Here is a 130149-nt window from a genome sequence, read left to right as displayed (position 1 = left end):
AGGCATTTACTTCGGTGGGATGGGCCAAATGGCACGCAGTGGGGGGCGGTGGAGGGAGGGGTTGGGGGTCTCAGGGCTGTCTCCATTGGGTGCCCGCTGGCCAAGCCTCATGACCCCCTGACAAACACCTCTGCCAGGTGATCAAGGTCAACATCAACAGTGACAAGATGGATTGACAGTGTGCACCCAGGATGGGATGTGGTGCGAGGGCACTTCACCTCTGTGGTTTTCCTGCCTCTCCCCATGAGAAAAGCAGGAAAATCCCCGCAGAGGGACACTGGGCACATTACCTGCCAGTATTCCTTAACACTGCCAAGGCCTTCGACGGCAAAGGAAGGGGACAAACCCTCACTGTCAGAGGAGCCTAAGGCGATGTGACAACTAGATGTCCAGTCGGGTCCTGGGGTAGAAAAAGGACATTAGGAGAAAATGTTAGTCAACTATGGCTTATCCATTTAGTTAATGATAATGTATCAGTATTGGTTCATTAACTGGAACAGATGTATCATGCTAATGCAAGATGTTAGTAGGGGAACCTTTGATAACTGTATGGTAACTGTATGGCTTTGCAGATTTCCTGTAAATATAAGACTTCTAAAATTGTTTTTTTAAACAATGTACAGTATTATTAACTATAGTCACCATGCTGTACATTACAGCCCCAGGACTTATTTCAGACCTGGAAGTTTGTACCTTTTGACCTCCTTCATCCATTTTGCCTACACCCCCCTATCTGTTCTTCATCACTACTGAGGTCAGGGTTTTTTTGTTTGTTTGTTTGTTTGTTTGTTTGTTTGTTTTAAGGTTCCACATATAAGTGAGATCATAGGGTATTTGTCTTTCTGTCTGACTTATTTCACTTAGCATAGTGCCCTCAAGGTCCATCCATGTTGCAAATGGCAAGATTTCCTTTTTTTTTATGGTTGAATAATATTTCATTGTATCCATATATACCATAATTTCTTTATCCATTCATCCATCTGCGGACACTTAGGTTGTTTCCATCTCTTGGATACTGTAAATAATGCTGCAATGAATATGGGGGTGCAGATATCTTTTCCCATTAGTGCTTTTGTTTTCTTTGGATAATTATCCAGAAGTGGAATGCTGGGTCATATGTTAATTCTATTTTAGTGTTTGAGGAATCTCCATACCATTGTCCACAGTGACTGCACCAATTTATATTCTCAGCAACAGTGCATGAAGGTTCGCTTTTCTCCACATCCTTGCCAATACTTATTTCCTGACTTTTTGGGGTGATAGCCATTCTGATAGGTGTGAGATGATAACTCATTGTGGTTTTGATTGCATTTCCCTGATGATGAGTGATGCTGAGCATCTTTTCATGTGCCTGTTGGCCATCTGTATGGCTTCTTTGGAAAAATGTCTATTTACATTTTCTGCTTATTTTTAATTGGAGTTCCCCCATGAGTTCTTTATATATTTTGGGCATTAGCTTCTTATCACATATATTATTTGTAAATATCTTCTCTCACTTATTTTGTTTCATATATGTGTTTGTTCATTTCTGGGTTCTCTATTCTGTTCCACTAATCTGTGTCTGTTTTTATGCCAATATCACACTGTTTTAACTACCAAAGCTTTGTAATGTAGTTTAAAATGAGGGAGTATGATGCCTCCAGCTTTGTTCTTCTTTCTTAAGATTGCTGTGGCTATTTGGGGTTTTTTGTGGTTCCATACAAATTTTAGGATGGTTTTTCCTATTTCTGTGAAAAATGTCATTGGAATTTTGACAGAGGTTGCATTGAACCTGAAGATTGTTTTGGATAGTATGGATGTTTATAACAACACTAAAGGCCCGGTGCACAAAAATCATGCACTCGGGGGTGGGGGTCCTTCAGCCCGGCCTGCACCCTCTCGCAGTCCAGACCTCAGGGGATGTCTGACTGCCACGGAGCGGGAAGAGGCTCCTGCCACTGCCTCTGTGCTCACCAGCAGTGAGCCTGGCTCAGGGCTTCTGGCTGAGCTGTGCAACCCCTGTGGGAGGGGCAGCTCATGCATTGAGCATCTGCCCCCTGGTGGTCAGTGCACGTCATAGTGATCGATCATTCTGAAGTTTGGTTGATTTGCATATTAGCCTTTTATTACATAGGATTAACTCTTTCAACCCATAAATATATTTAATATATACTATATTTATATAATACATATTAAATACATACTGTACTTAATGTATTATATAATATATACAAATTATTTAGAATATATAGTCAAGTTAATTCACTATTTTTTAAAAGTGGAGGGAAGAGAATTTTTTTTTTTTTTTGTAGGAGTTTATTTGAGCCAAACTGAGGACATATGCCAGTGAGCAATAGCCCAAATGCTCTGGAGAATAAGTTTTGCAGGTTTCTTTTTTCTTAATCAACTTTTTTGAATTGTTTTTAATTTTTCAATTACAGTTGACATACATTATTATATTAGTTTCAGGTGTACACCCTAGTGATTAGACATGATGTACATAACTAAGTGGTCATTCTGATAAATCTCACATCCACCTGGCACCATGCATAGTTATTACAATATTATTGACTATATTCCCTGTGCTGTACTTTAACATCCCCATGACTATTCTGTAACCACCAATTTGTATTTCTTAATCCCTTCAGCTTTTACACTTACCCCCCCCCAACCCCCCTGCCATCTGGCAACTGTCAAAACGCTCTCGATGAGTCTGTTTCTTCTCTGCTTGTTTATGTGTTTTGCTTTTTAGATTCAATTTTTGATAGATATGTATGTATTGCCATTTTAATATTCATATTTCGTCATCTTCTTCCCTTCCTCTTCTTCTACCCTCTAACATTTTATGATATTGGTTTGGTAGTAATGATCTCCTTTAGTTTTTCCTTGCTGGGAAGGTCTTTATCTGTCCTTTGATTCTAAATGATAGCTTTGCTGGGTAGAGTAATCTAGTTTGTAGTTCCTTGCTTTTCATCATTTTGAATATTTTGTGTCACTCCCTTCTGACCTGCAAGGTTTCTGTTGAGAAATCAGCTGACAGTCTGATGGGAGCTCCCTTGTAGGTAACTAACTGCTTTTCTGTTGCTGCTTTTAAGATGCTCTCTTTGTCTTTAACTTTTTGCATTTAAAGTAGGATGTGTCTTGGTGTGGGCCTCTTTGAGTTCATCTCGTTTGGGACTCTGTGCTTCCTAGACTTGTATATCTATTTCTTTCACCAGTTAGGGAATTTTTCTGTCATTTTTTTTCAAATAGGTTTTCAATTTCTTGCGCTCTCTCTCTTCTTCCAGCACCCCCATGATGCAAATATTGATACACTTGAAGTTGTCCCAGAGGCTCTTTACACAATTCTTGTTTTCTTTTATTTTTATATTTTTTATTCTTTTTTGCTGTTCTGATTGAGTGTTTTTGTTTGTTTGTTTGTTGTTTTTTGCTTCCTTATATTCCAAATTGCTGATTTGGTTCTCAGCTTCATCTACTCGACTGTTGATTCCCTGTAGATTATGCTTCATTTCAGTTAGTGTATCTTTTATTTCTAACTGATCCTTTTTATGCTGTTGAGGTTCTCACTAAGTTCAGTGAGCATCCTTATAACCAGTGTTTGAACTCTGCATCTCGTAGATTGCTTGCTCCATTTTGTTTAGTTAGTTTTCTAGAGTTTTATTCTCTTCTTTCATTTGGGACATATTTCTTTCTTTCCTCCTTTTGACAGCCTCCCTGTGTTTGTTTCTGTGTATTAGGTAGAGCTGGTAGGTCTCCCAGGCTTGGTAGAGTGGCCTAATGTAATAGGTGTTCTGTAGGGTCCAGTGGCACAGCCTTTCTAATCACCCAAGCTGGGCCCTCAATGTGCACACACACACTCCACCCCCATGTGGACTGTGTACACTCTCCTTTTGTAATTGAAACTTGATTGCTGTTGGCATATCAATGAGAGGGACTTACCCGTAGGCTAATCAGCTGCAAGGACTGGCTGTGACCACCAACCACTGTGGAGGATCAGCTGTGTAGGGGCCCACACCACAGAGCAGGACTTACTTCAGTGGGGCTCTGGTGCCCTCTGAGTCCACCCCTTGAGTGTGTCATTTGTAGAGGAGGGTGGGTAGTGACACTTGGACATGGTCTGAAGCTGCCCACTGGGTGCGCTGGCTCTGGGCAAGCCCCAGCCAGACCCCAGCTGCTCTGTGATTCTGGTCCTTGTTCAGTGTCCTGTGTTTCTGCTCCAGGCTTTTCTGGGTGCCAACTATTTGTGGCTTGTTTTGTTTTTAACCCCTTTGGCAGTGGGCGCTCCTGCTACAATCCTGGTGCTGACTGAACCACATGGTGATGGAGAGATGGGTGTCCTCCCAGTACCCTATTGCCTGGCCCCTGGGCTCTGGGTGAAGGGCCTGGTAGTGGAGAGGCCACTGAGGGCCAAGGCTGGATGGAAAAGCTCCATGCTGGATGCTGACCTGGTAGAAGGAGGAGGTGGACTGATGGATGGCTGGTTCAATTCTTGGTCAGGGCACATGCCTGTGTTTTGGGCTTATCCCCAGTGGGGGTGGGGGGGTGCAGGAGGCAGCCAATCAATGTTTAGCTCTCATATCGATGTTTCTCTCTTCTCCCTTCCTCTCTCTCTAAAAATCAATAAACTATTTTTTTAAAAAAGAAGTAGAATTTAAGAACTAATTAATTTAAGAGCTGATTTCTTAAATTAATTTTATTGTGGTAATATATGCATAACATAAAATTTGCCATTTTGACCATTAGAAAGTTTAAAATTCAGTAACAATTGGTACACCACAATGTTGTGCAACCATCACTACTATTTCCAAATGTTTTCATCACCCCAATGGAAACCCCATTCTTATTAAGCAGCCCCCCTCTCCCCCCCCCCCACCCCCCGCCAGCTGCTGGAAACCAATAATCGGCTTTCTCTCTCTATGGATTTGCCTCTTCTGGGCATTTCATATGAATGGAATCATATAATAGGTTACCTTTTATGTCTGACTTATTTCATTTAGCATAATGTTTCAGGGTTCACCCATGTTGTAGCATGTATTAGAATTTCATCTCTTTTTTGGCTGAATATATTCTATTGCATGGCTGGACACATTTTACTTATCCATTCTCCTATAGATGGACATTTGGGTTGTTTCCCCCCTACACACACACACACACACACACACACACACAAACACACACACACACACCCTTTTGGCTGTTGTGATAGTGCTGCTGTGAACATGCATATACATGTTTTTACATGCTTTCAATTCTTTGGGGGTGTACAGTTGGGAGTGGAATTGCTGGGTCATATGGTAGCTCTATGCTAACTTACTGAGTAACTTGCAGGGGAGAACAGAGGCCTAGAGGTAGCCTACCAAGCAGCAGGCATGTCGCTGCACCCAGTGCCTCATGGAGAAACTGAGGCTCAGCGCCACTAAGGCAGTGACCCAGTCCCTGGCTCCAGGTTCCTCTCCCCTCTGTGGGTCACACAGGCCGCGCTCACTCTTCCAGGCAGCTCCAGGTCACCTGCAGGAAGGGGTTGTCAGGGAAACCCCCACGTGGTGGAAAGTCCAGAATTCTACAAGAGTCTCTTTGCTAATCTCCAACCAAGTGGCTGGGTGACGCCCGCATGAGGGAGGCTTGGCTGGAGGGCACAGGTGCACCTGCAAGGGGTTCATGGCTTTAAAAAAGTGAAGTGAGGACATTTTTTAATTCCCCTGGACCATTGTGTTATGGCTAAGGGTCCCTCAGCCAGTTGGGGTGGGGTGACCTTGGAGGAGGAGGATGCTCAAACGAGAGGGGTGCTGAACTACTGGAGGCACTGCTCAAAGGGTCACCCCGAAAGCCTCAGTTCCGGGCACCCCTGCGTGCTGGCCTGGCAGTGCCATTAGATGTGACATGAGTGGCTTTGCTTTCCTGAGAACAGGGGCCCACGTGAGTGAGGGGACTGGGGACTGGGGACTGGGGACTGGGGACTGGGAGCGCTGATCTAGAAGCTTCCTTTGCAAAGAAAAGAAAGGCCAACAGACTGCGGGCAGGTGCAGAGCGGGGCTGGCGGGGCTGGCGGGGCGCTCTTAGTTACAGGGAAGTTTCCAGGCCTGCCCCCCTGGAAGCTCCGGGCCCTGATTGGCTTCGGGGCAGCACGCCTTTGCTCTTTCCTGGGGGAGTCGGTGGGTATAACAGGGGCCCGGCCGCCGAAGCGCTCAGGCCCTCGGAGGGAGGTGCCCGCCCAGGTGTCCGGCGAGGCTGGGAGAGCAGGAGGCAGACACGGCCCAGACGTCCCACAAGCCCGGCGCCACCCTGTGGCCGCGGGACCCCAGACGGGGAGAGGGGGCCCCCAGGTCCGCGCGCCCGGACGACAGGATGGCAGGCGAGGCCCGCGGCGGCGGGGACGCGGCGCTGCGCCGCCTCCTGAGGCTGCACCGCACCGAGATCGCCGTGGCCGTGGACAGCGCCTTCCCGCTGCTGCACGCGCTGGCCGACCACGACGTGGTCCCGGAGGACAAGTTCCAGGTGAGCCCTAACTCCGACCCCACACACCCCTAGACTTCCCAAGCCCCGCCCAGGAGCCGGTAAGCGCGGCGGGGGCGGGGGCGGGGGCGGGGGCGGTGGGGGAGTCGCAGATGGATCCACCCGGCCCCTCCCGCTTCTAAGCGCCACTCTCAAGGCCCCCAACCATCCCCCACGCCCCGCCCACGAGCCAGATGGACAGCCCCCAGGACCAGTTAGAGGTTGGCCCCTGCCCCCCATGCCCTAGCCCTCTCCAAGCCCCAGCCACCAGCCTGGGGGGCGGTCTCCAGGGCAAATTCCAGATGTGCCCCCAACGCAGATCCCCAATCCCCTCCCAACCCTCCCCAAGCCTATGTCCAAGCCAGGGGCACGGTCCCCTAAGATGACGGCCAAGTAGCCCCCCCTCACACCAGCATCCCATGCCATCCTCAAGCCTGCCCCAAGCCAGGGAATGACCTGGTGCCCAGGTCTCCCGCAGATTCCTCTGGGTTGGCATCCGCCCTCTAGTCCCACAGTGGAGGCGGGAGGAGGGGGGACTGGGGAAGCACAGAAGGGCGCCCACCACTTGCTCTCGCTTCAGGAGACACTGCGTCTGAAGGAGAAGGAGGGCTGCCCGCAGGCCTTCCACGCGCTCCTCTCCTGGCTCCTGACCCAAGACGCCACCGTCATCCTGGACTTCTGGAGGGTCCTCTTCAAAGACTACAACCTGGAGAGATACGCCCGGCTGCAGCCCGTCCTGGACAGCTTCCCCAAAGGTGGGGCCTGGCGGGGGGCCGGGGTCCCCGCGGGCCAGCCTCCCTGGCTAGGGGCTGAGGTGCCTGGAGTCGTGTCGCTGAGCCCCAGTGGGACTGTAAGTGGCAAGAAGCGGGGGTGAGGGGGGGGGAGGTGTTAGGGAGACTCCGGACATCACCCAGGACAACCCTGAGCTCTAGGAGGCAAAGGCCCAGGCCTCGCCCACCGTGCCCAGAGGTCAGTTCTGGGCTTGAGGCCTGGCCCTGCCTCTGCCCATGCCCTGCAGATGTGGACCTCAGCCAGCCCCGGAAGGGGAGGAAGCCCCCGGCCGGCCCCAAGGCCCCAGCGCCGCTGCCCAGACCCCCCACCAAGAGGAAGGCCCTGGAGGAGCCTCGGACTGCCCCGCCAGCAGCCCTGTCCCCCAGGCACACCTCCAGCCCAGGTACGCAGTTCGAAGAGCAGTTCTGGCCATAGATCTCCTGAGAGGCCGGCACCCCAGTCCCCCCACACCCCCCCCCCAGCTGCTCTGGGAGCATCTGTCCCACCTGACCAGCAGAAGCCAGCCTGGGGGGCAGCGGGGGTCCCTCTAGGTGCGGTGGACAGTGGAGGTGGCCCAGTGCCCATGAAGTAGGCAGGCGGGTGGCACGTCCTTTTCACTGATGTGAACACCAGAGCCCTGTAAAGCCAGGGGACCCGCGGGAGCCGGAAGACCACCCCCTCTCACCGGAGCTCTCCACGCTGCCCGCCCACCGGCCCCTGAGTGGAGAGCAGGGCCGGCTGCCGCAGCTCCCCCCACAGGCTCCCAGGTGAAGGCCAAGCACCTGAAGAAGCAGGAGAGCACCGCAGAGCCACAGTGCCTCCCGCTGGGCAATGGTGAGCAGGCCCAAGGCCCCCTGCTCCCGGGCCAGGGTGTGGGGGTCCAGCAGGTGGACTGGGGAGGGGGCTGTCCTGCTCCTGGGCCAGGGTGTGGGGGTCCAGCAGGTGGACTGGGGAGGGAGCTGTCCTCTAGGACCCGTCCTGGGACCTGGAATCATGGCATCTCACCCCAAAGCCACATCCAGAAAAGAGGGCACGCCTTGGGCTACCCCTCCTGTGCCCATCCTGCAGGGCAGCTCTCCTCTGCTTCTTCCAGAGAACCCTCCTTGGTCCTTTGGCTGGATTCAGCCTGGCCTTTTTCTGTCCCCATCTGCCCCAAGACACAGGGCCCCAGAGACCCTCTGTGGTCACCTGATGCCTTCCTCCCAGCACAACCCAGGGCCATGTTCCGGGGGGAACCTGATCATTCCTGCTTGCCTGCCATGTCCAGTTGGCGCGCGCGCACACACACACACACACACACACACACACACACAGTCTCTGCTCTGACACATGGCTGTGTGTGTGTGGAGGGGCTGGGCCCCCTCCAAGGCCTGCCCTGAGCGGAAGGAGAGAAGGATTCTGCCGCCCGGGTGCCTCTTGCTCCCCACTGCCCGCATGGAGGAGGTGCTCAGGGGCCATCTTCCCAATGGGTGACCCCACCTGGTGCTCCCTTCCCCAGGAATTCAGACTATGTCCGCTTCGGTCCAGAGAGCCGTGGCTGTGTCATCTGGGGATGTCCCAGGAGCCTGCGGGGCTGTGGAGGGCATCCTCATCCAGCAGGTGTTTGAGTCAGGTAGATGGTGCTGGCCCCTGAGATCCACGTCCCCCCTTAACTCTCCAGTGGCCCCAAAGCAGACAGGACCGTGGACAAGGCAGCTAGCGTCCCCCGAGTGGTTCTGGCTTTGGAAGGGTGGGAGGCACGAGGGCTCCCCGAGATGGGGGAAGGGGGGGAACCCCTGAACAAGCAGGCCGGGGAACTTCTGCGAGGCCAGCGGTCCAGGGCCACACCTTAGATCACCTCCCTCCACTCGGATGGGCCTCTTCAGGATCACGGGCTCACGTCCTTGAACGTCCTCAGCTTACAAGTCTGAGGTCTGTGGGAGGCCTGTGCGGCTCAGACCTCCGGGGAGGGGCTGCTCTCTTGCAGGACAGCCTGCAGCACCCCTTCTCTGCACCTCCTTACTCCATCCGCTGTGCTGGGCAGCAGCTGAGGACACAGAGGACAGCCAGGCCCAGCTGGCCCCTCGGAGCTGCTGGAGGCCCCGGTCTCTCACCGGGGAGGACCCAAGGACCCTGCAGTAGTTTCTCAGGGCTGTTATGCCACATTACCACTAACTGGGTGGCGTAAAGCAACAGAAATTCCAAACTCTCGGTGTCTGCAAAGCCGGCTGCCGCAGCTCCAGAAAGCCGTCCTGCCTCTCCCAGATCCTCGTTCCCTGGTTCCCTGGTTCCCTGGCTTGGCGTCTAGTCATTCCAGCCTCCGCCTCCGTTGTCATGAGGCCTCCTCCCCGTCTCTCTGTGTCCTCTCCTCTTCTCACAAGGACACCAGTCACTGGACACAGGATCCAGTGCAAGCCCATTTTAACTAATTACATCTGCGAAGACCCTACTTCCAAATAAGGTCCCATACCCACATTCCAGGTGGACATGGGTTTGGGGGACACACAATACAGTTCCCAACAGAGACCCCCCCTGAGTGGGGCGGGTGGGGGAGAAGGAGCATCCAGCTGCAGGGCTCCCGGCCTCTCTGCCACCACCTGCTGGCCACTGGCCTGGGCCTGCATGCAGCTGAGCTGGGCCACCTGGGCAGGCAGCCGGGCCAGTCAGCATCTCCTCCCAGGTGGCACCCAGAAGTGCATCCAGGTTGGCGGTGTTTACACGCCCAGCAAGTTTGAAGACGCTGGCTGGGGGAAGAGCAAAGCCCGCAGCGGCAGCGGCCTGAAAACCCTCGTCCGAGCAAAGGGCCCCCAGGTTGCTGCCCCTGTAAGCGCTGCCCGACAGCCACTTGGTCCCCACCTCCAGTAAACACAGTGGCTGTGGGGGCTCCCTGCCCTGACTGTCTCCCCTGTTGGTGACCCTGTCTCTCCCTGGCAGGCTGGAGAGGATTCGAGAGCAGGCCAGCAGGACAGGGTCCCAGCCCCGCTTCCCCTCCCCAGTGAGCCCCAGCTCCACCAGGTAACTCCCAGACGTGGGGGGTGTGCCCTCATCCCCATGATGCCAGGGCTTGCCACTTGTCCAGGGCACTCACTCAGTGACTGCAGGACAGACTTACGCCCCTGTTCGCAGGGGGGAGCTCTTTTTTTCAGTAGTATCTTTTTTTCTGATAACACACAATTGTAAACATTCAAATAAGTCAGAGAAAGTGAGTCCTTCCGGGCTTTTAAAAACATTTGGTCCAGATGCCAGCTGTCCCTCGCCTCAAAACTGGCCCATGGATGGTGGTTGCCCCTACTGGGAGCCAGGAACCGGAGGGCCAAGCACATCTTTGGGCTCCCGGCAGCGTTTCTTACTGAGGCAGAACTAGTCCCAGATCCCAGCCCCTCCACACCAGGCCCTGTCTGGGCCCAGGATCCAGCAGGACCCATGCCCGCTCTTGGCTGGCAGGTCTGGGAGGATTGTTACAATGAGTGTGCTCACTGCTGTGCATGGCTGCCAGCCTGGCAGTTCAGGGGGCTTTTGGAGGAGATGGCATCCAGGAGGGCATCATGGGTACATGCAGGCAAGGGCACATGCAGCCTGGAGGCCTCAGGTAGAGGGAACAGCAGGTGCCCGGGGCGAACAGGAACACCACCTTGCCCTGTGAGGAAGGGGCAGCATGGGGGTGGGCGTGCAGCCTAGGACCACCTGGAGCACAGGTGCCTGGGAGAAACCCACTTTCTAAAGGTTCTTCCCAAGAGAGATGGACTTGGCGGGTGTGCAGGGACTAGAGTCTCAGAGATGGAAGGGGTCGTGGGCAGGCCCGGGGAGCAGGCCCGGGGTGCCCCTGGGGAACCTGCAGTGCAGCCGTTCTGGGGGAGGCTGGGCGCACCCCCTGTCCACCAGAGGATGTGGTCTCTTTCTGGTCAGAAGAACGAGGATGAGTGTGCCGTGTGCCGGGACGGTGGGGAGCTCATCTGCTGTGACGGCTGCCCCCGAGCCTTCCACCTGGCCTGCCTGTCCCCACCGCTCCAGGAGATCCCCAGGTGAGCCTGGCATGCTGGTCACCTCCGCAGCACCCGTCCACCCCCCACCTGGCTTCACAGCCACCTCCACCCACTGACCCTGAGTGGGAGGCCTCCCAGACGTCTCTCGGTTCCACGGGTGGGGAGTGAGGCCCACCTTCAGGGTGGCCTTGGCTCAGGTCACTGGGCAGTGGGGCTGGGGCCTGGGCTGCTCCCATGCCACCTCCCTCACACTGTCCCCAGCCTGGCCAGCATCCAGCCTGGCCAGCAGGGCCCTGAGGGTGGTGAAGCAGAATGGATGCCAGGAGCAAAGAGTGGCCAGCCTGTCCCATCTCACTCCACACTCCCGGGCAAACTCCCACAAGCAGCTGACCCCTCCACCCCCAGATGAAGTCGGGCCAAAAAGCTGCACCCCAAGGGCTGCAGGAGAGCCTTGCCCTCTACCACCCGTGATCACAGGTCATGGTGGTCTGCAGGGAGGGCCTAGCTGGAGTTGTAGCCCCGGCTCTGCCCCTGCTCGCTGTGTGACCTTGACTGGGTCACATCTCTCTGAGCTTCAGATGCCTCTGCATTAAAACAAGGGGGCTCGGCCCAGGTCACTGTCCAGCTCCCCCACCCCGGACACTGACTGTCCATCATTCTTCCATTCTCTTCCTTCCTGCCCTTAACCATGTGGTGGGTCCAGGGTATAAACACCAGCCCCGGGAGGCCCCACCTGCAGGCCAAGCCCCTGACAACAGGCACAGGCAGCTGCAGGTGTGGGTGTTGGGCATCTTGGGGCTCATTCGAGAAGTACCATGGGGACACTGATCTTGTTGGTGAAGTCCATCCCACCAGAGGCAAATATTGGGCATCGTTGGCTCTCCTGATGACTGGCTGGGCGGGCCCTTCCACTGTGGCTCTGCCCCCTTCCTGCCTTGGTTTCCCCATCTGTAAAAGGGAAGGGTGACTTGGCGGAGCCCTCAGGCCTCCCTGAGTTTTGGGTTTGGGAAGCTTCCAAGCCTCTGCCTTGCTCTGCATGCCTCTGGCCGGTGACAAAATGAGCAGTGGTACTTGGAGGTGCTCCAGCTGCCTCCAGGGAAGAGCCCAGCCAGACCCGCCTGGGGCCAAGGAGCCATCTGCAGAGACCCCGGTAAGCACAGGCCCTCTGACCTCCTGGAGTCCCTGCCCGCTGCCCACTCCTGGGGTTGGGCCTGCCCAGCCGTTGAACCATGTGCCCCCACCCTGGCCTGGCCACATCCATTCAACTTTCTATAGCAGGGCCTGAGGGGTGCCAGCTACTGGGCTGCTGCCCTTACAGTGGCCCCGTTTCTCAGTGCTTGAACTGGGGTGCCTTGGCTATGTCAGCCCAACACAAGGGATGTGCTTTGACCACTGATAATGTTCACCCCAAAATTTTAGTGTCTGATGCAGCAAAGTCATGAAGGATATGACACAGGCCTGGATGTAGATGGGGTGTTTACCTCGACAGTCCCTGATGCCTTTGGGCACCCCATCTTTAGATGGAGAAAGGGCAAAGGGTAGAGGGCCACAGAGCTGGGACTGCACCCCGGCCTTTCTGAGCCACGTGGCATTCCTTCCACACCAGCCCCAGTTCCCAGCAGTCACTAACTCCCTGGGTGGTGCTGGGCAGGACCCTGCAGACCCTCTGAGCCCTGGGCCCCTGGTTCCAGGTCATTCTGGGACTGGGGTCCTCAGGAGAGGAGGTGAAGGGACCGCTCAGGGAGCCCCCCGCTGGTATGGACACTGCTGTTGCATACAAGCACCTGCTGAACCCACCTTCGGGGGCCCCCCTGCCCATCCTGGACCCCTCCACCCTCCGCCCCCTACTCAGCATGGGCCCTGAGGGGCAGCAGGTGAGCGGGGGGAGGGCCCTGGGGTCTGGTGTTGCCTTGAGGGTGCTCAGGGCTGGCAGGACAGTGATTCACAGGGGAAAGTGGAGGGGAAAGTGGGCAGGAGTCTAAGGGGTTTAGGGGTCAGGGCTGGGGGGCGGGGGGCGGGAACTTCGCTAGGAGCAGCCAGATTGACCATGGGGAGGGCAGGTGGGAAGAAGCTGGAAGGAGGCATAGAGGGTGGGTGCTGTGTGAGAGCACCCAGAACGGGGGTGGGGCTCTGGAGCGGCTAGGGGAGAGGATTCCCGGAGGGATTCCTTCAGGGCCAAGGCATCCTTATTGTTCCTGAAGCACCCAGCCCTAAAAGAGGCTGGGCAACACAAGGGGCTGGGATGGCATTCTGGGGAGTCCCCATGTACCCCAGCTCTTCATGCCTCTCTTGGAGACTGCCATTTCGGAGACCCCTTGACCGGCCCGGAAGGGGGCCCAGGCCCACCAAGGAGGAGCGAGGTGGGGGCGCCTGGTTTTTCCGGGCTGCAGCCCAAAGGTGCAAGGAACCCTCCCTCAGGGGCTGGGACCCCAGACCACGCCTCCCTGCGCGCGCCCCCCACCGTGGTCCAGCCCCGGCGGGGTCCCTGGGATAGGGGGGTGCAGGATCGGTAGCGCGCCCTTCCCGGCCACCGTCACGGCGCCGTCCGCCCCGCAGGGCCCGGCGTCTGGCGCGCGGTGCGGAGTGTGCGGGGACGGCACGGACGCGCTGCGGTGCGCGCACTGCGCCGCCGCCTTCCACTGGCTCTGCCACTTCCCCGCCGGCGCCCGGCCAGGGTGAGTGCGATGGCCCGGGGGTGGGGGCGCACCCAGCGGCTCCGCGAGGGTCCCTCCTACACCCCACAACCCCCGGCGAAGCCCGGGCAGCCCTCAGCCTGTCCTCCGCTCTGCGCAGAGCCGTCCTGCGCTGCAGATCCTGCTCCGGAGACCCCGGCCCGGCCCCCGGGGAGGGGGCGCCCGCCCCGAGCCCTGCCCGCCCGGCTCCCGGGCCTGCCAAGGTTAGTGCCCCCCGTGGGGGGAGGGGGCCCCGCGGGGTTGAGAGGTGAAGGAAGAGCATCCGGAGGAGAAGCTCTGGCGCCAATTTCGCGGGTTTTCATCACACCCCTCAACACGTGTTCCTTATTTCTACGCAGTGGTTTTGCGTCAAGAGACCTTTTTTGGTCATTTAAATCTATTTGAAAAGGAAGCCCGCCTACGCAGTGGTCCCAGGTTGGATCACGTCTGTGCCCAGAGCTCCCCTGGCCCCCGTGCCCTTCCCCCAGCCCGGGAGTGCCCAGTGGGATGGGGTGAGGGGCGGCATGGGGTGAGGGGCGGCATGGGGTGAAGGGCGAGCGGAAAGGAGACCCCACGGTGGGGTGAGCATGCACACGCGATGACGTAGGATGAACCACCCGTGCAACCTCCCCCCTCCACAAAGGAAGTCCAAACTTGTTGAGCATTTTTAAAAAACGTATTTTTATTGATTTCAGAGAGGAAGGGAGAGGGAGAGAGAAACATCAATGATAAGAGAGAACCACTGATTGGCTGCTTCCTGCACACTCCACACTGGGGGTGGAGCCCGAAACCCCCGCATGTGCCCTGACTGGAATCGAACCCTGACCTCCTGGTTTTTAGGTCGATGTTCAACCACTGCGCCACACGGACGTGGCTAGAGCATTTTTTAAAAGCGTTTTTAAATTTTTTAAAGCGCTCCCCACACGGCAGATCGAGTCCACAACCCAGGCATGTGCCCTTGACCAGACTTGAACCTGGACTCTTCAGTCCACAGGCCGAAGCTCTATCCACTGAGCCAAACCAGCTGGGCCCAACTTTCAACTTTTCAACTAGGGCTGTAGAGACTTTATAAAAATTTATCTGGCTCAAAACAGGATAAGCCTGGAAGCAAGATCTCAACAGAATGAGAAAAATGCTCCACAGAATAAAGTTTGCAGTTTCTTCTCTGCACTGGGGTTAAGGAGGGACCACAGGGAAGATTGGGTGGAGGTGGCAGAGAGCAAGGCCCGAATGGGATACAGGATAGTTAAGACTGTGTGCTGTCTAGAGGGGGTCACACTTTAGAAGGAGAAGTCTGACGGCGGGGGGGGGGGGGGGGGGGCATTTCAAAGGCTTGTTAACTAGATGCATAGAAACAATGGATGGGGTTGGTTTAAGGCAAAGAAAAGCCTTTTACTAAAGAAGTTCTATGCCTCTGACTATCCACTATAACCTGCCGGGTTAGGTAGGAGTTTATGATCAGATCGCCCTGTGAGGAACTTTCCATAGAACCCCATTTCCAGGCACACCCCACTCCTCCAGCAGCCCTGGGTTGGGACCCTTCCCAGCCCCATCCTGCAGCCAGGAGTCCGTGGGGAGAAGTAACTCTCTCCATGCTCATTTGTCCAGGAGGAGATGCAGCCAAGGCCCCAGCAGCTGAGCAGCAGTCGTCTGGGGCTCCCTCAGAATCTGGGGTGTCCTGTTGTCCCCCAGTCAGGAGCCCCCAGAGGGTGGCGCCTCTTGCCCTAGGTGCCCTATGCAGAGGCCTCCCTGACCACATCCCTGGCCTGGAGGAATCTTTGGGGGCCCCAGGGGTCCTGCCCGCATCCAGGCCCATACAGCGTCCAGGCCCTGCCCAGGAAGGGACTCTTGGGACCACCTGGCAGGGCTCACAGCTGCCTGGTCCCCACCCATCTGCACAGGGTGTGCCCAAGCCAGCTCACTGCCTCCAGGCAGCCTTGGCGGGGTTGGGGGGGGTGGGTCTCTTTATTGAGACCTGGTTTCTTTCCTCTTAACAGCAAAGGCCGGTTTCTTTTCATTGTGATGCAAAATGTCATGCCATTTTGGAGTCAAAAGTTGCAGCTCCCTTTGCCTCAGACCATTTCCGGAAAGCTCCTGCACACCTTGGGGCTGTGGGCCTGTGTTTATCAGACCCACCCAGATGGAATGCTGACATTTCCTGTTCGGAGCTACAAACCGGGCATTTTCACTTGGTTCCACTTTAGTATGGACTTCTCCCCTCCTGGCCGGAACCTCATGCCCTGCTCTGGCACCTTTGCCAGGGGCATGGTTGGCTGGCCTTAGACCAGACACTTTCCTCTCTGGACTTCAGTTTTCCATCCGTGATGGGGTTCTCTAAGTCACCTCCCATTCCCCAGAGGGCCACACGCAGCGTGTGGAGGCAGGCGCATCTGGGGGCTTGGAGCAGGCAGCCCCAGCTGACTCACGTCCACCCTGCCTGTGCCCACTGCCTCCAGAAGGAGCTAAGTGTTAGAAATCAGTCGTCAGCCCCCACTCCGCCCCCCCACTCAGCACCTGCAGCACCTCCACTGCCCTGGCACCTGCCGCCCACCCCCAGCCTCTGATGCCTCTGCAGGGAGTTCTGTTTCCATGGGGATGTCCCTAACTGGGATGTGGAAATTGGGGTGACCTCCCTTTCCTGGGTTTCAGGCAGGGGACGATTCTACTGGTCACGAGCCCGTTCTGCACAGGGATGACCTAGAGTCCCTCCTGAGCGAGGTAACACATCACCTGGCCTCTACCTTGTCCTTACTGCTCCCCCTAACCCCCACCCACAAGCCAGCCAGCACCCCAGCCACAGGAGGAGCAAGGAGTCCCGGCTCTGGGCCCTCCAAGCACCTCAGGGCAACATGCTCCAGCATGGCCCTGACCCCTCTATGCACATGAGCACACAAACACAACCAGGGGACCCTGAGCTGCTCCCCCTTCTAGCTGGCTTGCAGGTCCTGGTGCCCAGACATGGGGGGTTGCAGAACCCCAGCAACCGGGCCATCAAAGCCTGACTTGGAGGCCATGCCTTTTCCCAGGGTGGGTCGGGGCCCAGGAGCTCCGCTGTTTGTGGCTCTCTCCCTCCTCTTCCTGACTCAGGCCGCTCTGCCTGAAGATGAGCAGCTAGGTTTGCAGGGAAGAAAATGTGGCTTTTAGGGGCCTCATCTTCTTTTGACAGGAAGTCAACACCTCCAGCCATTCCCCTATCCCAGGGGGCCAGATGTGGGCGGGGCGGGCATACCTTTCCTGGGAGGTTCTGGCCGGGTCCCAGTGCCCTGGTTCTGCTCTGTCCTGCAGCACTCCTTCGATGGCATCCTGCAGTGGGCCATCCAGAGCATGTCCCGCCCGCTGGCCGAGGTGCCCACTTTCCCCTCCTGATCCAGGAGGGCCCAAGCCTTGAAGCATGGGAGGGGAAGGGGCCGAGTGAGATCGGACCCTCTCAGCCCTGCATCAGTGGACCTGTGAGTGCCCACTTGCTTGTGCTCACGGTGACTCTGCTCTGAGGACAGAGGGACGAGCTCCCTCGCCCCTGGAGCTGTCCAGGTTCTAGCCAAGAGAAACTGACAAGATCCAAGGATTGTCAATGCCGCTTATAAACACAACCCGTCTTTGTAAACACAAAGCATCATGTGCACTACAATTAAAGTCACGTCTGTGTGGTTTTAACATGTTCTCCAGTGGATGGGGTGTGTTTATTTTGGGGGTCCGAACCCCTGTGTTTCTGGTGCCTGAAGTGTAGGTGGAGCTGGCTGGATGGAAACTCACGGAGAAATGCCGGTGAGCAGGAATCAAACGAAGACGCGAGCGGCTCCACTCTGCCCTCTGCCGGGAGCGCTCCGGTGCTGCCTTTGGCCCGGGAGGAAAGTCCAGGTTCCACGTTTGGCCTGGTCCCGCCCACCTCTGTCTCTGCCCCCACCGTGCTGCTGCTTGCCTGTTTCTGAGGGGCCAAGCTCATCCACCCCAGGGCCTTTGCAGGGCTGCTCCCTCTGCTCAGATTTCCTTCCCTTGATGCTTTGCAACCTGTTTTCTCAGCATTGAGAGCTCAGCTCCAATGCCACCTCATGCATTCAGTTACTCACTCACTCACTCATTCAATCATTCATCCATCATTCAAGAACCCTTCCTTGTAGATTTTCTATGCACCGAGCATTTTTCCATCCGTGGGGCCCCAGAGGGATATTCCAGTGGAGGGATGGACCACATACAAGAGGAAGGTGGCCTCACATGGGGTAACTGCTGTGATACAGAGGCAGGGCTGCTAGTGGAGGGGCCAGTGTGTCCGTGCAACAAATCGGAGGTCGTGTGATTGGGGCACACTTGACAGTCACACCCAGCTATAAACAAGTCATGTGAGAGCCCCACCCCAACCCTTAGGCCGCACAGTCAATGAATATCAGGGAAGGTCAGTGGGGCAGGCAAATACAGCAGGCTCCAGGTTTCTAGGAGGAAGCCCTGAGGAGAGTGGGGTCAGGGCAGGAGTGCGGACTGAGCTCCAGGAGCCTCAGAGCAGGGGCCCTAAAGGACCAGGTGGCTTCGGAGGGCTCCCTGATGGAGCTTCCAGCACCATCTGCCCTTATTTTCCTCATGGTAACTGCCACGGTCTGAAGCCGGCTTCTGGATTGGTCGGCTTCTTCCTAGCTGTGTCTGTCTCCCAGAACTGCAGCTGAGGGCCCTGGGGCCCTGCCTGGTTCTTGGCCATGTCCCCAGGGCCTGGCACAGCTGTTGGGACAGTGTTGGTGGAGGGGGATGGCAGGGCTGTCATAGCTCCCTCACCTGCAGGAACCCATGACAGAAGGCCCAGATGGGGGTCAGAGGCCTGGGAGGAAGGGAAGCGGCCACAGGCCTCCCTGTGAGTGGGCAGCAAAGCTGGGACTTGGGCTGACTTGGGACAAGACTTTTGTTCCCACCCAGGGAGGCCCAGGCAGGGAGTGACAGCAGGAATAGGGGTCCCAGTCAAGACTCGCAGCCCTCAGCCTCTCTGGGGTCTGGCTGGCTCACACAGCCCCTCCTGGCCTGGACACGGGCTCCTTAGGCAGCACCTGCAGGGTGGGGCGAGGGAGGGGCAGGCCCCCCTAGAACAGCTCATGTTTAGGGTCTATTTAGCCCTGGAGGGGTCCTGACTCCCACCGGCGTGGGGTAAGTGCTGCTCCAGTCTGGTCAGGCAGGTAGCGATGGGACAGCAATGCCAGGAGCGGATGAAGGAGCCGTGAATGCACTAGGAGTGTCCCAGCTTGGAGGCTGGATCCTGGACAAGGAGAGACACCGAAAAGGGAAGGACCGTAACCAGACGATCAATGGGTCCGCGCTGCCTGTCACTACTTGAGCCAATTAAGCGGACACAGGGTTGAATCATATATGAGTGTTTATTCCAATACTGCCGGCAGCATGGAGAGCAGCAGGTCACCCACGAAAACCTGCTCTGCAGCCCCCATAAGCCAGCTGGGTATGTGGGGTAGGACAAGGGTTACATGGGGAAGCAGGGATTGTAGGTATGGGAAAGTAAGGACTGCAGGCATGGGTGTGCAGGCAATGTGGGACTCCACTGTTTGGACAATAAGATTATTAATCTTTCCATGATAAAAGGCAGCTCTTGAATGAGAATGGACCACATTCCAAAGTTGACTGGCAGGTTCAAGGTTGTCTCCCACATCAGAGGGTGGGGGTGGGGGTGGGGGGAGGGGGGCGGTGTACAACTCCCAGCCAGGTCAGAATGTCCTTCCTTTAACCAACACAATGCAGTCATGGTTAACAAAGCATGATTAATATTTCCCATAACCATACCTAGTCCCCAATATTCTATTTTTGCCCCTAATGGGCCCAGACAGGAGGATTGGGAGGGAGCAGCCGCAGCAGGCACAGGCTCACTCACCCAGAGCAGGGGAGGAGGGAGTGGAGTGGGGAGCCCTCCCCAACTCACAGGGCCCTGCCCACCCGAGATCCCAGCACTGCTGAGCCCTGCTCTCACCCCCAGAGTGAACCAGGCTGGGTGAAGTTTGCAGAGGCCAGTGGGAATGGCATAGTGGGGATCGTGGCAGTGGGGTGCATGTTGGGGAGCTGACCAGGGCCACCCAGATGCCACGGACTCCCTGCCCATCCGTGTCCCCACTCCCCCAGTGCAGCCTCACCGTGAAATCCTCTGTTGCTGGGTCCGGCCCTCTGCTCAGCCCAGTGTGGCTCTGGCACAATTGGGTCTCCCCTGGTGGGTCTCAGGGCACTGGACACCCCAGCTTCATCAGAACCCCTCTAACACAAGTCCATGGAGGCCGTCCCCAGGGAGCTCCGTGCTTCCATGGATGGCCCAGGGTTACTTCCTCAAATTCAGCTTCTCTTTAGGAGACAGCCTTCAAAGTGTGAGGGCCGGTTGACAGGTTGGAGGCTCAGCTGTCCCTGTTTTTGACCTTATGAACAGTTTATGAATTGCATTTTGTGCTGGGCCCCTGCCCCACAGCACCTGGTCCCGTTTGGAGACTCAGAGGGTCTGGCTGATGTGAGGTCATTGCTAAGAATCAGGTGAAGAACCTGGTACATGTGGACATGCCCAGGGGGCTCAGAAAAAGACAGTATTTCAGACACAGCTGTGCTCAAGGCGGCTGGCAGGCCTGGCTCTCGGCTCTTTGCCTGAACTGGGCTGAATGCACGCCTCACACGCCGCCCTGTAACTGGAGCTCCCGGCACGTGACAGTTGACTTGGTGCTCCGAGGACAGTTTTGAGAGGCTGCACATCGTTAATTCCCCCAGGACTCCGAGAGCCCCCTCTGGGTGGTTGGTGGCAGCCCCTGAGGGGACAGGGCTCTCCCAGGACTCCCAGGCACAGGCTGCTCAGTGTGGAAAAGGCTGCTCAGCTCCACCCCAGCGGCCTACCTGCACCCTGACTCCGAGCTGGTGGATAATCACCTGGTCCCACAATGCACTGTGTGCCCAGCTGCAGCCCCTCAGCCCCACAGAGATGCATCCACACAGGAAGCCCTTCCCTAAGTGACGCGGCAGCTGCTCCCCAGTCCCAGGGAGCCTCCTGCCTTCTGGCCACAGCCTCCTCGCCATCCCTGCAGGGCACAGTCCCTTTGTGACCAACTTTCAACTTTTTAAAAAATATATATTTTTATTGATTTCAGAGAGAAAGGGTGAGGGAGAGAGAGATAGAAACATCAATGATAAGAGAGAATCATTGACCAGCTGCCTTTTGCACGCACCCAACTGGGGATTGAGCCCGCAACCTGAGCATGTGCCCTTGACCGGAATTGAACCTGGGACCCTTCAGTCCGCAGTCTGATGCTCTATCCACTGAGCCAAACCAGCTGGGCCCAACTTTCAACTTTTGTGGAGTTTCATTTATTTTTTAACCTTCACCAGAGGGGAGGAGCCTGCAACTGAGGTATGTGCCCTTGACCAGAATCGAACACAGGACCCTTCAGTCCACAGGCTGACGCTCTATCCACTGAGCCAAACCGGCTAGGGCTGTGGAGTTACTTGTTCACTTTCCACCTCCAATCCACACCTTGTCCCCGGGGCCAGGTATGTTCTGTTGACAGTGCAGAGCCCAGGCTGACCGGAGCAGGGCACAGGGACCACTGGCAAGCACAGACAGGATAAGTGAATAAGACTTTGAAAATGAAATAAACGTCCAGTATTCAAGGAACGTTTTGAGAAATAATGTTATAGCCACAAACTGGGGTATTATCCAGTCAATAAGAATGACAGCACAAGCCTGATGGGTAAACATAGATAAGTATTACATTATATTTATTTAAATATATATGTATGCACATATAGGCTGTGTGTATATACACATACATATATAGAGGTGTATGTAGTCTATCTACCTATGTATAAAGAAAAGGTATGTGTGTACATATATATTTATATTTACATACATACATATAGAAACAGAGGTGTATATACTTAGTCGATCTACTTATTAGGAAAAAGTATGTGTATATTTAGAGAATATATACAGGGTTGGGCAAAAATAGGTTTACACTTATGAGTACTCAAAACAGAGTTTATTCTTGTATTATGTTTTATTAATTATTGTATTATTGTCCATACGAACAACTGTAAACCTACTTTTGCCCCACTGTATATAGAGAGAAGGGAGAACATATGTAAAAAGAGAATATATGTGTGTATGTATGTCTGGCTATGCTAAGGTCAAGCTGTTTCTAACGCCTTGAAAAGCTCTAGGTTGGGTTTGGGTTTAACAGCACCTGGATGATTATGGACTAGACCTTCAATAAACGGATACCTTGGTGAGGTGGAACCGGTTTAGAAACTTAAAACGGTTGACCGCGGTTCTCCAAGGTTGCAGATCCCCACTAGTGGGGTTCTGGCTAGTGTGTTGTTGGGGGGTTCAGGTGCCCAGCGCAAATCAAGGGGACAGCTGTGTACACATTCCGAGCGGGGGCGCTGAACCCCTTCCTCGGCCGCTCCACAGGCGTGGGCAGCGGTGACCTCACACGGGGGCGGGGCCAGGACGGGGCGGAGGCGGGACCGGGGAGAACAAGCGGCGAGGGCGGAGAGCGAGCTATCAGTCTTGGCGCCGCCATGGCCACCGTGGACCTGGAGAAGCTGCGGATGTGCGGGGCCGGGAAGGCCATCGGGGTGCTGACCAGCGGCGGCGACGCGCAAGGTAGGCGGGGAGCGGGACCTGGCGCGGGGCGGAGGGCGGGGGCGTCCACCTGTCCCGGGGCCCCTCCGCGCGCACCTGCCACCCTTCCCGGGACCTGGGGTCAGCGGCTCCCCCTGTCCGCGCGAGGCCTCCGGTCCCCAATCCTCCCCGACGCGCCCGGTCGCCCGCGTACGTGCCGCGCGCCACGGCTTCCGCGCTCCGCCCCCTCCCTTGCGCGCCCGCCGGAGGTGTGTCTGTGCGCCGGCGTGGCCTGGGACACAGCGCGCGGGCCGGCGCCGGACTGGCCGCTATCGCCCCTCCTGCCGACCTGGAGACCCCCGCGCCCCTTCCCGGTGGCACCTTTCAGAAGATCTGTTTTCCTGAAGGCCGTGCTGAGCTGTGCAGGTCCCCGCATACCTTGAGAGCCGGGCTCTTCCTGGTTCCTGCAACACGACCTGGGGACATTTCCATTCCCCCAACCAAGGCCTCCAGGGCGGCTCGAACGCCCACCCTCTCCCCGCCTACTCACTCCCCATCCATCCATCCAGGCTGGCAGGGGTGGGTGGCATGCCTACCCAGAACAGCTCCTCACTCTCCTGTGAGGCCTAGTGAGGAAGAGGGTGCCTTGGGGAGATGCGCTGTCTGGGGCTTAGGGAGTTTCCTTTAGCTCAGACTTGTTCTCACCCCCTGAACAGGGGAAGCCCAAGGTGGTGGCCTGCCAAGGTCCTTCAGTTGGGGCCTGGCAGAGCTGAGCGGGTGCCCTGCCTGGGGGGGTCTATCCCAGCATACCCCCCTCCTGGCAGCCTGGTCTTGTCCTGACTACTGCTTTTCAGCGCCTCTGACCTGGGATGGCCAGTTTGGCACCTGTTGTACTGGACCATGTGGCTACACCTGAACTTTAAAAAAAATATTTTTTATTGATTTTAGAGAGGGAGAGGGAAAGGGATAGAAACATCAATGATGAGAGAGAATCATTGGCTGCCTCCTGCTCACCCCATACTGGGGATGAAGCCTGCAACCCAGGCATGTGCCCTGGCTGGGAATCGTACCTGGGACCTTTTGGTCTATGGGACGATGCTCAATCCACTGAGCCACCACAGCCAGGAATACAGCCTGAGCTTCAGGAGAGGCCTTAAGTAGATCAGGAGCAGGCCTGAAAGGGGTAGAGCCAGCACCCTCAAGCTGCACAGTTGGGCTTGACCTGTCTCCCTCCAGATTAGAGTGCAGACACCCACCTCCATCCCTTCCTCAGCTCCCCGACTCCCCATTCCCCACTCAGAAGAGAGAAGAGGCGTTCACAAGCCAGGGAAGGCAGAAGGAATGGCCTCTGTCTGTGTCCCTGCCTGTAAAGGGCCCTCCTGCAGATTCAGGTTGAACCCTCAGGGCCTGGCCTGGCTGGCAGTCAGCGTGCCCTTCTGCACGTCCACGGCCCCTCATGGCCAGAGCACTTGCTGCCGGTTCCTCCCTAGAGCATGGCGAGTGAGCCGGGCTGGGGTGAGCAGGCTTGGAGGGTGGCCTTGGGGAAGCATCATTCTATGAGATTAGACTACGAGAAAGACACACCCTGAGAGGGCTGGACCCACCTCGCCAGACAGGCACAGAGGCCCGGGAGGCCCCCAACTCCCTTGGCTCTTGCAGGCAGAGCGGTCTCCACCCCAGGCTCCTGTCTACACAGTGGAGACAACAGCACCCAAGGGGGTTGGAAGGATAAATGACATGCGTTTAGATCAGAGTGTAAAGTCTTTGTGGTGGCCCTGGTGCCTCACACAGAATGGGCAGCGCTTCCTGGACACGGCTGAAGTGTGGCCGTCAGTGCACCTGCTGGCTGACCTCATGCCTTTCTCTGCAAGTGTCACCTCTCCCTCAGAGCCCTGCCGCCTCCACTCCTCTCCTGTGTGCTCTCTCCACTGGCAGCGTGGTAGCCATGGTTTCTGGTTGGAGCCGCACGGAGGAGGTGCACAGACGCCCCCAGCTTAGGGCTCTGCAATCCCCGGAGGAGGGTGTCTGCCTTCCTGGGTCCCGTGTATGCCCTGTCTGTCTGTCCTCCTTTGTCCTTTGTGTGGCCTCCCTCATGGGCGCTGGGCTTACAGCAGCTGGGGTGGATGACAGCTTACCTCCCAGGTGCTACAGTCTGCTTTGGGCGGAATGTATGCAAACCAGCCAACCTCACGGAGCGAAGGGCCAGACCTGGGTCCTGGTTGAGCCGACGTTGACCAGCCCTGTGGCCCGACCCAAGCGCTTCCCTTGGCCCTCAGTTTCCCCTTTTGTAAACAGGGAGGAGGAGGCAAGCCAGGCCACCTGGCAGGTTCCTTCCAGTCAGCCTGGAAGTGGTGTCCTCTGCCCGCTCGGGGCCCTCTCCCTCCTTTTGACCACAGGAAGTGTCAGTAAGTGGAGGGACAGCAGTTGTTAAGGGATGTCAGAGGACTTTGTGCAGAAGGAACTAGAGACTTGTAAAATAGCCCGGCTTGTCCACCCTTCCACGCCTCGGTCACCCCCTGTGGGGCACCCCCTCCCCAGCCCCCAAAGAACAGTCAGGACCTGACTCTTTCTGGTGATGAGGAGGAAATTGAGGTCCTATACTTGCAGGTGAGGATTTTGCTCCCAGTGCCCCCTCCCATCTCGTATGTCCCAGCCAGGCTCTGTGTCTATGTGTCACCTGTCACCTGGCCATGTAGTGCCCTGCTGAGCCCGGCGTCGTCTCGTGATCTCGCTCTTATACGCTCGGACCCGACTTGGACAAAGTCACTCCGGTTGCATCGTGGACTTCCTCCAACAGGAAGTCATGGGATGTGCCTCCCTGGCCCTCTCGGAGGGGCGTGGGGTGTGGGGCGAGGGGCGTGGGTCTCATGCCCCTTCAGCTGGTACACCCAGCTACTCCCCTGCCCACTCTTCTCACTGGCCCAGGGTTTATTTTGAGGACAAAAAGCAGATGAAAGGATCATTTAAAATGCCTTTTAAGAAGGCTACGTACAGTGAGGTGTACAGGATAATCCATGCCCTCAGCTGCCGTCTCCACGGCATCCGGTTCTGGGCTAACCCGTCTGAGAGTTTTCACTTAACATTGTCTGGTTTTCCCCTCTGAGGGCTGAAAATGTTACCCTCACGCTGGGCTCCCTCGTGTCTACCAGGCTGGCTAGTGAGGTGGTGTTGGCCCCAGGCTGGCCTGTCCAGCTGCTGACCAAGTCAGGGGTGGGTGACTGGAGAGACATCTGGATTGGACGGTGGGACTGAGTCCCTGGCCACTGACTCCCACCCCCACCCGCTGTCCTCACCTGTTCCAGCTGCTGGCCCCCTCCTGCCTGCCAGAGGTGGGGCTTGGACCTTGAGCCTGCAGTGGGTGCAAAGTGGCCTCACCAGCGAGGCAGCTGGGAAAGGCAGATAGCCTAGAGTGAACCACTTGCTGCCAGGTCAGGGCCCCCTGGGGCGGGGGTTGGGGGCGAGGGCAGGAAGCTTTACTGCTGTCTCATCTTCCTCTGTGCCCCCCACCCCACCGGAGAAGGCAGGGGGCCAGGGGAGCCCGCAGCCCTCGGACCCCCCCGACCTCAGCTGCAACTTCTGATCCAGGTTCCTGGGGCACCCCAGTTGTCTGGGGAGGGGGTGCTCTCTGGGCTCCTGCCCCCAACTTCAGCCTCTGCTATCCTAGTTCCGTGCATTTGGGGCACATGAGACATTCACGATTTCTTTAGAATTGGGGTTCTCTGACTTCACCCCAGTGTGGAAGCTGCGAGTGTGGTCTCTGTGCTCTGCCTGCCCTGGCGTCTGGGTGCCTCACGCTAGGAGTCCTGGGCACTGGATGTGGGGCCGTGGGAGCCTTTGCTGTGGGTGGGCACAGGGTGGCTCACTGTGCCTCAGGAGGGATTGGGTGCCCCCATCTGCTGGGGCTCTGGTAGGTCCCCACCCTCCCTCGGAGACCCCAGCTTCTCATCTGTAGATGGGGATGGGGCACATGCTTGTCTGCTGTTGTAGGAGCCTGGGGTCCTGAGCCTGCAGGGGCCCTGCCTGTCCACTGGGTCCTCCTGAGGTGCTGTGAGGTCCCCTCACATTGTCTCATTCCTGCTCGCTCCCCTGGGCCCTGCCTCCCGGGCTGGAGACCTGGAGACCAGGGAGATGGGTGTGACAGGGTAAAGGTCGGGAGTCCTCATGTTGGAGTCACCATGTGGACTACACATGGTGTCGGGACCCTGGAAGCCATGGTGCCCCTCCAGGATGCCCGAGCAGATGGGCACCACCAGCCTCCATGACTTCAGGGACCGGGAAGGCAGGGGTGCCTGGGGGGCCTGGCCACACGGGCATTTGCATAGGCCTCCAGGGAAAAGCCTTTTGAAAGCTTAGGGTCAGACCACAGGATGAGCCCGTGTGCTCTGGCTCGGTGCCAGGGACAAAGGCGGGGGGGGGGGGTGTCTGGGGAGGGGAGCAGGGAGTTCCTTGGGGAGACCAAGCACTGGTCTCCTGTGATCTGGCGCTGGACGCAGAGTCAGAGGACGGGACCCTGGGTGGTGACCATTCTTTTTTGTTGTTGTTAATCCTCTCCTGAGAATATTTTTCCCATTAATTTTTAGAGAGAGTGGAAGAAAGGGAGGGAGGGGGAGGAGAGAAACATCTATGTGAGAGAGACACATTGATTGGTTGCCTCCAGTGTGGGCCCTGATGGGGCAGGGGATGGAACCTGCCCTTGACCAGGAATTGAACCCGAGACCCTTCGGTCTGTGGGCGGACACTCTATCCACTGAGCCACACCGGCCAGGGTCGTTGCCGTCATTCTTTCTCTCTGAAGACACAGGGTCCCTGCCTGCCTCTTTTTTTTCGGAGCCACAGGTGTCTTTGCGGCGTGGACTCTTGGTAAAGAAGGTTTTGGTCAGTGTGGGGGCTGGGCCCACTCAGGATGCCCACACTGGGGTCAATGACCAGGGTACCTGACCTGGCGTGCTCCAGGCCTGTGGCAGCTACAGTCCTGGCTGTCTGGCCACCTGAGGCCTATCCCCTGGGCAAGGCCCCAAAGTGCCCTCAAAACATGGAAGGGGGACCGTCACGCAGGGCCACTCCTGGTGCTCTGTGCCTCTCGAGGGGCCTCCCAGGAGGGCTTCGTTCCGGCTGCACCTTGTGGAGGGACCACAGGTGGACACCTCTGCCCTCTGTGGGTCTCGGAACCGGCTGTGAGGGAAGGGGGCTGAGGCTCCTCTGGGCTTGGAGCATCCCCACGTGCTGCCTCCTCCAGCACCATGAATGTCCCTCTTTGCAGGGACCTAACCTGCAGGGGAAATGCTAGGCACAAGGGTGAGGCTACGGGGACACGGAAGAGGGGCGGCCGCCCCAGCCTGGCAGCTCTCCTGTGTGTGTGCGGGCAGGAGGGCTGGAGTGGCAGCCTGCTCAGCCACACTGCCTGAGACTGCCGACCCCCCAACACCCCATGCCCTGGGGGTCGCTGCCCTCTTCCTGTTTCACAGAGCCCACCCTCGGGGGCCTGGGGCAGGGGCTGATGCTCAGGGTGCTCCTGAGCTGCCCCAGGGTCATGTCATAGTGGAGGCTGTGAGGGGAGCAGGGCCCGATGAGGCCTGAAGTGATGGATGTTTGCACACACCTAGTGCCCACACTCAGGCTGCGTGAGGCCTGATGGGAAGTTTCCTGGCTTAACTCTGGGCAGCTTATTCCCGAATGCTCCAAAGCTAAAATGACAGGTTCACCCTGTGACCTGGGGCTGGACCTCCCACTCCAGGCTCAGTACCTCCTGAAGAGGGTGGTCCAGGGTCCTGACATCTGTGCACTGACGATGTCCCCCCTGACTCCCTCCCAGGTATGAATGCCGCTGTCAGGGCCGTGACGCGAATGGGCATCTATGTGGGAGCCAAGGTGTTCCTCATCTACGAGGTAAGGCTGGGCGGGGTCCAGGACCCACACTGGTGGGGCTTCGTGCTCAGTGGGGAGTTGGGGGGAGGGTGGGGGACACCTCCCTGTCTCACAGTGGTCACTTGTTCAACTCAAGGCTCAGGCCTAGAGGGAGGGGAGGGTGATAAGGAGGCAGAATGGGAGGGAGCCAGGCCCCTGCTCTGGGGTGGGGTGAGGAGCCTTCCCCCCCAGTCTGGGTGCTTGTGATGTGGGCCATGTCCCTGGGAGATAGGAGGGCATAAAGCTGCTCTCCTCCTCCTGTGAGGCCGGGGAGCTCAGCCCCCACCTGTCGTCCTCCAGCCAGGTCCCCTTCCTACCTCCAGCCCCCCGCACCCCTTACACACAAACACTGTGTGGATCACCCAGGTAACAACAGCAAACAGCCCCCTTGGACAAGTGGCAGAGTATTGTTCTCTTTTGTTCTCACCACATTGGTGCCTCCTTTGCCTCATGCCCCCCGACTCCCAATCCCTGTGTCACGTTTGGGGCTGATGTGATCATAGACACACGGAGGAATTCCTCCATTGTCTTGTGGTTTTCTGGAGGCGCTGTGTTACTTTGTTTTCATTTTTTAGGCAACCAGAAGCGAACCCCAGCCTCTTTACTCCCCCGATGCCTCCCTCTTCCCGCTGTGGGCTGTCCCTGCCCCTTCCCCTGGCCCCAGGTTGGGCCGGGCCACACCCAGCTCCGGCTGCATGAATGAATGAACAGTAATGTGTAGGCCCCTGCCTCCTGCAGGGCTTCGACCCTCAGCCCAGGACTGGGGGCCTGGGACCCTGCAAAGCCCCAGGTTGTCTTTGGGAAGCAGGTCTCCTGAGTCTCAGCTGCTGGGCAGGGGGGACCCATGCCCTGATGATGGTCTAGAGCAGCCGTGGGCAAACTTTTTGACTTGAGGGCCACAATGGGTTCTTAAACTGGACCGGAGGGCCGGAACAAAAGCATGGATGGAGTGTTTATGTGAACTAATATAAATTCAAAGTAAAGGAGCGGAGGGGAGAGCAAGAGAACCCTCCGCTCTTTCGGCTCCGCGGGCCAGATAGAACAGCCGAACGGGCCGTAGTTTGCCCACGGCTGGTCTAGAGTCTTCTGGAGGACAAGGGAGACTCTTGGGAGTGGCCTCAGATTGTGGCCTCCAGACAGGGACAGGTGGGTCCAAGCCCTGCCTGAGGTTGGCCAGATGTGACAGGTGTGTTCCTTCTCCTCTTTGACCCTCAGTTTCTTCTTCTATTAAGTGAGGGTACCAATTCATTCTTTGTGGGGATGCTAGGGCACAAAGCTAATGGAGTGCTGCGAGTTAAAGCATTTTTCACAGCCGACAGCGAGAAGGGCCGTGAATGGGAATGGCTTTTATTCACCCAGGAGCCCAAACTGGACCCGTGGGCTCAAAGTTGACACAGGAGAGCTGCCAGCAGTGCACTTGGCCTGTAGCCAGCTCTGGGCTGCCTGGGCGCCTGCCCTGGGGGTGGGGACGGGAGAGGTGACACTAAGTGGGTGGAGGTGTGCAGAGACATTTTATTTTTTAAATATTTTTATTGACTTGAGAGAGGAAGGGAGAGGGATAGAGAGATAGAAACATCAATGATGAGAGAGAACCATTGATCGGCTGCCTCCTGCACGTCCCACACTGGGGATTGAGCCCACAACCTGGGCATGTGCCCTGACTGGAATCGAATCATGACCTCGTGGTTCATAGGTCGATGCTCAACCACTGAGCCATGCCAGCTGGATGAGAGAGACATTTTAGAAGGTTCCAAGGCTAGAAGAGGAGGGTTGTGTCTGTGAGACATTTTTGTAAATATATTTTTTTAATTTTTCAGTTACAATTGACATACAATATTATATTAGTTTCAGGTGTAGAGCAGGAGTGATTAGACATTTATATAACTTACAAAATGACCACCCTGATAAAGCGACCCATCTGACACCATACATAGTTATCACAATATTATTGTCTGCTGAGTCTGCACTTGTGGAGGCGGTTGGGTGGAGCTTTGATGTGTTCTGAAGCTGTCCACTGGGTGCGCTCGCTCAGGGCCACCTGGGAGGTCAGGCCAAGGTCAGCCACTGCCTGTGTCCTGCTTGGGAACCCCCAGCATGAGTTACAAAATAATCTGCAGATGGCTGCTACTTGTGCTAGACTTGGAGGTGCTTGGGAGAGGCCAGCTGTGCACCAAGGCTGACTGCCGCTAGCGCTTAGCCTGGGGCCACTTAGCAAGAGGTATGCCTAGGCCAAATGCTGCTTGTTTGAGAGATTTTAGGAAAATCTGGAGCATGAGCCAAGACAGGCTGTTTGTATGGAAAAGTCACTGGAAATGACTTCAGAGGGCCCGAAAGTTGGGTGGGGTGGGGTCTTAGGGAATCACCAGGGTGGGGTGAACAATGTAACCAGGTTGATGGAGACTCAGATATGCTGCCCGTCTGCCGGCTCTGTGGTCAGGGGGCTCAGCAAAAGAACAATGTCTTCTGCCAGCACTTCGGTCGGGGAGAAAGCTGCCTTTGTCCAGCCGTGGATGGACAATTCAGTCTCCCCACCCCCATTCCCATATGTACTGGTGCCTTTTGAGCTGCTGCTCTAACCACTGAACAGCTAGCCAGGGCACCCTCCTGATTTTTAGCTTCCACATCTGGGTGTGGGACCAGCGTTCAGCGTCTCCATCCCTCCTACCAGTCTTGATGTGGCTTTTTCTTTCTATCCTTAATTGTAGGACTTCCGTTCAGCTAGGTTTCAGGCAGTTCTGAATGATGGTGGTTCTGTCTTTGGGTTGTAATTTCAATGTGGTTGTGGGAGGAGGCGAGGACCGCATTTGCCTTTGCCGCCATCTGGACCGGAAGCTGTCATCTCTGTCCTCTGCCTTCTCAATTCAGCAGAAGTGGCATTCTGGAACTTACAGGGCTACCCCAAAAGAAGCCTAAACCTTTTCCCAGGTCTCTTAGAATGGATGTTTTGGGGGGAGCCAGCTCTAGAAGTCCAGCTGCTCTGAGACTGCCCTGCTGAGGGTAGCCCAGGCTAACCTTACGGAGACGTCTGCTCAGTTCCTGTTGTTCACGCCATCTTAGCCCAGGCGCATGGTTAGAGGCTAAGAAGCCCACGATCTGCCATCTGCAAGTTGCAGAGCCAGGAAAGCTGGTGGTACAAGTCCCGTTCCCAGGCTGATTCCGAGGCCTGGGAACCACGAGCGCCGCTGTCTCAGCTCCAGCAGAGCTGTGTGTGTGGGACTTGGATTCGAGCTGGTGCGCAGTGGCCAGGGGCCAGGTTGGCGTGTGCTCAGCTCTGTGCCTGACCCTGGGTTTTGCAGACTGAGACCTGCCTGTTCGTCGCTGTTTGCTCCAGGCAGTGCCTGCTGTGGCTTTTCAGGTCATTTTCCTGTTTTTCTGTGCTGGGCTGGAGGTGGCAGGGCTGGCTCATATCCTTGTGGCCAAATTCCTGACCAAAGGGTGGGGGAGGGGAGGAGGGAAGGAAGGGAAGGACACAGCCGGCCTAAGCCAGGGAAGGTAGCTTGGTGGTCCCCAGCCTGGGGGTCTCACTCCTCCTGTGGCCCCGAGAACCTTCTCCTAATTTTGGTTCCTGGAAGGATGGGCACTTGCCCTGCCAACTCGGGCTGGCTGTGGGGCTGGTGAGGGAACGTATTATGTCCTGAGTTGAAGAAACATTCCTCCCTGGGACTTCCCTGCACTCTTTCCTGGGTAGTGCTCCACCTCCACCCCCAGGGGTGGGAGCATGTGCCCCACACCGCCTCCAGGGCCTCGCTGCCCAGGACCCCATAGGCCTAGGTGACAGAACAAGGGTGGGACGGCCTAAAGGGAGGAAGCAGAGGGGAGGTAGGTGCCCAGAGCCAAGCTGGGCTCTAGCCCCAAGCAGGGGCAGTGGCTCATCTACTACTTCACTGGAGGGACTGGAGGACTGCCTGGAGGAGGCAGCCCTGCTCATCTCAGCATGGTGGTACCCTGTCTTTTTACCATTTATAAAGTGCACCTGTCCTCTATCCAGACTGTATAAAGAACTCCTGCTGATAAGGAAGGAGTAGTCATGGGATAGAGAAAAACGGACAGGACACCTAAGTACCTCTCACAGACGTGGTCCAGACGACCAGTGGCTTATGTCATAGAAAAACAGCAAGTGGCCTGGCCGGTGTGGCTCAGTGGTTGAGCACTGGCCCTTGACTCACGCACCAAGAGGTCACTGGTTCAATTCCCAATCAGGGCGCATGCCTGGATTGCAGGCTTGATCCCCAGTAGGGGGCATGCAGGAGGCAGCCAATTGATGTTTCTCTTTCATCAATGTTTCTATTTCTCTCTCCCTCTCCTTCTTTCTCTAAAAATCAATAAAAACATATTTTTTTAAAAAAGAAAAGCAGTAAGTGGTCACTAGGGAAGTTTAACACACAACCACCTGCAGGGACCCACATGCAGACCCCAGGATGAAGACTAGCATGGCCGGCACTGTGGGCTGGAGCAGCCACAAGCCCGGTGCATGGCTGGCGGGTGAGGAGGTCAGCAAAGCACAGCGGGCGCCACGTGAGCCCCTGTGCTCAGACACCCAGCTCTCAGGAGCCCTCTCGCAGGAGATGTGTGCATCCTTAGCAGCCTTATTTCTAATAGCCTTAAGCTGGAGACCTTCCCCATGTCCGTCATTGGTGGACGGACCATGCCTGGGGCACACACAGTGGCCTGGGGTACAGAGCAAGCTGAGACACGGCTGTGCACGGCGATGTGGGGCCTCAGAGAGACCAGGTTGAGTGAAAGCCAGACACACAGAGCAGATACTGCTGTCAGTTCTACATCTAAGCGATGCCCTTAGGAGGCAGGACAGCAGGTTCCTCTGGGAGGGGTGGTCTTGGAAGGGCAGAGCGCTGCTGGGCACTGCCCTGGGTGTGGCTCCAGAACACTCACCAGGTGGGCCACCTGGGACGGGAGCACATTGCCTGCGAGTCACACTCTGTAACAAGTAGCTTCTCAGCCCTGCAGAGGTTCCGGGAGGCCCACCTGGTGCCCTGGCCTCTCCCCTTGCCTGTTGGCCACCCCCGGCTTCATCATCTAAGGCCCTGGGGCCTCGGTGGTCAGGATCCAGGAGCCTGCTTCCTGCCGGATGGGGTGTTGGCCAGGTTCCCAGCCCCCTGCTCGTGGACAAGGGTGCTGTCCGGCTGCTGTGGGTGCCTGTCTCATGCCTGTGCTCCTCGGTTTCAGGGCTACGAGGGCCTCGTGGAAGGAGGCGAGAACATCAAGCCAGCCAACTGGCTCAGCGTCTCTAACATCATCCAGCTGGTAAGGCCTGCCGTGAGCCCTTTCTACCTGTGAGCACGTGTGCACGCACACAGACACAGGCAGACAGACACACAGACGCACACAGAGACTATGCACAGAAGCGTACCTGTCCCACAGGGGCTGGCTCCAGGCTCACCAAGTCGTCTGGCTGCCGTGGGTTGTGGAGTGACAATGGCCCTGGGACGCCTCCCTACAAGCGTTCACTCTCAGCTCCAGCTAAGGGTGCAGGGAGGAGAGGACACTGGACAAGGCCTGGCGCGGCATCTGAGCAGCCTCCCCTTCATCACCGCTCTGACCCGCCCAGTGACCAAGGCCCAGGTTTCCCTCCAGCTGACTGAGGGCAGGGGCAGCCACCTTGCTGGACCAGGACTCCTGGGAGTGGTGGTTTTTGAATCATATCTCTGTGGGGAGACCCTCATCTTCCCACAGAGCTGGGACGGGTGCAGGCACTTGTCACCTGTTTACCCCAGGCCAGCAGGCGACACCCGGCTTATTCAAGTGGCCAGTCATTATCATGAGCCACAAATGGATCGGTGGGTGCAGTGGGCAGAGGGGCCTGCTCCCTTGGTTACCTTTTTTTGAACTTCCCAAGACTGACAAGTGGATATTCTCCTCCTCCTGGTATATTCCAGGAGGAAGGCCCAGGGAGGGGGATCCCTGCCAAGGCTTCTGGAGGAGGCCCGGGACTTCACCCTCTCAGTTCTGCAGGGTCCACCAGTTCCCCCCGTGCCCCCCAGTACCAGGTCCCTTCTGCTGCCTTATTGGCCAAGGCTCCCGTCTCCTTTGCATAGGGTGGCACCATCATCGGCAGTGCCCGCTGCAAGGCCTTTACCACGCGGGAGGGACGCCTGGCAGCAGCTTACAACCTGGTCCATCGCGGCATCACCAACTTGTGCGTCATAGGTGGGGATGGCAGCCTCACAGGCGCCAACATCTTCCGCAGCGAGTGGGGCAGCCTGCTGGAGGAGCTGGTGAGGGAAGGTGGGTCAGCGGCCAGAGCTGGCTGGGAGGGGAGTGTGGGGGGCGGGGCTCGGAGGCCGCAGCACCTGCCTTGCTGCTGGTGGGCGGTTCGATAGGCAGGACGAGGGGGGGCGGGGAAGACACTGCCTGGCTGTTGGCCAGAGGAGTGGGCCTGGCCCAGCCCAAGGTCAGAGGACCCTGGGCAGCTGCAGAAGCTGTCGGCTGGGTTTGGCTGGTAGTGAGGTCAGTGTTTGAGCCGGAGCCCCTAGAACCCAGCATTAGGGACCCCCAGGCTGGGTGGACAGCAGTCCCAGGCTGATCACCCCACGCTGTGTGGACAGGTCTTGTCTGTAATTGATTCCGGACATGGGTTACGGACGTTGTCATAGTTTGCAGAAGTGTAAGCGTTAACACTTGTTAACACCCAAGACACATAGTTGCAAGGTTGCCAGTTGGAAAGACCTCTTGGAGTTCAGTCTGTGCTACTCGTGTGGAGCCTGGAAATGGGGTGCGGTCACTCTAAGACTGCCCTGGAGGTCTCCTGCTCGGGGTGATGAGTCTACACTCAGCCTTAGGGGTTCAGTGGCCCCCTCCCTTCTTGGGAGTCCGACTGCAGGACCTGGGTAAGGGGAGCTGAGCCTGGGCACCTTCCTGGGCCACACTGTCTGGTGGACGGGGGGTGAGAAGTGGGGTTTCTTGCCCCCCTTGTGGCCAGTGGGGCCTCAGCTGGCCTCCGCTGCTTCTCCCCAGGCAAGATCTCAGAGAGCACGGCTCAGACCTACTCCCACCTGAACATCGCTGGGCTGGTGGGCTCCATCGACAATGACTTCTGTGGCACCGACATGACCATCGGCACGGACTCGGCCCTGCACCGCATCATGGAGGTCATTGACGCCATCACCACCACCGCCCAGAGGTGAGCGAGGCCCGCAGCCCCCACTGGCCCCGTCAGGCTGCCAGGCGGGCAAGCGAGGCGGGCAAGCTGGGGATCCTGTCCTCCTGGGAGGGGCGAGGCCGCCCTCTGCAGGGTCAGCAGGGGCCCTGGGGATTGGCACATCCCACAGGGGGGTCATCCGACTGCTGCTGGCCAGTGACGGCCAGGCCCGGGCAAGGGAATTGGCTTCAGCCCTCGGAGCAGAGGTCAGTGAAAACCAGCGCGAAGGCTGGTCAGGAACCCAAGGCCACATTTCGCTCAGACACGTGACCACCATGGGAATAAGAAGAGTGGTCTGTCCTGCTGCTCTGGTGCTCAGTGTCGCCGGGCACTGCCGAGGGGAACGGGGCTGCTGGAGCGTGGCTTGGCCCCTGTGGCTCGAGGGAGCCTGGTTCTGTGCCTGTGAGGCCGGCCGTGCAGCTGAGCCCCCAGAGGCTCGACACTGACCTTTCGCTCTGTTCGGTGCCCACAGCCACCAGAGGACGTTCGTGCTGGAGGTGATGGGGCGGCATTGCGGGTAAGGGGGCCCTGGCCAGCTGGGGGTGCGGGGCGAGGGGGAGCAGGAGCCAGGGGGTGGCCCCTGGCCCAGGCCAGGTGCTCATCTAACATTGGGTGTGCGCTGGGGGGGGGGGGGGAGGGGGGGAGTGTCTCTGGGTCTGGATGCAGGGAGGACAAAGGAGGTGAGGCTCAGGTGACTCAGGTCTGGGGTCCGGGGTGCTGGGTCCAGCCCTGAGAAGGTAGCCCCTCTGCTCCTCTAGGTACCTGGCCCTGGTGTCTGCCCTAGCCTCTGGGGCCGACTGGCTGTTCATCCCCGAGGCGCCCCCCGAGGACGGCTGGGAGAACTGCATGTGCGAGAGGCTCGGCCAAGTGAGTGGGAAGGCGTGCTCACTTGTACCGTTTGCCTCGTCCCCCTTCTTCCCTAGCTGCCCCCCAATTCCCAAGCCTGTGGCAAGGACCCCCCCACCTGCTTCTCCCTGCCTCCAGGAGGGCCACAGGGTCCCTGTCGGCCCCTGCTCCCTGGGGTGTGGTCCCTGCGGTGTGAACCCCCGGGAGGGTGGGTGTCGGGACAGGTGTCTGAGGTTGCTGAGCTCCCGGATGTCTCTGACCCAGACCCGAAGCCGGGGGTCCCGGCTGAACATCATCATCATTGCCGAGGGCGCCATCGACCGCAACGGGAAGCCTATCACCTCCCGCTACGTGAAGGACGTGAGTGCAGGAGGGGCCCCAAAGCGGCCTGGATCGTGTGGGTGGGCTGGGGTGGGGCTCAGCCGGTCGGGCTCCCTTTATCTCCTGTCCCCAAGCATCTGCGGGGCTCCTTCCCCTCCTGGAGGGCTTCCTCAGTGACGACAGATGTGTATGTGTGTGTGTGTGTGTGTGTGTGTGTGTGTGTGTGGCGGGGGGGTGCCTGGGCTCCCTGAGAAGCCTGGCCCAGAGGCCAAGGTTTCCCCACACCTTTTGGGCGCCCCGCCCACTGGCTGCTTTTCACTGACCTCCGCTCCTAAGGCTGAAGGCCAGTTCCCTTGCCTGGGCCTGGCCGTCACCGACCAGCAGCAGGCTTCATTCAGACATATTCCCTGCAGGCCAGGCCTGCCTGGGACTCCATGTCCACGCACTCACATGGGTAACGTAAACACACATACACAGAAATACATCCAGACGCTCACATGGAAACACATACACAGACATACACCCTGTATATGGAAATACATCCACACACTCACATGGAAACGTATACAGGGAAACACACACTCGTGTACCCAGAAACACATCCACACATAGAAACACACATACACATCCTCCCACGTACACAGAAACACATCTGTGGGCATGAACCCTGGGCTGGCTCTATGGGGACCCTGACATGCCGAAATCCCTGAGGCCTGGTGGAGAGGGACAGGGACCAGGGTTTGGGGTCTGTGGGGTGGTGAGATAGTGGAGGTGGGCAGCAAACCCAAGGACCCCCTTATTCTCTCCCAATGAATAGCTGGTGGTCCAGAGGCTGGGCTTCGACACGCGTGTGACCGTGCTGGGCCATGTGCAGAGGGGAGGGACCCCCTCAGCGTTCGACCGCATCCTGGTAGGTGGGGCTTTGCTCTGGTCCCATTGTGTGTGGGGGGCGGAGTTGTATGCGTGGTGTGCGCGAGCATCTCCTCACTGTGCTGGTTGGTGCTCATGGGCGAGACCGAGGTGTGGCCCCTCCGTTTCCCTGTGAGGGGGAAACGCAGACCAGGGTGGGGACCTTGCCTCCTGGCCAGCCCGTCCCTGCCCACTGAGTCAGCAGCTCCCGGCCCTCCTGGGAACGGCTGTGGCATATCCCTGGGAGAGGAGGGCAGGGTGCATAGGGGCCAGGCCTGCGCCGAGTCCTCCTGGGGTCCGAGTCTGGTGGTTCTGAGTCCAGCCCATAGCATAGTAATCAGGGGTGGGCAAACTTTTTGACTCGAGGGCCACAATGGGTTCTTAAACTGGACCGGAGGGCCGGAACAAAAGTATGGATGGAGTGTTTGTGTGAACTAATATAAATTCAAAGTAAAGGAGCGGAGGGGAGAGCAAGAGAACCCTCCGCTCTTTCGGCTCCGCTGGCCGGATAGAACACCGCGAGCTGTAGTTTGCCCACGGCTGCATAGTTCCTATCCCGGGGGCACCAGGGTGCTGGAGTGGGGAGGGGCCTGGATTCTGGCCGGAGGGTGCCATTGTCATTCTGATTACTGCTGAGTCCCTCTTGTCCTCTGCAAAGTGGGAATCTCCTTGTAGACAGTGGAGACAGGGCCTGGCCAGGGGCAGCCCCATGGGTGGTAATGTGCCTGTATGTGCAAGCTGGGCCCTGTGCTGGCATGAGGCTGGATCACCTGCTCTGCCCCTCGGAGGGCTGAGGCTGCTGTCCTGCCCTGAGCAGCCCATGGCCTCCTCAGTCCCCCACAGAGCAGTGGGGACACTGGCCTCGGAAGGGCCTTGCCCACCTGTCCAGGCACCTCTGCACACTATGTGAGGCCTTGGGGATACTCAGGACAGTCTCCTGAGGGGCCTGGGACGTAAGGGCCAGGCACTGACCCTCCACCAAGCCTGGGCAGCAGAGATGGCCGGGGTGGGTCTGGGGCCTCCCCGGCTTGCGGGAGAGCAGGCTGGCTGCCGTGTCACGGGAGCCTGTGGGAGACACGCACGAGATGCCTGGGTCAGAGACGAAGGACAGTTTGTTCTCGCAGCCAGAGCGGCAGCGTTTTTCGCTGGTCGCCGAGCCCAGTTCTGCAGGGTGACACCTGCACGCACACTGTGTGGAGTTGTAGGGGGGACGCCTGAGCTCAGGGAACCCCAGTCTTCCCTAACGAGCTGCCAGCGTGGTGCTCCTGAGGGGGACAGGAACTTTCTTCCGTGGCTGTTACTAAAACAAACCCGAGCAGTTGGAGACTTGCTCCCGAGACGTGCAGAAACCCAGAGACCCGGACACGGTCCGTGGCAGCAGCAGGAGGCAGGGACCGGCCGGCCATATCTCACGGAGCAGAGCTCTGCCCTGCTTTCTTGCACACCTGTCCGTCCCTGTTGGCTGTGCCAGGACCCGCATTTGTGATTTGTCCCCAAGGATGACAGCCCGAGTGGTTTAGCTGGCCAGCCCACCAGCCCATGCTCATCATTTCCACGCACGCAGGAAAGCCCTGACGTAAAGGAACCCCATCAGAAACCTCGTCAGAGTTTTGAAAGAGCCCTGAAAACCTGGCTCCAATCCTCGCCCTTCCCCCCAGGCTGAGCGCCGTGGGCGAGTAGCGTCACTGCAGCCTTGAGGGGCAGGGCCACACCCTCCTAGCAGGGCTCCGTGAGACCCCGAAAAGCGGTGTCTGGATGGGCTGTTGTGAATGGGGTCATACTAAGTCACTGTCGCCAGTTGTTCTAGAATCTTTGGCTAGTGTGTGTGTTGGGGAGCTTTGAAAATTGAGGGTTTGTACATGGTGTGGGGCTCAGTGTGGCCCTCAGAGCGGAGAAGGGCTAAGCGAGTCTGTGTGTACATGTGTGTGCATGTGTGTGCACGTGCCTGTGTCTCTGTGTGTGTGTGTGTGTGTGCGCACTCTGAGTGTGGACTACGCCTGCTTGAGCCCCACTCCTCCCCCTCAGAGCAGCAAGATGGGCATGGAGGCGGTGATGGCGCTGCTGGAGGGCACTCCTGACACCCCGGCCTGCGTGGTCAGCCTGTCAGGGAACCAGTCTGTGCGGCTGCCCCTCATGGAATGCGTGCAGGTGGTGAGTATACGGCCTGGGGTCTCCCTGGCTCTCCCCTCCCCCCAGAGCTGCCTGTCCTTCTAGGCCCCTCAGGGCTCCAGCAGGCTGCCTACACAGCCCCTTCCCAGCCTTGCCTCCTCATGTGTTACATGTCCCGGCCGTCTGGGTGTGCTGCCCCATCCCCCCAAGCGGGCCTCAGGGTGTCTGAAGCCAGCAGTCCTGGGGAGGGGAATGAGCATGGCCCCCGCGTGGGACAAGCCCTGAGAGAGGGAGGAGCCAAGCTGAGGTCACTTAGCTTCCCAGAGCCAGTGGCCATGGACCTACCTTGCAAACTGGGTGGTTGCGGGTAGGCATTTGGGGCAAAGATGGGAGGGAGGATTGGGTGGCCGGAGCCACTGGGTAAATTCTAGCAGACGGTATAGGGACATTCGATGTGGCTGGAGTGGGGGCCACTGGAAGAGAGAGTGGGAGGTGAGAACAGAGGCTGAGAGGCTGGGTGTGGGGATCTTGCCCTGGCTCCACAGGTCTGGGGGGCCCTACAGCCAGGGGAGGGTGGGATGAGAGGGCGCACGAGTGGGTGACTGGGCCTCCCTGATGCTTCTCTTGAAAGAACCTCCTGCCATGATTTCTACCAGCTCTGCTGCTGGGCAGGCTGGGCATTGGCTGTGGGCCTGGGGGCCAGATGGGCCTCAGCCTCCATTCCCAAGGCCCTGGTGGGGCCCCAGGGGCTGAGGAGGATTGAGGGTGGACAGGGAGGACCATTGGCCAGGCCTGGTAGGGCCTGCTTGGCCTCGGCCAGCTTTCCTGATTATTTTATTTTTTTAAATTTAATAAATCTTTATTGTTTAGATTATTACAATTGTTCCTCTTCCCCCCCCCCATAGCTCCCCTCCACCTGGTTCCCACCCCACCCTCTGCCCTTACCCCCCGCCCCCCCCCCCCCCGCCCGGCACTGTCCTCATCCATAGGTGTACGATTTTTGTCCAGTCTCTTCCCGTACCCCAACACCCCTTTCCCCCTGAGAATTGTCAGTCCACTCCCTTTCTATGCCCCTGATTCTATTACATTCACCAGTTTATTCTGTTCATCAGATTTTTTATTCACTTGATTTTTAGATTCACTTCTTGATAGACATGTATTTGTTGCTCATAATTTTTATCTTTACCTTTTTCTTCTTCTTCCTCTTCTTAAAGAATACCTTTTAGCATTTCATATAATACTGGTTTGGCGGTGATGAACTCCTTTAGCTTTTTCTTATCTGTGAAGCTCTTTATCTGACCTTCTATTCTGAATGATAGCTTTGCTGGGTAGAGTAATCTTGGTTGTAGGTTTTTGCTATTCATCACTTTGAATATTTCTTGCCACTCCCGTCTGGCCTGCATAGTTTCTGTTAAGAAATCAGCTGACAATCGTATGGGTGCTCCCTTGTAGGTAATTAACTGTTTTTCTCTTGCTGCTTTTAATATTCTCTCTTTGTCTTTTGCTCTTGGCATTTTAATTGTGATGTGTCTTGGTGTGGTCCCTTTGGATTCCTTTTGTTTGGGGTTCTGTGCGCTTCCTGGACTTGTAAGTCTATTTCTTTCACCAGGTGGGGGAAGTTTTCGGTCATTATTTCTTCAAATAGGTTTTCAGTATCTTGCTCTCTCTTCTTCTGGTACCCCCATAATTCGGATGTTGGTACACTTGAGGTTGTCCCAGCAGCTCCTTACACTATCTTCAAGTTGTTGGATTCTTTTTTCTTTTTGTTTTTCCGGTTGAGTGATTTTTTCTTCTTTGTATTTCAAATCTTTGACTTGATTCTTGCGGTCCTCTAGTCTGCTGTTAGGTCTCTGTATAATATTTTTTATTTCAGTCAGTGTATGTTTAATTTCTAGTTGGTCCTTTTTCATATCCTTGAGGGTCTCGCTAAATTTATTGGCCTTTTCTAGGAAATTCTTGAAAAACCTTATAACCGTGGTTTTGAACTCTATATCCAGTAGTTTGCTTTCCTCCATTTCTTTCATTTGTGATCTGTTTCTTTGTCTCTGCATTTTGGCTGCTTCCCTGAGTTGATAGAGTAGCTTTGTGTGGTAGGTGTCCTATAGGGCCCAGTGGCTCAGCCTCCCCCAGTTACCTGAGGTGGACACTCTTGGTGCACCCCTTTGTGGACTGTGTGCACAGCCTTGTTGTAGTTAAGTCTTGATTATTGTTGGTATCACTGGGAGGAATTGACCTCCAGGCCAATTGGCTGTGAGGATCAGCTTTGTCTATGCTGGGAGAACTTCTGTGCTGGAGACACCCTTTAGAGACAAGACTTGCAAAATTGCAAAAGCCTCTGTGCTCAGCTTGGATGGGGTGGAGTCTCAGGGCAGAGCAGACAGCCTTGGCTTCCCGTCAGCCCTGCCCTATGAGGCCCCTGGGTCTCAGTGTCCCTCGGTAATCACTGCAAGCACCTCTGAGAGAAAGCTGCCCTTGAGTTTCACCCGCTGCCAGACAGTCCAGTTTCTCCCCGAATGAGTCTGGGTTCCCAGAAACTCGCCCGGAACTGGAGTTCAGCGCATTTGGGAGCTTCCATCTCCCTCCCGCTTTAGAAAGGCAGCCGCAGCCACCCGTGCATTCAGCAGTCAGTCCTCTCTGTGCGCACCTCCGGACCTCTGCCTTCCGTGGCTCCCCTGAGTCTCAGTGTGCTTTCTCTTTTCCTGACAGTCCAGATCCCCCCCGAATGAGTCTGGGTTCCCAGAGTCTTGCCCGGGACTGGAGTTCAGCGCAGTCAGGAGCTTCCTTCCGTCTCTCTCCCACTTGGGAAAGCCAGCCACGCACTCAGCTGGTCCGTGCACTCAGCCGCCCATCCTCTCCGCGCGCGTCTTTGTACCTCAGCCATTTGCAGCTCCTCTGAGTCTCAATGTGCTTTCCTCTTTCCTTCTGGTTGTAGAATTTCCACTCAGCCAGCTTTCCTGTGGTTCTGGATGGTGTCAATTTTGTCTTTTAGTTGTAGTTTTGATATTGTTGTGTGAGGCAGCAGTTTAGGTGTCCACCTATGCCGCCATCTTGGTTTCTCCCATACATAGCCTTTTTAAATTAAATCCAGCTTTCCTGATTGCTGGCCTTGGCAGTGACTGCTGCTGGGCAGGCCTGGGACTGGCCCACCGAGTCAGGTGGCTGCTGTGTATGCTCCAGGCTCCTCCTTCAGTCTGTGCTTTTCCTTTTCTTTAAGACAAAGGAGGTGCAGAAGGCCATGGATGAGAAGAGGTTTGACGAGGCCATCCAGCTCCGTGGCAGGTGAGGGCCATGTGGGCTCGCTCCACGCAGACTTCTGGCAGCTTGCACACAGCCAGCCCCTGACATGCAGGCCATCAGAGCTGTAGAGATGGCCTCTGCATCTCCTGAGACCCTTCCTTCCACGTGTGTGTGGCCAAGCAGTCTGCAGTTAGCAATGGGGCCTCAGTGGTCCCTGCAGAGGGAAGCAGGCAGGCTGTGGGGTGGGCCGGAGCTGCCCACTCCGGGCAGGCTGGATGTGAGTCCTGGCTTAGCTGAGAGGGATTGCGTGTTTTATGGGGTCTTCCACCGTCCAGTGATGGCATCTGGCCCAGGTTTGGGGCAACAAGAGAGAGGAGGTGGGGTGCACCATGTCCAGCTCCTTCATGCTTAGTTGTGTGATCATGGGCTGTGGCTGTGGGCTGTGGCTGTGGGCTGGGAGTGGGCTCTGGCTGTGGGCTGTGGCTGTGGGCTCTGGCTGTGGGCTGGGAGTTGGCTGTGGCTGTGGGCTCTGGCTGTGGGCTGGGAGTAGGCTCTGGCTGTGGGCTCTGGCTGTGGGCTGGGAGTGGGCTGTGGCTGTGGGCTCTGGCTGTGGGCTGGGAGGGGGCTGTGGCTGTGGGCTGGGAGTGGGCTGTGGCTGTGGGCTGGGAGTGGGCTGTGGCTGTGGGCTCTGGCTGTGGGCTGGGAGTGGGCTGTGGCTGTGGGCTCTGGCTGTGGGCTGGGAGTGGGCTGTGGCTGTGGGCTGGGAGTGGGCTGTGGCTGTGGGCTGGGAGTGGGCTCTGGCTGTGGGCTGGGAGTAGGCTGTGGCTGTGGGCTGGGAGTGGGCTGTGGGTGTGGGCTTCATAGTGCATGACCGGCTTTCGTTCCAGGAGCTTTGAGAACAATTGGAACATTTACAAGCTGCTTGCACACCAGAAGGTCTCCAAAGAGAAGGTAAGGTGGTGTGGGCGGCAGAGCCTGCGGGGTCAGAGTCTGCCCATGGGGAGCAGAGAGCTCTGAGCTGGCTTAGCTGGGCTGAGCCCCTCCCTCCTGTGTGGGGTCTTAACTGTGAGCTGGGAGGGTCAGGCTTGGCCTCTGCTGGACCAGCAGATGTCAGACAGCCAGTGTCCGGGCCTGGGGATTATGGTGGTCAGTCGCTTACCAGACAAGCAAGAAATTAAGTCAGGCCCATAGACTTAGCTCAGGAGAATAGGATCCGACGTTCATGAGCCCCTTCAAGACAACTACAAACCTGGGGTGAGGATGACAGCAGGACTTGTTTCTGAAGTCCTGGGGGGTAAGGACAGGGTCCCCTTAACACAGTGTGGGAGGGTGGGATCCTGGATCTGCTGAAGGGAGTGGCAGCTTCCTCTCGGCAGAGGCCATGGGGTTGGTAAATGCCTGTGGCCGTTGTCACTAATGTTGTCACCGATTTGAGGGCACCCCTGCAGAGTGTGTCTAGCCTGGGGTGCTCATCACTCTCTCCGCGTCTCCTTTCCTGGTCCATCCCTCCAGGCCCCACACAGCAGAGTGTCCCCTCCTGGAACTGGCTGGGGTGTGCCCACCTCTGGAGCAACAGGGGACGCTAGCAGGGCCCACTGGAGCCACACTGCCTGGCAAAGCCCTGGCCACATGTGGCCACAGAGCACTCGGCATGAGGCCGGGTTCCAAGGACAGTGTGGGAGATGGATGTGAAATAGCCTGTTAGTAATTTCTTTCTTTCTTCTTTTTTTTATAATACATTTGTGTGTTTTTTAAAATATATTTTTATTGATTTCAGAGAGGAAGGAAGAGGGAGAGACAGAAACATCAATGATGAGAGAGAATCATGGATCGGCTGCCTCCTGCAAACCCCCCACTGGGGATCGAGCCCAAAACCTGGGCATGTGCCCTTGATCGGAATCGAACCTGATACCTTTCAGTTCTCAGGCCAATGCTCTATCCACTGAGCCAAACCGGCTAGGGCCTGTTAGTAATTTCAGGGGTCCTCAAACTTTTTAAACAGGGGGCCAGTTCACTGTCCCTCAGACTGTTGGAGGGCCGGACTATAGTTTAAAAAAAAAACTATGAACAAATTCCTATGCGCACTGCGGGCCCGGGACGAGTCGGCTGCTAAGCAGGACAGGCAGCGGCACCGGGGGGCCAGATAAATGTCCTCAGCGGGCCGCATGTGGCCGACAGGCCGTAGTTTGAGGATGCCTGTATGGATTGCAGGTTGAGGTGATACCATTTTGGCTATCTCAGGTTAAATTAGCCCGAGTAGTGTCACCTGCTTCTTTGTACTTAATGTGGCCTCTCTCTCTGCTTCTGTACCACTCACAAAGGACTTTGAGGTGCTGGATGTTGACCCCTGAGTCTGGGGTGATAGCCAAGGCTTCGGGCAGGAGTGCACTCTGGCCTGACCCGCCCTGCTGCCACCGCCGGGGCGCTAGCCCCCTAGTGACCACATCCTGCTAATGCCTGTGGCCGGGCCTGCAGGTTCTGAGCGCGGCCTGCACTGCAGCCTGTTTGCTCTTCATCAGAAGCTCGTGGCGCCCTGAGGACAGATACTTGTCACTCCTGGGAGGGCGGCTGCCTCTCGTTGACTTTTGTGTGGTCAGCCGTCTCTCCCAGCCCAAGCTCATGCTCTTGTCTCTGTCCCCTTCTCCGAAGACCCAGTTCTCCCTGGCCATCCTGAACGTGGGGGCCCCAGCGGCTGGCATGAACGCGGCTGTGCGCTCAGCGGTGCGTTCCGGCATTTGCCAGGGTCACACAGTGTATGTGGTGCACGACGGCTTTGAAGGCCTGGCCAAGGGTCAGGTAGGTGCCAGGTGTTGGGTGTCCTGGTCATTGGCTGATTATTACCCCTCCCCTTCCCCCCAGCTTGCTTACAAACAAACCAGGGGCCCGGGATGCCGAAACGCAGGGAATGGCCAGTTCAGGCCCATGAAGAAGTCAGATCAAAGGATGAGGGCGAGGGGCGAGCTCCCTGGGGAGGGGGAATGGGTCCACGCTAGCTGCCTGGCTCGGGCTCCTGGTTCCCTGCTCTGTTCCCCCTGTGGGCATGCTGTCCCCGAGCACAGGTCTGTCACCTGAGGTGGAATCCGCTAGCACCTCTGGCCTGTCCCCTTGAAGCTGTGCCTCCCTCCTGCAGGTGCAAGAGGTGGGCTGGCACGACGTGGCTGGTTGGCTGGGGCGTGGAGGCTCCATGCTGGGCACCAAGAGGTGAGTGGCTGGCAGCTGGCCGCCATGGGCCGCTGGGAGATCCAGAGTGTAAGCTCAGCGGGGAGAATGGGGGGCTGCCAGGGGAAACCCACCCTGGGCCCTGGGCTAGGTCCCTCTTCTGGCTGGTGACCTGCCAGGGCATGCTATAGAGCCCCCTGCCTGGGCTTCCTGGCTGAGGGCTCACCTGCGCAGGGGAAGGCTGCTGGGTGGTCCCACGTCTGCTAAGAGCTCACTTAGGCCACAGGGGTGAGGGGCTCTTCCATCACCTGATAAGTGCCTGGCAGGGGCACTGGCAGGCCCCATGCCCCATAATGCCTCAGGCACTGAGCCTCTGCTTCTGCCTGTAACCAGGTCAGATGCAGGTCAGACGCAGGTCAGGTGCAGGTCAGGTGCAGGTCAGTGCAGTGTGTGTGCTTTCTTCCGGCCTGGCGGTCTGTGCAGACACCGAGTGTTTGTCTCACTGTCTGCCACTGCAGGACGCTGCCCAAGAGCTACATGGAGAAAATCGTGGAAAACATTCGCAAGTACAACATCCACGCCCTGCTGGTCATCGGAGGCTTCGAGGTGAGGCCACCACAGGGGTGCTGTCTGGCGTGCTGAGGTGGCCCTTCCAGGAACCCCATGTGCAGAGAGGTTCTTGGCAGGGTCCCAGGAAAGTGGTGTTTGTTTGGGGAGGGTTTTTGCCTTCTCTTGAGGCTTCGCAGTTCAGTTGAAAGCTGGCAGCCCAGGCGCTGGGGTGGGGGCAGCAGGAGCAGGGGGAGGAGGGCCGGAGGGAGGAGCAGGGGCAGCTCTGGCTGAAGGACAGGGAGCAGTTCGCAGTCTGGCCCCTGAGGTGGGGGTGGGGCACTCTGGGCGGGAGGCCTGTGTGGTGGCCGTGCACAGGGTGGTCTTGGGTGGATTTTGAGCAGTGGGCACTGCTGTGTGACACGGGTGCGGGCAGCCCTTGTGACTGGCCAGCGTTCTTGCTCTTCCCCGGAGGAGCCCGAGCCCCCTGCAGACGGCAGGGAGTGGACCGGGGTCAGGGCAGGCCCTGCAGGCCTCCTTCTTGTCCTCCCTGGACCCCCACTTTCCCTGGCCCAAGGGGCTGCAGAGCTCCTGGGTGGGGCCCGTCGCCCTGCCCCAGCCAGCCTCTCTGGTCCTGAGTGCCCACCCCCCACAGGCCTATGAGGGGGTGCTGCAGCTGGTGGAGGCCCGCGGCTGCTATGAGGAGCTGTGCATCGTCATGTGCGTCATCCCAGCCACCATCAGCAACAACGTGCCTGGCACAGACTTCAGCCTGGGCTCCGACACCGCCGTCAACGCCGCCATGGAGGTAGGTAGGGCCTCGTGGTCCAGACCCCAGTAACCTGTGTATTTTATTTCCTTTTGCTCAGTTCTCTATGTAATGTTATAATTCTCTCTCACACTCTGAACTGTTCGGAGTTAGGGTTATTATGTCACATTACCATTGGCATCCAAGGGCATGTGTCCCCCGATCCTTTGTTCACAGCGACCTACACTGGCAGCAGTGACCCCGCTTACAGGTCAGGGAAGACCTCTTAGCAATGCCCCTGGCCTGCACCCAGTAGATGCCAGTGGCACCCCTGTCGTCCCCGGGGCAGAATCGCCCCGGTTGAGGCCTGTGGAAAGCTTGTGGTGAGGGCTGCAATGCCCTGGGCACGTGGGGTGTGGGACTGTCCTGGCCTCGTGTGACCCTCAGTCAGCTTTGGGGAGAGATCTGGTCTCTGCGACATAGCGGGTCCCGGTTGCCTACTGGGGAGGACCCTGACCACCCCTGGCGCCCCCCAGAGCTGTGACCGAATCAAGCAGTCGGCCTCGGGGACCAAGCGCCGGGTATTCATCGTGGAGACTATGGGCGGCTACTGTGGCTACCTGGCCACCGTGACGGGCATCGCCGTGGGGGCTGACGCCGCCTACATCTTCGAGGACCCTTTTAACATCCAAGACTTAAAGGTGAGCTGAGCCTCAGCCTCCTCCCTTCGCGGGGCTGAGCAGGTCCCCTCCTGGTGCAGAGGCTGGGCCCGGCCAAGGAGCCACGGCTCAGCAGGCTGGGGGTTCACTGCCTGTGAGGGGGGCTGGCCCGTGACCCTGCACCCCTTTCCTCCTGCAGTCTCCCACTTTGTGTCCATGTTGTGGCTCTCGTGGCCTCATGGCCCAACCGATACCTCCCAGCGCCCTCTGCCACCTGCAGGACCCCATGCTCCCCCATCCCCCCAGCACCCCTGGGTCACGTTGGCTCCAGCTTTTAGTCAGTCTGGAATATTCCTGCCCAGACAGCCTGCCTTCTGGCTGCAGTGGGGGCAGTGCTGGCTGCTGCCCCGGCCCCGGCTCACCATGTCACTCACTCCCGCAGGCCAATGTGGAGCACATGACGGAGAAGATGAAGACGGAGATCCAGAGGGGCCTGGTGCTGCGGTGAGGCTGCGGGTGGGCCTGGGCCCCGGCAGGCGGAGGGTCTGCCCAAGCCTTGGCAGGTGCTTCCAGACCCTGGCTGTGGGGTCACCAAGGTGGAGGTGGCCTTGGAGAGGGTGGGTGGGGTCAGCGTTCCCAGGGGCCCGTGGCCTGGCCCAGCAGGCTCAGCAGTGGGCGAGGCCTGAGCCGGCCCCCACTTCACTCAGGCCCCCCCCTCTTCCCAGGAACGAGAAATGCCACGATCACTACACCACGGAGTTCCTGTACAACCTCTACTCCTCCGAGGGGAAGGGCGTTTTCGACTGCAGGACCAATGTCTTGGGCCACCTGCAGCAGGTACGGCGTGGGGAGCGTGGCCCCGGCCCCCTGCCTCCCGCTGTACCTGGGCGAGGGGTCAGGCGCAGCAGGATGAGGCCCTCCTCTGTGCACCTCTTTGTGGGCGCCTGGGTGCAGGTCATTGGCTGCTCTGTCCTCACTCCCCCGGGCAAAGTGCTCATCATCCCATCACTCAGGTGGGGAGACCATGCTCCTGTCCGCTGAGGCCTCCCCACTAGCTAGGAAGGGCCAGGGCCAGGACCTCTGTGGTCACCTCCACTGCCATGTTCCCACCCTACATCAGCCTCCTAGCGGCCCTGCAAGGAGCTGGAGCTGTGGGGTTTCCCAGCCCTATGCGAGGGCTGTGTGCACCCCGAGGCTGCTCTCTCCTGGGGGTTCCTTGCTCACGGGGATCTGCCTACCGTCGAATGCACAGTCCCACAGAGTCATCCCATCTGGTGACTAGTTAGCCCACAGACTTGGCCTCTCGAAGTGGCTTTTAGGCCAGATTTGAGGTGGAAGAGGGACCAGGGGTGCTGCAGGCAGAGGGTGTCGTGTGTCAGAAACTGCCTGGAGAGCTCACCTGAGGTCACAGCGGAGCCAGGTTTTGGGATTTGTGGGGACTAGGCCTGCCTCAGCTGGGTCTCGTCCCTGCTGGATGGTAGTCTCACGCACTGTGTCTGCAGGGCGGGGCTCCAACCCCATTCGACCGGAACTATGGGACCAAGCTGGGGGTAAAGGCCATGCTCTGGATGTCTGAGAAGCTTCGGGCCGTCTACCGCAACGGTACGTGGGGTGGCGGCTCGGCTGACCTTGCCTCTGCCAGGCCTGGGGGTGGCTGTAGCACATGCCTGTGTCCACAGGGCGGGTGTTCGCCAACGCCCCCGACTCGGCCTGCGTGATTGGCCTTAAGAAGAAGGCGGTGGCCTTCAGCCCTGTCACCGAGCTCAAGAAGGACACTGACTTCGAGTGAGTTCCTCCGAAGTGAGGGTGGACCACGGGGCCCCGACTTCCCCGGGCTGGTGTGCCGGGACAGGGGAGGGTTGGGGTGGGCCAGCCGGACTGCCAGGTCTGAGTGCATAGGCTTTCCACTCTGTCCCTGGTGCTGAGCCCATCCTGGGTGCAGGCCCCAGAGGGCCACCACTGCCATGCACCACTCATGTCGGGCTGGGCAGGGTCCAGGGTTCAGAGGAGGGGGTGCGGTCCCAGGTTGGGCTCTGGCTAAGGAGGTGCCCTGACCCGGTCCCGCCTGGCCCCAGGCACCGCATGCCCCGGGAGCAGTGGTGGCTGAACCTGCGGCTGATGCTGAAGATGCTGGCACACTACCGCATCAGCATGGCCGACTACGTGTCCGGGGAGCTGGAGCACGTCACCCGCCGCACCCTGAGCATCGACAAGGGCTTCTGAGGCCGCCCCACCCTCCCGATGCCCGGCCCTCCCCGCCAGGCTGCTGCCCCTGGAGCCTGCGGGCAGGCAGGCAGTGGGCAGGCTGTGGCCCTCTCAGCCTTGCCCTGGGGGATCATGGCCCCAACCTCCAGGACAGAGGACCCCGGGTACCACCTTGCATTCCAGGGGACATGGGACGTCCTAGCTTGGACAACACTCTCCTTCCTCCTTGGACCCCTGCATGGTCCTGAGTCTCTTCTCATGGTGGCCCTTCACCCTCACCGGCCCTTCGGGTCCAGCGCCGTCTTTGTGCCAAGGGGAGTCTGTCCCCATGGGCCTTGCTGCGACCCTGCTCCTGTGCACTGGACACTGGCTGAGCAGAGCCTGCCATCTTTTGTAGGAATAAAATCACCCAACAGTGGATGCTCCGTCTCTGCAAAGCAGGGCCCGTGGGACTGCGGAGGGAGGTCGGGCCTGCTAGTGGTCGGCACGGGGGTTGGCTCGGGGCTGTCCTCTGGCTCCAGGGCCAGTTTGGGTCTCAAAGACATGCACCCCCTTCCTAGAATCAACACTCACTTCCCAGGACCAGCAGGCCCCTCTCTGCCAATGGGGTGACCTGACTCTCCACTGGCCCTGTCCTGAGCCCCTCCAGACTGTCTGAGGGGTGATCTGAGCCCCTTACCTCTGTCCTAAGGGGTGACCTGAGACCTCCTCAGCCTTGTTCTGAGGGGTGACCTGTGTGCCCCCAGTCCTGTCCTGAAAGGTGACATGCCTGGCCTCCCCCAGGATGAGGACTTCTGAGCCTGGTTCCTGGGCTCCAAGTCTGACCTTGAACGGTCCCCCAGGCTTAGCCTGGACTAGGGTCTCTGAAGCAGAGCCAGGGATCCCGGCCAGGGCAGTGGCTGATAGGAGTGAGGTTGCTGGGAGACCCTGGTGGGGGTGAATAATGGGAGGGGGAAACGGCCAGAAACTTCACCACCACCACCACGGGCTGTAGGCTGATCCATCAGTTCGAGGCAGCGAGAGCCTCGATCTGCAGCGTGGTGCTGGTACCGGGGGCGGGGGGGTGGGGGGGCGGGATGAGCTGACGACACCGAGGTATGATTTGGCGGGACCGGTCACTCCTGAGCTCACTGCACTGTCCAGGTCTTTTCCCCCAGCGGCTACCTGGTCACCTCGTCCAGGGATGCTCCGGCCTGCGCTCCTGCCCTCAGTGCTGCAGAGGCTTAGGATAAGGGGCTGGGACCTGTGAGGTTTTGTGGGGAGGCCCTGGCCTTGGGGGCCCACAGGCCATGTGGGGGGGGGGTCCTGGGCAGAGGTCTCCTGGTTGGACCTGGCTCGGTGGCTCTAGGAACCGGGTTGGGCCCTTCATCCCTCTGGCTGCCTTCATGTACTGACAGGCCTTGGCGGGGAGCCTGTCACTCCAGGGGGACAGCAGGTATGGAGGACTGGCCCTGTGTCGTGGCCACACCAGGCTCACCACGTTGGCCCGAGGGCCTGAGAGCTCCCGGGAGCTCATTTCTGGAGCTGGGCCCCGGGTCTGCTCCGCCTGCCGTGAGTGTGGGCTATGCCCGGAAAATGAGTGACGTGCTCTCCTGGGTCTCCTGTCCTACATTAACGGGGGCTAACAGGACACGGGGTGTATGCCAAGGCCTGCTGGGCTCGAAATCCCTGCTTTCAGGGTGCTGGAATTCAGGGTGGGGGCTGCCAGGCGCCCTGTTGAAGAACAGAGGCCATGGGTAAACGTGCTGCCCCGGGTCCAGCACGAGGGCTCCGAAGGCCACCGAGTGGGAGGGTGGCAGGGAGTGGGGCCCAGTGAGCTGGCAGCCTCTGCTCTGGCGTGGTCCATGGTGGGGGGTGGTGAAGAGCAAAGGGCTGAGGGCTGAGGCAAGCAGCTCATCCTGACGAGTCCCATTCCAGGGTCCCCGAGTGAAAGGCACCAGGTTGTGAGGGACGTTGGTGTGAACAGGGGACAAGAGGATGTTCATAATGCAACAGAACCACACCCAGCCTGTTCTAACCAAGGCACAGATTTATTGAGAGCAACATCCCATAATGAGAAGGCACACGCACGGGCCCTGCAGCCACCTTCCCAGACGGCCCCACGCAGTGACCCCTTGTCTCCCACTGCTCAGAGCTCACCCCTGGTCCCAACAAACTACAAAAGAGCCACAGAAGAGGCACCGCCTCTGCTTGGTCTCCCCAGTCCGAGCTTGGAGGTCTTCAGCGGCTTGAAGAGAGCGGGCCCACGGCGCAGCCTCAGCAAGGAAAGCCGAGGTCTTCCAGACGCCGTCCCGCCCTCGCTGGCTGTCACGTGGTTCTGGCCTCTGGTTTGTGTGGCTCTCACACAAGCTGGCAGCTCAGCTCTCAGGATGCAGACAGCCCCTCCCCAAAGGGGGGCGGGGGAAGGGGCAGCAGAAGAGCCTGTCTCCCTCTCCAGTCCAGTCGTTTCAACAGCAGCAAGAACGGGCTTGTCTCTAATGGCTGGGGCAGGGGGGGAGGGGGTCATACTGCTCCCCTTCCACGGAGAGGCCTCCTCAGCTTTTGGAGGCACCAGGAAGGCCACCCCCCCTATACTGTGCATCAGGGAAAGGCCTGCCACTCTTCCCAGAGGAAGAACACGTGTTAGATGCAGTTCCCAGAGGCTGTCCTACCCGCACAGCGACTCCACCTGTGGCCGCATCTGGATCCCCAAGGAGACGCGCAGGCCTGTCCCTCCAAGGCCTGTCACAGGGTCCGCACAAACCCGCTGCTGATGTGACTCTGAGGAGGGCGTCTGTCTGCAAGGAGGCCATAATTCTGGAAGGCTCCTCAGCCCAGAAATGCACCCCATGACCGAGTCAGAGACGGCCTGCAGGAAATGCGCGAGCCACTCTCACCTTCACAAAGAATGCCAAGGCGTTGCCTATCATAGGAAACCTGCTTCCAGGCTGGGCTTCGGAAAATGTTTATTAGGGAGAAGGGCGTCCCGCACAGGTGGGCGAGGGAGCGGGGTCTGCCCAGCCAGCGCCTGACGCCCCTCCTGCCCTCTCCAGGTGCCACCGAAGTGAGAGCGCGGCCTTCCAGGGTGGGCTGAGGCTTCCTGAGGACCAAGCCCCAGGTGCTGGGACTCGGCCTAGGATCCAGCAGCGACCATGGCTGTGGCAATCAGCCTCACCTCCCGTGTGCTCGGGAAGATGCTGCGACTTCAGCAGAAGGTCCCGCAGTGCGGGGTCCCCGCTGGGTCACTCCATGTCCTCCTGCAGCTCCTGTCTGTGCTGAGCCTGCAGCCTGCTGACCACGGTCTGGTGCACGGCCTCCAGCCCCTCAGTGTCCAAGTCCCGAAGCAGCAGGAGGATGGCAGTCAGGACGTTGTTCTGGGGGCACAGAGTTACTGGCTGAGTGCCATACCCGGCAAGGCCAGGCTGCCCACACCATAACGAGCCCAGGGCCCTGGCCAGCAGCATGCCACATCATGGGGGATCGGCCTTCCATGCAACCAACCAACCACATGGCTAGATGGAGACTCGTGCAGCCTAAGGTCCCAGCTGCAGTTCTGGGGTGGCGCTCACTGCCTTGGGTGCTCCCTGCATGCCATCTCCTCTCATGCTCACAGTCTGGAAGCCCAGAGTGGCTGAGTAACTGGCCCTCAGTCACACAGCTGGTCAGTGGTCGAGCAGGAATCAGAAGTGGCCAACAGCGACTCAATAACACGTGCTCAAACATGTGTGATGCATGTGTGTGTCAATGTGTCTGTCCTCAGTTTTTACCTGCCTTCAAGCAGGGAAACTTTGCCATGTCTGCTATGAAGATGTGGGGATATTTTGCACACGTGGGACTATGTGAGCTGATTCCTCCTATGAGATGCCCATAGGAATGGCCGTGGGCTCAGCACACTGCGCTGTGAGACTGTGTGCTCAGAGGATACAATGGGACTCTATGGAGCCCCCATTCAGACCCGCACCTGGAGCCTGGCTTTGTTAGTCCCTGTGGTGTCTCCAGCCCCCGTCCCACTCCCACCACAAATTTCACACCCTGGGCAGAGGCAGCCAACGGCCACCCTTCACGCTTACCCTGTTCTTGCGGCTGCTCACAGCCTCCCTCTGTGGGAAGGAAGGAAACCGGTCCCGGGCAGGGGGCTTCAGGCCGAGCTGTCCCTGTAGGCTGGTGGGGGTGACAACAGTGCGTGGGGGCTGAGCAGCTCAGCCCGTTTCTGCAGAGTCAGTTCCCAGAGCCCAGACCAAAGTGAGGAAGAGATGCCTGACAGTGGCTCTCCCACCCACCAGTACGAAGCCAAATGCCCACCATGTGCCATCACTTCTGGAGGGACAGCAGCACCCGACTGGAGGGTGGGAAGGTGCTCCAGCACCCATTTCTCTCGGATTCCCGGGGGGCTACCCTGCTGTACTCAGGCTCCTGCCCCGGGTCAAGGGTGGGGGCTAAACCACCAATGATGCGCGAGACAGTGCTTCGTCTGCTGTGCATGGAGCCTGGCAGCCCGCGGGAAACCACCGTCTCTACAACGTCCATGACAATCAGAGCGCTGCCCTCCGAGGCCCCTCTGCTGCCCTGGAGGCTCCTCCAGCTGGCACTCCCTCTCCCAGCTGGCCCCTGGCGCCCACTAATCCCCTTCACCGAGTCCCACCTCCAGGCCACCCGGGAAGGGCTGGTTTCGCGTGCACTCGCTGTGCCTGGAGCATTCTCCGGGCCATGAGGGCAGGTGAGAAAGAACACCCAGGGCAATTCGCTCCCCTCCCTCCCCAGAGATGGGAGACATGGCTGCTGACTCTCCTCAAGAGGGCGAACCCGGACAGACCCCCTGCGCACCTCGCCTCCTCCTCGCCGTAGCTCAGCGCGTCCCCTTGGGTCTCGGCAGCGGCGTTCATGGCACTCAGGGCGTAGGACAGCTCGGGCCTGCCGTTCCCCGTGCCCTCTCTGCTGGGGGCCGTGACCTCCTCTCCCTCCATCAATGCCCGGGACAGCTCCTCCTCAGTCACAGCTTCGAGGGGAAGGAGGGGAAAAGCATCAGAGCAGCCGCCCTGCATGCAGGCCCCATGGCGCGGCACGCAGCAGTCTGCCTTAGAGAAGAGGTGTCTGTCCACCCCAACAGCCATGCCCCAGCCCGCGCATGAGCTGGACACATGGCAGATGGCCAGTGACTGCTTTTGAACCTGACTTTCAGCACTTCCCAAAAGCAAATACTCATTAAAAAAAACCTCAAATTAAAATTTAAAAAGAAACAGCATGCACTGCATTTATTCCATTCGACTTAATTGCCCTGGAGTTTATTTATATTAAAATTGTTCATCTGGGAGAAAATAACTGCACATAAGACAGGATTAGGAGCCAGCACACAGAGAAGGCGGACAGCCCAGAAAAGGGTCCAGCCCCGGAACGGGCAGAACCGGAGGCAGAGCACAAGGCGCCCTTGGCACAGGGCAGAGGCTTGCTGTGGGCCATGGAGGTGCAGGTGAAACTCCACACCGCCAGCAGGTAGAGGCCAACACCAGGTAAGCCAAAGCGGGGAGCTCAGGGGCATTACCACCGTGGGTCCCCTTGGATCAGCACTGACACCATTCGGCCCACCCAGACCTCACATATATGCCAGGGCACCTGACATATATGTGGGTGAGTGTGTGGCAACCCAGTGCGTGTCGGCAGTGGGGCAGACAAGTTGTGTGAGGTTCACCGGAGATCCTGCGCTCTGCATGTGGGGCTGCACCCCGTAATGGATTGGATCACAGGGATAAGCCCGGGGGTCCTTCTGGGAGACTCTAGAGGAGGAGGTGTCTGGGAGGACCAGAGAGGTCAGGGTTTTGCAGAAAGGGCAGAGGAGGGAGGCCGCGCTGGGCGTGCTCGGCGTAGACACCTACTCTGGTTGTCCAGCTTCTGTAGGTTGGGCAGGTTGCGCAGGACGGTCATGCGGTAGAGGTGGGGGTCGGCACCGCAGCACGGGTTCTCGGCCAGCCACAGCACCCGCAGGCGCGGCAGACCCTTCAGGTGGGAGAGCTCGCTCAGGCTGGCAATGTGGTTCCTCCGCAGGTAAAGCTCGCTCAGCTGCTGGCATCGGCTCACGGGCTCCAGGGTCGACACGCTGTTGACACTACAGAGACAGCACTGTGAGCATCTGTCTGATATTATCTTGTATTACAGAGAGGGAAACTGAGGCACAGGGGTCTGAACCTTGCCCCAGGTGCGAGAGCTAGGACTTAGCCTGGGCACAGCTGTAGCCCATTTTTCGCTCATTCATCCCGCGAGAAGGCACCAACCAAAGAGGCTTGGGCCAGGGATGGGGTGCAGTGAGCGCAGTGGGCAGCACAGGCATCCACCAGGTGACCGAGGAAGGCGCAAAGGACGAGTAGAGGGCAAGGGAGGGACAAATAGGGTGGCCAGCCCTGTGATCAGGAAGTTAAGTCACAGGAGCCTGCATGGACCCAGGGCCTATAGTTCCAGAACCTTCTGAGCTGCCATACAGGGGGAGTCTGTCTTCCCTGTCAGGTTTACACAGGGGAACCTGCAGAAAGCACTCCAGCATCGAGCAGCAGGGATCCCCAGCATTAGCTGCAGCCCTGGGGGGCATTTGGGGCACATCCTCCAAGCTCCCCAGCTGCCTGGAACCCCAATGATAGAATTTAGTTCACACAGGGTTTCCTTAGTCTGTTAAAACGCCAATGATGCAAAAAGAGGTAAGTCATCGATGACAGAGCATGTGATACAGAGAAACTGGCAGAGTTCCCAGGAGTGATAGAACCGCGTCAGAAAAGGCTGGGGCGCCGGGGGCTGTTGGGGGCAGATGTGGCCACCGTGAGGGTGGCTGCTCATCACTGGGGGGCTGTACCCACTGACCTGCAGAGAGGGTGGGCAGGGACGCAGCAGGGAGAAGGCCAGAAAGGAGGGTGGAGCTCGGGCGGAGCCAAGGAGCCAGCGGCCCTCCCATATTTTCCTGGGGTTTTCGGGTCATCTAGGTTCCCCTCCTCTTTCAAGCCCCCGTGACTCAGAGTGACAGCAGGCATTCAGGTACCTGAGGGTGATCACTTCCAGGCTGGGCATCTCCCGGCATATGGAGATCTAGGGAGGAAAAGAATGTGGTTGCAAACACTGCTGGCTCTGGCCTTGTGGCATCACGTCTAGCAGCCCAACAGATTGGAGCCACAGTCAACTCCACCTCCAGGGCCTTAGTAGAGTGGCTTCCCTCTCACCTGGCACCAACTATGCAAGAGCATGTGGGTTCTGCATTCCACCCCACCCTGCAGCCTAGATATTCCCTCAGCCTGGAGGAGAAACACGTGTTCTCTCTCAAGCTTTCAAACAGCCTTGCCATCAAACACTACCGGAAGCCAAGACAGAGCAGTCTGAACTTTAGAAGCCCTCCAAGGGCATCAGGGAGCTGGACAGAGAACCTTCCTTCTCGCTGTCCCTGACCTACAGGAAAAGCAGTGACGCCCCTTCTCGCCAACACAGCTGGCCCAAAAGGGAGACAGAATTGAAAACGGGATCTCGATGGTATCAACACTGTTGATTCAGTGGGAAAGGGCAGCAAGAGGCTCAGGTGGGTCCATCAAGCTCCCTAACCTGTCAGGTTGTTGAGTGGTGCAGCCGCCAAGTGTCTAAGTGTCTGCCATTCACTGGGCATGAAGCCAGATGGTCCCTGACCACAGCAAGTTCATGTCTGGTTAGGATGCTTCATAGTGCAATGGATTTGTCTTCTGCTGCAATGGTGATGGGTTTCGTGTGTGTGTGTGTGTGTGTGTGTGTGTGTGTGCGCTTTCTACTAAATATGCAGCTCTTCAGCTATTGCCTGAGGTGGAATCAGCTTTTCTGGACAGCCCAGTGGCTCAGCAACATTCAAACTTTGTTTTTAAGGAAAGGCACAGTTCAAGTTACAAAAGTAGATAAGAACAGAATGACTGGCACTCAAACTCTGTGCAAGTTGGAGGCATTCATTCTAGGGGTGAGAAAGAAAAGAAGAAATCTATTCACAGACTCACAGCTCACTCAGCTCAGTGTACTGCCCTCACCCCCACCCCCACCCCATCTCTTCTGCCATTGGTGGGGGAGCGTGAAGCTGGACATGCCCAAGAGCAGAAGCTGAAGTGAGGAACCTCCTCCTCGGTGACTGAAGTCCAGGAACCCACAGAGACCCCCAGGCCCCGGGTTCCTCCCTAGGTCCGAGCAGGACTGCACTGGGATCTGCTCCCTCTTCTGTGAGACCCGCATGGACACAGAAGCCTCTCAACGGCGTGTTTAAAGCAAACCTTTAAAGGAATTTAAAATAAACGTGGGTGCTAGAGAATGTCACTTTTTATTAGTGGTTCTGCCTTACAACAACTGCTAAATGAACAAAGCACCAGACTACGGCCTGAGTTGAGTGGTGCAGTTCTGCAGCCTAACCATTCCCTTGTGGAAGAGGCTACAACTCTGGGATCGGGGATCAGCATTAAATACTTACATCTGTGAGGCGGCTGCCCCTGGGAAAAGAAAGATATATGTATGTTAATTTTGTTCAAGGTTAATTAAACAAAATTAGAAACAACTCAAAAAATTAACAATAAATGCTTACAAATTCTAAGATCCCATGATTCCAATGATGGAGTAAAAGCTTGCCTAGACAACTGACAAAGGTGTCAAAACTCGTTTCATGGTGGATAGTCAACAAAAGCACAGGGCACAGACCTGGTGCCTGAGGGCAGCTGCTCAGACGGAGGAGCAGTGGAGGCTGTCCCATTTGCAGGACACAAGATCGACTCACTCTCAAGGCTGTGGCAGAGGATCATTTCCCTCGCGATGTAAACAAGCAAGGGCATCTTCAACAGAGGCCAAGTTCAAAGGCTAAGCATGCAACTTATGAAACACTTTAGAAAGCCTGAGGTAGAGTTGTTGTTTCTCCTGCTTAAAGGAAAGCATGACCACCCCATGCAGAACAAGGACGTGCATTATTGAAAAGGAATGACAGGATGTTGTGGCCAAAGTAGCACATGTGCCGGAGCAAGAAGAGCTTTTTAATGAACAAGCAGAGCTCCTACACTGCGGTCAGTGTTCTGGCACCAGCGGGAGGAAGGCTCTTGGCTGAGCGTCCGACTCCCACCGGAACTGTCCAGTTCACAGTCACGTGTGAAGCCTCCCTCTGAGTCCCTGGTGAACACCTGTAACTCTTTCAGGAGTTCATGAAGCGCTTCTGGTCCTGCCTTGGCCCAGTCAGACCACCCTCCCTTGGAGCCTGCACTGACCCCATAGCACCTATATCGTCACCTCCCAGACAGTGAGTCACCTGGGGACAGCTCCTCTCCCAGAGGACTCAGTGACAGAAAGGACTGCTAAATCACTGCTGAAGAGTCTCAATTCTCTTACTTTCTCCTAGAAATGGTTTTAATCACCTTAATCTCCCACCTTGTTAGCAGACTTGGTTCCCAATGACTGGCAATGTCAGAAACAAGACCGTCCACAGAGGGAGCCAGCTGTCCCACTAAAGCTATGGAGAAGCCCCTTAACAGTCCTCTAGGTAATTCCAATTGTTTCCAGCAAGGATAGCAGGTTTGGAGCCTGGGTCTGAAACACCACCACTGGGAAGGGTGGGGTGTGTGAGAATTCTGGAATGACCTTAGCCAATGCCACCTGAGCTTGTGGCAGCCCCTCCCAGAGGCTGTGGGCCCTTGGGACCCGGAAGGCCAGTCTGGGACAGGAGGCCTAAAGGCTGGAGGCGCCCTCATCCACGCCAACCGGCTCCTTTAAGAGGCCCTTCTCGGCTCCGCCCCACAGCAGAGCTGTGGGGCTGGGAGCCCCATCTCACCGCGGAGGTGCCGAGCGGGGAAGCCCCAACCCAGGGCGGAGGTGCCAGGCGGAGTGCCCCATTCTAGGGCGGAGGTGCCGAGAGGGAGGCCCCAATCCCGGGGAGGGGGTGGCAGACAGAGTCCCCACTCCAGGGCAGGGGTGTGGGCAGCGGGGAGGTCCCCGGCTTCTGGGCCTCACCAGCAGTTGAGCTTTTTCACGCTATGCAGCTCCGAGGCCTTGGCCCGGGACAGAACCATCTGGCGCGTTAGCTTCATGGCGATGGGTCGCCGGGACCCCAGCCACCAGCCCGGCCCGGACCTGCCCGCTATCCTGGAGGATTTGGCTCCGCCGCGGCGCGTCTCCAGGGGGCGGGGCCCGCGTCGTCAGGGGCGGGTCCTGCGAGTCCATTGGCCTTCCGGTGAGGGGGCGGGGCCGCGTCAGCGCAGTGGAGCCATCTTCTCCCGCCCCTCGGGCTCAGCGCCCGGTCCTGCGCAGGCGCGGTGTGGGAACGCGGGGCTCTGACGTCATTTTGCGGCGACCCGAGCTGGCAACCCTCCTTCAGCCCCAAGTCCCAGTCCCCAGCCCTGAACTTAACCCCAACCTCTGATTCCTCCGTCCTGAGTCCCCAAACCTCTCCACCCCCAACGGAGCCTCCAGTCCCGAGCCCCAGCCTTCAGCTCCAGTCCCAGCCCCGAGCACTAGACGCGATGCTCTCTTAACTGTCCTGAATTACAACAATTTATACTGTTGAAATTAATAAGGAATGCAGGACAGTCCTAGGGTGTGTTGATTTCCTTTCTCCCTCCCTTTCAGCATTTCAGGAAACGAGGTGGGTGCCAAAGACGTGGGGCCAGCCCTAGCAGAAACCTCACAAGTACTTAAACCTTTTAGAAATTCAAGGTTACCTGGGCTGCAAGTTACATTAAGACAGGCTTTTGGGATCTCAGATGAGTTAGGGATGACCAGACCAAACTCTGAAACCTCTTTCCCACTAGGTCCCTCTCCTGGCTTTGGCCTGCCAGTCAAAGCTTTCAAACAGACATTGGCTTTAGTCTTGGCTTCTTGGGGACCTGCCCCAGGTATCTGTAGGAGAGGATGGCTCTTGTAAGCCTGCAGTCACAGAGAGCCAAGGTTTTGGTGGTGGCCTGCAGAGGCCCTGTGGGTCCAGCACAGGGAGGAAATGGTCCGGGTATATGATGGCCTGGAGGCTGGAGAATGAGGAAGGATGCCATGCTCAGGTGGGGATGAGTGGTTGTTGGGTCAGTATAAGTTTTTGGAGAATAGAGCAGCTCAGAGCAGTGCGTTCCAAGTTCTTACCTGGCAAGCAGGCAGAGAACCATCTGACTAATGAGGCTTGAGCTAAGAAAGGTACTGATGCTGTGCTCCACCACACATAGAGGGTGGGAAGCCTCTGGCAGGCCCAGGCTGTAGGCGCTTGCAGAGGGTCTCTGGCTGTCCCAACTGGGAAACCACACCAAGTGACAGGGACAAAGCAGGGGCTGCCAGGAACTGCGGAGAGCAGGCTGGACCAGGAGGTGGTGCAGAAGCACCCACTGTTCCAGGTATAGATAAGGATGCTGCTGGCCGACGAAGAGAGCAAGCATGTGCAGGAGTTGGTTCTGGGGGAGGCCGAGCAGGCGTGTGATAGGGTGTCAGGCGTTGTGACAGGTGCCATTGAGTTGGCAGCTGATGAGAAAAAGGCTTTAGGGTTGTTGGTCCCAGGCTTGCCCCCCTGCCTGAGAGGGCCCCTCCTCCTTGTACATGGACTGGTGTGGCCCAGGCGAAGGGACCAGTCAGGTTTGGGGCAAGCCATTCCAGGGAGGGCTTTGGTCCGGGCCCCAACTCCCTAGCCTTGGCAATCATGAGAAGTGGCATCTGCCCCTGTCCCTTGGCAGTGCCCAAAGGGGTGGGCCTCCCTGGGAGAGGACTGCGCCTGGAGGGTTTTGCATAGGTGATGGGGGTGAGGGAGAGGGGTGTGGAGAACCCATAGGTCTGCTCAGAGTGGGTCAAGGGCTCGAATTCAGGGTATGTGATTTTCCAGCACAGAGCAATCACCAGGGAGCAGGGACCACTTCCCTGAGTCCAGGTGGCCTGGGCACCTGGCAGGACACATCTGCTCCTCTTCTCGGCTGAAGCGGGGGCCAGGCTCCTGTCAGGCCTCCTCACAGAGGGGAGGAGGGAGACACAGAATTGCTCACATGGGCTGGTTGAGAAGGTGGCTGGGTGTGACTTAGTTGGAGGCCCTGGTGACGCAGGTGACGTTTGTGAAGTGAGGACTCTGCACAGAAAGTACGAGTGCAGTGGTGTGGGTGGTGTCACTGCTCCTTTCCCAGGACTCCTCCCCTGTGTGGCTCCAGGAGGACTTGTCCCAAAGAGAAACGCCTGGGCTTTGGAAGGTGGGAGAGGGGCGTGGCCATAGCTCCCTGAAGGCCATCCTGGTCAGATACGGGAGACGGATGAGATGGGTGATAAGGTCTTCCCTGTGGCATATGTCCTTCTTCCCAACAGCAGCTCTGCCTGGGGGTACTGCTCAGTGACCCCCTTTTCCAACTTCTTTTGAATGTCGAAGTCCCTAGCTCCTCCCACAGTTGTGTAAAGTCAAATTACTAGAATATATTTTGTATTTCATAATTCTCATAGGGGTTTTGCTCCCCACAATGAACCCCGAGAGACAGAAGTGCAACCAAACTTCCTTAAACCAAAACCGAAACATCTGCCCATATAACAGAAGCCAAGGGTGCAGCTTCAAGCATGGCTTGATCTAGAGTCTCCGTCTTCATGATCAGGCTGGGCCTCTATCCACCCTGACCCCTCCGATGGCCACATCCGGGTTCTCCACACCCTCCGTCCAGACCGTACTCTAACAGCGAGTCCAGCAGAAAGAATGCTTTCTCCCAGTGAGTCAGGTGGAAGTTTGGAGAGTGGCCTGGCTTGGGTCCCATGCCACCTGGAACCTGTGGCTGTGGCAGGCTGTGCAATGTCGACTGCTGGCCCGAGAGTGGAGGAGACCCCAAGGAACATCCAGGAAGAAGGGGAAACCGCGGCTGCTTCTGGTCACCCTGGGAAAGGTGATCCCCACGCCCTTTCCTCGTGTCCCCTCCTCAGACTGCATATTCCAGTGATTTTCCCCTCCCAGTGGTCACTCTGGTGGTCCCGTTCATAGAATTCCCACATGGGCGGTGCTCTGGGCTTGTCACTGTGGCCCTCATGGTCTCTGCTCTCTCTCTTAAAAAAAAAAAAAAAAGTAATTTGGCATCTCTACAGGCCGTGCTGTCTGAGTCCAGTTCTAATTTAGCTGAGCCATGAGCTTCATTTCTGCCTACGCCACGTGCCCACACCTGCCTGGCACCCCCACGCCTCCCAACCAGCATTTCCTGTGCGTATCCCTATTGCGGCTCCTCCTTACTGGCTCTTTGAAGACTTTGGGACCATGGAGATGGAAGGCGCTTCCTGCTGCCAGATGGCCTGCAGGGTTCTGGCTGCTGTGCAGTTTTGGTGATGGTGCTGCTCCAGCAGGGGTGACATGGACGCAGGGAAGGGGCCTGCTCTCCTCTCTGCTGCCCGAGGGCATGCCCTCTGCCAGTCACTGGTAGGAGCACAAAGGCAGGCCCCTGTGGCTCAGTGTGCACAGCGCCGTGGGCCGCCTGGCCTGCGTGGTGGGACACAGCCTGGAGCTGCTGAAGTGAGAACTCTGCTCTCGGCAGGTGGGCGGGTCCAACACTCCCGGGGGTTACAGTGGTGGGAAGGGTGTTGCTAGCGGTCACACCAGGGGTGCTGGTGCCGGGAGAGGGCTCCACTCGGGCCCCGCTGGCAAAGGTGTTCTGACCACACAATGCCCCCCCCGCCCCATCGACCTGCCCTGGGCCTCCAGTTTGCTCCATCCACACTCCCCATCCAAGGTGACCTAGTTCAGGCCACAGCATCTCATCTTTCCAGCTGTACAGGTGACTGTATCACAAACTGCCTCAGACTTAGCAGCTCAGGGCAACGGACATTTATCATCTCAGTTTCTGAGGGGTGGGAGTCTGGGAGCACCCGGGCTCGGTGGCCTGGCTCAGGCCTCCCATGAAATCAAGCTGTGGGCTGGGCTGCCGTCTCTGACACCCTGAGTGGGGTCTTCCAAGTTGGGTCTTTACTTTCATCGCAGGGCCTCCCAGAGTGAGTGAGGAGGTAGGCAGGGGGAGGGACAGAGAGGGCGGGTCCCCTTGGTGGTCCCTGGGCAAGTTCTTTAGTTTCCCTGAGCCACAGCTTTCTCACAACGAACAGGGGGTGAGGTTCCGTGCCACATTGGGTCTTGCCTGCAGACATGGGGAGCTGGGCATGGTGCCTGGCAGGGAGGGTATCAGAGGTGACCTCCTCCAAGAACCTTGAGGCTGGTGCTGAGAGGTCAGGAACACAGCGGACTGTCGACAGGCTCACACCTGCATCCAGACCCGGAACAGACTTTTAGAAGAGAAGAGTGACCTGCACTTACTGATTTTATTCAGTGTCCAGAGAGATTACACAGGTGAGGGGTCATTTCCAGCTCCATGGTCAGAACTGTTGCTATGGAAACATGCCCCCTGTTCGAGCGTCCTGAGCAGGCATGCAGCAAGGAGAGTGTCCTCAGTCTCCATGCCACCTCCCCTGGGCAGCGCCTTGGCTCCGTTTACTTTTGCATTTCACGGGAAGTCTTTGGTGATAAGATGGTTCTGGAATGCAAGGGACCTGTTGTTGACTTTAGAGATGAAGAAAAATGATGGTGTCCCCAGCATGAAGCCCACTTTTCTCTTTGCTCTCTCTCTGTAGACCCGGAGTCAGCAAACCAGCCCACAGGCCAGCACCAGCCATTGCCTGTGTTTGTAAACAAAGTGTTATCGGCACACAACCATCCCCATCCACGTTTTGCTAATGGCTGTTTGCTGGCTGCAGTGGCAGAGTTGAGTACAGAGACCACGGCCCTGCAAAGCCTGAAATATTTACCACCCGGCCCCGTGCGGGAAAGTCTGCAGCCGCTGCTCTAGCTCTGGGTGCTGGCTCCCGCCCCTCGCCCTCCCGCCTGCTGCTCTGCTCCTGTGTATTATTCATAGCCAGACCATGTTGATGCCACACGGTCAGATTGCCAGCCTGCTCCCTGATTGCGGTTTTCCGCCGGCTGCCAGAGCAAGGGGCTTTTTATCGTGGGCAAGATGTTCCTGCTGCGAAAAAGCCCTCTGCTTGGCACTGCCTTTATCTGAACTCGAAACAACCCTCAATCAAGACCAGGACGTGCTGTGTTCCTGCTTTACAGTCACGCCTTTTATTTTTATGGGAAGGATGTTTCATAATTGCTCTTGCAGTGGTGTGTGGCAGACAGCACGGGGCCTTCTTGTGCAACGTGTGGTTTTTTCGTCAGGAAGGGGCCACTTGGGGACAACGTGGGCACAGATGTTTTGTCAGAAGCCCGTTTCCTGAACTACTTCACCTCAAGCGAGGTTCCCACAGGGGCCTGGGATAGTTGGAAAAAAAGGCTGTGTGCCTGTCCATCACACAGCTCTGCCATGATCACTGTCTCGTGGAATATAACAGCCCCAGCATGCTTCGGTCAATGAGATGGCCCCCCAGGGAAGGTGAATCGGATGAGGGTCTGGACGCAGCTGCTAACACCCAGCTGCCGACACGGGCAGGTCGCAGGCCCCTCTCCGGGCTGTGGCGGTGGTCGTGAGCTTTCTCCTGCAGCAGGCAACCTCCTGGTGCTAACTGGGTGCCGGGCTCTGAGAACGCAGCAGTGATGGGCGGAGGGCTGTGCCCTGCAGTGTGTGGTCCAGCAGAGGAGAGCCACCGCGTCCCCAGTCACACCTGCTGCTGCATGTTCTACTCCGCGATGCTCCCAAAGTGTCTGAATAAACCATCAAGTGCTGCCCTGTACAAGGGGCTCTGGTGGGTTCTGGCACCTTCCCCACAGCTGCTGGAGACCTCCGGTGGCGGGATAGTGAGTCAGGGGACATCAGCCGGCCCGTGGACCCGTGGCTCCTTCGTGGGGAAGCAGGGGCAGATGGAGGGTAGGGGCCTTCCAGAGGGCGCTCTGGGCAGGAGTCTGGGCAGGAAATGAGGGGGAGCTGGTCAGCCAGGCAGGTGTCAGCTGGCAGCCCTCGGGCCCTGATTGGAGAAGCCACCGGACACTTCACTTCCCTGGACTCTGAGCGGGCCCAGGAGTGGTCATGGGGCATTTGGAACTGGCAGCCAGGAAGGAGAGGGCAGAGGGCCTGTGTTGGGTGAGAGAACCGTGGTCTGGGCCTCTAGGGAAAGCCGGGTCAGCTTTTCAGGAATCAGAACTCAGCGCTTGCCAGTCCCCCTGAGAAGGGGCAGAGCTCCCCAGGGGCGGGCACCTGCCACAGTGAGTGAGGGCAGATGCAGGGTCTGGCAGGGGGCCGTCGTGGGAGGGGCTCACCCAGCCCAGGTCCCCTGGGGTCTCACGCCCCTCCCCCTGGTCCGCCCTCACCGGCCCCCCCTCCCCCCGCCAAGGGTTAGAGATTGAGGGGAACTCTTTTAACTGAGAAACTTGCCACTGACTAGCCCTTTAGGAGGCAAGCTCTCGCCCGCGTGGGGCGGCCAGACTCGCAGGTCAGGAGTCTGGGGTGGGTCTGGCTCAGCGGCTTGTCCTTGGCTCTCCGCGGTGCGGGACGCGGCAGGCTGCGCTCCCAGCTGAGTGACGCAGAGCGCGCTGCGGGCCACGCGGAAGGTGCGGGACGGCGTGGGGTGCACGCTCGGCTCGGGATTCGGGCAGCCCTGCCGGGCCGGGGCGCGCCCTGCGCAGCAGCGCGAGTAACCGGCAGGTACAGCGCTCTGACGGGGTGCACTCCATCGGATTGCGGCAGCGGCGAGGTGGTGGGACCGGCGCTGGGCGGAGACGCGGGCCCGGGGAGAGTGCGCGGGGGTCCTGGGGCGCGGGCTAGCATGCGGAGCTGCGGGCTGCGGGGACCTTGGCTCAGGCCAGCGAGAGCGCGAGCTGGGACGCGGCCGGGACGCGGCCGGGACGCAGGGAGGATGCGGCTCCAGGTCCGTGCGGGCTGGCGCGCCGTGTGGCGGTGTCGCGGGCGCTGCGACAGGACGGGGCACGGTCTGCCCGGCATGCAGTGCCTCGACCGGGAGCTGGGGGGATGGACTTAGCGGATGTTGGGCTCTTGCTTGGACCCCGGACAAGACCACAGCACCCACTTCCTCCGCCCCAGGTGTGTGTAGCAATTCGTGATCTCGAAATGCTTTCCTAACTGGGAGTTGAGAAGACCCGGGAAGGGAGTCTACCCGGTTTAGAGGGAGAAGTAGAGGCGGCTGCACTGCCGGCCACGGGCCGGGTGCGCCCTGGGCCGGCCCCACAAGTAATTCCATTGCTCTGTTTCCTGGTCTTTGGGGCCGAGGTGGGGTGGGGGGTGGGGTGAGGGGAAGGAGCTCCTGTTTCTGAGTTCCCACGGTCCTGGGTCCACGTGGCAGCTGTAAAAAGTTGTGCCCAGGAGTTTTATTCTTCTGGCCTTGATGTCTGTTTCCGAGGGACCAGGGATGAGGTCTTTCCGCCCCCACACCTGGGACGTGCCCCCACACCTGGGACGAGGGAACCTCAGGCTCTGAGCTGAAACCCATGGGTGTGGACGGCCCCTCCCCCAGGCGCCTGTGCTCTGTTCCTGCGGGATTGCTCAGTGCAGAGCTCAGACCCGGGCACTCACCACACCTGGGCCTTGATGGCAACAGCCCCACATTCTCGCCAGGTGACATCTGTGGGCGTGCATTTTGTATGCCAGGTTCTTCCTGCGTTTGCACCTACCATCTACCCGTCCTCCTGGAAGCCAGTCATTTCAGAGCGCTCTCCACACTGCTGAGATGGGCACCTGCCCGAAGAATGCATGAACGAGCGCTTCCGAGTTTCTTAGACAAGGCCCTTCATGGCACATACTGACGTCTGCTGCTCGGCCCATTTCATCCTACCTTCCTGTGTCCTTGTCCTGTGCCGGCCCAGCCCTGGCTCTCGCGCCCCCCACCCCCCCAGAGGAGCTGTCTGCCTGTGAGATTCCGGCGCCTCATTTTGCTCTCTGGCAGCTGGAAACCTTCCTAGCTCACCTGCGTCCCTCAGAAGCTAGCTGTGAGGCAGGTGAGCTGCTGCATAGGGTAGCCGGTGGCCCTGCAAGGGCCACACAGGGGCAAGGCGTCACCTCCACATGAGTGCTGGCCGGGACCTGGGGGACCGCTGGGCCAGCACTGGATCCTGTTCTGTCCTCTTGGGCTGCTGTAACAGAACCCACAGATTGGGTGGCTCATAAACAGAAGTTTATTTCTCACAGCTCTGGAGGCTGGGAGTTCGAGATCGGGGTGCCGGCAGGGCTGGTGAGGGCTCCCTTCCGGGGTGCAGACATCTCCTTGTGACCTCACATGACAGAGGGGGCAGGGAGCTCTCTGAGGTCTCCTTTATAAGGGCACTAATCCCATCACCAGGGCCCCATCCTCATGACCTCCTCACCTCCCCAAGGCCCCACCTCCAAATACCATCACCCTGGGGGTTAGGTATTTAAGGGACCAGGGACATTAAGGGACCAGGTTTAGACCATCGCATTCCACTCCTGTTCCCTCCAAATCCATGTCCTTCTCACATGCAAAACATATTTATTCCATTCCAGCAGCCCCCAAAGTCTTAACACATTCCAGCATCAACTCTGAAGTCCAAGTTCCCATCTAAACCTTATCTAAATCAGATGAGGGTGAGCCTGGCCGGTGTGGCTCAGTGGTTGAGGGTAGACCTATGAACCAGGAGGTCATAAAAACATATATTTAAATCAGATGTGGGTGAGCCTGGCCTGTGTGGCTCAGTGGTTGAGGGTAGACCTATGAACCAAGAGGTCATGGTTTGATTTCTAGTCAGGACCCATGCGGGCTCGATCCCCAGTGGGGGGTGTGCTGGAGGCAGCCAATCAATGATTTGCTCTCATTATTAATGTTTCTTTCCCTCTGAAATCAGTCAACCAACTAATCAATATATGTATAGATCAGATGTGGGTGAGCCTTGAGGCAGATTCCTCCTGAGGCACGTACGTTCCTCTCCAGCTGTGAATCTGTGAAACCAGACGAGTCATATGCTTCCACAATACAGCGGTGGGACAGGCAAAGGACAGCCACTGGGGTGGGCCTGGGCTGGAACTGCATGCCTGGGGCTTTGCCGGTCTGGGTTGCCTGCCCCCACGGCTCCACTGGGCATTGGCCTTGCCATGTCCCTTGTCTGGGCCCATGTTCCCGAAGCTCTGGGTGCCCCCATCCTTCTGGGTGCCCCAGGCTTGTTCACTCTTCACACAGCATTGCAGGCTTTTCCTAGCACCACCTCCAGAATCTTCCAGCCTCTGCCCATCATCCCGTTTTAAGGCCACGCCCACCTGTGTACAGTTTGACACAGCAGCACCCACACCTGGTGCCAGTGTTTTGTATTCATGGGAGGGAAGTGGGCCTCCTCTGGGCAGGTCTGGGGTCTGGGAGTGAGCCTGGCCAAGGGGCAAGGGGTGGGAGGGCTATGCAGTGGTGAGGGTTGGCTGGAGCCCTCCATGTCACTGAGCATTTCCCCAAGGTCAGCGGCCAGGTGGCTGAACCGCAAGTGCCTAGCACTGGGCTGAGCCAGGTGAGGGCTGGGTGGGCCCTCACTCCTGAAAGGTCCCTTGCACCTCCCCAGAGCACAGTGACCACATGCTGAAGCTGGATGAATGGACAGGGGAAGGCCTGTCCGTGAGTGACCATCTTGTGTGATGGAAGGCGATGTGGCCAGAAAGGGCTTCCAGGTGGGAGAGGGAGGTGAGCCCTTGTGATTCTCTTGCCCAAGGAGGCTCTCTTTCACACCTTCAGAGCCACTGGTGGGGGAGTGACTCCATGGATGACATCAGGGGGTGCTGTTGTGGGGTGACATGTGGGTGATGTTGTGGAGTGACTTGGGGGTGATGTGGGGTGACGTTGGGTGACTTGGGGGTGATGTGGGGTGACGGGTGACTTGGGGGTGATGTTGTGGGGTGACTTGGGGGTGATGTGGGGTGACGTTGGGTGACTTGGGGGTGATGTGGGGTGATGGGTGACTTGGGGGTGACGTTGTGGGGTGACTTGGGGGTGACGTTGTGGGGTGACTTGGGGGTGACATTCTAGGACGTGATCTCCAGCATCATGGCTTTAAGGAAATCACCACACTGCTCACTGTGGCCTCAGTGATGGCGATGGTGGCACTAACACCTGGAGCAAAGGATTTGAGAAAAGGCGATTTATTCCTTTTAGGCAGTGGTCGGCAAACTCATTAGTCAACAGAGCCAAATATCACCAGTACGATGGAAATTTCTTTTGAGAGCCAAATTTTTTAAACTTAAACTTCTTCTAACGCCACTTCTTCAAAATAGACTCGCCCAGGCCGTGGTATTTTGTGGAAGAGCCACACTCAAGGGGCCAAAGAGCCGCATGTGGCTCGCGAGCCGCAGTTTGCCGACCACTGCTTTTAGGGACTTGTCCCATGGTAGACTGGCTGTGCCTCAATTTGAAACCCCTTTGTATTTAGTAGGGTCTCTTCCTTTTGGAAAATGAAAGCAGTGGACAGACGTTAGGAGCATGGAGACAGGATGTGGTGTGTGCACCGCATGACCGGCCAGTTCCTCTGGGGCCCGGCTGCTGGGTGTTGCTGGACATGTTGAGTGGAGGGTGAGGGTGGAGCTCTTTCTCCGGCCCTTCCCAGTGACCTGAGCCCGTATGAATGGAGCCTGGGGCCTGGGGCCTGGGGCCTGGGGATGTGCTTGTGCTTCCAAACGGCCCAGACACCCCAGCTGAGGGACAGGGTTCCGGGCAGACGGATAAACGGCCGGGCTCCACCCCAGGAACCTGACGGGCCCCCTCAGGACACCTGCCTCTTTCCCCTCTGTGTGTTTCAGCCCCCCGCCCCGGCGTGTTCCCAGAACCCTCCGCCGAGCCAGGCTGAGCAGAGCCTGTCGTGGGAGGCGGGAGACCCTGGAGGCTGGAGCAGGCCGTCAGGATGGAGCCCTCGGCCTTGAAAGCTGGCTCCAAGCAGGAGGACGGCTTCGGGGTGCAGCCCAGGAGGGTGGCAGACCTGGGCTGGGTCCCCAGCCTCCGGCGGAGCAGCAGCAGCCTCTGCAGGAGCAGGAGGTCGCAGTACCCCTTCAGCAGCTGTGAGAAGGTAGGCTTCCAGGGGCCGGGGGTCCCAGAGCCCTCGGGGGCGCAGTGACCGTGGAGGGGCGCGTCCTGCTGGGCAGAGACTCCTGCCCTGGGGACTGCAGCCCAGAAAACCCCGGAGGAGAGAGAACCGGAGAGAACAGCAGGTGCCAGTTTGTCCCCCCACCCCACCCCCGAGTGGGTGCACGATCACTTCCTGTTCCGACTGGGAAGCGCTGGGTAAACACTGCTGCCCTGGGGTGCACCGAAAGTTGTCACCCTGACCTCGCAGTGCAGCGACTTCCTATTCTCTATCTGACTGGGAAGCCCCAAGCACAACCCTAGTCCTGGTCCAGCTCACGGAAGGCCTTGGACAAGACCGTGTGGGTTGAGCACGGGTGCCTGTCACAGTCCCTGTCAGCCTGCCGTCCCGCCAGGACCAGGGCAGGTGTCCAGCCCCTCACCCCCCACCTTTCCACCACCCCGAGGCATTCCCGGGAAGGCATGCTGACATAGGCTGTAAGGTGCTGTGCAAACTCAGGTTGGGCCCAAGAGGAAGCGCTTCCGCAGGCTCCCTCCTCTGTCCGAGCGCACACCTGAGTGCCAAGGGTGGCTCTCACCCACGTGTGGGTGGGCCTGGGTCTCCCTTTTCCGAAAAGCGCCCCTTGGAGCTTGTTGGGTTGGGAACATCCGGGTCTAAGGGAGGTGTAGGATGTGCAGGCGTGAGTGCTATTGATTTGATGCCCAAGGATCTCCAAGAATCATTTTTTACCCTCAGCAGGAAAATCTCAGCTCGTGGATCCCTGAAAACATCAAGAAGAAAGAATGCATGTACTTCGTGGAAAGCTCCAAGCTGTCTGATGCTGGGTAAGGAGCCTCTCTCTGTCCCCACATGGAGAGGCTGGTGAGAGCAAGGCTGACCAGGGCCTCAGCCAGGCACAGTCCCTGTATGCACCCGGGGCACTTGGAGCCTCCCATCTACCCCAGGAACTTGCCGTGGGGAAGGAGGCTCGCCCGCCCTGCCTGGCAGTTGAGGTGCAGAGATTTTAGGGGACTTGTTCAGGGTCAGATTGTGGTCACTCTGCAGCGGTGCTTGGACGCACTGTGGTCGGGGCTCCACGTTGCCCACCTCGAGAAGAGCTCATGTCCGTCTGGATAGTGTCACGGGGCTCGGGGACCAGAAGGGACCTCGGAGAACATTCACAGCTCAGACCTCTCACTGAGGAGGGCCCTGGCAGACAGGCCCACCCTGACTCAAGGGGAGTGGGCATGGGTAAGGCCACCAAGGCCGCCTCCGTGGGCCCCCACAGTGGCCACGTTGCCTCGGAGCTGCCGGAAGTTGCTCTCCTGGCTGAGGGCTCCCCAGCAGGGTGCCCCTGAGTTGTGTAAACCTGAGGGCATCTGGGGAGGGACCCTATACATTCCTGTTCCTGGGAGCCCTGGAGTGGCATCCCTGGTTTTATTACATTTATTGGGATAAGGTGGGTTAATAATATTGTATAAATTTCAGGTATTGTGCAACTTTATAATTTGACATCTCTGTGCTCTATGGTGTGCTCACCATCCAAAATCTAATGTCCTCTGTCATTGTGTATTTGACCCCTTTACCCTCTTCAACCTCCCCCTCTAGGAACCACCGTACTGTTGTCCATGTCTGTGAGTTTGTTTTGCTTTTTTTGCTCCGTTGTTGCTTTCTGTTTTATATCCCATGTATGAGTGACATCATATGGTTCTTGTCGTTTTCCATCTGACTTATTTCACTTACCATGCTTCATCCATGCTGTGGCATAGGGCAGAATTTTATCTTTTTTATGGCTGAGTAATATTCCACTGTCTGTATGAAACATGGGCACTAAGCTTATGGGTTCAGAGGGGTTTTTGTGAACTTGACCCCAAAGGCAAGGGAAGTAAAAGAATAAACAGACGAACAGGCCAGCCAAACTAAAAAGCTTCTGCACAGCGAAAGAAACCATCCACAGACAGAAAGGCAACCAACCGAATGGGAGAAGATATTTGCAAACAACACCTGTGAGAAGGAGCTAATGTCCAAAATACACAAGGAGCTCATACCACGAAACCATATAAAACAAACAATCCTATTTAAAAATGGGCAGAGGATCTGAACAGACACCTTTCCAAAGAAGACGTACATATGGCCAATAGATAGATGAAAAGGTGCTCAACGTCACTAAACATCAGGGAAGTGCAATTCAGAACTCACACCTGTGAGGAGGGCTGTTATCAATAAGGCAGGTGTTGGTGAGAACGAGGAGGAACGGAACCCTCATCCGTTTTTAGGGGGAATGTAAAATGGTACAGCCACGGTGGAAACAGTTCCTCAAAACCTGAAGACCGGAGCCACCATATGACCCAGAAACCCTTCTCTGCTGGTATCCCTTGAGGACAAACAGAGCATAGATTCTAGGCTGTGTCTCCCTTCCAGACACACCGTAGGCTGTGCTGTGCCACAAGTGAGCCACACTCTTTCTTCTTGTCACCTGAAGAACTCCTATCTATCCTTCAAGGCCTGATGCAGATGCCACCTCTGCCAGGGAGCCCTCCTTGACCACTTTCCAGGGAGTAACCTCTTCCTCCCACCACACTCTGTGTAGTTGTCTTCTCTGAGTCCTGACCTCTGACCCAGGCAGTCACTTCTTACTCCTCATGATGGACACATAGTCAGCATCCAGCTCACATTTACTGAATAATATGGGAGGAGGCGTGTCCTGCGTGGAGAAGATAGAGGAGGATTATGACTCGGAATTGGATGTGAATGATCGCTGGTTTCTGGGATGCTGTGATATGCCCAGGGTGTTGTCACTAAAAGTGCCCCGTGGCTGTTGGGGGTCTACACCCTGGCTTGGCTCCTCCTCATCAGATAAGAGCTTCGTTTCTCTCAGGTGGTCCTAGGACAGACACTGAGTTAGGGAAAGTTGCCACCACGCTCCAGCTGACAGCTTGTGGCTGGTGCCCTTGAATATACTTGGCGCATGGTTGGAGTTTCAGGTTTACCACACATTCTGACAACAGACTGCATTGAGTTCTCCAGTCTTAGTTATTTTAAAATAGGCTTATAAAAATAGCCTGGAGGGAACTTGTGATATACAGGAAGGCTTCCTGTATAGGAATCACAGGTTTCAAAAACGTTTTGAAGACTGTAATCTGGTTTCTAGTTTATAGGGTTCCGGGGTGCCACTGATGGAACGCTGGCCCCTTCTTTCCTCTGAACTCTGAACCAGTGGAGACATATTGACAGGGGTTGGTGAGGGCTTGGGGGAGACAGGTTGGATTTGAGGCAGAAATGGGGCTTTCTGCTCCTGTGGTGCTTCTGTCCACTTTGAAGAAGTAGCGCTCAGTATGCGCCTGGTTCTGAAAACTTCCAGAAGCCCCTTTATTAATATGGGGTTCGATGCAAGGAGATGCTACAGGGAGATAACAGATGCCGTGGCCTGTTGGTCCAGGTGTTACCTGAGAGGGTGTGTGTGTGTGTGTGTGTGTGTGAGAGAGAGAGAGAGAGAGAGAGAGAGAGAGAGAGAGAGAGAGAGAGAGAAAGAGAGAGAGAGAGAGAGAGAGAGAGAGAGAGAGAGAGAGAGAGAGAGAGAGAGACTGCCTGCCTATAGCGGCTTCTCCAGACTGCAGGCAGGGCCCCGATGGGGGAAGGGGTGCCTCCCTCGGCTGCTAGCAGAGATGTTCCCATTTATGCCCATCTAGGCCAAGCGCTGGGAGCCATTCTGACTAATTTCTGGGTCAGCGGTTTCCGTGTGGTTTCCTGCACCGCGTCGGGCTTGGAAACACCACGTAGATGTAAGCTCTCATCTCATCAGAGGGCAATGGTCAGAGGAGGGAAAGGAGGCAGCTTGTCACAGGCTGACTGTTAGAAACGTAAGACATTCTGGGGCAGCCTGGGGCCAGGGTATGGGAGCTCAGGTCCTCACCCTCTCTTCCCTGCCTTGGCCCATACGTTGAGGAGGCCACACGAGATGTCCCCAAAGGTCCCTGTGAGTCTGACAGTGCCTTGCGTCTGCCAAAGGGGTTGGAGGGGAGGGTCAGATGGGCCTGTACTCACAGCCCCGGGACCCCTCACATGAGCAGCAGAAACACGGGTAGCCAGGGGCCCACTTCACGAGCAGTGAAAGGACAGCTGAGGGACCAGCACACTTGGGTTGGGGGCACTCTGAACCAACCCTGGTTCTCACTTGGTTAGTTCATTTGCTTTAATAAAATAACGTTATAAACGATTGTCCACCTACAACCTCATTGGACCTTCACAAATTTTGCAGGGTTGGTATCAAGGAATGTATTATTTTTCCCATTTAATGATTGAGGGCCTGAAATTCAAAGCACCTAAGATCACACGCGTAGCAAGTGTCAAGACATCTGTTTTCTTTCTCCTGGTCCAGTGGTCTCTCCCTGTATCATCCGGCTCAGGTTTTAGACTTTCTTTTGGTCTCATCTGTGTCTAGTCTTTTAGGTCATTTGTTGATGATCAGAAAGAAGGAATCGAGAACATGGGTAGACTTGTAGTTGAACAAGGTGTAATTGGCTGGGTGGGGCAGGGGTGCCTCCTTACTGCCCCACGTGGCCAGCGCTGACACCGTGGCCATGGCTGGGGCCTCTGGCTGCTGCATGGGGGTGAGAGTCCTGGCTCTCCGCTGGGCCCCTTCTGACACCCTCAGCGGGGAGCAGGCGGCACCTCGGGGCCTGTGGTGACCGTGGCGTCCCTGCAGGAAGGTGGTGTGTGAGTGCGGCTACACCCGCGAGCAGCACTTGGAGGAGGCCATCAGGCCCCAGGCCTTCCAGGGCAACGAGTGGGACCCCAAAAAGCACGTCCAGGAGATGCCGACGGATGCCTTCGGTGACATTGTCTTCACAGGCCTGAGCCAGAAGGTGGGAAAGGTTGGTTTCCATCACCCCGTTGCCCTTTCTGTAGACCAGAGCCCGCCAGTGGTGACCCACAGTGACCAGACGTCTGGGGTGGGGGTGGGAGGCTGGCTAAAGCCCTGGGGGTACAGCACCCTCCCAATGTAAGGGATGGGGTGCGTGGGGGCTTCACAGGGCGAACAGAAGACACCTGCTCTCAGCCTCCTTGGTCACTGCAGAGCAGGCTGGGGCTGCAGCCAGGGGCGTGGCGTAACATCTGGCTGGGAGGCCTGGAGGTTTGTCAGGCCTGGGCGGGCAGGGGAGCACCTGGGCACAGGCACAGGTGGTGAGGAGGTGGGAAGGGACCTGGGGAGGCTGGTAGCAGAGGTGAGAGCTTCACCAGGAGGCCGAGCAGGGTGGGGCGGGATCCCTGTGGAACCTCGGACCTCAGGGTGGTCCCTGGGCCAGCAGCATCACTAAGCAAGTTCTTGGCTGCACCCCAGACCTGCATATTTGGAGCCCGCTCACCTGCGTTTTCACCAGCCTTCCGGAGGCTTCTGCCACAGCTCCTGGGCACCACTGCCCTGTGGGTTCTGGTGGAGCCACTGGGTTCTAAGTTGGGTTTGTGGAACCCCTGAACCTCATACCAGCTGGGTGACACCTTTCCCCTCAGCTCCTCTGAGCTGCTGAGGCCCTGCCCACGTGGCCAGGGATGTGGAACCAGGAGAATGCGGGGGGTGGTGTCGCACTGGCCCCAGTGTCCTCCAGCCCCAGAACTGCACTGCATCAGCACTGCCATGTGTGGGTGCACCCCAAGCCTCTGTCCTTGGAGCTGCTCCCAGGGTGATTGCAGGCTGCAGCCTCTACCCCGACAGGAGGAGGAGTCCCCGAGGAGCCGGGGGGCGGGGGTCTTCGGCAACATTGAATTGGGCGTGGGGGGGGGGCGGGCTCAGAGCAAGAGCCAGGTGTCTGGACACGAGTCTGAGGACAGCTGTCCTCACATGACAGCCAGATGTGGGGACCCAGGACAGGGTGCTGCCGTGAGGGAGGTGGCACTGGGTGAGGAGAAGGGAAGACACTCCAGTGCCACCTAAGAGGAGTCAACGGTAGCCGCGGCTCTATGGCGACATTGGGATCGGGACGAGGGGCCTCGGTCCGAGGAGGAGTGAGAGGAGAGGGTGCTGTGGCCTCCAGCTGGGGAGCTGGGCCAGGGGGTGAGGGTGACAGCTGGCTCCTCGGGCTCCTGTCACTCCCGCTAGCCTCTCCTCTGGCCTTGGCCTCCCTCTTCTCTCTGTATTCGAGTCCTGCCTGGGCACGACCCCTTATACTCATGGGGCCCAGACCCAGGTGTGAGGCACCCCCCATGGGGCAGGGGCTCTCGGGCGTGGCTGGTGTGGGGTTTCTGGGGGCTTGGGTGGTGCCTGCTGACCCGGGGGCTCCTCTGCTGTCTCCTGACTCCCCTGCAGTACGTCCGCCTCTCCCAGGACACTCCCTCCAGTGTGACCTACCAGCTCATGACGCAGCACTGGGGCCTGGATGTCCCCAACCTGCTCATCTCGGTCACGGGCGGGGCCAAGGACTTCAACATGAAGCCCCGGCTGAAGAGCGTCTTCCGCAGAGGCCTGGTTAAGGTGGCCCAGACCACAGGTAGGTGGGGACAGCAGGCCAGACCACAGGTACACGGGGACAGCAGGGCAGACCACAGGTAGGTGGGGACACCAGGCCCAGACCAAGGGTAGGTGGGGACACCAGGCCCAGACCAAGGGTAGGCTCAGGACACCAGGCCAGACCACAGGTAGGCAGGGACACCAGGCCAGACCACAGGTAGGCAGGGACACCAGGCCAGACCACAGGTAGGCAGGGAGCACCAGGCCAGACCACAGGTAGGCAGGGAGCATCAGGCCATACCTGGCGGGTAGAGAAGTGTCTGTTTAGATTCACCCAACCTCACCTGCCTGAAGCACCTTCCTTCACCCCCTGCTGCCATCCCTGGGCTTGCTCAATGGGGCAGACGTGGCTCCACGCAGCTCCCCGATGGTGGTGCCTGCTGGGCGTGGAGAGGAGGCCGGAGGAGGCTGTGTTAACCATGAGGTGTTGGTGAAGCGTCTCTCTGTCAATGAGTCTCTTTGAACTTACACCTGAAAATGGGTTTGGAAGCCCTGCAGAGATGGGCATGAGCGTCAGGAGCACCAGTCCAGGGTGTCAGTTATCTGCATGGCAGGGTGCACACCAGGACCCAGGGGCCTGCCTGCCCTCCGCTCCTTCCCCAGGGGCCTGGATTATCACCGGGGGATCCCACACCGGCGTGATGAAGCAGGTGGGCGAGGCCGTGCGCGACTTCAGCCTGAGCAGCAGCTGCAGCGAAGGAGAAGTCGTCACCATTGGGATTGCCACGTGGGGCACCGTGCACAACCGAGAGGGCCTGGTCCACCCCATGGTGAGCGCTTGGCCCCTCCTGGGTAGGGCAGCCTCAGGGGGTGCTGCTAGGATCTTAGGGTGCTGAAGTGGACAGGCCATCATCTCGGCACTGGCGTAAATGCACCATGGAGGGAAGAGGCTGGGCAGGAATAAAGGAGACACGGGCTCAAGCCCCCCACGCCACAGACCCTGGTGACCCGGGACAAGTAGCTAACTTGGCTGGACTCTGGTTTCCTGCCGTAAGATTCCAGGATCGGTTCATAAAAGGTCCCTAATTTGCCACCACTGGTCACCTTAACGGCTGCCCGGATGTGAACTGGACTTAGCAGAAGGAAGTGGCATGGCCAAGATCACACAGGGGTGAGCACCTGCCGTTGTCTGTGGACAATTAGTGATTATAAATGTCATGGCTTAAAGCCACAGAAATGGCCTCCCCCACAGTCTGGAGACCAGAACTCTGAGATCAGCATCACTTGGCCTAAATCAAGATGCTGGCAGGGCCTTGCTCCCTCCTAAGGCTGTAGGGAGAAGCCATTCCTGCCTCTCCCAGCTCCTGGTGGCTGACGGGTTTCCTTGGCTTGGAGCCACATCACTCCAGCCTCTGCCTCTGTGGTCACAGGCTGAAGATGGTTATGGTGGCATTCAGGACCCAGCTGGACAGTCTAGAATAATCTTCCCACATTAAGATCCTTAACTTGGTCACAACTGCAAAGATTTTTTCCAAATAAGGTCACATTCACAGATTCGGGGCGGGGGGGTTAGGGCCTGAAGTCTCTCGGGGTTATTTCCCTGCCCCCCAGCCCCCACTTCTAGCACTCACGATACAGAACTTCCCGTCCACATCTGACTCTTCCCTGGTCACCCCCAGGGCGGCTTCCCTGCCGAGTACATCATGGACGAGGAAGGGCAGGGTCACCTGACCTGCCTGGATAGCAACCACTCCCACTTCATCCTTGTGGACGACGGGACCCACGGCCGCTATGGGGTCGAGATTCCCCTGAGGTCCAAGCTGGAGAAGTTCATTTCGGAGCAGACAAAGGAGAGAGGAGGTGAGGCAGCGCACTTCCAGGGGCGCCATGGTGGAGAGGGGAGCAGGCTGGTCACAGTGACGGGGGCCCAGCTGGCGGTGATCAGGACGTCCCACAGGCGGGGCGCTTAGGGCACAGTCTGAGCACATCTGGGTGTCTTTACACTTAGTCCGGAGGTCATCTCCTCGTGCCCCGTGTAGCCAGGGGCAGGAAGTCAGGGCAGGCCCCGGCTTTTCTGCTCACTCTCAGGTCAGAGACCATCCTGCGGTCACTTTACAAGCTCGACCTCAGGTCAGAAGTAAGAAAGTGTGCCTTGGGGCCCTGGAATCTTTTCCCCTGTAGGTGGGATGGGATGGGTTCTCGGACAATGGGGGTCAGAGACGGGGTTTTGCATGTGCTGTGAAGGAGGGGTGCGGGCAGGACCCGGGATAACGGAGGCTCTAGCTTGTCCCTGGGTTCATCAGGCACCTTGAGAGCAGAGGTGCTCAAGCTTTGCTGCACATCACAGTCCCCTGGAAGGCTTGTCAGTCACCCTCTGGGCCCGCCCCTGGTCTGTGACTCAGGTCTAGGTGGGCAGGAGCTGCTTCTAGGCTCCCAGGTGACACTGATTGCTGGTCGGGGCCACCCTGTGGGCCCCGCTGTGACTAAGAGACCCTGTGGGAGTGTTAGGCTAGAGTGTGTGGGGACGGTGTGATGGTGGCAGCTCTTAGAGAGCAGGTTTGCTGCTGGGGAAGGATTTTTCTAACAGGACCCCTGGCTGCAGGCTGATGAAAGGCTCATAGTGGGGCCAAGTGTCTGGACAGAGGACTGAGGTTTGGTCCCCATGGTTCTGATGCTGTGTTCCCGGGCCACATGGTGCGTTATGCCCACCTGCTCGAGGTGTCCCACAGCCTGCCCAGACTTGAGGCGCCATGAATGGGCTGCAGAGAAAAGCAGGGCGGTCATGTGGCGGAGCCATCACGAGACTCTTGAATTAGCTCCCTTACGTAGGACAAGCAGATGACGTGTGACTCCACAGCGTCAGCCTTTATTGATTTACTAGAGGACCGGTGCACGAAATCCGTGCACCCCCGGGGGGAATGGGGGTGTCCCTCAGCCTGGCCTATGCCCTCTCACAGTCCGGGAGCCCTTGGAGGGGGATGTCTGACTGACGGCTTGGGGAGCAGGCCTAAGCCAGCAGTCGGACATCCTTAGCACTGCCGCGGAGGTGGGAGAGGCTCCCGCCATCGCCACTGTGCTCACCAGCTGTGAGCCTGGCTTCTGGCTGAGTGGCACTGCCGCTGTGGGAGCGCACTGACCACCAGGGGGCAGCTCCTGCATTGAGCGTCTGCCCCCTGGTGGTCAGTGCACATCATAGAGACTGGTTGTTCTGTGGTTTGGTCTATTTGCATATTACCTTTTTATTATATAGGATTTTTTGTTAATTCTCATCCAAGGATATTTTTCTATTGATTTTTTAAGAGAGTGGAAGGGAGAGGGAGAGAAAGAGAGAGAAACATCGATGTGGGAGAGATACGTCGATTGGTTGCCTCCTGGGGGATCGAGCCTGCAACTGAGGCAAGTGCCCTTGACTGGAATCAAACCTGAGACCCTTCAGTTCACAGGCTGACACTCTAACCACTGAGCCAAACCAGCCAGGGCTAGAGTGTCAGCCTTTGAAAGCTGCTTAGCACTGTGACACTTCCTCGCTATTAGCCTGGAGCTGCAGGAGGTGGGGAAGCACCCCAGGTGGAGCCGAGCCCCACATTTCCTCCTGGGGGCTCTGTGCTTCGTCCCAGGTGTGGCCATCAAGATCCCCATCGTCTGTGTGGTGCTGGAGGGAGGACCTGGCACGCTGCACGTAAGTACTGGCCAGTGGTTAGGGGCCCCTGGGGGTCAAGGCCTGCTGCAGGTGGGACAGCGGACCCAACGCTGTTACCAGCATCCTATTGGGTCACTGGCAGGAGAGGGTGAGGAGCTGCTCCCAGGAGATGGAGAAGGGGCAGTCCCCCATGCGGCAGGGCCCTCTCCAGGTGAGGGGGACAGGGCACTGCTTTGGCCCTGGGCGATGGACCAGTAAGAGGGGCTCCAGAGGGGACTGCAGCAAGGATGGGGGTGATGGTCCCCTGCTTCCAGGACCGGGGCAGCCATGGGTGTAGCAGCTGAACTTCACGGAGGTTCTTCAGTGGTGTTAAGCTGCTGCCCACGGACCTTTATTCAGAACCCACTCCACAGTGTGTGGCTCACCTCGTCCGTGGTATCTCCGTGCAGGAATGTATATGATGTCCCAGCCTGCCAATTTGGGCCGGAGCATAGAAAATGTCGTTAAACGTTCAGTAATCCCAGGAGGCGAAAATGACACTGGGGTTTCCTGGGGTTTTACGTCTGGTCCCCATGCCCTCCATTCTCGGGCTCCTCCTCATGGTTTTCCCGCTCATGGCACAGCATCTGTTCCTGGGCAGGCATCCTGCCGCTGGGTGAGGGGCCCCTTCCCGAAACTGCGATCACACTGGGTCCCGGGGGGCCATCCCTCGTCGTCCTGTCTCACCCTGAGCCTCAGTGAGGGAGGGAATCTCTGGCCCAGGCAGCAGCCTGTCTCTGGAGATGCTCTGGTGTCCTCTTGCTCTGGTGCTGTTGCGTGACAGGTCTGGAGGAGACGGTGCGTCAGCTGTACACTCCCCAGCATCTCAGGATTGGCCGCCTCTCCCCTCGGAGCAGTGGATGCTGCGGCACTGATCAGCATTTTCAGTGAATTTCACTAAAGCCCTCAGCTCTGGCGTTAAATGCTGTCAGAGAGTTCTCCTTTTCAGGAAGTGTGAGAGTGGCGAGGGATCAGGTCCCGCTCACAGTCGGCCCCTGACTTGCAGACCATCTACAACGCCATCACCCACGGCACCCCGTGCGTGGTGGTGGAGGGCTCGGGCCGCGTGGCTGACGTCATCGCGCAGGTGGCCGGCCTGCCCATCTCCAAGATCACCATCGCCCTGATTCAGCAGAAGCTGGCCGTGTTTTTCCAGGAGATGTTCGAGACCTTCACCGAGGGCACGATCGTGGAGTGGACCAAGAAGGTGAGGCAGGCTGGCACGGTGGTCACCAGGAGCTGTTGGCTCCCAGGCGTCGGTGGCCTGGTACATAGGACCAGGGCATGAGCAATCCAGAAACAGAGCCCCAGGGGCCTGGGTGGGCATGGGAGTGATGTGCAGAGGGTGGGGGCTTTGAGCATGGCAGGCAGAGGGCCCAGGGCAGGCAGGCGACCTTCAGCCGAGGAAGCACGCTGTCCTGCCGAGAGGGCGTGCCTGGAACCTGTCACCCGCAGAACTTCATGCCTGGCTGTCACACTGTAGGTCAGGAGCTCCTGGGTGGGAGGCCAGGATGCTGGTGCTTGGCCAGGAGGGGGGCAGAGGGGTGGGGAGCCAAGATTAGGGCAGCCAGGGTACTGCCTGGTCGTGCCCAGCCCGGAGCCTGCGGGACTCAGGGCCTCTCGGTATGTTCATGGAGGCGCTCCGGGGTTGACCAGACAGGGAGGCAGGCAGAGCGTGTATAGAGGGGGGCCACCCATGGCTCCCACCCCATGAGGTGATCTGGGAGGCACCTCCATGCTTCCTCGGAGGCATCAGTGGGCATGGGCCTCTCCTGGGGATCTTCAGGTTTAGTGAGTATTTCAGGGTACACTCCAGAGTGTTTGGGAGGCTGCAAGGCCTGGGAGGGAACTACAGATGGACAGAGAAGCTTCAAGGACCCTTTACAGACAGACTGGGTGGGGCATTCACTCTAGACCAGCCGTGGGCAAACTACGGCCCGCGGGCCGGATCCGGCCCGTTTGGCTGTTCTATCCGGCCCGCGGAGCCGAAAGAGCGGAGGGTTCTCTTGCTCTCCCCTCCGCTCCTTTACTTTGAATTTATATTAGTTCACACAAACACTCCATCCATGCTTTTGTTCTGGCTCTCCGGTCCAGTTTAAGAACCCATTGTGGCCCTCGAGTCAAAAAGTTTGCCCACCCCTGCTCTAGACTGTAGGGCAGGAGTCCTCTAATACTTGGAGGCTCTCTGGCTGAACTGGAAGCTCTGGGTCACTTGGAGTGGACTCAGAGGCAGCCATCTCCCCAATCCAGGTTTCAGGGGGCCCCAACAAACCCACAGCCATGACCCCAGCCTCCAAGAGTGTGAGGGAGTGTGGCTGGCTCAGCTCTCAGCATCCCATGAAGCCCGTGGCCAGCGGGGTGAGCTCAGGGGAGACCCCCCCCTGCACCCTGGTTCCTCTGGTCATGCTGACTGCTGTCTCGGGGTTGGGGGTCAGCCATCCTGAGCTCACATGGTCCCTGTCTCCTGGCAGGATTCTCAGTGAGGGCACTCAGCACCTCTCTGATCCCCGTTTCCCCGACACAAGGTGGGGCTGCAAAGTCATTGGGTCTATATCCTTTATCCAGCTCCATGAACGATGGGCCAGGCTGCAGAAATTCCTGGAAATTCAGTCTTAAGTGCCTGGTGTATACTTTCCAGGGCAAGTCTATGGAGCAGCGTAGCCCCCACTCTAATTTCAGGCCACATGGGTGGTCATGCCCACAGCCAGAGACCACGGGGACACATCATAGGGGACCAAGTGAAGGAGGATGCTCCCTCGGGAGCCATGGGGTGGGGGGATGCTGGGGGTCTGGGCCCTGGCGGGGGCGGAGGTCAAGACAGCCAGATCTCTGTGGATGGGAGCGGGGCCCTGCTTCGGGTGTTTGTGGTGGCGCAGGGACCTGTTCTTGTCGGCGCTTCCTTGGTCTTAGTGTGACCTTGTTCGACGTGGATGTTCTGGAGCCTGTTTTTGCCATGTGTGCAGGCCGGTTTGTGAAGACTCTGAAGTCGGCTGTGAGCGTCAGCTGGGTTCCCCACGGAGCCACGGGGAATGGGCGGGCAGGCCCAGGGCCTTTCCTGGTTAGTTTATAAATTATTCAGGCAGTTCTCAGAACTGAATCTAACCCACTGTTGTCCAGAGGTGCCTGTTTTTTTCCACTCTTCCTTGTGAGTCAAGGCCCTGAAAATGGCACTCAGGTAGTGCAGTCTCAGCCATCCAGGGGTGGCCCCTCATTGTTACTCTGGTTCGAAGGAGGGGACCCCCAGCTTCATGGTCATGAGTAGTAATAGTAATTTAGAGCTGCCGGTTGCTCAGTGGTAGAGCGTCGGCCCGCAGACTGAAGGGTCACGGGTTCGATTCTGGTCAAGGGCACATACCTCAGTTGCAGGCTTGATCGCTGGCCCTGGTCAGGGGGCATGTGGGAGGCAGCCAATCAATGTGTCTCACATTGATGTTTCTCTCTGTCTCTCCAGCTCCCTTCCACTCTTTCTAAAAATCAATGGAAAAATATCCTCAGGTGAGGATTAAAAACAACAAAAAACCAACCAACCAAACAAAACCCAGTAATTTCATTCAGCAAATCCCAAACTGGGTCTACACCAGGGGTCGGCAAACTTTTTGACTCAAGGGCCACAATGGGTTCTTAAACTGGACCGGAGGGCCGGAACAAAAGCATGGATGGAGTGTTTGTGTGAACTAATATAAATTCAAAGTAAAGGAGCGGAGGGGAGAGCAAGAGAACCCTCCGCTCTTTCGGCTCCGTGGGCCGGATAGAACGGCCGAACGGGCCGGATCCGGCCCGCAGGCCGTAGTTTGCCCACGGCTGGTCTACACTGTGGTGGGCGGCAGGGTGAGCAGGTGGCCTTCTCCCCCAGACGCTGCCACTGGTGCACGTGGACACCAGCCACGGGCTCTCATCACGGGGCTCACAGCCGGCACCGAATGACTGTGTGTCAGGAGGACACACTCGCCATCTCTCAGCTGCTCTTCTTGCCTGTCAGATAGGGACAATGGTACTTAACCTCGGAGGACGGGACAAGAACCTTTATGCAAAGTGCTTAGTTTTCGTCTCCACATGCGCACTCCAAAAATGGTAGCTGTGATGTGAACCAAAGGCAGGTTAAGTTCAGGAGACACTTTGGCTGGGAGACGGTGGGACTGGGAGGCCAGGGGTTATTTTGGAATTGCCATGAGAACTGCACCCTGAGGGATGGGAAAGGTTGGGGTTTTAGGGGTGGAGATGGGGTGTTTGAAGATGCCTTCTAGGTGGGGAATGGCCGGTCTGGAAGCATTCGCAACAGGCTGGGCGAGGAGGGGGAAGGAGAGAGGCTGGGTGTGGTCAGCCTGAGGGCCTGGGGGTAGTGTCTGAAGCTTTGTGGGCCATGAAGGACCAGTGGAATGTGAACACTGGCCTCAGGGTGAAGGGGGTACGGGGAGCAGCAACTGGTAGCAGGTAGGAAATGATGTCATAGACAGACAGGTGATAGATAATAGGTATATGTCTGGTATATATCTATCTATCTGTTTATCTGTTCAGCCAGTTCTCAGAACTGAATCTAACAGTGGGTTCTGAGAATTGGCTGAATAGATAAACAGATAGATACATAGGTAGATAGGGTGGGTAGGTAGACAGACAATATAGATTGGTAGGTAGGTAGACAGGTAGGGTGGGCAGATAGATATGTGGATTCATAGATGGATAGGTAGGTGAATAATTGGATGGATGGATGGATGGTTGGATAGATAGGTAGATAGGTAGGTAGGTAGGTAGGTAGAGTGAGGAACAGCAGGACCCAGGCGGGAGGACCAAGGGGAGAAGTCTTAAGTTAAGCAACACCGCCTCATGGGCAGGGTGGACACTCTTTACACTGTGGCTGTGTTTTCTGCACCACAGACCACTCACAATGATCATGTATTTGGTCCTTAAGCATCTTCATCTTCACTGTCCAGGGCATAGGGAGTCTTTTGTGTTGTAAGAGCTTTGATGATCCCGGCCACAGAGGCAGGCAGGACTCATGCCCAGGGCTCTGGCTCCGAGTCCAGGGCCTCCATTCTCTGGGTGCCCCAGGAGGAGGCAGGAGGCCTGCTCATCACTGGGACCCCACTTGGGAAATTCTTGTTGCAGATCCAAGACATTGTTCGGAGGCGGCAGCTGCTGACCATCTTCCGGGAAGGCAAGGATGGCCAGCAGGACGTAGACGTGGCCATCCTGCAGGCCTTGCTGAAAGGTGAGGGGCCGGCTTGATGGGGGCCATGGAGAGAAAGAAGCTTAGAACAAGGGTGTTCAGGCCCTGAGTTCTGGTCGGTCGGGGACACTGGTCGGAGGGTGGCTGGCAGGTGGTTGCCCATCGCTGACGTTGGGGTGCAGGCGCTTTTCTCAACTTGTCTTTTTTTTAAAAAATAAATCTTTATTGTTCAGATTATTACAATTGTTCCTCTTTTTTCCCCCCATAGCTCCCCTCCACCCGGTTCCCACCCCACCCTCTGCCCTTACCCTCCCCCCGCACTGTCCTCATCCATAGGTGTACGATTTTTGTCCATTCTCTTCCCGCACCCCCCACACCCATTTCCTCCCGATAATTGTCAGTCCACTCCCTTGCTATGCCCCTGGTTCTATTATATTCACCAGTTTATTCTGTTCATCAGACTTTTTATTCACTTGATTTTTAGATTCACTTGTTGATAGACATGTATTTGTTGTTCATAATTTTTATCTTTACCTTTTTCTTCTTCTTCCTCTTCTTAAAGAATACCTTTCAGCATTTCATATAATACTGGTTTGGTGGTGATGAACTCCTTTAGCTTTTTCTTATCTGTGAAGCTCTTTATCTGCCCTTCAATTCTGAATGATAGCTTTGTTGGGTAGAGTAATCTTGGTTGTAGGTTCTTGCTATTCATCACATTGAAAATTTCTTGCCATTCCCGTGTGGCCTGCATAGTTTCTGTTGAGAAATCAGCTGACAATCATATGGGTGCTTCCTTGTAGGTAAGTAACTGTTTTTCTCTTGCTGCTTTTAATATTCTTTCTTTGTCTTTTGTTCTTGGCATTTTACTTGTGATGTGTCTTGGTGTGGTTATCTTTGGATTCCTTTTGTTTGGGGTTCTGTGTGCTTCCTGGACTTGTAAGTCTATTTCTTTCACCAGGTGGGGGAAGTTTTCGGTCATTATTTCTTCAAATATGTTTCCAGTATCTTGCTCTCTCTTTTCTTCTGGCACCCCCATAATTTGGATGTTGGTACGCTTAAAGTTGTCCCAGAGGCTCCTTACACTATCTTCATACCTTTGGATTCTTTTTGCTTTTTGCTTTTCTGGTTGGGTGTTTTTTGCTTCTTTGTATTTCAAATCTTTGACTTGATTCTTGTGATCCTCTAGTCTGCTGTTGGATCTCTGTATATTATTTTTTATTTCAGTCAGTGTATGCTTAATTTCTAGTTGGTCCTTTTTCATATCCTCGAGGGTCTCACTAAATTTATCAGCCTTTTCTAGAAAATTATTGAAAAACCTTATAACCATGGTTTTGAACTCTATATCCAGTAGTTTGCTTTCCTCCATTTCTTTCATTTGTGATCTGTTTCTTTGTCTCTGCATTTTGGCTGCTTCCCTGAGTTGATAGAGTAGCTTTGTGTGGTAGGTGTCCTATAGGGCCCAGTGGCTCAGCCTCCCCCAGTTACCTGAGGTGGACACTCTTGATGCACCCCTTTGTGGGCTGTGTGCACAGTCTTATTGTAGTTAAGCCTTGATTGTTGTTGGTATCACTGGGAGGAATTGACCTCCAGGCCAATTGGCTGTGAGGATCAGCTGTGTCTACGATGGGAGAACTTCTGTGCTGGAGAAACCCTTATGAGGCAAGACTTGCTTCAGTGGGGTTTTGGTGCTCACTGAGTCTGCCCCCTGAGTGTGTCCCTTATGGATCTGAGGAGTTGTAATCTGGATGGTCCTACTCTGACCTCTGGGTACACTGGCTCTTGAATCTCCAAGGAGGTGCTCATTTAGCCTCTGCCTGAGGCCACCCAGCAGGAGCTACGGAGAGATCTGCAGATTCCTCTTCTTTGTTTGGGTTTTGGAGGTGCCCAGATGAGACCCAGCTGTGAAGCAGTGCAAGCTGCTGTGGGGCCTTGGGCCCTCTTTTGGATGTTCTGGGTCTCACTGACTCAGCTGCAGTTTGTTAGGTAAATTTAGATTTCAAAGGACCAGGCCATTCATATGCAAAAGCCTCTGTACACAGTTTGGATGGGGCAGAGTCTCAGGGTGGAGCAAACAGCAATGGCTTCGTGTCAGCCCTGCCCTAAGAGGCCTCTGGGTCTCAGTGTCCCGTGGTAATCGCTGCAAGCACCTCTGGGAGAAAGCGGCCCTCGAGTTCCGCCCGCTGCCAGACAGTCCAGTTTCTCCCCGTATGAGTCTGGGTCCCCAGAGTCTCGCCCGGAACTGGAGTTCAGTGCAGTCAGGAGCTTTATCTCCCTCCCGCTTGAAAAAGACAGCCATGTCTTCAGTTGCCAGCCCTCTCTGTGTGCGCGCCTCCGTACCTCTGCACTTTACTTCCACAGCTCCTCTGAGTCTCAGTGTGCTTTTCTCTTCCCTTCTAGTTGTAGAATTTCCACTTAGCCAGCCTTCCTGTGGTTCTGGATGATGTCCGTTTTGTCTTTTAGTTGTAGTTTTGAAGTTGTTGTGTGAGGCAGCAATTTCAGATATTTACCTATGCCGCCATCTTGGTTTCTCCTCAACTTGTCTTTTTAACTAAAATCTGAGCATGGTAATTTATCTCTTTGTGGCCATCCTGGTTTCTCATAAAATCTCAGGGTAAAAAGAAAGAAGCTTGGAATTTCCACTCCTGACTCCCCACACTTGGTTCCATGCTTGAACTCCCTGCCCGCCCCCCGCCCCCCGCAGCAGAGTCAACACACAGGGGGTCCTCATGACCAGAGCTCTGGGCAGTTTCCTTGGTCTGGCCTCTGCCCTCTGGCCACTCTTCAGAGGCCCACACTTCCCTCTTCTCCCTCTGCTGAGGAAGTGAGTACCTCCCTGTCTTCCCTGTCCTCTGGGTCCACGTGGCTGTGCTGGGAACACACCCCACGCAGACTCTGTCGCAGAAGCTTCCACAAGACAATGTCAAATGTGACCTTTTTTCTGTACGTCCACTCCATGCCCCTCCATGACAGAAGGACTGAATGTTGTCCATAAAACCTCACCTAACCAACGAGATGGTTAACCTTACACCGGAGACTTCGGTTTAAAGGCCTCCGTCCTGGAAGATTCTTGCTGGAATAGAGAAGAACCGGGGAGAGCGGGTCCAACAAAACCAGAGCTGCTCCATCCTGGCGGCAGCAGACCAACGTGTGAGGCTGGAATAAGGAGGCGCGACTCCCTGCCTGCCTATCTGGTGGAGGCGGGTCTGAGGGTGTCCCAGCACAGACGGGCCATGGAAGCATCTTGTCTGTCTGTTCCCTGCCTTCTCTTACGGGACCAAAGGTCCAAGAGAGAGACACCAGGCAGCTCATTCCTGGGGACATCCCAGGCTGCTGTGGCCTTCAAAGACCAAGACAAAGTAGGGGGGGGGGCATTGAGTCTGACCATCGGTGCCCGGCTGGGAGAGAAAGGACCCTACTCGTGACTCAAGATGGACCCCAGGGCCCTGGCTGGTTTTGTTCAGTGGATAGACGGTCCCGGCCTGCAGACTGAAGGGTCTCGGGTTTGATTCTGGTCAGGGCACATGCCCGGGTTTCAGGCTCAATCCCCAGTAGGAGGCGTGCAGGAGGCAGCGGATCTATAATTCTCTCTCATCATTGATGTTTCTATCTCTCCCTCTCCCTTCCTCTCTGAAACAAATGACAAAAAAAGATGGACCCCAGGGACGTGGGGCACCAAGTCCCAGCAGCCTGTGACGGTGTTCAGCGGCAGCAAAGCTAACGCTGTGGTCACGGTCCCCTCTTGCAGGTGCTGAGTTGGGGGGCGTGAGCAAGCCTCAGGGCATTGGAATGTCCCGTCTTGATTTTGGTGGTGGTCATGCAGGTGTCCATAGAGTAAAAAGCCTCGAGCTATACGTTTAAGATTTGTGCACTATATAATTCCGTTAACCTCGATGAAAAGCTTTAGCAAGATGATGTTGGCATAGCTCCATGTTGTCACAGGTGTCAGAACTCAGTTCCTTTTTGCAGCTGAGGGTTATTCTGTCAGGAGCGGCATTCTGTCGTCAATTCATCTGTTGGTGGGCGTTGTGGTTGCCTCCAGTTGGGGGCTATTATGAACACGCCCATTTGTTTTCATTTCTCTCGGGTCCACGTCTAGGAGTGGAATGACGGGTTCTTCAGGGTGAGTGTATGTTTAACTTTATAAGAAACTGTCAAACCATTTTCCAAAAAAAACACACAAACAAACGGTGGTTTGCCTCTCTGCAGCCTTGCCAACGTGTGGTATCTATTGTCAGTCGGAGGCTGCAGCCACCCTGGTGGGTGGGAGGTGATCTCTCCCTGTGGTCCCCTGATGACTAACGATGCGAGCATCGTTCCCTGGGCTTGTTGGCCATGTGGATAGCATCTTGGTGGAGTGTCTTTCGGATCACTTGTCCGTGTTCCCTTGGTTGGTTGTCTTTTCATGTTGGGGCTGTAAGAGCTTTGATATATTCTAATACAAATCCTGTGTCAGATAGAGGTGCTGGGATATTTCCTCTTGGCTCCTGGTCTGCTTTTATATTGCCTTCAGGGTGTCTTTGAAGAGCAGAAGGCTTAAGTTTTCAGGCATTTTAATTTACCAACTTGTTCCTTTCGTGTTCATGTTCTTTGCACCCCGAGAAACCTTCGCCCATCTCATGGTTGCAAATACTTCCTTCTGTTCATCATGGCAGCTCTGAGGGCACAGCTCTTTTGCTTAAGTCTATGATCCACCTGAGTTAACTTTGTGTGTGGTATGAGGTAAGGGTCAGAGTTCTTCTTCTTTTTTTCTTCCCCAAACAACAACCCGTGTTTTAAAATGTTAAACCCGAAAGAGCGAACATAAACTAGTTGGGCAAAATACTTGCATGACCTGGATGAGGTGGTGGTTTTGTAATCAAGACTGAAAAGGAGTGTGACAGCTCCATGGCGGTGACATTTTAATGTGAACGTAGAAGGGCCCACCTTTTGGAGACTGGAGACTGTGTGTCCTTTCAACTTAGGGCTTGACAAGGAGGTGGGCTGGGCAGGGGAGCTGGGGGGAGCCAGATGGCTACCAAAACCCAAGATTCCCTGATTCGAACAGTGGAAGGAAAAACTTGTATAAAGGTGTGTGTGTGCGGGGGGGGGGGGGGGGGCAGAAGGGGGGCGGACTTTGCAATGGAGCCCTGTACTCATTGAATTAAAATCACTGAGAGCTGAGGCTGGTGCCCAGCCCTGCCTCTCTGGCTTTGTTAGGGGGCAGGGGTGCTGATGGACAGTGGCTTTGAGGTCCAGCTTGAAGCCTGGGATGCTGGGTTTCTCACCTGCAGCCTCTCGGAGCCATGACCACTTTGGCCATGAGAACTGGGACCACCAGCTGAAGCTGGCAGTGGCGTGGAACCGTGTGGACATTGCCCGGAGCGAGATCTTCACCGATGAGCGGCAGTGGAAGGTATGGCCTCTCGGGGCTGCCCTGGGGGTGGCGGGAGGGGGTGTCGCTGGGCCCACAGGAATCATGCCTCAGGAGCAGGATGGCCTCTGTCTAGATCCAGCCCTTCCCTTGGTGGAGGGTGGCCCAGCCAAGTTTCTCCTCCCTAAATTGGAGACCACAGTTGTCCCCATCCAAGGGGGTTGAAGCCCAGATTACGGGGGGCGATGTCCAGATGCAGCCCCCCCCCCACGGCACTCTCTCTCAGCCTTCAGAGCTGCACCCCATGATGACGGCCGCCCTCATCTCCAACAAGCCTGAGTTTGTGAAGCTCTTCCTGGAGAACGGGCTGCGGCTGAAGGAGTTTGTCACGTGGGACACCCTGCTCTACCTGTACAAGAACCTGGACCCCTCCTGCCTGTTCCACTGCAAGCTGCAGAAGGTGCTGGCCGAGGAGCCGGAGCGCGTGGCCTGCGCGCCCGCCCTGCCCGCCGTGCAGATGCACCACGTGGCGCAGGTGCTGCGGGAGCTCCTGGGCGACTCCACGCAGCTGCTGTACCCCCGGCCCCGCTCCAGCGACCGGCCCCGGCTCTTGCTGCCCGTGCCCCACATCAAGCTCAACGTGCGTGCTGGTAACGTGGCCCCCGCTCCGCGTGGCCTGCATGCTGGGCCACTGCTGGGTCCTTAGCACTTTCTGAAAAAATATTTAGGTTACATTTTTATTAGAAAAGAAATACACTTCCTGCCTTCCTCTGCTCAGCTGCCATAACCGAGTACAACAGACTGGGGCTTACACAGCAAAAGTGTATTCTCCCACAGCTCTGGAGGCTGGAAGCCCGAGACCAGGTGCCAGCGGGGTTGGTTTAAGTAAGGCCTTCCTTCCTGGTTGCAGACGGCCTTTTTTCTGCTTCTGCCCATCAGGAGAGAGCACTCTGTGCTGCTTCCTCTTCTTTTATTTTTCTTTGTTTTGAAATCAATAGAAATCAAATATTTTTATTGATTTCAGAGAGGAAGGGAGAGGGAGAGAGAGATAGAAACATCAACGATGAGAGAGAATCATTGATTGGCTGCCTCCTGCAGGCCCCCTCCTGGGGACCGAGCCTGCAACCCAAGCATGTGACCTTGACCGGAATTGAACCCGGGACCCTTCAGTCTACAGGCTAACGCTCTGTCCACTGAGCCAAACTGGCTAGGGCTGCTTCCTCTTCTTAGAAAGACTCTACTCCTGTTGGGTCAGGGCCCCACCCATATGACCTCATTTAACCCCAACCACCCACCGCCTTAGAGACCCTGTCTCCACATACAGTCACATTGGGAGTTGGGGAGTCAACATACCAATTTGGAGAGGGACATAATTCAGCCCATAACTTACTTTCTGAAAATGTCAAATGATACAAAAGGTTATGTAAGGAAAATGATCCCCATTGTGCCCTGGACCCCCAGTCCTGCTCTCCGGATGTAATTGGTGTTCCGGGTGGGCTCACAGGTCACAATATTCCACTCATGTCCGTGTGAGGTGCCCAGCCGGACAGGAGGGGGTGTTTCTAGTCTCATCCTCATCTGTGTGACGCATGGCGCTGGTGTATCATCGGGGAGTATTCGTCTGTCACTAAGATTTTATAAGCCAAGCCTCAGTGCCGTTTTGTCAGTTTCCCTTTGAGAACTTGAACTGCTCTTTGACCTTGAGGGGTTATTTTAATAGATTTTCTGATAGGGAAATGTTTTTATTGCTGTTTTGACTCTCACCTTGCTGGCAGTGTAAGGTGTGTTTAATGTGACACTGGATTCTGTTGCCAATATTTTCAGGGTTTTTGCATCAGAATGTTTAAGGCTTTGATTGTACTGTTATCTTGGGGGCTGTCTTTGTCAGGTTCTGGTACCAGTTCCGTGTTAGCCTTCCTTCTTTCTCTGCTCTGGAACAGTTTATGTGGCTGGAATTCACTGCTTCTTACAAGCTCAGCGGACTCCCCTGTGAGTCCATCGGGGCCCGGGGCCTTTTTTGGGTAGAAGCTCTGATAACTTCTTCAGTTTCTATCCTGATGATTTCTTTGTGGCATTGGTGGTGGTTCCTGCAAACTGTCTAAGATCAGATTGGGTTTTGTGGGTTTTTTTTCCTGCTAGAAGATGACCCACTTCTTTTAGGTTTTTGCATGTGTTCGTTGTCCCAGGCAAGCTCTGCCTGACCCTGAGAAAGACGTGGCTGTGGCTGAGTTTTACGTGTTTGCGGTTCTGCTCTGCTTGATCCCAGTGTATTTAAGATACCCAGCGGGAAGGTACTTTAGAAAGTCCAAAAGAGAAGCTCACACTTGACCATGTCTGTAATTTAAGAAGATAAACTAATTTTTTTTATAAAGATGGGCATTTGGGAAACTTCCAAAACCACTTAAAGAAAGTGCCGTTTTGTGTGTGAGATGGAGGATGTGAGCTCTCTCTCTGGGAATTGTTTCCAGGCTGTCTGAGTATGTGTTTACTGACTGACCGGCCAGGAAGCCTTGTGTCCCTCTGCCGCTTGAGTGTGTCCGCAGCCCAGGTGCCTTCCTGTTCTCACAGACCCTCAGTGTCTGCCCAGCAGCGTTTTCTGCTTGCTTTCTCTTTTACGAGACACGGCGTGGGTCCCTGAGGAGCTCATAGCCATGGCTCTGGCAACAGACTGTTAGAATTTTTCTTCATAGAAAGGGGCTTTGATGGGGTCAGGGAGGACTGAGGAACCTTGAGCTGCCTGGAGTGTCACAGGATTTACAAATGTTGGTGCAGGAGCCACTGGTACCCCACTTTCTGGATGTTTTTATGTGTGTCCAGTGATGGGTTTATAACCCCGGTGTTCATGGTGCTGTTGAAAACGCAGGTCGCAGGGCTCATCCCCCAGGGGTAGAGGTTGAGAAGATGTGGGCTGCTGTGCTCATGACCTTCACCCCGCCAGGGGAACCTGATGCTAGTGGGGACCTCGGCAGGGGCTCTGACTGTCCACTGCTCACAGGTGCAGGGAGTGAGTCTCCGGTCCCTCTACAAACGCTCATCAGGCCAGGTCACCTTCACCATGGACCCGGTCCGCGATCTTCTCATTTGGGCCATCGTCCAGAACCGCCGGGAGCTGGCAGAAATCATTTGGGCTCAGGTAACCAGATATGTGGCCGTGAGTGGGCCAATGACAGGGCTCCAGCAGGGAGCCTGGCCAGTGAGCCTAGCACTGACAGCAGGTGGGGTGGCCAGAGCCGTGGAGGGAGGGCAATGGGTGTCACAACACCTGAAGGGACTCGGGGTGTCCAGTGTTGAGAACAGAGGGCTTAGCTCTAAGCAAGAAAATAATTGTTTAAAAGGCGAGACACACAAACTCCTGCAGGTATGTGCAGGGAGGAGGCTGGCCAGGAAGAGCCATCCTCCGGGGGCCCCGTGGGTTCTGGGGGTCAGCGCCTGAGCTGTGGCCGTTCTGTTCAGAGGCTGCAGGGCAAGCTCCGTCCCGGGAGGGGCTGCGTCTCCCCATTGGCTGTTGGGGATCTCAAGGAGACCGTCTGTCACTTGGTTGGGAGCAGGCCTGGTGCCCCTGCCTGAGCCTGGCTCCAGCTGATTCTCCTCTTTAAGGGAAAGTAAAATTTAGGCTTTTCTCAGAGAAGCCCCTGTTTTTAGTGCTGGCATTTCCAAATTGCTCTCGAGGAGTTAGCTCTCTCCCCCGTTGTCACCAGCAGTGTGGCACTGGTGGTGGTCCTGGGAGGTTCGTCCTTTCCCAGGGGCAGGGTGGTCAGCGCTGGGCCGGGCCTGACTGTGGCCTCGGGTGCTCTGTGGGGCTTGGGGGGGGGGGTGGAAGGCCAAATGCAGATTCCCAGGCCCTGACACCAGCCCTCATGCTGGGCGGGTGCTGCTCGTACACCCAGCACCTCCGGGCTGTGCTTTGAGGGCCTCCGTGAGATTTTCTCCGTCCCTGTCTGGTGCCTGGGCTGGCGGTGCCACTGAGGCAGGGAGCCCTGAGCCCGGACGGAGACCTGCAGGGCCTGGTCCTGCTTCTCTCCATTGGTGCTCTCTGACTCTCAGCCCCGCATCTGGGGTTGACCAGATGCCCTGGGAGCCTGGGCCTCCTGCCAGCAGTGCTGTGCTGGTGCCCTGTGTCCAGTTTGTGTTTGGATGGGCAGGCGGGCTGCCTGGTAAGCAGACCACTTCCACTGGCCCGTGCAGAAGGCCGGGCCTCAGAAATGGTATCTGTGTTGATGTGGGTGACCCAAATGGTCTATAAAGAGAGGGGCCACAGCAAGCAACACCCAGGGCCCCATGCTGCCCCAGGGTCTCTGCCTTCATCACCCCGGGCAGTGTGTCTGTGGCTCCCTGGCTGGACCATGCGGGCCCTGATGGTGGCTCCCCTGGCCCAGAGCCAGGACTGCATCGCCGCGGCCTTGGCCTGCAGCAAGATCCTCAAGGAGCTCTCCAAGGAGGAGGAGGACACGGACAGCTCCGAGGAGATGCTGGCCCTCGCCGACCAGTACGAGCACAGAGCCATCGGTGAGTCGACGGGCCGGGCCTCCCGCTCGCTCAGCACCCTGAGTCGCCCTGGGGTCCTCCTCCCGGGTCCCAGCCCCTCAGCGTCACTCTGAGGTCCTTGCCCCACTCCTGTCCCATCTGTGCCATCCAGAGGGGCCCTTTGGGGGGACCCTGTTGCTGTGACAGGGTCCCCCTCTCCGCAGGCGTCTTCACCGAGTGCTACCGGAAGGATGAGGAGAGAGCACAGAAACTGCTCACCCGGGTGTCAGAGGCCTGGGGCAAGACCACCTGCCTGCAGCTGGCCCTGGAGGCCAAGGACATGAAGTTCGTGTCCCACGGGGGCATCCAGGTGACCGCAGGCGGGCCTGCTTCCAGGAATAGCCGCCCTGCTGCTGTCGTGGAGTTGCAGCCTCCGCTCAGTAGAGGGCGCACATGTTCACCAGTTTCAGATCCATTTGGACGAGGGATGGTGCCTGACCTGTCAGTCACGTGCTGCAGACCCCAGAGGTGCTCCTCCCTGTTTATGGGGAAGGAAACTGATGCTAAATGAGAGGCAGGACGTTAGTCACCTCCACAGGGTGTTCCTACCTGGAACCGCCCCCCCCCCTTGTGACCCCAGGAGCCAGGCGCCAGTCCCCCACCTGGGACCTCAGGAGAGGGCAGAGCGCCACAAGCAGGGAGCTCCTCCACACGCTGCGCTCCGGAGGCCTGGAGTTTGGCAGGTGCCTTCAGAACACCAGCATTGCCTTGAGCATCGCTTTGTGCTGTCACCATGTCCATGGAGCATTGTCATGCCCCGTGCTGTGCTGGGGCCTGGGAAGATGGTGGGGAGGAATCCTGTCCCCTCTTTTAGGACTCCTCCCTCCCCGCCCCCCCGCCTCCACACAGTGCTCAGAGGGGCCAGCTGTTGAGAGCCAGGGAGGATGGGCCCTGAGCCAGAAGCCAGGGTATGGGCCCCCTCTCTCCGCCCTTACCTCTGGGAGAGCCCAGCCCGGCCCACCTGGAGCTGCTCCTTAGCTGGCAGCTGGCAGGCTGCCCTGTGCCACCCACTGAATCTCATGGTTGGGGGTGGGCAAAGGGCACTGTGCTGGAGCATGTGGACTCCCCCTCAAGGGTGGACCCCCACCTTGGGTGGGGCACAGGGAGCCCCAGGTCAGGATGGGGTGAGGGGCCCACTGTCCTGAAGCTGGCCCCTCTGTCCACAGGCCTTCCTGACCAAGGTGTGGTGGGGCCAGCTCTGCGTGGACAACGGGCTCTGGCGGGTGATCCTGTGCATGCTGGCCTTCCCGCTGCTCACCACCGGCCTCGTCTCCTTCAGGTGCCACCTGGCTGCGGGGCTGCAGGGCTGTGGGGCTATGGGGCTGCGGGCATGTGGGGCGGTGGAGCTGCAGGCTGCGGGGCTGCAGGGCTGAGGGTGATCCCAAATGCCCTCACCAGGGGCAAGTTGCATGTATCCTCAGGGCTGTGATTGGATCCTAGATGGTGGGGATGCATTCAGGCAGGAGGCAGAGGGAGGGGCCTCACCTGTGCAAAGCCCCCACCCTGCCCTGAGCACCCTCCTGTGCTGAGCACCCACCTGCCCTGAGCACCCACCTGCCCCGGGCACCCATCTGTCCTGAGCACCCACCTGCCCCAGGCACCCACCTGCCCCGGGCACCCATCTGTCCTGGGCATCCACCTGCCCTGAGCACCAACCTGCTCCGGGCACCCATCTGTCCTGAGCACCCACCTGCCCCGGGCACCCATCTGTCCTGAGCACCCACCTGTCCCGGGCACCCATCTGTCCTGAGCACCCACCTGCCCTGAGCACCAACCTGTCCCGGGCACCCATCTGTCCTGGGCACCCACCTGCCCTGAGCACCCACCTGCCCCGGGCACCCATCTGTCCTGGGCACCCACCTGCCTCGGGCACCCACTTGCCCTGGGCACCCATCTGTCCTGGGCATCCACCTGCCCTGAGCACCCACCTGCCCCGGGCACCCATCTGTCCTGGGCACCCACCTGTCCCGGGCACCCATCTGTCCTGGGCACCCACCTGCCCTGAGTAGCTGAGGATCTGTTACAGCTCCATGGAACCAGGCTACAGGCGCTGTTGGGGTCCTTGCTCTTCAGGGTATCTGGTGGGGCCTCTGCCGTAGCTGTGTGTGCAAGGTTTTAGGGGTGTGTCCGCCCTTCCCTGCCACGTGGTGTGAGCACATGCAGGGGCACCCTGAGCACACGGGCCTGGGTCAGGGTGGCTCAGGTCCCCAGGCTGCCAGGCCCCTCATGGCCTCGCTGTCGCCGCAGGGACAGGAGGCTGCAGGCGGTGCGGGGCCTGGCCCGGGTCCGCGCCTTCTTCAACGCGCCTGTGGTCATCTTCCACCTGAACATCCTGTCCTACTTCTCCTTCCTCTGCCTCTTCGCCTACGTGCTCATGGTGGACTTCCAGCCCTCGCCCTCCTGGTGCGAGCGCCTCATCTACCTCTGGCTCTTCTCCCTGGTCTGCGAGGAGCTGCGGCAGGTGCGTCCCACCCCTTCCTCGCCGTCCTTGGGAGGGTGGTGTCTCCCTGCCCACTGGTCCCCTCCCACCCACCATGGTCACTGTCTCACGTGGCCCTTGGGCCCCGTTGCTCACACTGTGTAAACGTCCCCACCTGTCAGGACCTGAGCGATGGAAGGAGGTGCTCCTCCCCTCACGGCCTCCTGCAGCCAGACCTTTCAGGAGGGGCCAGGCTCACAGGGGCCGCCCCACAACCGAGGGCACGCCCTTCTCCCTGAGTCAGTCCGGTGGTCCATGAGGGACCTGGTTGTTCCCAGGGGGCCCTCTGCCCCACCCTGCAGCTGCCTGGGTCCGGGGCCTGGTACCTAGAGGAGGGTGTGGGGACCCCTGCCAGGCTCTCATGGTCACTCCAGGGTCTCCCCTTCCTCTTGGAGCTGCAGGGAGCTGGAGGGCCTGTGGCTCCAGCCAGTGGGGAGGGCTTCCCCAACACTCATTTGCATACTGGGCAGGGCTTCCCCAACACTCATTTGCATACTGGGCAGGGCTTCCCCAACACTCATTTGCATACTGGGCAGGGCTGAGGTCCTGCACCTGGAGGTGCTCAGTGGCACCTCCTGCCCAGGCTCCTCCTGCTGTTCCTGACCCTCGGTGGTGGGAATCCATCCCCTCCAATCCAGGAGGGAGCGAGCATTTTACTTCGGGTAAGATAAGAGCGACGGCAGCCAGGCCCCCATAATGATCCTCTCGCAGCTCCTCTACGACCCTGACGAGTGTGGGCTGGTGAAGATGGCCCTCCTGTACTTCAGCGATTTCTGGAACAAGCTGGACATCGCTGCCATCCTGCTCTTCATAGCGGGCCTGACCTGCCGGTGAGCGGCCCTCTCCCCTCAGGCGCCTGCCCACAGGGGTGGGCTCGAGACTGGACCAGAGCCGGCCACCCTCGGGGACTTAGCTACCTCTGAATGAGTCTGTCGTCTGTCCAGTGGGCGACCCTGCCCGCCCTGGGGATGGCTGCCACGTGCACGGTCCCCTTTCTCCATGAAGCTGAGGGACCCCATCCAGCCTCCTGTCCCAGGATGCCTGCACAGCCTGGCTACCTGCCCGAGGCTGGGCTTCTAGATCTTTCTGGAGAATAAGTGCTACACCCCACTGGAGACTCTGTCCCCTGAGCTCACACCCAGTTTTTAGCACCTCAGGGCCCAGGAATCACTAGAGCCCTTTACCTCCAGGGCCCACACATGGGCATGGGCAGGTGAGCGGGTGGCTGGGGACAGGCTGTGGGAGCAGCAAGCTGAGGCCCCTGACTCTGCCCTGGGCCAGGCTGATCCCGGCATTGCTGTACCCCGGGCGCATTGTCCTCTCTCTGGATTTCATCATGTTCTGCCTCCGGCTGATGCACATATTTACCATCAGTAAGACGCTGGGGCCCAAGATAATCATCGTGAAGCGGATGGTAAGGAGATGAGGGGCCTGATGCCAGTTGCAAGTGAGGCGCACCAGGGCTTACGCATACACCTAGCGTCCCACATCCCTGCTTGGCCCTGGGCTCTCACCTCCTGGCACACCTGCCTCAGGTCTTTTCCTGTATATCACCTCTTCCAGGCAGCCCTCCCTGATTGCCACAGCACATTCCTGATCCCTGTTATAACTCCTGTTGATCCCCTCTGTGGGTCACAGTCACATCCAACCCCTCCTACACATCGGGGTGTGCTCAGGACCCCATTGGGACATGGCAGCAGTCCCCCAGGGCTGCGTCCCCAGAGCACCTACAGCATGGGTGTCGGCTACTTCTCCCTCCACTGCGGGGTTCACAGACAGGCATGGAGGGTGGGGTCCCCCTGCGGTCAAGGAGATTAAGGCGTGTGTGGGGCTGCAGCCGGGGCCGCCTTCTCTCTGCAGATGAAGGATGTCTTCTTCTTCCTCTTCCTGTTGGCCGTGTGGGTTGTGTCCTTCGGGGTGGCCAAGCAGGCCATCCTCATCCACAATGAGAGCCGGGTGGACTGGATCTTCCGGGGGGTCGTGTACCAGTCGTACCTCACCATCTTCGGGCAGATCCCGGCCTACATCGACGGTAAGACGAGGTCCTGACAACTGTGGGAAAGGAGCCCCCATACCAGCAGGGGTCCTGGGAGCTCACGGGTGAGGAGAGGAGGGTGGGCGTTCCCCACTTGCCGAATACTGCTCCTGGGTGGGAGCTTCCGGGGTTCCCCTGGGGAAAGAAACGGCAGGTGCACACACTGTCCAGCTGAGCAGGGAAGGCATCAGCCAGGGTGGGATGGGTGCCGAGCTGCACCTCAAAGCTTCGGCTGAGATCCGGGTGGATCGAGGGTGTGGCCTGGGGCACTGGGCATCAGTGACACCCCCTCCCCAGCATTAGTGCCACCCTATTCCTTCTCTTCCCCCCCATTCAGAAATAACTTCCTCCTTCCTAGACGGAAAGAACACTTTTTGTATACTGAGTTTTGCCTTTATTTGCTAATTTTAGAATCTAAAATTTAGGATCTAATTTGACATTTGCAGATATCCACTTACATTTAGAATCTAATTTAACATTTGCATCACCCCAAAAAGACACCCATACAAATTAGCAGTCACTCCCCATCCCCTCCTCTGCTCAGCCATAGGCTACCTCCAATCTACTTTTCATCTCTATAGAGTGTCTTTTGTGGACACTGCCTATAAATTGGATGACGTAACATGTAGTCTTTTGTGTCTTGCATAATGTTTTCAAGATTCGTTCGTATCATAGCCTGTATTAGTATTTCACTCCTTCTTTGTGGCTAAATAATATTCCATTGTGTGGATAGACCACATTTTGTTTCTTCCTAAGTGGGTGAGCATTTGAGTTGTTTCCACTCTTTGGCTGCTATGAACAATGTAGCTATGAACAGTTATGAGTTTTTGTGTTGAAATGTTTTTACTTCTCCTGGATATATACCTACCAGCAAAACTGCTGGGCTAATGGTAACTCCACGAGAAACTGCCAAACTGTATTCCACAGCGCCTGCTCCATTTTTATCCCGCCAGCAGTGCACGGGGTTCCAGTTTCTCCACCTCTTCGCCAACACTTGTTACTGGCGGTTCCGGTGGGTGTGGAGTGTGTCTCACTGTGGTTTTCGTTTGCATTTCCCTGACGGCCAATGATGTTGAGCACCTCTTCATGTACTGACGGAGCTATTTCTGTATCTTCTTTGGAGTAATATCTATTCCTAACCTTTGCCCATTTTCCAAGTGGGTTGTCTTTTTATTAAGTTGTTAGAGTCTTTACACATGGATACCATCTATCCCGTGGATCTGTATGTCTGTCCTTGTGCCAGTACAACACTCTCTCAGTTACTATTGCTTTACATTAAGTTTAAAAATCAGGAAGTTTGAGTCTGTCCTTCAACTTGGTTCTTTTTTTTCAAGATTGTTTTGGCCTCTGGGTCCTTTGGATCCATATGAATTTTTGGATCAGCTGATCAATTTTTTTTTTTTAAAAAAAAGGCATCTAGGATTTTGATTGTGAATGTGGGCTGTCTTTCCACTCACTTAGGTCTATAATTTCTTTCTGTGCCATTTTGTAATTTTCATTGTATAAGTCATTCTACTTTTATTAAGTTTATTCCTAATTGTTTTATTTTTTCATACTGTTGTAAATAGAATGGTCCTATTAATTTTGTTTTGTTTGTTGCTACTGTATAGAAATATACTATATTTTGTATCTGGAAGTCTTGCCAAACTTCTTTATTAGCTCAAGTCGATTTTTTAATGGGTTGTGAGGGATTTGCTCTATAAAAGATCATGTCATCTGCAAGTAGAGATACTTTTCTCATTCCTTTCCAATCTGGATGCCTTTTATTTCTTTTCTTTTTCTTTTTCTTTTTTTTTTTTTTTTTGCCTACTTATCCTGCTAGAATCGCTGGTACAATGCTGAGTATAAGTATTGAGAGCACATCTCTTAATCTTGCTCTGGATCTTAGGGGGTGGGAAGCTTTCCGTCGTTCACTATTAAGTATGATGTGGGGGGTTTCCTGGAAATGTCCTTTATCTGGTTGAAGAAGTTCCCTTCTATTCCTGGTTTCTTGAGTGTTTTTATTATGAAAGGCTGTTGGATTTTGTCAAATGCCTTTTCCGCATCTATTGAAATGTTGTTATATTCATTGATTGTCAGATGTCCAACCAACTCTAGGTTCCTGGGATACGTCTCACTGCATCACGGTGTGTGTCCTCTTTATATGCTGCTGGGCTGGGTTTCCTAGCACGTTGCTGAGGGTTTTTGCATCTGTGTTCACAAAGGGGTCTGGTCTGTACTTCTCGTGTCGTGTTTTGTCTTCTTTTGGTATCGGGAGATGCTAGCCTCATAGCGTGACTTGGGAAGTATTCCCTCCTTTCTTACATTTTGGAAAAGTTTGTGAAAGATTTACTTTAATTCTTCTGTAAACACTTGGTAGACTTTACCAGTGAAGCCATCTGGGCCTGAATTTTTGTGTGTGTTAAGTTTTAAAATTATGAATTCAATCTCTTTACTTGTTGTAGGTCTATTTGTATTTTCTATTTCTTCTTCAGTTTGATTGTTTACGTCTTTCTAGGAATATGTCCATTTTTCTAAGTGATCTAATTTGTTAGCAGGGAATTTTTCGTAGTATGTCTTTATAGTTCTTTTTATTTTTGTAACATTGGCAGTGATGTCCTCTTTTCATTTATGATTTTAGTAATCTGAGCCATTTCTTCCCGCCCCCCTTGATCCAGTGTAGAAAGAGGGTTGTGATTTTGTTGCTCATTTTCAAGAAACCAGATTTTAGTTTTGTTCATTTTCTTTGTTTTTAAAAATATAAACTTTATTTTAATTATTTGCATTCTGACCTTTATTACTTTCTTCTGCTTGCTTTGGATTTAGTTTGCTTTTCTCTTTTTAGTTCACTGAAGTGGAAGGTTATGTTACTAATTTGAGCGCTTCTTCTTAATATAGGTATTTATAACTATGATAGTGAGTTTCTATCTCAGAAAAGTAGCAACACTTTCAAAAATATATTTGATTACAAAAAAACAGTGCATAATCATTAGTGAAAAAATTTAAAAATTCAAGCTTAAGTACAAAGGAAAACGTGGTCCCTGATCCACGTCCCAGAGTTAACCACTATTAACAGCTTCGTGTGTTTCCGTAGGTACTTTTTCATGCACAACTGAAATTTATGCTTTATTTGTCCTCTTCTCTGCCAGCGTGGCCCTGCATTTGGCTTGTGACCACCTGTTTCCTCACGCCACCTTCTCTCTTCACTAGTTGTTCATTTTCTCCTTTTGAATCCTCTCCACCGCATGGGGCTCTCCAGGCTGGGACCCGTGTGTTAGCAATGACGGTAGCCCTGCCGGAGCCAGCCCTGCCCGGGGCTGGGAAATGCTGGTGGGGATGGCTGGCCCTGGGCAGGGTCCCGTGCCAGCCTGCAGAGGAGGCCGGCTCGGGGGGCTTCCCTTGGCAGCCGCACGGCCTGCCCCCGGGGATGCCTGGGTGCAGGTGGACGCCTCTCTTTGGGGCTGAGCTGCCAGCTGAGGTCACCCAGATGTGCAGGTGTCCATCTGCACATCTGCACATCGTGCCTGCATGGCTTCCTTTGTTCCCTGCCCCCTCCCCATGCTAGGCGTGAACTTCAGCCTGGACCAGTGCAGCCCCAATGGCACCGACCCCTACAAGCCCAAGTGCCCTGAGAGCGACGCCACCCGGCACCGGCCCATCTTCCCCGAGTGGCTGACGGTCATCCTGCTCTGCCTGTACCTGCTCTTCACGAACATCCTGCTGCTCAACCTGCTCATCGCCATGTTCAAGTGAGTGCTGCCGGGGGCTCGCCCAGGCCCAGCTCGCTGCCCCCTCCCCCCGCCATCACCGCCATCGGTGCGAGTGGACCCTGAGCCGGGACCCAGGACCCAGGCGCACTGAGGTGCCCCATTCATCCCAGGCTGGACTGTGCCAGCCACTCTCCCTGGCCACTGTCTAGGGCACTGCTGCATCTGTCCAGGGCACTACTGCTGGGGACCAGCGGTCTGGTCATTCAGCCCATGAGCCAGGCTGGAGGAGGACATGATGGCTGGGGCCGGCAAAGGCTCACTCCTCCCTGTGCCTGGGGTCAGTGGGGCTGTAGGGGGTGGACTCCAGGTTCATGGTCAAGGAATCTCTGGGCTTCTCACAGAGAAGTCACCTCCCCGAGGGGCCAGGCACAGCCACATGCAGGGGGCAGCGGGATTCGTACGCAGGGCGCTCGCTGAGCCTCGGTGCTTGTGGAGAAAACACTATTTCGCAGGTTGTTTGTGTACATGCAGTAAGATCCTGAGGGTGGAAGCTTTTTGTGCAGGCCTCCCGCTGTGCAGACGCGGACGGCTGGACGGGGCAGCGCTGTCTGAGGCCCTCCCGGTGTGGAGGAGTGCGCGTCAGCACTTAGTGAAAACGCTGCTCCGGGACCCGGGGCCCTGGCTTGGTCAAGCACCCTCCCCTTCCCCTTTATCAGCTAAGTTGCTGAGGTTGTCATTTTCTGATTTGCTGGGACAGACCCTGAACATGTGCTGGAACTCTGATACAGAGGCCAAAGGGGACCAGCGGGCAGGGCTCTGTCCCGTAGCAAGGAAAGCAAGTGCTTTCTTTTTTTAAAAAAAATTATATATATATATATATATATATATATATATATATATATATATATATTATTGATTTTAGAGAGGAAGGGAGAGGGAGAGAGAAAGATAGAAACATCCATGATGAGAAAGAATCATTGATTGGCTGCCTCCTGCATGCCCCCTACTGGGGATCGAGCCTGCAACCCAGGCATATGCCCTTGGCCGGAATAGAACCTGGGACCCTTCAGTCCACACCCCTCTATCCATTGAGCCAAACCAGCTAGGGCGCAAGTGCTTTTCTGAGCAAACGTGTCTGCCTATTGCAGACTCTATCCCTTCTGTTTGTCAGATTGAACCCATAGACTCCTTTTAGAGTTCAATGCCAAGACAAGCTCCATCTCCCACGATGTCTGCTTTCTTTTATCACCAACGAGGCGTATACACCACGATCCTGGCGTTCTTTCCTTCTCCCCCTGCCTCGCAGGCAGCTCGGAATTCTGCGTCCGGCTGCTCAGCTGTCTTTTTCTGCCCCTCGAGTCACCCTGGGAGGTGTGTGTCTGTTTATGGGCCGTCACCTGGACCCCAGGGCAGGGAGATGGGTGTGTGCTTGTTCTTGCCTCGTTGCACTGCATCTGGTCATTCTCTGTAACTGGCGTGCTCCTTGCCTCCCGCCAGCTACACGTTCCAGCAGGTCCAGGAGCACACGGACCAGATCTGGAAGTTCCAGCGCCACGACCTGATCGAGGAGTACCAGGGCAGGCCCCCGGCCCCGCCCCCCTTCATCCTCCTCAGCCACCTGCATCTCTTCATCAAGAGGGTCATCCTGAAGATCCCCGCCAAGCGGCACAAGCAGCTCAGTGAGCCGGCCCTCCGCGCTCCCGGAGTGTTTGTCCTCAGGGGTCTTGGGGCCACATGTGGGCTTGGGGGGGCTATGGTGACTCCTTCTGGAATCCTAGAAGCTTGGGAAGAACGAAGACCGTGCAGGGCACTGAGCTCCCGGCAGGCCCCTCGGGGATGGGCGTGGCTCAGGAGCAGGACCCCAGGAGGGCCTGGGAGTGGGCCAGAGCCCCTCATGCGTCCTCCCCACGCAGAGAACAAGCTGGAGAAGAACGAGGAGGCCGCGCTCCTGTCCTGGGAGATCTACCTGAAGGAGAACTACCTGCAGAACCAGCAGTACCAGCAGAAGCAGAGGACGGAGCAGAAGATCCAAGACATTAGCAACAGGTACAGGAGGCCATTCGGTTCTGAGACATACCAGGCACATGGCCCTCCTGGGGGAGGCCCGGCAACTGGTCACCTGGGACGGGAAACCTCAGTGCCGTGGCCCGAGCACTGGACCTCTGTCCTCCAGCTGACCCACAGCCCTCCCTCTGGGTCTTGGGAAGGCCACTGTGCTGTGGGTGGGGCTGACCCTGAAAGGCCGGGGTGGAGTGGGCTGGAGGAGGGGCAAGTGAGCCTGCCGGAGGCCAGCTGGAGGCCTGGAGGGCGGACAGTGAGCACGCTGGCACGTGGCCACACCGCAGCTCCCATAGGGCCTTGGTAGCCCACCTGACTTTCAGGCCCACTCAGCACATCCTCAGTTCTTGCTCAGCTCTTCCCACCCCACTTGCTTCCGGGGTGCCAGATCCATGTTGGGGGAGAGGTCTCTCACTCCCTCTCTCCACCCCACCCCTCAGCCCTGTGGGCACCAGAGGGCCTGGCTGCCAGGGACACAGACGTGGAAGAGTTTGGTCTTGTGTGTGTGTCACTGTGGGCCAGGAGGAGGGGGCATGGGGACATGTAGTCATGGCAGCTCCTGGCCCTGGCACAGAGGTTCCCGCAGGCTGTAGAGAGGGCGTTCTGGGGAGCATGCCCCCCCCCCCCCACCTCTCCTTAGAGATGGGCACCTGCCTTTCTCCATCTCTCGGCTCATCCGTGAAATGGTGACAGTGACAGTATCCATCGCCTGGAGTCACTTCCAGAACATAGGAGCATGTGTGAAGCGTGAGCACTTCCTGGGCTAGAGACATGCCAGCACACACTGGCTGTGTGTGGCTTTATGTCACTGTTGCACAGGAGTGATGGTGATGGTGCCCCTACATGGGCATCTTCTCTCCCAGAGTCGGGCGAGGGATTCCAGGCCCAGAGGCAGCATGGCACCCGGGCTGAGCCCGCCCCCGCTGCGCCCACACCTCAGGGCGCTCCTTGGTGATGGGGACAGTTCCTGCTTGTCACAGGGACGGAGTCACAGCCAGCCAATCGCGCGCTGTCGCCTTCCCTCCAGTAGCCAGGCAGCACACTCACAAGGCTGGCCGGGGACAGGGTGCGGAGCAACCACGTGGCTTTTCGGAAAGTAAGCAATACATAGCGAGGGCGCAAGTCAACTCCCGGGCCCTCAGTGAGATAACTGTCGGCCCTTTCCCTCGATAACCTTTCACAGTGGGCTGCAGCCCAGCTCAGGGTTCAGTGGTCACTAAAAGGGTTGCCCATGTTATTAAAGAAGAGACAGGAAGTGAAGACCCCTGGCCATCGACAGCCAGAGTCTGCGTGGACTGGGCTGTGGAATTATTGCACCCATAAACACAGCCAGCCTACGGTGGGTGAGATTCCCACATTGTAGCTAAATAAGACAAAATCCAAGCAACCGTTCCCCAAATGACAGCACGGCCCCTCCTTCCCGCAAACCCCAGCAGCGCCCAGCAGTAGCTTTGTTGTGTGTGACTTAGGTTCTGGAGCTCATGGCTGAGGGGAGGGGCTCAGCATGCACCTCACACCTGCATCTCTCACCAGGATGCTCTGTGGGCTGTGGGAGTGGCGGTGGGAGCCTGGGGCATCCGCTGGCTAAGAGATCTCCCTCCTTGGGCACCAGGCAGTCTATACAGAAACATGTACTATAAGCACTTTCAAATTAAGAGGAAGACGCCTGAAATTAAGGCCGACAGAGCCCCGGCTGTTGACTCGGAGGAGGCCGCCATCGGCAAGCTGGCCCCGTGCTGCCTCGCCGTCCAGGCCCCAGGCAGGCCAGCCAGGCTCAGCTGTGCACTCTTCCAGGGTGGACACCATGGTGGACCTGCTGGAAATGGACCGACTGAAGGGTTCGGGCTCCATGGAGCAGAGATTGGCCTCCCTGGAGAAGCAGGTGGGTTTCGGGCCGGGGCCTGTGTTTCTGGGGCACAGATCCGACGGGCCTGGCTGGTGCCTCTGTGGTGCCTGGCTGGTTTAAGAATGAGCACCCTGGGAACGACCAAGAGGAGGTGGGGAACGTGGGGCACCTGTTCCTCATGGGAAGAGGCGCCTTCTTTTCCCTCCGGAAAATTCCGCCCAAGCCCCCTGGCTGGGCTCCAGCACATTGCACTGCGAGGTACCACCTGGGGGCCAGTCTGAGGAGTAAGCTCTCGTCCCCTCCTCGGCCTCCTCCGGCCTGTCCCCCAACCCGGGGGGGCCGTCGGAATCGCCCTGGCGGCCTCAGCCCTCCTGGCAGAGCTCTGCTGGCTTCTGCGGCCCCAGGGGAGCGGCCGCCACGGGGTAGCCTGTGCGGGCAGGTGCTGACCAGATGCTGTGTGGGACCTCCCTGCAGGTGGCCCAGACAACCAGAGCGCTGCACTGGGTCGTGAAGACCCTGCGAGACAGCGGCTTTGGCTCGGACGAGGGCGCCCCCTCCCTGGGTGAGTGGGTGGCTGTTCTTCTGAGTCTGGGGACTGTGGGGTGGAGAGGCACCGGGCAGGGCTCCTGCTGGGCCTGGAGGAAGGACTGTGAAGGGTGCCCTGGCCTGTGGGCCAGATGCCCGAGCCTGGCCAGCTTTGCCCACGCTCGTGTGGCTGTCCCCAGCCTCCCAGACGGCCTCGGAGGGGCAGGACCCGGAGCTGGACGGCAGGCAGAAGGCGGAGGACCTGGGTGACACCCACCACGTGAACGCCCGGCACCTGCTGTACCCCAACTCCCCCATCGTGCGTTTCCCTGTGCCCAACGAGAAGGTGCCCTGGGAGGTGAGTGCTGTCCTGGCTGCACCCCCACCAGGCTCGGTGGCCGGGGTGCTGGGAGGAGCTGTTGGGCCTGAACCCTCTGACATGGCCAGGCACCAGGTGGGCTGGCCCACGCAGCTTCACAGGGACATGACAAATGCGGCCCCCGAGGCACAGGTCCACACAGCGGGAGGTGGCAGAGCTGAGACTTGAGCCTGGGGAGCCCCATGAGCCTCTGATCCACAGAGAGCCGACCGCCCCTCACCTCTGGTCGCCCCACTTAGCCGGGTCCCACTGTCCCCAGAGCATGGTCAGTGCCCCCTTTCCCGAGTGCCAGGTGAGCGGGAGCATCTGAGAGAGGGAACGAGAGGGAGACATAGGTAATGGCACCCACCCAACCCGCAGGCTTTGTCCCTGGCCCTCCCGGAACATTCCGGGCTGTTCCCTCCATTGCCTCCTCTCCAGCCCTGCCAGTCGGGATCCTCACCTCTCAGGTCCAGCCTAGACCCCGCCCGGCCTGGGAAGCCTCCCCTAGACACTAGTTCTGTCTCCAGCCCCGGGCCTGGGTCCCCGAGTGGCAAGACCCTCAGGTCTGCCAGCTCAGAGCTGCTGCGGACGCCTGGGGTGGTCTCGGGGTCCCGGGCCGTGAGCCCCTGGAGGAGAAGCAGCGGCCGCAGTCCTCTGGGTGCCTGGGCCTGAGCTTTGGCCGGGGGACAGTCTGAGAGAGACCCCTGTTTTGTGCAGACAGAGTTTCTCATCTACGACCCGCCCTTCTACTCGGCCGAGAGGAAGGACAAGGACTTGGTGGACCCTGTGGGAAAGTGAGTGTGCACTCCTCCCCCTCCCTCACACCCAGGGCCGGAGGGCGGGAACCCCCAGGGCGAGGGCCTGCTGCCTGCCCATGGCCGCTTTGCCCTCCCCAGGGGCTGGGGACATGCTGGGAGGGGCAGGAGGCTGGGGGCGCCTGCGGCCTGTGGGGCCTCCTGTCCTCTGCCCAACGCCTCTCAGGTGTGATCACCCAGCACTCTGCCCTCCCTTCTCGCCCTCTCTGATCCGGGACCTGACTGCTCATCTGTCCTCTCCCAGCGCCCAGGACCCTCTGGCCAGGATCACCTACAACGCCGTGGACGGGCCCACGGACCGCCGGAGCTTCCACGGCAGCTATGCAGTTCAGGACGGGTTCCCTCTGTGAGCGCGGCCCTGTCCCCACCCACAGTGCCTGGCCTCACGGGGGCCTTTGGGGCGTTCCTTCTGGGGTCAGGCTTCATCTCTTGGCGACTAGGCAGCAGCCCTTGGTGAAGGCTGGCGCGTGCCAGCCCGGCTCCTGGGAGGAAGGGCCTCCTGCCTGGGGGTGGGGGGGGGTGAGGAGGAGGAAGGGCCTCCTGCCTGGGGGTGGGGGGGGGTGAGGAGGAGGAAGGGCCTCCTGCCTGGGGGGGGGGTGAGGAGGAGGAAGGGCCTCCTGCCTGGGGGTGAGGAGGAGGAAGGGCCTCCTGCCTGGGGGGTGAGGAGGAGGAAGGGCCTCCTGCCTGGGGGGGGGGGGGTGAGGAGGAGGAAGGGCCTCCTGCCTGGGGGGGGGGGGTGAGGAGGAGGAAGGGCCTCCTGCCTGGGGGGGGGTGAGGAGGAGGAAGGGCCTCCTGCCTGGGGGGGGGGTGAGGAGGAGGAAGGGCCTCCTGCCTGGGGGGGGGGTGAGGAGGAGGAAGGGCCTCCTGCCTGGGGGGGGTGAGGAGGAGGAAGGGGCCGGCTGGGGGCCGTCAGAGTCTGAGGAGGACCACAGGTGGCTGGGGACGTGGGAACTCCAAGGAGCAGGCGGAGCAGGCCCTGAGGGAGGAGGCAGTGGCGGCCTCTGTGAGATGTTCTGGAAAAGGTGTGCCGGGATCTGGAGGACAGGCTGGCCGCGTGGACTGGGACAGCGGTCAGACCTGGGTGATGGGCTTTTCCTCCTGTTTTGGTGATGCATTCACATGAACCCACCCCGTGTCCAGCATTCGTTCTTTCTGAGAGGACCGGCAGGCTAGAGGAGTCGGCCCTGCCCAATGGGGACCCTCGGTCTCTGTGTCAGGGTCCTGGGCTTGGGGAGCAGGGACAAGCCATGTGCTGGGGCCAGGTCTCCCAGGCGGGATCCACGCTGGTGACCCCTTCCTGGTCTGTACACAGCCACTGGACGCCTCTGGTGCCTGGCCAGGGACCCCCGCTGCCCCTCCCCTCACACGTGTGGGTGGCCCGATAGGTCAGTCCCGCGCCCTCGGGGCACAGGGAGGCCACTGTAACACTTTATGCATCTGCAGTGGGGCCAGACCTTGGCTCCTAAGGACACCCTTTTCTTTTCCAACTGACCCCATGGTAACCTGAAGCCCCGCCTCACCCCGTGGGGTCCCCATGGGCTGGTCCTCCCGGCGGCAGGCTGAGCACACCCCTCTCCACCCCAGGAACCCCATGGGCCGCACAGGGTTGCGAGGGCGCGGGGCTCTCTGCTGCTTCGGACCCAACCACACGCTGCAGCCCGTGGTCACTCGGTGAGTCCGCCAGTGATGAGGTCACCCACTCCCCCCCTGAGGGACTCACTTCCGGGGCCCTCCCCATGCGCCCAGAGAACCCGGAGGACGACTCTTATTAGGTACGTGGTGGCAGCCTCACGGCATGACGCACCCCGAAACACAGGGCAGGAATGTTGGGGCCCCTTGGACAGCCCAGGCCCGTTCCCCCTCCCAACAGAGCTCCCCTCACTTCCCTGTGGGTCCCCTCCCTGAGAGGCCTGTGGGAGAAGGGACAAGGTAGCCAGGGCCCACGGCCACGGACAAACCGAAAATGTGCAAGATGTGGCCCAGCCAGGTCCCTAAGAAATATTCTCCAAAGACTGGCCGTGCTAGTCCTCCAGCGGCCATGGACCGGGGAGACACCCTGATGGTGCCGGATGGGAGCAGGTCCTCAGGGAGGACACAGGGCTGGGCCCCGGGAAGGCTGGGGGGTGGGGGGGGGCGCTGTGGTGCTGGGGCGGCTGGCACAGAGCCTGGGAGGGCAGGTGTGAGCTGGTCCCTCTGCAGGTGGAGGAGGAACCAGGACGGAGCCATTTGCCGGAGAAGCATCAAGAAAGTGCTGGAGGTGCTGGTGGTGAAGCACGTCCTGGCAGAGCACTGGGCCTTGCCAGGGGTGAGCCACCAACGGCCCACGTGCCCCTGTCACTCGTCCTTCATCCATCCGCCCACCGACGGAACGGCACCCACCTGCGGCCTCTGCCCGGCAGTTCTGGACTCTGTCCCTGGCTCCTAATGACAGAGCCAGGGACTGGACGGTGCTGCAGGTCTTCGGGCCCCAATCAGTTCCAGAGCGCTGGGCAGCTCTCGCCCTGCACCCCCGAGCCCCGTGGCTCCCACGTGAGGAGGCGCGGCTCTGAGCACCGGGCACGGAGGGGTGTCTGCGGAGCCTGCTCTGGTCCCAAAGTCTGAGGCAGAATGGACATGGCTGTGAGGGACTGTGACTAACAAGCAGGGTCCCCTAGGTGGGTGGGGACAGGGAGGGGCCGTGTCCAGGAACAGGTGGTCTCTGGAGTGGCCGAGTGGCCGGGAGTCCAGCGTGGGGAACAGAGGTGAGAGATGGGGTCTGAGGAATGCAAACAAACAATAAAAACACAGCCCTCCCGATGGCGGCCGGGGGTGGAGGTCAGGGCGCTGGCGACCTTACAGGGAGCCGAGAGGCACCGGTGTTAGGCGTGCACTCCTCCAAGGCTGTGCCTTGGGCCTCACACCCCTGCTGCGGAGCGGGCTGACGGGGGCAGTGGGCTCTGGGCAATGTCACTCTGGCCCCGAGACAGTCAGACTCCCAGACGCTGTCGGCCTGCGGCTCTGGGGGTCTGGCTGGCCGCCCATGCCGGGCAGGTGGCCAGTGGAGGTGAGTCCCCGGATGGCCTTGCGGACGAGCCTTGCCTCCCTCTCTGCTCAGGGCTCCCGGGAACCCGGAGAGACGCTGCCCCGGAAGCTGAAGCAGGTCCTCCAGAGAGAGTTCTGGCCTTCCTTCGAGAACCTGCTGCTGCAGGGCACGGAGGTAGGTGGCTCTCTGTGTCCCGGGCCCCGCGGGGCGCTGGTGGTGAGGCTGCGGGATGAGCAGGGGACAGGGAACCTGCTCCGGCCCACGTCTCCCCGCTCCTGGAGGAAGGAGCTGGGACCAGGGGCCGTGGCCGTGGCTGGGGGCCTCCTCGCCTTCCCTCTCTGTCCCCATTTCTTCTCTAAATCAATGGGGCCAGGCTGTTGTCGGCCTCTCCTTCCCACACTCACCCTGGCCCTGAGCACAGCTGGCTCCCAGGGGCCCCTCAGCACCTGTGCCTCCCAGAGCAGAAGGGCTGGGGATGCTCGCCAAGCCCTGTTGGGAACGTGTGGCTGAGTCCTCACACATCAGGCCTGTTTGCCTTATTGAATCCTTTCCTTTTTTTATTGTTTTTTAAAAATATATTTTATTGATTTTTTACACAGAGGAAGGGAGAGGGAATAGAGAGTTAGAAACATCAATGAGAGAGAAACATCGATCAGCTGCCTCCTGCACACCCCCTTCTGGGGATGGGCCCGCAACCAAGGTATGTGCCCTTGGCCGGAATCGAACCTGGGACCTTTCAGTCTGCAGGCTGATGCTCTATCCACTGAGCCAAACCGGTTGGGGCCCTTTTTTTATTTTTTAAATACATTTCATTGATTTCAGAGAGGAAGGGAGAGGGGGAGGGAGAAATATCAATGATGAGAGAGAATCATTAATCGGTTGCCTCCTGCACGCCCCCTACTGGAGATGGAGCCCGAAACCCATGTGCCCTTGACCGGAATCAAACCTGGGACCCTTAGTCCACAGGCTGACGCTCTAGCCACTGAGCCAAACCGGCTAGGGCTGAATCCTTCCTTAATTACAAAAGCAACGTGTGTTTGCTACAGCATCCGAAATGCAGCCCGGTCAACGGTGAACATCAGAGCCATCTACCCTCACATGCCCAAGTGCCACCGGGCGCAGGCACCTGCTTACTTCTCATGCCCCCGGTGGCACCAGGGCGTGTGAGGGTAGAGGCAGCTTCGAGGTTCACCATGCGGGCTCTGTCTCCAGCTTTCTGCCCACACGGGAGCACACACACACTTCTTCAGTAAGAACGGGCCGCTGGCCTCATGCTTTGTACCTTGCTTTTTCACTTAATTGGCGATGGTCACAGCTGTAGGTTTATATTTGTAGGGGTTGTTTTCACGGCTATATAATGTCTTGCAGACTTTATATATTTTGTGCCATGATTTGCTTAAACAGTCCTCTAGGTGGCATCTAAGTTGTCACTGGCCCTGTTTCTACGCATGTCAGGATGAAACAGGCGGTTGCTGGTACTTAGGGCTCTGACCTGCACCCAGCTGGTCCTTATCGTTCGTCCCTGTCCCATGCCTTTACCTGGGACACTGCCATCTCCCATTTTCTTACTGGGCAAAAATAATTAGTTTATTTATCCAAGTGATATCCAAACAGCATAAAACTAGCCATTTTAAAGCGAACCATTCTGTGGCATCTAGTACCTTGACAGTGCTGTGTGACCATTACCTCCATCTAATTCGAAACATTTCCATCACCCCAAAAAGAGCCCCCGCACTCCATCTGTGGTCACTTCCTTCCCTCCCCCAGCCCCTGGCCACCTCATCTGTGTTCTGTCTCTGGATTTGCCTGTTTGGGACATTTATGTTACGTGGAGCACACAGCATGTGGTCTCTGGTGTCTGGTTTACTGTAATATTTTCAAGGCCCACTGTCATTTTTAATCCCTCTGTGGACAGTCCGGGGGCGGGGGGCTCCCGGATGGCAGGCCAGAGGCCAGGAGAGACATGAGTGGGCCACCTCAGGGTGCTGGTCAAGGCTGAAGGCTGGGGTGGCAGCTGCTGGACAGGCAGCGGGGAGCCAGGCCAGGGGCCTGGGTGCCGTGCAGCTGTGCTCAGAGCATCCCGGGGCCGGCCGAGCTCAGGACAGGGAGGCCCTTGCTCTGGAGGAAGCTGGCAGGCTCAGGGTCTGTTGGGGAGTCTGGCTCACCCTGCGCTGCCCCCCAGGTGTACAAAGGCTACGTGGACGACCCTCGGAACACAGACAACGCCTGGATTGAGACGGTGGCCGTCAGTGTCCACTTCCCAGACCAGAGCGACGTGGAGCTGAAGAGGCTGAACTCTGTATGGGGCTCGGGCCACAGGCTCCCAGGATGGGGGGATGCGGGGCCTGTAGGGTGGGGTCTGATGGGCTCCTGGGCCAGGGCCAGAGCTTCTGGGGGCCCTGAGATGTGGCCCTCCAGGAGCCCCCAGGCTTGCACTGGGGGAGGCCAGTTTATACACCTTTATGGGGATACTGTCCCCTGAATTTAGCTCAATCTGACATGTTCCTAATCCAGAATTGGGACCACGAGGTCCCAGGGGACAAACCCAGGCCGTTATCTGCAGGATAGAACCTCCGAACAAGGTGCCTGCTCTGTTCTCACCCGAGGGCTTTCGGGCTCTGCAGCCATTTTCCGAGTTGCGTCCGAAGTGGGTGTTTTTACTCCCTTGTGGTAAAAGCCCAGTGGAAGCCCAGAAATGGGGGTCAGGGCAATGTTTGGGGTGCTGGCGGCAACTCCGGGGTCAGGATGTGCCTTTCCTTGCAGCACCTGCATGCCAGCGACCCCGGGATGTCCGTCCGATGGCAGGTCGTGGACAAGCGCATCTCGCTGTATGCCAACCACAAGGCCATCCTGCAGAAGGTGGCCACTCTGTTCGGGGCCTACTACTGACCCCAGGGCTCACAGGGTCAGTCTGTCCCCAGCCCCTCGGAGATCAGGCTGCAGGGGGCGCAGCTGTGGTCCTCAGGGAGGCCAGGGGCACAGCGTGATGGGGTTTGGGGACCTGCCACCCCTCAGCCAACTGGAGTCCTCCACCGGACGAGTTCGTGACCCGGCGAGGCGCCCTGAGAAGGGAACCAAGGCCGGGGACAGGCTGGCCCCGGTCACACGGCATCTCCTCAGGATTGTGGTGGCCACAGGGACCCCGCCAGCCATCACTGCCTCTCCTGAGCCGCAGGCAGCCAGTTGAGGGGCTGGAGCCTCCTGACAACCTTGGCCTTTGGCCAGAGTCGAGTCTCCCCTGGGAACGCTGTCATGACGGGCACGTCCCCCACCGGAGGTACATCGGCCCAAGGCCTGTGTCCCCTGGAGCGTTGGGGTTCCCATGTGGCCTCCTCCTCAGGCCCATGCCTCCAAGATGGCCTCCACTGTGGCCTGACTCAGACCCTCGCCTGGCCTGGGGCGGGCCCTGTGGGAACCCCAGTTTACAGCCCGGGCCACCGTCAGGGCTGAGCAGAGGCAGGAGGCCCGTGAGTGCAGGCCTTCTCCAGAGACGCAGAGGGCCCCTGCCTGTGCAGAGCCTGGGACCCAGCTCTCCTGCACACACGCTCCCTCCGTCCCTCCCTGTGAGCCCAGGGAGCGTGGGCGTGGATGGGGGCACCCCGTTTAGTGTCAGCGAGTCACACACCATCAGCATAAGCCATCAGGAGCATCAGGACCAGGAAGGTTGTCAAACCCGACGTTAAGTCCGCTGCCCCATGCCACCCGGCCGCCCCATGCCACCCGGCCCGCTCTTCTGTGCCTCCTGCAAATAAAGTTCCAGAGGTGCAGTGGTCAGGAGTGTGTCTGGGCCACTGAAACCTCTACCAACCCACGGCCAAGCTTCCCGTGGCCCGAGGGCCTCTCCTGTGGTCGTCTCCCCGTGTTTGTGGGCATGTGTGAGTGTGGATGTGTGAGTGTATGTGTGTGTGTGTGGTTGTGTTTGTGTGAGTGTATATTTGTGTGTGTGTGTAGATGTGTGTGTCTGTGTGTTTGTGTATAGATGTGGATGTGTGTGTGTCTGAGTGTGAGTGTATATGTGTGAGTATATGTGCGTGTACATGTATAGATGTGGATGTGTGTTTGAGTATATGTGTATATGTATGTGTGAGTGTATGAGTGTGTGTGAGTGTGTGTATGTGCATGTGTGAGAGTATGTGTGAATATATATACGTATACATGTATAGATGTGGATGTGTGTTTGTGTGTATGTGTGTATGTGTGTGTGTGTGAGTGTATGTATGTATGTGTGTGTGTGTGTGAGTGTATGAGTGTGTGTGAGTGTGTGCAGGGACAGCCAGCAGAGGGGACAGGCCTGGACACCCCGGGAGCAGTACTAGAGGAGGTGAAGGCAACCCTCTGCTCTGCAGGGAAACTCAGCAGCCAGGACAGGGGGCAGTGGTTCTGAAGGGACCTGGGGGGAGGTCCGGGGACTGTGCAGGCGGGGAGACACTGCTCAGGCCTTGTACTCTTGGGAAGCCTGGAAGGGGAACCATTGCCAGCCTAATTTTAGGGTTTCCAGTCTGGATTTTCAAGAGCAGGCAGAGAGAACCAGGAATTCTGGAAGATCCAGGAATTCAGAGAGATCTAGGAATTCTCTGAATGTAGTGGGAGATCAGTGTGGCCAAAGCTGCTGGGGACAATTTTGCCAAAGGCAATCCCCCCACGAAGGTTCTGGGCCAGCGCGGGGTCCCTGACCCTGGCTTTTTGCTTCCCATGCAACGAGTGGGTTCTCGGCCAGCTGCCCTTGTCCCGCCTCTGAGTTGGCTGCTCCAGCCCTGCCTGGGAGCTGGCTGACCTCACGGTGCCCAGAAGGCCTGGGCTTCTGTCTGAGGGTCCCCATGGGCAGGTGGGGACAGTGTGGAGGCTGGGCAGCAGAGAGCTGAGCCAGGCACAGTGGAAGGGCAGGGAGGGGGAGCAGCCAGCACACCCCTGGACACTGGCCGTGGCCCAAGCGAGGGCCCTCCCAGGCCACTGTTGGGTCTCTGTGTGGGGAGGGCAGGGTCTGGGCCTCCCCGGATGTTTTGTTCATCTGCCTGATTCATCCGGCCCTGGTGATGCCGCGCGCTCGGCTCCTCACTCCTCCCCAGAGAGAAGCACTCAGACCTCACCCTGCAAAACAGCCTCCCTGACGGGGAGGCAATTAACCAGCTGCAGAGCTGCATTCGCTCCCTGGGGCCACGAAGCCGGATTCCGGGTGGATAAATAAGCCAGATAACCAGCCCGGAGTCCAATTACAGTAAGGAGGGTGGCCTGGTGGGCAGAGCACGTGGCCAGGATGGCATCGGAAGGTCGCTGGTGTGTTTGGGAACACTGACTCATGGCCTGGAACGGACAGTGAGCTAGGCTCTCACAGGGCCTGCAGCCTGGGTCTGGCCGGCAGCCAGAGCCTCCGGTGGGCCCCTGACATCATCACTAGCCAGGGAGCCACAGAACCAAGGGCCGGGAGACAGCTCAACACAGCCTTACTCGGGCGCCTGGAACTGACAGATCCATCCACCCGTCCGTGTACGTCATTCCCACGTGGGCTCCCCTGTGAGCGGCACACCTGCTCCGCACGTTAGTCAGGAGCACGTATTCGTCACTGCACACATTATGAATGTGGTCCGCTTGATGGATTTTTTTATGTTAACAAGCAGCACCCAGATCAAATACATAACACCCGCCCCAGGACCCCCCTCCATCCCCATCCCCATCCCCATCCTCATCCTCATCCCCATCCCCATCCCCACCCTCATCCCCATCCCCACCCCCACCCTCATCCCCATCCTCACCCCCACCCCCACCCTCAACCCCATCCCCATCCCATCCCCATCCCCACCCCATCCCCACCCCATCCCCTCCCCATCCCCACCCCCACCCTCATCCCCATCCCCACCCCCACCCCCATCTCCACCCCTACCCCATCCCCACCCCCACCCTCATCCCCATCCCTACCTCCACCCTCATCCCTATCCCCACCCCCACCCTCATCTCCACCCTCATCCCTATCCCCATCCCCCCCCCCCCCCAATCCCCATCCCCAATCCCATCCCAAGTTCCACCACCCCGGAGTGTTACCTGCTCTTGAACTTCCCATAAACAGTTACCTGCTCTTGAACTTCCCGGACACTCAGTGTGAGCTCTGAGTGTCCGGCCCCTCCCACTCACCGGCATCCATACTGCACTTCTCTTGGTGGTCACCATATACTTTGTTTACTTTAAATATTAAAAATGTTCCATAATTTGCCAGAAAATAACATACCAGCAGCTTCCTGGCTGACAGTATTTTAATCTCTGAAAGGCGGTTGGCTGTGGAAGGCAGAAATAATGTCTTGTGGGGTTCCTGCACATGTGGACGTAAACCGTACGGCCACAGCACAGCCCCAAGGGGTACGCACAGCTGCAGGGCTCTCACTGGTGGAGTGGCCCAGGGTGGCCTGGCGAAGGACTGTGATGCTGGACGCTATCCCAAAAGCAGGAAACGACACAGCGACCGTTACAGACAGGAGACAACTAAGGAGAGAAAATGGACTAAAAAATACTCAATCCAAGGGAAGTCAGGAAAAGAGGACAAGGGATCCAGGGGCAGAAAGAGAGGCAGACAGACTGGAGCCCACCTGCCCCAATTATCCCTTCAAATGAGCTTTGAAGCAGGACATTGTCAATGGGGAAGCACTATACCCGGAACGACCGGCCTTCGCCAGTGTCGCTCGTTTTTCCACGAATGTCCTTTTCTGTTCCAGGGCCCACGCTGCATTTAGCTATTTCTCCTTCGTCTTTTCCGATCCGTAACGGTGACTCAGGCCTTTCTTCTCTCTTACGACCGCTTCCTTCGTTTTTGAAGCGTACTGATCAGTCCCTTTGTAGCCGTCTTTCAGTGTGTGTCTGGAGTGCTCTCACGATTGCAGATTGTGCGTCTGGGGCAAGAACACCACAAAAGCGATGCTGAGTCTTTCTCAGTCCATCGCATCAAGAGGCTACATGATGGCTGTCCATCTTATTACTGATGATTTAACCTTGGTCACAGAGTAAGGTGGTTTCTGCTGGGTTTCTCCACTGTAAGGTTATGATTCTCACCTTTGTAGTTAACAAACATATTAAAAAAAATACTTGAATGCTATGGAAATCCCGAAGGAAACTAAAAGCACAAGGATGGGAAAAGGTAGCCCATACTAACCTAATGAAAAGACAGCTGGGGTGGCTGTTAGTGTCAGAGCGGAGTTCAGGACAAAGAACCTGGGGATAAGAAGGGCCATTTCACAATGACAAGGTGACCATTTAATCAAGAGGACATGATCTGAATATAGGCTTTCAAAATGCATAAAGCAAAAAAAAAACAGAACTGTAAGGAGAAAGAGATAAATCTACAATCAGTCAGAGACTGCAACACCCCGTTCTCAGTAATTAATAGAGCAAGTGGACAGAAAGTCATAATATAGAACAGTTGAGTATCATACCATCAGCAGACTTGACCTCATCAACATTCCACTGAGCAACAATAGAACTCACATTTAAGTGCACACAGAACAATGATTAACACAGGCCATATTCTGGACCATAAAATCAGTCTCAACAAATGTAAAAGGGTCCAAAACATACAGAGTATGTTCTCTGACAGCAATAGATTTAAATTAATAAGTAAAAAAAACAGAAAAATCTCTGGAAAATACCCACATGTCTGAAAATAAAATAACACACTTCTAAATCCATGGATCACAAAAAAATCAAAAGGCAAATTAAAAAATATTTTTAACCCAATGAATATGAAAATACAACAATATCATCCTAGCTGGTTTGGCTCAGTGAATAGAGTGTTGGCCTGCAGACTGAAGGGTCCTGGGTTCGATTCCAGCCAAGGGCACATGCCCGGGTTGCGGGCTCGATCCCCAGTGGGGAGCGTGCAGGAGGCAGCCAGTCAATGATTCTCTCTCATCATTGATGTTTCTATCTCTCCCTCTCCCTTCCTCTCTGAAATCAATAAAAGAAATATATTTTTTTAAAAAGGAAATACAACATATCAAAATTTCGGGGGTGCATCAAAAACAGGACTTTGAGGGAAATTTATAGCCTGTACTAAAGAAGAAGGCCTCAAATTAGTGACCTAGCTTCCACCTTAAGAAACCAGAAAAAGAAGAGAAACTTAAACCCAATGTAAGCAAAAGAAAGCATACAGATCACAGTGGAAGTCAATAAAAAAGGGAAAACAATAGAGCAACCAGTGAAACAAAAAACTGGTTCTTTGGGAATATCCATAAAACTGACAAATTTCTCTCCTGACTGATGAGTAAGAGAAAAAAGCGAAGACACAAGTGACCAATATCAGGACTGAGAAAGGTGACATCGCTTTACATTGAAAGATTAATAACAGAATATTATGAACAACTTTATGCTGATAAATTCAACAACTTAGATAAATGGACAATTCCTTAAGAAATACAAACTATCAACATTCAATCAAGGAAAAAATAACCTCAGAAATTCCATCTCTACTAAATAGTTTAACAACATATAAAATGATACTACACCATGTGAATTTGAGTTAGGCAAAGATTTCTTGTGATTTATCCCAAGGATACAAGGTTGACTTGACACTTGAAAATCAATCACTATAATCCATAATATTAACAGAATAAAAAAAAAAAGATTTTCAATAAATGCAGAAAACATTTCACAAAGTCCAACAAGCATTTCTGATAGAAACTCTCAGCAAACTAGTAGTAGAAGGACACTTCCTCACATGGACAAGGATAGCTACAAGAAACTTGCAGCCAACATTGTTTTTAATGGTGAAAGACTGAATGCTCTCCCCCTGATATCAGGAACAAGGAGATCTCCTCTTGCTCCTGGTCAGTACTAAACTAGAGTCTCATGCCAGTGCAATTGGGCATGAAAAGGAATTTAAAACACATCCAAACTGGAGAGAAAGAAGTCATAATCTTTTTATTTACAGAGAAGATGATTGCATATGTAGAAAATCCTGAAGTGTTTATTTAAAAGTTACTAGAACTAATAAACGCGTTTAGCGAAGATCAGAATACAAAAATCCATTTTGTTTCTACACATTAGTAATTAAAAACCAGAAATTGAAACAAAAATGCCATTAACAATAAATAATCAGAGATAAATCTGACAAAAGATGTGCAAGATCTGTAACCAGAAACTATAAAACCCAGATGAAAGAAACAAAGGAAGCTCTAAATAAATGAAAGGATATACCATGTTCATGGATTGGAGACTCAATATTGTCAATATGTTAATTCTCTCACACTGACCTATAGAGTCAACGCAATCCCCAACAAAATCCTATTAGGCTTTTTTAGTAGAAGTTGGGAAGATGAGGAAATACATCTTGGATGACCAAAAAACGTTATGAAAGAACAAAGTTGGAAAATTTATACTTCCTGATTTCAAGAATTATTATAAAGATCCAGCTATGAAGACAGCTTGGAACATTTGCATAAAAATAGGCAAATAGACCAAATGAACACAGAGCATACAGAAATAGACTCATACAGATATGGATCACTGATTTTCAACAAAAGTGCAAAAGTAATTCAGTAGAGAAATAATAATTTTTCAACAAACAGTTCTGGAACACTGAATATCCATATGCACACAAAAAAATAAACTTGGACTCATATTTCACACCAGGTATCAAAATTAATTCAAGTTGGATATTAAAACCAAAGGCAAAACTTACACTATAAAAATCCTTGTGACTTTGAGTTAGGCAAAGATTTCTTACATATGACACAAAAAGCACCATCCATATAAGAAAAATTGATAAATTGGACTTCATAAAAATTAAAAACTTCTCTTTGAAAAGCTTTTAAGAGAATGAAAAGACAATCCACAGACTCACAGAAAATATTTACAAATCACATATCTGATAAAGGACTTGTATCCAGAATATATAAAGAATTCTCAAAACTCAAAATAAGAAAACAACTCATTTAGAGGTGGGCAAAAGATCTGAACAGAGCACTTCCCTAAAGAAGATAGATGGCAAATAAACAGATGAAAAGATGCTCACCATCATTAGTCACTGGGGAAATATAAATTCAAACCACAATGAGATTCCACTACACACCTAGTAGAGTGTCTAAAATTAAGAAGGCTGACATGCCAAGTGCTGGTGAGGGTGTGAGCGCACACTATGGGCAGGAATGTAAACTAGTACAATGATCCTGTCAGTTTCTTTCAAATTAAACTTACAGCTACAGGTGACCCAGCCATTCCACTCCTACTAGATATTTACCCAAGAGAAACAACGGTTGGACATAATGTTTGTATCACTTTATTTGTAATAGGCAACGAATGGAAACAACCCAAATGTCCAGGAACAGGCAAACAGATATGTAAACTGGAACATTCATAGGATGAATGACTAATCAGCCCTAAAAGGAATAACTTGATAAACACATAATCATGCTGAGTGAAGGAAACTAGACCAAAAAAGCACAAACCTGTGATTCCATTTACATAAATTTTAAGAAATGCCAACTTCATCTACACAGTGACAGGCAGATCAGTGCTTGCCTGGGATGGGGGTAAGGAACTGGAGCATGGACTGCGTGGATTATGGTGATGGTTTCCTGAGTGTATACAAATGTCAAAACTTACCAAATTTAGATATGTGGTTTCTTGTATATCAACCAGACCACAATAAAGCTGCTTTTAAATGTCCCCGCTTACACTTTCCCTATCCTTCTCCAGGCCCACGTGCACGGTCCTAACACACAGAAGGTGGGGGTGGAGTGAGAGTCCTGGGCAGGAGGGGACTCAGGTGGGAGGAGTCCTCACCCCACTACCCAGCTTCTGGGGCCAAGAGGGTCTCACCGCAAGAGGGTCTCACCGCAAGGGCTTCGCGCAGATCCGAGGGTCTTCAGGCCCCTTGCTTGCAGGTGTCAGCGCCAAGAGGGGATTCGCGCCCCCTCCACCCCACCGCGCGCAGCTGGGTGGACCCAGGAGGGGCGGGGCTCTGTGTGCTCACGGACCCGCCCAGCCCTTAGGCCCCGCCCACAGTTCCTGAGACACACCCACTCAAAAGAGCCACCCAGCCCCGCCCCACGCTTTCCCACAGGCTACGCCCAAGGCCCTGCCTCATCTGGACCTCTAGTCCCGCCCCTAGGCTCCGCCCTCGACTCAGGCTCCCGCGTCGTCCTGGCCCCGCCCTGCCCCGCCTCGCCGAGGCCCCGCCCCCAGACCCCGCCCGCCAAGTGCAGGCAGAGCCCAGACAGCCCTGGGTGCCGGCCTCGGGGTCCCCGCCGCGCCAGGGTGTGGCGCCGGGTCGGGCTCTGAGCCACGGAGATCCTCGCTCAGAGCAGCCTCCGTTCGCGGCCGCGCAGGTAAAGCCCCCGCCCCTCCCGGGAGTGTGGACACCGCGTCCCTGTCTATTACCTGCCCGTGGTTCCCAGAGTCCTGGGGGTCCCGAGGGTCCTGGGGATCCCGGGGGTCCCGGGGTCCCGGGGTCCCGGGGTCCCGGGGTCCGAGCCCCTCCAGCCCAGGCCCCGCGCGGCCCCGCCACTCCACGCCCCAGCGCAGCGCGCGCCCAGGGCTGGCTTTTCTCTTTTCTCCTTTTCCTTCCTTCCCAAGCATAATAGAAATAAAAGGCGCCCACCCCAGGGCAGGGGCCGGGTGGCTGTTCCTGCTAGGGCTGGCAGAGAAGAGCTTTATTTATTATTATAATTTTTAAGGCTTGTCAAAATTAGCAAAGTGCTAAGCTTCTGCAGCAGCCTGGCCGGGAGTGATGAACCGCTGGTTCCCCGTGGTTGTGGGTTGGTTCAGGCTCTGCATTCAGTCTTCCCGATTCCCACCCTGAGGGGCTGGGAGGGGGTGGACCCCAGGCTGCCATCACCCAGTGTTGTCCAGGCCCCTGGTTCCTGGGTGTCTAGAGGGTGTGTCCAGCTTAGGTGGCAGGGTTGTCCCACCGTGTTGATGGGTGCCTCCCCCCCAACCAGGGGTCAGTAGAACCTTCTCTTGCTCTTCTGGTGGCATTGGGAGTCCCCAGAAATAAGTTATAGAGACCCCCCCCCCACACTGGTCAGAGGCTTCAATTTGCCTGTGGTATCTCCTCAAAGTCAAGGTGTGCCTGGGTGCCAGCTGAACCCCGTGGACAATGCCGATTGCTCCTCTGTTTTAGAACAAAAAGAAAACACGTTTTCCTGGCAGGCGAGGACAAGAGTTTATGTCCGTATCGGAAGCAGCGTCCAGGAAAGTGGGGAAGGATGTAGGCCCACAGCCCTGGGCCAGAGGAGCGTGCGGTCTGCCCCCAGGTGCGGTCAGGATGGGCCCCATGGGCAAGCAGAGCCTCTCGTCCATGCCAGCCCCCATGGGAGGGTCTTGCCTCCTCCTCCTCTTCTGCCTTCGCCTGGGCACCTCCTGCCCACAGAGCTGCCAGTGCCCCGACCACGATGGGGCCGTGGCCGTCCACTGTAGTGCGAGCGGCCTGCAGGAGATCCCCAAGGACATCCCCGCCAATGCCGTGTTCCTGAAGCTCGACGCCAACAAGATCGCCCGCGTCCCCAACGGAGCCTTCCAGCACCTGAGCCAGCTGAGAGAGCTGGACCTGTCCCAGAACGCCATCGAGACCATTGGCCCCGCTGCCTTCTCGGGCCTGGCGGGGGGCCTGCGGCTGCTGGACCTGTCTCACAATCGCATCCGCAGGATTCCCAAGGACGCCCTGGGCAAGCTCAGCGCCAAGATCCGCCTGTCCCACAACCCCCTGCACTGTGAGTGTGCCCTGCAGGAGGCCCTGTGGGAGCTGAAGCTGGACCCCGACTCGGTGGACGAGATCGCCTGCCACACCTCCGTGCAGGAGGAGTACGTGGGGAAGCCGCTGATCCAGGCCCTGGATGCCGGTGTCAGCTTCTGCAGCACCCACCACAAGACCACCGACGTGGCCATGCTGGTCACCATGTTCGGCTGGTTCGCCATGGTGATCACCTACGTCGTGTACTATGTGCGTCAGAACCAGGAAGATGCCAGGAGACACCTGGAGTACCTGAAATCCCTGCCCAGCACCCCGGTGTCCAAGGACCCCCTCAGCCCTGCATCCTAGTGCCCGCTGAGTGCCATCACTCTGTCGTCCTGGCAGGTGGTGACTGACGCACGCTCCTGGTGTTCCCCCGGCCAGGTGGTAGTCACAGCTACTTCTGTGCAGTGCACACTGACCAAACACTTCCTCGAACTGCACTGAGTCACCGCAGCGCCCTTCGAGCCAGGTAATGCTCCCATCAGACCCGCTGACAGAGGAAGAAACGAAAGCTTAGAGGACGGACTGATTTGCCCATGATGACACAGTCAGGAAACGATCCAGTCGGGACTTAAAACCAGGCTGCCTCCAAGACGTCCCTTCCACTTGCAAGCCTCTCCCGTGTGGCGCCCGTGGGAGTGAACTCAGTCAGAGAAGGAAGGGCTTGTGTTCATGACTACGAATATCCCCGGTGGAGTTTGGGGTGCAGATTCACCTGTCAAAGGCACAGGTGACCCTACACTGCACGACGGACTCGCCTCTGCTCCCCTAGTATTTCCTGAACACATTGGACCACAGAATCTGCCCAGAGCCAGACAGGAGAGGCCAGGTTTTCTAGAGGGAAGGGAGTGAGCAACCGTGTTTATTCTCAGAATGATTGTGAGGAATAACACGTGGACCCAAATTTCAATCCGGTGAGAGGGGGGAAAACCCAAAACCTGAAACCAAAACACCACAGAGAGGAACCTGAGGGCAAGCTCGGCCTGCCTGAGTCCCACCACGGTCTGCCTGGCTTGTGGGAAGGCCGGTCATCGCTGGTCGCCGCCGTGCCTTGCTTTTCTACTCACCAACACCTACAGCAGCTCCTTTCAAAGGACAGGACTGATGAGTGATGTTTCAAGGCCAATCAACGGGACTCCTCCTTTTCTCCAACAACAAGTTCTTCTCTCTCTCTCTCTCTCTCTCTCTCTCTCTCTCTCTCTCTCTCTCTCTCTCTCCTCCCCTCTCTCTCTCCGCCTTTGCTGCCAGGACTCTCAGAGCACATTGAGTGCTCGATTTTCTTATATAGCTACACGTCCAGGGTAGACGTTGCCTCCACCTGTATGACTCTGATTCATCTTCCCATTTTTAGGTTACTGTCTTTTGATGAGTATTTATATTTTACACTATTTTGAATATTTTTTTGGGGGGGAAGCAAATAGGGATAAATCGCTGTGAACTGAAGGTATGAAGGACAGAAGCCTCATCAAGCAGAAGCTCAGAAGGGATGAACGATGGCGGATGGTTGGTACTTGGAAAGTTCCGAGTGACTTGACGTGGGCAATGAATGTGGGGTCGCATTTACACTCTGATCCGGAGACCCAGCCGCTGTACCAGAGACCCGAAAGGCTCGTCCGAACACGACTGTGACTTCTCAGTCATGGTGTATTAACAAGGACCCGCCAAGAGGTTCCAGATACCATCCCACACCCTAAGGCGCTGCGCCTGTGTTCATGGGGGCTGGGTGGGGGGTGCACAGCACGTGCAGGGTAAAGAGAGAGGCCAGAGTGGGCGTGGGGGGCAGGGCTCACTTGGCCATCAATTCCCACCTGCTGCTCCACAGGCCGCCAGCCCACAGCCCTGCCCACCTTTCCAGTGACAACTAAAACCAAGAAGTCTGTCCACGTGTGTGACAAAGGCTGTGACCAGCAGGACATAGCCTCCTTGGGTGATCTGGGACCCCTTCCCCACCCATCCCATGTGCACTGGTGGGGACAGGGGTCCCACTCCACAAGAAGCTCACCTCCTGTGAGCCTCCCTGATGGATGTGACCCCTGCGTCAGGGGAAGAGAACAGCACAGGCCCAGGGGTAGAGGGGAGTGTCAGGGTCCTGCCAAGGCCTCTCATGTCCTGTGGGTGCCAACAGCCTTAGCACTTTGGGGGGCCCCTCCTTGCTGCTAGGGACTCCATTTTCTCTTACCCCCCAAATCAGCCAGCGCCTGGGTGCCACCACACGTGGCTCTTCCGGGGGTGCATGGAGAGTAGGTGAGCTTTCCCCCTCCCACCCCTTTGCTGGCCCTCAGCCCAAGGCCACCTTCCCTTGGGTGGACCCTGTGGGGGCGGGGAGGTGGGCAAGGACCTAGAGCACTCAAGGGCCCTCTCCCTCGCATCAAGAGCCGTCAGGGGCTGCCCACCTCCAGCCTTTTGGGGCTCCTCGCCCCTCATGGAGGCTCCCAGGGGAGGACACCTCCCTCCAGGAAGAGCCCCAGGACCTCAACTCCAAGACCCCCAGCTCTTTCCTGCTCATGGAGCTCCCAGCCCTGGTGCCTGAGAACTGTTACAGGGCACAGCCCTCTCCTCTCCTCTTTTCTCCTCCTCTTCCCCTCCTCCTTCCTCTCCCTCAAGGAACCCCTTAGATTGATGCCCTGCCTGCACCCCCACATTCTTTGCTGCCATATTGAGTATGGGCCCTTGGGTGCCCTCTGGGCCCTTGAGCTGACGCAGCCTTCCCCACCCCCCCACACCACTGGGTCCAGTGTTTGACCCCATCTTACATCTGTAGAGGCCGGGGTCAGGCTGGCCCCGTCCAGGGCATCAGTGTTGACAATGGTGGTGACATGGCAAAAGGGGTGCCTCCACCGGCCCATTTCAGTTGAAGGGCAGTGAGGTCAGAGTGGCCCCTGGCTCTCTTTGCCATCCAGGCAACAGGCCCTTCACAGGGCCTGGGGGTCCAGGCCATACAACTTGGGGGTTCCTCATGGGGTAGAGGGGTGTAGTGAGCAGAGGCCCCTGGGCACCCGCATGGGCGCTGGGCACCGGCCCTGCCTGCTGACCGGCTCTCCTGCACTGCGCTGCCAGGCTCCCTGCAGCGGGTCCTCAACAGAAGCGTTTGCAGGGACTTTGATCCTGGACTGAGTTACCTGGGGGAGGCAGGGCTGCTGGCACAGGCCGTGGGAGGTGGACTGTTCTGGACTTGAGGCAGTTCCCGGCCATGGCAGCAGCCTGGAGTGGGGCCAGGAGTCCTCTTCCTGGAAGTTCCGTCTAAAGTCTGATTCCACCGTCCTCCCCACTCCTTGAGCCCTCAATAAACCTCCTTGTGCTTAAATTGGCCGGAGTGGATTCTGTTGTCTGCTCCTCGCGGCCCCCACGCCCCCACCCAGACCTCTCCTGCAGACCTGCCTTCACTGCAGACCTGGCCGGGCAGCGGAGCCAGACCTGCGAGCCCATGGCATGAGGGGCTGGGTCACGGGGTGAGGCCAAACGCACACCCTGTGGGACACAGCAGGGAGGTCAGCAGCCGCTCTCAGACCTCAGGGTGGCCCCAGGCCGGCCGTCCACTGGGAAGGGGGCAGCAGCCGTGAAGTCCCTGGACAGCACATCTGGGGCTGGGCTAACTCATAAGGGGCCTCGGCTAACGCTCACAGTGGCCTGGCACGGTAGAGAATATTTCCATTTTCAATCTGAGGTTGTGAGGACTGGAGGGGGAGTGACGAGTCAGGAGGCTGTTTGGGGCAGAGCTGGCCTGGAATCCGCTCTCTGACGTCTGGGCCTGGAAGTTCTCACTCAGGAAACACGAGCCTTGGAGTATCATCCACACAAGGAGGTGAGCCCTCGGTTCAGCCTCAGACCGAGGAGGGGCCAGTGCGGGAGGCAGGGCAGCCAGATTCACAGTCCAGTCCGGGATGCTGCATCTGAGCCCCTGGGTTGCTGCATCTGTAACCATGGCAACACTGGCAGGAAAGGGAGTGGACCTGGGTTGGCTATCAGGCCCCACTACCAGGCGCAGCTGACAATGCTGGCCTGCTTTCTGTGCAAAGAGAGGTGGAGAGAGCATCCCCGAGTGACAAGCCTCGGGCTGACCTTCCTGCCAGCTCAGCTGCTCTTGGAGAGGAGGAAGGGCCACAGAGGCAGCGGAGGAGAAACCAGGGAGTAGGTGGAGAGTGGCCACCCAGCTGGAAAGCTGGTTCCGGGGGCCATGTTAACAGCTGGCTCTTATGACTGGGGAAACTGAGGCACCGAAAGGTGAGATGATTTGTCCAAGGTCCCAGGAGCTGGTGAATGCTGAGCTGGGCTGTACCAGGCTGCCAGGCAGCCGTGGACGGCAGA

At 57.1% G+C, this 130149-nt stretch overlaps 5 protein-coding genes across 14 annotated transcripts; 4 read left to right on the top strand and 1 right to left on the bottom strand.

Annotated features, from left to right (window-relative positions):
- The first annotated feature begins 6309 nt into the window (after nucleotides 1-6309).
- AIRE (autoimmune regulator) lies at nucleotides 6310-17493 on the top strand. The gene is made up of 14 exons (XM_080654317.1): nucleotides 6310-6474; nucleotides 7052-7226; nucleotides 7490-7645; nucleotides 8002-8076; nucleotides 8741-8854; nucleotides 9902-10044; nucleotides 10156-10236; nucleotides 11128-11243; nucleotides 12270-12354; nucleotides 12896-13078; nucleotides 13761-13879; nucleotides 13998-14104; nucleotides 16530-16594; nucleotides 17162-17493. Exons 1-14 carry the CDS (start codon nucleotides 6325-6327, stop codon nucleotides 17240-17242), a joined length of 1650 nt encoding a protein of 549 aa, XP_080510443.1. The 5' UTR covers nucleotides 6310-6324; the 3' UTR covers nucleotides 17243-17493.
- PFKL (phosphofructokinase, liver type) lies at nucleotides 14025-50666 on the top strand. 2 transcript variants are annotated; one of them, XM_080654316.1, is made up of 22 exons: nucleotides 14025-14100; nucleotides 28261-28334; nucleotides 33537-33614; nucleotides 34406-34595; nucleotides 35325-35490; nucleotides 35981-36025; nucleotides 36267-36375; nucleotides 36619-36714; nucleotides 37493-37585; nucleotides 39610-39735; nucleotides 42908-42972; nucleotides 43818-43881; nucleotides 45580-45726; nucleotides 46061-46131; nucleotides 46608-46695; nucleotides 47291-47443; nucleotides 47920-48084; nucleotides 48485-48546; nucleotides 48768-48879; nucleotides 49545-49644; nucleotides 49722-49827; nucleotides 50118-50666. In XM_080654316.1, the coding sequence occupies exons 2-22, from the start codon at nucleotides 28263-28265 to the stop codon at nucleotides 50263-50265; spliced, it is 2256 nt and encodes a 751-aa protein (XP_080510442.1). In that variant the 5' UTR covers nucleotides 14025-14100; nucleotides 28261-28262; the 3' UTR covers nucleotides 50266-50666. The 2 variants fall into 2 exon arrangements, with proteins under 2 accessions (XP_080510442.1, XP_080510441.1); XM_080654315.1 differs by lacking the exon at nucleotides 14025-14100 and adding an exon at nucleotides 22343-22490.
- Nucleotides 50667-52255: 1589 nt separating this feature from the next.
- CFAP410 (cilia and flagella associated protein 410) lies at nucleotides 52256-60354 on the bottom strand. 4 transcript variants are annotated; one of them, XR_013959922.1, is made up of 7 exons: nucleotides 60177-60354; nucleotides 57245-57291; nucleotides 56097-56326; nucleotides 55051-55222; nucleotides 54297-54387; nucleotides 53402-53600; nucleotides 52261-53095 (listed from the first exon to the last, which is right to left on the bottom strand). XR_013959922.1 is itself a non-coding variant. In XM_080655949.1 (7 exons), the coding sequence occupies exons 1-7, from the start codon at nucleotides 60264-60266 to the stop codon at nucleotides 53469-53471; spliced, it is 768 nt and encodes a 255-aa protein (XP_080512075.1). In that variant the 5' UTR covers nucleotides 60267-60335; the 3' UTR covers nucleotides 52261-53468. The 4 variants fall into 4 exon arrangements, 3 of the variants coding, with proteins under 3 accessions (XP_080512076.1, XP_080512075.1, XP_080512074.1); XM_080655949.1 differs by adding an exon at nucleotides 58673-58691 and having other exon boundaries at nucleotides 52261-53600; nucleotides 60190-60335; XM_080655950.1 differs by having other exon boundaries at nucleotides 52256-53600.
- Nucleotides 60355-66143: 5789 nt separating this feature from the next.
- On the top strand, nucleotides 66144-116944 carry TRPM2 (transient receptor potential cation channel subfamily M member 2). 6 transcript variants are annotated; one of them, XM_080657397.1, is made up of 34 exons: nucleotides 66144-66224; nucleotides 70881-71143; nucleotides 71897-71985; nucleotides 75846-76014; nucleotides 77445-77625; nucleotides 78249-78415; nucleotides 79265-79445; nucleotides 81203-81264; nucleotides 82271-82471; nucleotides 86368-86470; nucleotides 91699-91820; nucleotides 92065-92418; nucleotides 94774-94911; nucleotides 96155-96284; nucleotides 96467-96612; nucleotides 97469-97581; nucleotides 98550-98763; nucleotides 99493-99611; nucleotides 100063-100195; nucleotides 100642-100813; nucleotides 104361-104544; nucleotides 106003-106184; nucleotides 106419-106551; nucleotides 108358-108445; nucleotides 108884-108971; nucleotides 109135-109292; nucleotides 110013-110089; nucleotides 110355-110456; nucleotides 111695-111781; nucleotides 112310-112415; nucleotides 113205-113306; nucleotides 115315-115431; nucleotides 115696-115779; nucleotides 115896-116938. In XM_080657397.1, the coding sequence occupies exons 2-34, from the start codon at nucleotides 70982-70984 to the stop codon at nucleotides 116019-116021; spliced, it is 4590 nt and encodes a 1529-aa protein (XP_080513523.1). In that variant the 5' UTR covers nucleotides 66144-66224; nucleotides 70881-70981; the 3' UTR covers nucleotides 116022-116938. The 6 variants fall into 6 exon arrangements, 5 of the variants coding, with proteins under 5 accessions (XP_080513523.1, XP_080513524.1, XP_080513525.1 ...); XM_080657398.1 differs by lacking the exon at nucleotides 66144-66224 and adding an exon at nucleotides 66554-66785 and having other exon boundaries at nucleotides 71900-71985; XM_080657399.1 differs by lacking the exon at nucleotides 66144-66224 and adding an exon at nucleotides 66554-66785 and having other exon boundaries at nucleotides 75846-76005.
- Nucleotides 116945-124318: 7374 nt separating this feature from the next.
- On the top strand, nucleotides 124319-129139 carry LRRC3 (leucine rich repeat containing 3). The gene is made up of 2 exons (XM_080654401.1): nucleotides 124319-124438; nucleotides 125233-129139. The coding sequence occupies exon 2, from the start codon at nucleotides 125278-125280 to the stop codon at nucleotides 126148-126150; it is 873 nt and encodes a 290-aa protein (XP_080510527.1). The 5' UTR covers nucleotides 124319-124438; nucleotides 125233-125277; the 3' UTR covers nucleotides 126151-129139.
- The last annotated feature ends 1010 nt before the right edge of the window (nucleotides 129140-130149 follow it).

This window comes from Plecotus auritus (assembly GCF_963455305.1).
Source record: "Plecotus auritus genome assembly, chromosome: 2".
Classification (NCBI taxonomy): Eukaryota; Metazoa; Chordata; class Mammalia; order Chiroptera; family Vespertilionidae; genus Plecotus; species Plecotus auritus.
Note: the sequence above shows the minus strand (reverse complement) of the source record. Positions and strands in the feature narration are given on the sequence as shown.

What these genes read in the sequence shown, in the direction of transcription:
- TRPM2 (XM_080657397.1), top strand. Translation starts at nt 70,982, where the DNA reads ATGGAGCCCTCGGCCTTGAAAGCTGGCTCCAAGCAGGAGGACGGCTTC. An exon ending in TCGTGGAGTGGACCAAGAAG is followed by an intron (nt 82,472 to 86,367) that starts GTGAGGCAGGCT and finishes TTCTTGTTGCAG; the next exon opens with ATCCAAGACATTGTTCGGAG. An exon ending in GTTCAGGACGGGTTCCCTCT is followed by an intron (nt 110,457 to 111,694) that starts GTGAGCGCGGCC and finishes TCTCCACCCCAG; the next exon opens with GAACCCCATGGGCCGCACAG.
- LRRC3 (XM_080654401.1), top strand. Translation starts at nt 125,278, where the DNA reads ATGTCCGTATCGGAAGCAGCGTCCAGGAAAGTGGGGAAGGATGTAGGC.
- AIRE (XM_080654317.1), top strand. Translation starts at nt 6,325, where the DNA reads ATGGCAGGCGAGGCCCGCGGCGGCGGGGACGCGGCGCTGCGCCGCCTC. An exon ending in GTGCCTCCCGCTGGGCAATG is followed by an intron (nt 8,077 to 8,740) that starts GTGAGCAGGCCC and finishes TCCCTTCCCCAG; the next exon opens with GAATTCAGACTATGTCCGCT. An exon ending in TAGAGTCCCTCCTGAGCGAG is followed by an intron (nt 16,595 to 17,161) that starts GTAACACATCAC and finishes TCTGTCCTGCAG; the next exon opens with CACTCCTTCGATGGCATCCT.
- CFAP410 (XM_080655948.1), bottom strand. Translation starts at nt 57,236, where the DNA reads ATGCCTGCTGTCACTCTGAGTCACGGGGGCTTGAAAGAGGAGGGGAAC. An exon ending in CCTGCCCACCCTCTCTGCAG is followed by an intron (nt 56,327 to 57,069) that starts GTCAGTGGGTAC and finishes CTGTCTCTGTAG; the next exon opens with TGTCAACAGCGTGTCGACCC. An exon ending in TACGGCGAGGAGGAGGCGAG is followed by an intron (nt 54,388 to 55,050) that starts GTGCGCAGGGGG and finishes CACCCCCACCAG; the next exon opens with CCTACAGGGACAGCTCGGCC.
- PFKL (XM_080654315.1), top strand. Translation starts at nt 22,406, where the DNA reads ATGGCCACCGTGGACCTGGAGAAGCTGCGGATGTGCGGGGCCGGGAAG. An exon ending in ATCACCACCACCGCCCAGAG is followed by an intron (nt 35,491 to 35,980) that starts GTGAGCGAGGCC and finishes CGGTGCCCACAG; the next exon opens with CCACCAGAGGACGTTCGTGC. An exon ending in AAGAAGGACACTGACTTCGA is followed by an intron (nt 49,828 to 50,117) that starts GTGAGTTCCTCC and finishes GCCTGGCCCCAG; the next exon opens with GCACCGCATGCCCCGGGAGC.